The following is a 141,083-nucleotide window of genomic DNA, read 5'->3' on the forward strand; positions in this document are numbered from 1 at the left end:
CTTGGGATTTTCATATATTTGTAAATTTTAAAAAAATCAAATTACTTTATATTATCACAAAAACATTGTTACTAAACATTAAAAGTCCCAGCGGGTATAATTCCATATACAAAAGTCAAGAGGTTTCAACTGCATTTCAATTAGAGTACTGTAAATATATTTCCTCTTATTTAAATGGATTAATTTATCTAAATTCAGAAATTGATAAGGGTTATTTTAATGTATAAACAAAAAAGAGGGATCCATGGACAAACACTTCTTAAAACATTAATTACATTTTGTCTGTTAAGTTTTATTCTCTAAAGCAACTAACTCAACAAATGAAGGTTTGTACATCTCTGGTGAAACAGAAACTGTCATTTTAGAGTATTGTTTCACATTACATAGTCTAAAACTTGGTTAATATAAAAACATCAATAAAATTGTACTACACTACTCTTCTTTACATATTAAGTGTGCTTGCTTACCTTGGCTAGACCCCCTAATCTCCCTTTTTGTGTTTTTTTTTTTGGCTTAAATATGAGGCAAAAAATGAAGGGGGTTCACCACTCTGACCATCTCGCTTTTAGAGAATAGGGTGTCTGCTGCTGGCCAGCAATAAAGGCTTAATTGGAATGGCAAAGTGTGATCTGAGAGTTATTTAAGGGTCTCAGTATCCGTATAACATTCATCCAGAGGAATTTTGCAGTCTGAGGCTATTATTCTCCTTTTGGTTATGGTACTTGATCCCTGGTGCAATGTGATTTCTTCAGGATTTTAAATGCTCTTTGGCCAGGACCAATGTGCACACTTATAATCCCAGTAACTTGGGAGGCTGAGGCAAGAGTATCAGAGGTTCCAAGCCAGACTGGGCAACATAGACAGACCCTGTCTCAAATAAAAATATAAAAAGTGTTGGGGGTGTATCTCAGTAGTAAAGTGCCCCAGGTACATAATCTTTGGTACTACACACACACACACACACACACACACACACACAAAGACACACACACAGTCCAGCAGCGACATGCATGCCAAGTGATTGTCATCAGATTCAGACAACTGACCATGTCAACCAACACTGATCATGTAAAGGCTGAGGATATTCTATGGCCACAGTGTCCCAGCTGATGATGTTATTGTGAAGGACTGCAGAATCAAAATGAAATTATTTATAGAAAAACCTCACAAAAGTGGAGGGTAGGGGACCATGCAGGAGAAGGTCCTTGAGCTTGGTCATTTGATAATAGACTTTTAAGAGGACTCTGCAAAAACCACAACATATCACACACACACACACACACACACACACACACACACACACACACACACACAGATACACACACACACAAAGATACTTTCAAACCCCTAACTTTCCAAACAAGATCATAGGATTTTTATCATTGGCTCTCAAGAGATTAATAAAACACAGAATGGGACCTTCAAATTCCAAAGAAACTCCAGGAGAGCATTTCTTCTACACTGCAGAAAAGTCTATTATGGTTCATTCTCAAGCATTTTTTGAAATTGGTGGGCAAATGATTACAAAGACAATTAAAAACAGTAATGGCTTCCAAATGGAATGTTCCAGTTGAACATCTCTCAAGCAGCTGCACTCTAAGAAGTTCTTTAAAGCCAGGTGAGCTGGGCCATGCCTGTAATTCCAGATTCTCAGGAGCCTGAGGCAGGAGGATGACAAAATTCAGGCCAGACTTGGCCTTTGGCAAGCCTGTTTCAAAATAAAACAAAGAGAACTGGGCAGGTAGCTTAGTGGTAGAGTGGCCCTGGTTCAATGCTCAGTACTCGAGGAGATGAGAGTAAGTTTTTAGAGTTCAAATTGATTTATCAAGTTCTCTGATTACTTGGGAAAATAAAAACTGAGTCATCTGTTAAAAGTTAAAGTATGGGTTAGGGATGAGGCTCAAGCAGTAATGTGCTCGCCTGGCATGCGCGGGGGCACTGGGTTCGATCCTCAGCACCACATAAAAATAAAATAAAGATGTTGTGTCTACCGAATACCAAATATATATATATATATATATTACAAAATTCTCTTTCTCTCTTTAAAAAAAAGTTGAAGTATAATTTTATAGGACGTAACTTTCTGTATTAGCTTTAAATATCTTTTATCACACTGGTTAAATGACTTATCTTTTATAATGATCTAGGACCTCAGGTTTCATTAAGTTCTTTAAACCTTTTGAGATTATTGACTAACTTCTCTATGATCAAAGTCTACATTGTCATTTGACCTTGAGCTAACATTAGGATGTTTCAGAGAACTCCATAATTGCTTAAGGGATTTCTAGAAGAGAGACATTAAGATAATTAGCCTAATTTGATATGATGGGAAGTCCTGTCAAATACGACATAACTTTTTCAAGTTATATATTATTTTGATATTTTATTAATATTTGCTTTAAAATGCAAAAATTCATAAAAAACTCATATGTTTTCAGACATAATTCTGGACACTATATTAAAATGTATGCCAATCAAATCACCTTGTTAATAGTTGTTCATACTAATTTCCCAATAGATTTTTAACCATGACTATTCTAAATGCTTATCATCAAGAGTTATCATTTGGATTTTTTTCTGAACATAACTAAAATCTTAATTGATTAAGAAAAAAAAAAAAAAACCTCTAACAAGTTTACTTGGAAACACGTCTCTCATCTATCTATCTATCTATCTATCTATCTATCTATCTATCTATCTATCTATTCATTTCTTTATTTATTGATGCTAGGTATCAAACCCAGGGCCTCATGCATGCTAGGCAAATTCTCTATTTTTTCAAAATTGTAATTCAAAACAGAATGTGGTGGTGAACAATTGTAATCCCATTTGCTGTACTGTGAACTGATAAATACAATCAATAAGTGTGTCAGTTATAGGATATGCATTAGTTAAAAAATATAGATGATGGATATAAAATTTTGAAAAGTGAGATAAGACAATTATAAAGCAAGAACTATCATAGGCAGGCCTGAGACTCCATTTTGCTGTCTCCTATGAAAAACTGTTACAAGAGCTGTTTCTGAGAAACTGAAATGAAAGGTGTTTTCTTATTTTAAAAAATTGCCTTTCTGTACTTTGTACCCCACAAATTGTACCCTACTCAAGATGCAGTGGTTGTCATGGAGAGCTACATCCTGGGTTTTAATGCTAATGTGGATTTACATGATTTTGAAGTAGTTTCTCACCCTGCTGACCCCCACCCAAATTCAGGATGCAACTGTCTAGCACCTGCTTGAACCCAGGACTGTGATCAACTGAACTGCAAAGCTAAAGTGCTGGCTTGCTTACTGGAAAATTCTGGTCTTGCCTATAGCCCAGAGGTCCCACTTATTAATGTCTTAATTTCTATGATTGGCTAGCTTACATGAGGATAAGCAAGTCACTGAGTTGAGGATTGGGGCTTATATTGTCTTTGGCTGGACAAGGAAGCTGGTGTCCTCTCACAGAGCTTGAGTCTCTGTGGTGGGTGACAGTCCCTAGTAAGGTAAGTAAAGATCTCTTTTGATTTGAAATTTAGACTTAGAGTGCTTTCTGGAGCGACTCCCCATAACACCATCTACATAGCAGGCTAAGGCAGAAGGATCTCAAATTCAAGGTCTGTCTCAGTAATTTAGTGAGAACTTGTCTCAAAAAATAAAAAAAAAATTAAAAAATGGGCTGGGAATATAGCTCAGTGGTGTAGTTCCCCTGTATTCAAACCTTAGTACCTAAGCTGAATAAATGAATAATTTAATTAACTAAGTAATTAATTCATAAAAATGAAAAAAGCTGAGGATGTAGCTCATTGGTAAAGCTCTCCTGGGTACAATGTCCAGTGACAAAAATAAGAAAAAAATATAAATTCAGGACTTAAATATTTTTTAAAAATGAACATCTATACTCATAAAATTTCTGCAAAAGTCTAAGTCTTCTTAGAATAGTAAAGACCAAAGCTTGGAGATGAGATACACAAGGCCTAATGAACAGGCAAAATTGAATTTCACAGGGACTTCTTGGTGGAGGGACACTGAGAGCCACTCCCTCCAAACCCACCTTGTTGCTCAAATGTGGCTCAATGAGTTTCACCATTGTTTCCTAATAATCTATTAATTCCCTCCAATGGGGTCTGGACCAACCAGGAAAAGTCCATCCTGGCACTGAGATAGAATCAAACCGTAACCTTTATGTGAAGCATCCAGAGAAAAAAATCTTCATCTCAAGGAGGAAACATAAATGGTGCTCAAATCAACAGGCAGTAACTGTGTCAAATCCTGATGAAGGGGAAGCAGGGTGCTGCGAAGGGAAGGTCCCTGAGCAGCCCTGCCTGATGGCAGGAACTATCACAAACCAGTCAGCCGCAACCTCAGTTGTGCATAAAATCCACCCTAATCTTCACACCCCCCCATGTTTTCTAAGAGGCCTACTGGCAAGTCGCTATCTATTGTCCTTGAACTGAGGCCACCCTTGGTACTGAATCTGTGGAGCCAGTGAAAATTGATTCCAAGCTGCCTTTGACACTCTGTCTCCCTTTGCCTCCTGGATGGGGCTCTGACTCATCTTTCTTTAGGTGTCCGCATTCCTGCCCTATTATGTCTGACTACACTTGTTCTTTGGAGAGCTACTGTCAGTTGTGACTTAGGTTGACAGTAACATCTACCTGCCTCCTGCACCAAGTCAAGTGTGGTAAGAGAAGGCAGGGCCGTGGCATGAAGTCACCCTTTCTGCTGGCTACACACAAACAAATGGCAGAGAAATTTATAATTCAGTCAGAGACTAGACTTCAAATGTTGTGGATCTTAAAAAGCAATGAGGTCTCTGAAATATCCTTAGCCCTACTTCACTGCACACATAGGAGATTAAATGTGGGTCATTTGTGGTAATTTATTATGTGAAACAGAAAACAAAGATAACCTCAAATGTAAGTATCCAACTGCGATGTGACTAGGGATATTTTCCAACAAGATACTCAAGAAGACCATCATGGTTTAGATGCTATGTCTCCCAACAGCTCACCTATGAGACAATGGTTTTGGAGGAGACATGATTGGTTTATAGCCTTAACCTTGTCAGTAAGTTAATTCCCAACGGGATTAACTAAGTGATAACCAGGGGCAGCAGGTGGGTTGTGGCTGGAGGAAAGTGATCATTGGGTGTGTGAATATGGTGTGTATATTTTGTATTTGGTAATGGGCCATCTCCCTCTCTGTTCTCTGATAATGTGAGCACCTTCCCTCTGCCACAATCTCCTGCCATGATGTTCAGCCTCACCTTGGAGGTGAGGGCCCAAGGAGTAGAATCTGCTGTGGGTGCATTGAAACCTCTGAAACCATGAGCCCCCAGATAAACTTTTCTTCCTCTGTAGGTGTTGGGGTTGGGTCTTTTAGTGACAGCGTGAAAAAGCTGACTAACACAAAGACAGAACAACAAAGCAGAAATGCAATTCTGTAACTGCCACCAATCAAACTATTCCTTCTACATTTTCCCTGTAAGACCTCCCTTCACATGGCTCATCTTCCAAGCACTCCATCTCTTTCTGTCTCAGCTTCCTCAATTCCTGAATTACTTTTACTCAGGCTCTTCAAATTTTCCTTTACCTGTGAAATTCTCACAGCCTAAAGGGCCCTGGAAACTGCCTGGAGCAAAGGTTTCCTGGGAGATGTGTCCTGTGGGGTCCCTGATTCTAAAGGAAGTCTCTTCAGTTGGTGGCCTCCCCGATGTCAGGAACACCTGCTGTCCAACCCTGTCTCTTTCTCTCCAATTCCCAAATTGCCCACAGTTTCCACCCTCAGAGAAATTCAGACTTCTCCAAGTCTGATGGGGCACAGTGACCCATGTGTGTAATCACAGCAACTCAGGAGACTGAGGCAGGAGGATGGCAAATTTGAGGCCAGCCTCAGCAACTTAGTGAGGTCCTAAGCAATTTAATGAGATCCTATCTCCAAATAAAAGCAAAAAGTAAAAAGGTCAGGTGATGTGATTCAGTGGTAGAGAAGCAATGGATTCAATACCCAGCACAGACAAACAGGAGAAGTCTTGCCCTAAGTCTAGAAGCCTGATTTCACCCTCCTTGTGTGCTCTTCCTCTCTGAGTGTGCCAAGATTTGCTGCAAGGTAACTTGACACTTGTGTGACTGTTGCAAACATGGTTTTCATTCTGTGGTCTTCGTGGATGACACCACTGTCTTCAAAAAGCTATTTTTACTATGGAATTTTCAGAAAAAAAAATTCAAATAATTTTGATATGGCCAAAGATCCCTTTGAAATATATTTTCAGGTGTTTTTTTTTTTTTCCTTAGAGATTCAGTGCTTTTCTGTGTCACGGAAGAAACAGGAGGGTCACATATGGACAAAATTGAGTCCATGGTGTGTAGTGCACGGAGGGACGCATCCCTGACTCTCACACTCTCCTTGATTCTGCGCACCTGTATGAGCATCGGATTCAATCAATTAACCTGGAAGAAGAAAATCCAATCAGGATTAAGTGGGTGGAGATTGGAGAACGTGATCAGATACTGCTTTCTGATTGGATGCCAGTCAATCAGATGGAAGAAGGGGCGTGGTCAGAGAGGTCCATAAAAGGCTCTGAGGAACCAGAAGAGAAACACAAGAGTCCTGGAGCCCACGGGGAACCAGACTGGCCTGCTGAGGCTCTGAGAACCCTGCATACCTGGACAGATTCTGTAAGTCCCTCACTGCCCTGAACACCACCCCGTTCCCACCTCACCTGTGCGGATTCAGGAAAAATTTCGTTCCTGTCTTTTCTCATGAACCAATTTAGAACTTTGATTTTGCCTTTCAGTGTAGTTTTTCCTTTATCCTGAACTCTAGAATTTCCACTTTGGTTTATGTCACATTCAATTTTCTTTCTTTCTTTGGTATGGGCTATTGAACCCAGGGCCACTCAACCACTGAGCCACATCCCCAGCCCTGTTTTGTGCTTTATTTAAACACAGGATCTCACTGAGTTGCTTAGTGCCTGCTCTTGCTGAGGCTGACTTTGATCCCATGATCCTCCTGTCTCAGTCTCCAGAGCCCCTGGGATTACAGGCTTGTGCACGCACGCCTCTCATTTTTTCTCTTTATAAATTGTTGTATTTCTTAAAGTTTATATGGCAATATAATTTATTTATTTATCCATTTATTTATATGAAGGTATGGTGATTGAACCAGGACCTTGTGCATGTGAGGCAAGCACTCTATCAACGGAGTTATGTACCCAGCCCATCATTTAATAATGATGCTGCTGAGGATCAAGCCTAGTGCCTCACATGTGCTAGGAAAGTGCTCTTCCACTGAGCAGCAGAAGAAACTAATGTAAAATTGCTTAACCAAGGAAGTGGATTGCAATCTTTTTTTCATTCTAATTGATTGAAATTCTATTTTCTGATAATAAAAATATTTATTTTGTGTGCCCTTAAAATTGTACTGTTTTGCTGGGTGTGGTGGCAAACCCCTGTAGTCTCAACAATTCCTGAGTTTGAGGAGGCCAGAAAATTAGAGTTCAAAGCCACCCACAGCAGCACAAGGTGCTAAACAAATCAGTGAGACCCTGTATTCATCTAAAATACAAAATATGGCTGGGGTAGTGACTTACTGGTTGAGTATCCTGAATTCAATTTCCAATATCGCCTCATCCCCCAAATTATACTTTAGGGCTTATGTTGTTTTGTAATTTTATAATTTGTTTAAACAAATTAATCAAAAAGCTTCAAACTATCTCATGCAACAGTTCACAGACTCTGTTCTGATCTGTTTGTTCTCTTCAACTCTCCCCTAAGGTGGGAGAATCTCACCTGTGTAATAGATATCCATGAGACACCCTTGTAATTTCCAAGTGTTTTATAATATGGGCAAATGCTTTATAATTGCTCATTTAATTTTTTGAAATTAAAAATAACATCACCCATGTGAGGGCAACTCCTTTCTGAGCCACTGTAGTTATTGAAACTGAGGAGCCTACTGCATTAAGCCACATGACACACAAATTTTCATTTTATAAGGACAAAATAATAATCAAAGACTTTCCCCCATTAAGATTGGAGTGAGTTTTTGGACTGTCCAGTACCCCCTTCCCAGTGGCTGGCAATGGATGGGATAGTGGCCTTTTCCCTGGATCATTTTCCAGGATCCTTTGTCTTTCAGACTCCTCAGGATGAGCATCCAGTCCCCACCCACACTGCTGGAGCTGGCAGGGCACAGCCTGCTGAGTAACAAGTCCAGGGCTGTCCTGGATCTGGAGGACCTGCCCATAGAGCTCTTCCCACCACTCTTTGTGGAGGCCTTCAGCAGAGGACACACTGAGATCCTGAAGAAAATGGTGCAGGCCTGGCCCTTTACCTGCCTGCCCCTGGGTGCCCTGATGAAGAAGCCACAGCTTGAGATGATCCAAGTGGCCCTGGATGGGCTGGACATGCTGCTTGCCCAGCAGCATTGCCAAAGGTTAGAAAGACCCAGGTGGCCTGGAAGGGAGTACCCTCTGTGCCAGGGAAAGGATGGGTACAGGCAGGGAGAGTGGGTGCTGAATTGTGCTTCATAGGCTTCCTGTGCTGCAAGCAAGGAGGGGTGGAGAGGTCTTGGCCATGCTGAACCCCATCTGGGAAAGGCTTCCAGATGTGGAGGTGCTTGTGGCAGCTGTGGTGACCCATGAAGGAGGCTGCACCTGTTTCTAACTCAGCTACTACAGGTGGGGACACTAGGCTGGATTGGAGAGAAGTGGATGAAAAAAAGCAAGACAGGAGGAAGAGGTGGAGCAGGGAGCAGCAGCTGAGAGGTGAAGGAAGGGGACTTAGGGCTGAGACTCTGCTATCATCCCCACAGGAGGTGGAAACTGCAGGTGCTGGATTTGCGGATGGTTCCACGGAACTTCTGGAGGATGTGGTCTGGAGCTGTGGTTGATGCCTGCTCACCAGAAGATATTAAGAAGAATCGAACATTGAAACTTGTTCCAGCAATGGCAGCTAAGCTGCCCTTGAAGATATTCATAGACTTGTGCCTAACAGAAAGGCCTCAGGATGAATTCCTGACCCACTTTTTGCTGTGGGTCACACAGAGAAGGGACAAGCTGCACCTGTGTTGCAATAGGCTGAAGATCTATGGGAAACCCACCCGTCACACCAGGAAGGTCCTGAGACTGCTGCAGCTGGACTCTGTCCAGAGGGTGGAAGTGCACTGCACCTGGGCGCCCTCCACCTTGGCTGCTTATGCTCCTTTCATGGGACAGATGAGGAACCTGAGGAAGCTGCTTGTCTCCCAGGTCCTCGTACCTGCCCACACCTCCCAAGATGAGCAGGAGCGGCTGCTTGCCCAGCTCATCTCTCAGTTCCTCAGGATGAAGTGCCTGCAGACATTCTGTGTGGATGCTGTCCTCCTCCTCGAGGGCCACTTGGAGCAGGTGCTGAGGTGAGTAAGGAGGGTGAGCTTCCTGTGCAGACGAGCATCAGTAAATATGAAAGGGCACATATTGTGTGCCAGCCACTGACACTCACATGGTGAACAAGTCACTGGAAGGTAAATAACCCATCATCTGCTCTATTGTATCCTGAAGCTCGATCTCCTAACATGTGTTAGAGCAAAGGGGTAAACCAGGTCCATGGTCTGGGAAGTGCCACCATACTGGGAAGCCCGCTGATGGGGACAGAAGCTAGTGATGTAGGTGTGAGGTTCCTCCCCTGGGAGGCCTGTCCAGCAACAGAGGTACAACACAGAGTAGAGGTGAGGACTTTGAAGGAGGGGAAGCCCCACAACTGTACCTGTTCAACAAGGAAGCTCTGTATCCTCCATCTGGGAGCAGAGGAGCCCACTTCTAATGACCACCTGGGAAGGCAGGTCTGAGCTCCCCTGATGACTCAGGGGTTGTGAGTGAAGAGCAGGGAGTAAAACCTTGCTGAGGGGACAGGGAGTGAGCCCTGCAGGGGTTAACCCCAGTGTGTTTTGCCACATCTTTCTTGGATTTGTCTTTCATACATGACTCTTCCTGACTTCCTGTGGTAGATATGTGGTGGCTTTCTGCTTGTCGTTGAGGATGACATTCATAGAGATGGAGGACCTACCTGGTCACACAAGTAGTGGTGAAAGTTTCAGGATGAGATGGAGTGACCTGAATGAGCAGATTCTACAAAATGTCAACCATGTTCAGATGGTCACAGTGACCTTGGGTTTGGGCCAGTTCATCTTTTCCCTCAGAACTAACTGCCTGGTTCTTCCTTAGGCACCTGAAGATGCCCCTGAAGGCCCTCGCAATAACCAACTGCTCACTGTCACATTCAGACTGGAATTTTCTTTCCCGATGCCCAAACACCAGCCAGCTCAGACACCTAGATCTAAAGGGCATCAAACTGACCAATTTTAGTCTGGAGCCCCTTAAAATTCTTCTGGAGACTGTTGCAGCCACCCTGAAGAGCCTGGACTTGGAAGCCTGTGAGATCATGGACTCCCAGCTCCAAGCTATCCTGTCTGCTCTGAGCCACTGCTCCCAGCTCAGGGCCTTGTGCTTTTTCCAGAATCACATCTCCATGTCGGTCCTCAGGGACCTGCTGTGCCACACTGCCAGGCTGAGCCAGTTGAGCCTAGAGCTATACCCTGCCCCTCTGGAGAGCTATGATGCCCAGGGTGCCATCCACCCCAGGAGATGTTCTCAACTTTGTGCTGAGCTCACAGCAATACTGAAGGACTTTAGGCAGCCAACAGTCCTTATTTTCCGTACTCGCTCATGTCCTCAATGTGGCTGCATGTTTCTCTATAACCAGGGCCTCATTCACTGTTCCTGTTCAACAGTTGACTAGTTGGGTGTATATAAAAAGCTGCCCTCTATCCAATTGGATGTATAACCAAGATGTAGAGGGATTATGAAGGAAACTCAGAGCCCAGCATTTCAGACACTGCCTGAAGTGTGGATGGGGAAAGGAATCAGATGCTGGGGGCTACATTGGAAGGAAGCCCCTGAATATTGGACCTAGAGCCATATGTGTCTGTATAGAGTCATAACTACAGACCTGGATTTTTACAATGATATATAGGCTTCATGCACATATGAAGAAACTATTTTGTTTCATGGATGGTCCATAAATAAATAGCCCAAAATGAACAGAATCTCAAGATTAGTCCTCGGATACCTTCCATGATGGTTTTACCTAGTTTTCTAATTTCAACACTGGAAAAAAAGTCCAGGGGCTAAAGGAGAAATACCACCAAGTACTTGATAATCAATGAAGTTCATTACCAGGAACTCAAAGCATCAAATAAAAATCAGGTCATTATCTGTGGCTACACTGTGTCATAATCCATGTAGAGGAACACAGGAGGCCTGGAACATTCGAAGTAGACAGTGAAATTTCAAAAAGCCGGTTTTAGGCAATCTCAGTGCCACCCAGATCCTCAAGGCTTACCCATCCTTGTGAGTCTCCACATAGACCTACAAAGCTGGCATCTTGGCCTTTGGATGCAATGAGAATAATATAGGGTCTCTGGGCCTTACAAAACCTTGCCTGTCATCCTGCTACCAAGTCTTTCCTGAAATAATGTAATCATGGCCAATGAAACCATCCAAATTAGATTTCATCAAAATAGTAGAATTATATAGGTATATAACACTTGCAAATGTTTCTAAACTAAACTTAATAAATTACCACCTTCTGGTGGGGGAGAAGGCTGCTCATAACTGACAGATTTTCTCCTAACACTTCCCATCTCTCTCTACACAGGGACACAAGGTTTTCAATAAGCAGATGATCAGAGAATGAGTGAGGATGAGGTGGCAGTGGGAAAATGGGTGGCCCTGCCTGTGCTGCCTGGTCCTAGACCAAGATCCCCTAAATGATGATTCCTGCTGAGGACTCAGGCTGGTGGGGTTATGCAGTAACCTTAGCCTTAGCTTCCCAACCAAGGAGGTCCACCAAATCTTCTGAGTTATCCTAAAGTTGCCTGTGTATGTGTTCTAATTTGAGCCTGAAGGCTTCTTCATACACAGTGAACTAGAACCCAGTTGAATGTGTAAGAAAACTGTAGCTCACTCTTGAAAACGTAGCAGAGTGCAGGTCCTACACAGCCAGCCCATCTGTCACCCACACAGTGATCTGTGTGTGTCACCCCTCTTTATGACACTTTCTTTCCTCTGGCTCTACATCTAACTTGCATGTGTGGCAGGGGGCAAGTTCTGAACGGCATTCATTCTGCTCTCCTGATGGATTTTAATATCAAATAAAGGCAAGGGAGATCTGCAATATGAGATGGGTCATCACTGGTTGTTTTAAGGGTTTTTATGACAAAAAAGGGACTTGAAGATATTCTGGTGTGTCCAGACTCATTGAATTGTTATAAAAACTGTGAGCTGGACGTGTCCCCACACAGCCCTGGGGATAAAGCACCCAGATTGCTCTTTGAATTCCTCATCTTTTGACTGTAGATTCATTTGTGGCTCAGTGGTAGAACGCTCACCTAGCATGGGCAGAACATGGGTTCAATCCTCAGCACCACATAAAAATAAAGGCATGATATTGTGTCCATCTACACCTAAAAAATAAATATTAAAAAAGAACCTATAGAGTGAAATTATATTGAATAATTTGAGTGAATACAACACTGAAGGTGGCAGAAGCATGTAGACATTCTTTATTTCTCTCCCTGGACTGCATACATTGCAATTTTGTCTCCTTGTGGCACATGCTTTGAGAAGGGGTTTCTAAATCCCAAAGCTGAGGTTCTGGAAGTGACCTTTAAGGTGTATAATGAGAGAGATGAGAAGAACTAAAAGCTGAGATATCAAATGCTCACTCAAGCTATCTGTCCCTGGTATCACTGGCCCATGGGATGGTCCCTTAGAACCACTCAGACCGTGTTTTAAATGTGGTCAGATGGGTCACTGGGCTTGTATATGTCCCAAGCCTCAAAATTTCTGGATTTTTGTCCTAAATGTCATCAAGAGGGACACTGGGCTGTTCACATTCCTCAAGCACATGGGGGCTCCCCAGACATATGGCCCTTCAGTTCCCCTTTCCAACTCTTAGGACTGGCTGCAGAGGACTGAAAAGATCCAGGTCCCCATCACCCAACCACTACCATAACTCCATGGAAACACAGGGTAAAACTGCCCATGCCAGGTAGGCCCATCTCCTACCTCCTAGACACCGGGCTACATATTTAGTCCTCAAGGTGTTCTGGGGGCTGATTACCAACCCTTACAGTCACCTAGCATGGTTTGTGCTTGTGGTTCTCTAATTGTTACTCATTCCTTTTTGGTCATTCCACAGTGTCCTGTTCCCCTTATGGGAAGGGACATCCTCACAAAGTTGGGAGCTATGCTCTCCTTCTCCCCTCATAGATGCTTCCATGCAGACTCACGTGCTTCTCCTCTGACCCTCACCCTTACTTAGGACCATCTCCTATTCTGTTGGCCAGTGCCTTCCAATGACCCACTGCTGAGGTGGACATTCCCAGTCTTTCTATCACCTCACACTATGAGCACGTTCAAAACTGTCTCAAAACCTACTCCATTTTCTGCCCAATCACAACATCTGCTCTCCCTCCTTGCTGATGCTGTCCCTCTCTTTGCAGAGCAGACTTGATCCCAAAAGCTTTTCTCATTACTCTGGGGATTTAAGCTGCTTTGGACCCTGACCTGAGGGCCAGAACAATGACCACACACCTTCTTCCATTCACCTAGGGCTCTTCTTCTTTATCCACACACCGGTTCCCTTGGGCAAGTAATTCTACCCTTCTCCTTCCCTCCTTCTCACAAGTCTACCCCCTAGAAATGGCAGTGACAAGTCTCCACTTGAGACACAACAGTTAACCTAGATCTTGGCCCAGCACCAAGATTTTAGACCTTCCCATCCTTTCCCTCTCACTCTGAGTCTTGGTTTACAGATGGCTCCCCCTTCCTTCAGGAGGGAATTCATGGAACAGGGTAGGCAATAGTCTCTCTAGCCTCGGTTGTGTCAGAGCCTCCACTCCCAGTATCAGCAGGCTGAAGTTCTTGCTCTCATCAAAGCCTTTACTTTGGTAAAGGGAGCCTCCCTTGTTGTCTACTGTCCCTTGAATTACATTTACTTTGGGCTAAACTCCTTCTTTGGCTCTTCCTTTGTCACAGGCCCTCCCAAAGAAGCCACTCAACATCTCCCCTTTGAGCTTCTATATGGACAGCTCACCTCACTGCTCAGCTCAAAAACCTTTGATTCTCCACTACCCCTTGCTCCTCATCTTTTCTGGCCCCTTCTTGCATACATTAGGAACCTCTTTTGGCAACACAGGGATGTTGTTCTGGCAAAGCCAATTCTGACTCTTCTCTTTCTCCCACTCTGTCTCCTGGTGACCTGGTACTTTTACCACCCTCAAAAAGCCTGCCTCCTCCTCTCAGTTCTTTGCAAAATAGACTGGACCCTATCAGGTGATTCTTACCACTTGTTTGGTGGCCCACGTTTAGGGCACTCAATATCAAGTTTCTAAATCCCATTTAAAATAGTCCTCTCTGCCCTCTCTGTGTCTCTCCAAGGCCAGAACCCCCAATCTTCCTTTGGTCTCTGAGGACCACATAAACACTGCAGAACCATGAGTGCTATCCTTCCTTTTTTCATTTTTGCCCTCCTCCCTCACTCTGCACTCACCTCCCTGTGGTGTCACCACCAGGGATTATCATTTCAATTTCCAGGAGACTTACAGCAACTTGCACAAACCATACTAGCCATACAATTCCAGCTTGATTCCTTAGCTGCTGTGGCTCTGCAGAATCCAAAGGCCTTGGCCTTTTTATAGCCAAGAAAAGTAGATTTTTCTGAACCTACAGAAGGAATGCTACTAACATGTCAATCAATCTGGTAAGTAAAGGTCAAGATAAAAAAAACTCCAACAAGACCTTGAACATAGGAAAACATAGCTCTCCTCTGCTGAAGGAATACCAATCTCTCACCCAAACTGGGCCACCTGGGACAGCATTTCACCACCACTGAACCTCCCCCATTGTCCCAATGATTCAAACCCTGCCCCTTCACAGCATGAAGCAGTTAGAGAAGATTGGCCTACATTTCTGTTCCCTATGGGGCCCAACAAAAAACAAAAAAGAGGGAATATAAGGTTCTTGCTGAGTACCTGGATGGCCATCTTAACTGACAGCTGCCATCTCAGGAAAAAGCTTCACTTTCCCACCCAAGGGTGTTTCTGAGAAAGGCTCACCACCCCCTCATACCAACCTGACCCTTAACCACCAGCGTTGGGACCCACTTAGCTTTGATTCCTGAGCCTACCCCATAAAAGACCCAGAACTCAAGCCTGTTTTGCCCTCTCTTTATAGAGAGATGGCCTTTCCTTGTCAAGTCTGAAAAATAAACTCCCTTATATATCTCTGCCTGGTCTCCATCTTTCACTTCTAACTTAACTTCAATCTCTTCCATTAGGTTGTATTTACTGAATTGAAAAATACTAGAAATATGGTTCATTGGTTAACTCTCCCTGGGTTCACCCCTGGTGCCAAAATAAAAGAAAAAGAAAAAAGTGACTTGTGGCTGGGGATGTGACTCAAGTGGTAGCACACTCACCTGGCATGTGTGGGCCGCTAGGTTCGATCCTCAGCACCGTATGAAAATAAAATAAAGATGTTGTGTCCACCAAAAACCAAAAAAAAAATAAATAAATATTATAAAATTCTCTCTCCTACAGAATACATGTATGATGTTGTGATGAGAGAAGTTTGTTTCTGTTATATCCTTTAAATAAAACATGTTCTCTAAAAAAAATTCTCTCTCTCTCTCTCTCTCTCTCTCTCTCTCTCTCTCTCCTTTTAAAAAAGTGACTCATGTTATCTTCTTATACTGAAGAAAATTTTTGGGTGGGTGTTTAAAAACAAAGTGGTTGTAGTTGACACAGTGGCACACACCTGTAATTCAACCAACTCAGGAGTTGAGGCAGGAGGATTGCAAGGTTAAGGACAATTTGGGCAAGTTAGTGAGACTTTGTCTCATAATAAAAACATAAAGGACTAGGGATGTGCTCAGTGATCAAACAACCTGCATTCAATCTCCAGTTCCTCCAAAAAAGAGGGGACTGGGAATGTGTAACAGGGCTTCACTTGATGCTCTTTTATTATTGTTATGCTCCAGTTTGGGACCCCCAAAAGACCAACAGAGACTGAGATCAATGTAAGCAGCAAAGAGGCATTTATTGCGAGCTAGCTGAGTCCTCTGCACACACAGCAATTTGTGACACTGAGAGGCCCTGAGCCCAGGGTTTGAGCAGTTTTATACACTCTTAGTAAATCATCACATGCCACGAGAAAAATCATAAAACAACTCTAAAACAGGATTAGCACATTCACTGGTGGGAACAAGTTGGGTAGGGGTGATTGGTGAGTACAAGAGGGAGATTCTTTTGAACTGATTGCTTTGATCAATGAGGGGAGTATGTGCTGAACTACATGGTTTCCCAACATATTATCAGTCACCATAAACTACTGAGAGGGTCATCTGGTATCCCCAGTATTTTCCCTGTCTCATGCTGAATGGTGGTTGCTAGGGGGTTGCTATGGATCCTCACCTAGCCTAACTGAGTCAGGGACACCTGGCACCACAGATCTCTCCTGTTATTTGTAGATAACTCAGCAGTATGGGTATGTGCCTAGAAGTGCTCTGTGGGTTTTTCCAAGGACAAGGGTCATGCCCCCTTTCTTGGACAGGCTTTGCTCTGAGGTAGAGGCTGGTTTCTCAAAAATGGAGTCACATCAGTTTCTCACTATAAACCTTGTGGCTTTGAAACTTACATTTCCCCCCCACCCAAAACATTCTCCCTAACCTTCTCCTCCCTGAACTCTCTTTCCCTGATCTTCTCCTTCCTGGTTTCTCCTCTCTAATCTCATTTCCTCTGAAACACCTCTTTAAAAACAACCTATTCCTGCTGATGGGCAGATCACAGCCTTTGGGACAGGAGTCCCCTATGTTCCTCCTTTGCTTGCAAAGTAATAAACATTCTTTTTCCTTTATCTGAAGACTGTGTGCTGGTTATTGTATTGACACTGGCAAGACTGACCTTTTACTACCCTTGTGTAGTGCCCCTGGGTTCAATCTTCAAAACTAAAAATAAATAAATAATCATGCAAGCAAGCTGGATCAGCATACCTATCTCTTAGCCATTGGTAATTATTCCTTTTATAGTCCCCATGCTTGCCTTCCTGGTTTTAAAGGGTTTTAAACACTTTCCTACAACCACACACACTCCAAAGGGTTACCATCAGTTTCAGACAACTCAAGGAAACCAACATTGGTTGTGTCCTTGCTGAGGATATCTATCAGCCGTGAACTCCTGTGTACTTACAGGTGGAGCTAATGGTGGACAATTTCCATGAAAATGACACCACTCTATGTCAAACTCTGACAAAAAAGGGCTGGGGGGGGAGGTGCTAGGAAGAGGGCATCTTGAACTATCCAAGTAGCTGGGATTACAGAGGCATGTCACCAAACCTGGTACTACACAATATTTTTAATAGCCTGGACTCTTCTGATCTATTTCTTTCCCTTGATTTCACTCCACAGTGGCACACTGTCATGTGTACAAGATACACATGACAATTGAGCCTCATCTCACAATTAGATTTTCCATTTCTTATTTCCAAATGCTCTCAAATAATATATGTGGCTTTTAGCATGGCTAACATTTAAACTGAGCATGGTGGTATCTGCTTATAATCCAGTTATTCAAGAGGCTGAAACCAGAGGATCATGAGGTTGAGGCTAGTCTGGAAAACTTAGTGAGATCCTGTCTCAAAATAAAATATGGCTGGGAGCCAAATGTTATGGCACGTGTCTGAAATCTTAGTGGCTTCAGAGGCTGTGGCAGAAGGATAATGAGTTCAAAGCCAGGCTCAGCAAGTTATCATGGCCCTAAGTAGCTTAGTGAGATCCTGCCTCAATAAAAAATAAAAAGAGCTGGGGATGTGGCTCAGTGCTTAAGCAACCCTGAGTTCAATGCCCAGTATGAAGAAAGAAGGACATGAAGAAGGGGGAGGAGAAAGAGTGGCAAAAAGACAATAAGGAGGAGAAGGAAGAGAAGAAGGGACAGAAAAATAAAGCAGCTAAGGGAAAATGGACAACCCAGACTTGAGGCAGAGTCCACTCACAAGCTGACCATTCCCTCTCCTGGGCACAATGAAATCTGACTCTAGAACCCAGCAGTAGAAAATTTCTTGGGGGAGAGTGGATGCACTGGGACAAGCCTGCTCCCTAGTGGCTGATTCATAGATGGCTCTGGCTTCGGATTTCATTTTTATGTTTTTGGTGCTGACTCTGGGGAGCAGACTTGAAAATTCATTCAAAACTAGATCTCTCCCACCCCATAAAGTGATTTTCTGTTTGTTTCTTTATGTTATTGGACACAGTGTGTGGGGGAAGAAGCACTGTTGGTGCCCTTGGGTAGTGTCCTGATGCTTGGAGAGCTTGAACTTGAATGCAAACTGATTTTGGCCTTTGAGTCTTTTAGGGCTCACTTTGAGGTCTCTTTCAGCTATATATGAAGGTGCCGGCCCCAAGTTCTTGGTTTCTGCACCTGAGATATGGAGCATCTTGGAGGTTGCTGGGCAGATGAAACTGGAAAACTGGATCCTATTTGCTTGTGAATCTAGCTTTCCTGCTGGGTTTTGCTTTTCCTGGACTAGAATTCCCATGACTCCTGCTGTAGGCAGAGCCTGGCCTCATGTCATCTCTGGGAACCCAGGGCCTCAACTCCCCATCTGCCTTAATGGCCAGTCTTGCTACCCTTGTCACTACAGAAATATCCCTGACCCAAGAGAAGCTTTACTCCTTTGTGTAGTGCAAATCATCAGCCTCCAGTCAAGTTGCCCAGGGTGCCAAGTCACTCAAGTGCAAGCCAGTCTTTCCTGCCTGGTGCCACTGAGTCCTCTGATAGTGTCCCTATTTCTTGTTAATCCATTCTGGGGAACTTGGTCCTCTCAACAGCCTTCTGAAAATGAAAACAACCTCAGGCCATGTTGAAACATTATGCAAGCCTGCCAACTGCCTCTTGGCAAGCTTTGCCCTGGGGGCACCTCTCCAACCCCACCTCCCTGCTCTCCCTAGTTCAAGGTGATGAGTTGCCATTACCCCAGCTAAAACCAGTCTTGTCAGAGGACTTTAGCAGGTAGAGTCCAGTCTCTATAATCCACTGAGGGTGGAAACTATAAGCTCTTTGAGAAGTTGGGCAGAAGTGTACATGGGTCAAAGGCATGTGTTCCAGTTATGGTTTGGATATGAGGTGTCTTTTAAAAGCTGCTGTATTAAGAAGGGTTACTCACCCTTTAAGGCCCCTTTAAGTCACCAACCACCCCCCCAGCGGAAACTTCAGTGTTTAGTAGCCTATCCCCACCTGGAAGAAGAATTTAGGAGCTTCTAGGTGCTTTCTAAGGCACACCCCTCAGCAAAATGCCTTGGTCCCCAAACTTTAGCATGCCTGAAAAGCCATCAAGGAAATTCTTCAACAAAGATTCGTGGGTCCCACTCTCACAGTCTCAGGGTTGGGACAAAGAATTTGTGTCTCTAGCAGCTCACAGAAGCTTGGTGCTGTCAGCATTGATCACTCCTCTGATGGCACTGCCCTGTCTGCTCCTGGGGCCCCACTTCCTTCCAGGTGGGCAAAACAGGTGCCCCCACATCACAAGCTCTTTTTGTGCATTGTTATTTCTGGAACAAGACCTTAGAATGGCCCTGGATCCCTTGACTAGGGCAGCGTGGAAGAAGTTGGAGAAGCTGGTGGGTTGGGGAAGGGGTTGGAGCAAACCGGGTGGAAAGTGAGGAAGTGCCCTTTTGTGCAGATGGGGAAGATGTACGTCCTTGCAGGAGGTACAGACTTCCTCAGCTGCCCCAGAAAGCCATTCCCTGACTTCATAACGCCCAGGTCTGCAGGGAGAGCTGGTGGCGAACCCAAGGGCCACACCACAGATAGCACACCTGGGAGGAAAGCTACCTGCAAGGACTCGCATCTGTTTCCTTTGTGCTTTGGGTGTTCCCCTCAAGTCCTTGCTCACTTTGCTTGATTAGAAAAAATTTACATAAGATTTACTTACAATTTTAGGGGCCATTAGCAAAAAGCAAACGTTTTGGAGTCAGAAGTCCTGGTTGCCCTCCCCTTGCCTCCAGGAGGTTGGTAGTAACCAAGTAGGAAACTGTTACTGGGGGCCTTCTCCGAGTCTGTTTCTTCATGGTTGATGGGTCAGTTCTGCACAGGGCGATTGATGCGGATCGAGTGATAGAATATGTGCACACGGTAGCCCCAGCACACCATCCTGCTGTTAAGTAGCCTCCAGCCAAAAAAGTTGCTTCAAATAATTTAGGCTTTTTTTTTTCCCCACCGTAGAATTCTCTTCCTTCATGCATTTTTTTTTTCTTAATGCAGACAAACCTGGCCTTCCTCGACCGTCTTCCTGGTACAATATTGGTACATCCATGTGAATTCTTTAAGTAAATAGATAGAAACTTGAGAATTCAAGCGATGAACTCTTTGGTTTACTGTTGCCAACAATTTCCGATGTGGCATATCCCAGTAAAGTAGTCCCTCTCCTGTATCCTCAGGGGACACTTTAAGACCCCAGTGGATGCTTGAAACCACAGATAGTAGCAACCCCGAGTTCTTTCCTGCACATACATACCCATGAGGAAGTATGATTCATACATTAGTCACCGTAAGAAAACGATAACCCAAAATAGAACAATTTATTACAGTATATAAGTATGTAAAAATACACTGTAATAAATGTTTTTTAAAACTTAAAAAAAAACAGCTGCTATATTAATGCAAGCGGAGAAATGATAAAATCAAGAGAGCTGTAATCTGATCAGTGGATTAACCAATCCAACGGATTAATTAGTCATTTTCCAAGAACACTCAAGTATTTTCAAGTATATTCTGATAATTAGCATTTCTCCCTCATATTTAACAATACAAATAAAATCAAAACAGAACCATGATATTGTCAACCACACATAGGAAAACTAACAACTAGGCATTGGTTCAAAGGAAATTCTAGAGGCAAATAGAATTTCTCTCTATAAGATAAATTATAGTTTTCTGTATGGGATGGATAGTGATGAACACAGCCTGATTCCATCTTAAGATTGAGAACCATCTCATCACAAAGCCATGAAAAGTTCATTTCTGTTTTATTATAAATTACTGTGATTTCTAAACTTGTTTACAATTCCTACCTGTGCCTTGAACTCACCCATGCCTGGCTTTCCCTGACCAGATAACAACCTTCTCTGAAATCTCAGTGGTGCCTCATAAATTCTAATATTGGAATTTAAATTTACTTTCTACTTTGAAATATCATTCCATGTAGATCATTAACCTATTATCTGCCTTTGTATTATACTTGTCAAAATCCTGTTAGCTGTAAGTTCTCAAGACATCCCCTTTGCAACTTGTGTGCTATAAAAACCTTGTTCCTGGAGTGCTGAGGGCCTGGTCTTTAGCCTGTGTTGGGAGGGACAGCCACTGATCAGTCTCATCATGTACACAAACACAAGCTTGCTTTAATTTAATTTAAAATTGGAGTTGGTGGTCTTTTCTTTGCATCAGGGTTCAAAAATAGATGCTTAGGGTATATTTGTAGAGGAACTCAATCTTGCTTAATTAGAGATGATATATGGAGTTTACTTTATCAAATTCATAGAATTTTTTTGTTTGAATCTAACTTAAACTACACATCCTCCTGCAGAGGCAGATGTGGTAAAGGACTGTGACATCATACCACCAACAAGTGTTGGATAATGGAATTCACTTGACCCTTTCTCTCTTGAATGCTAGACGATTCACCTTGTGTGACAACAACATCAAAAAATAAAAATAAAATAAAATTTTCCACCTAAGTGGGTAGAGCCCAGTAGCTCATCCTGTCTCCTACCTGAAAAGGCCAGAGATGCCCATCAAAAAGCTAGTGACATCACTAACTTAAGGTCCTACATGAATTGACCTCTGATTAGTTTGTCATGTGTTCCCAAGCCCAACTGTTTTGTACTTCAGAGAAATGTGGCCCTGTACTACACTACAGGATACTTGTGGTCTTTGATAATTGTCTCAAAGTGACATATATCCTTTCAAAGGAAGGTGGGTCCATGAGACATATGCTAGGAACAGATAGACCCAGGATTGCATTTCGTGCTATTTATGGAGACTAAAGGACAGAAGCATGTCTCAGGCAGCAGCAAGATGCTGGACTGCCACTGGGATGATACCTGGACATTCTCAAAAACAGTAATGTGTCTGACATGTCAGTGTCAGTGGATATTCAAAAACAGGTTAGGCCAGGCTGGGTAGGGTCATGCCTGTAATCCCAGCAGCTAGGAAGGCTGAGGCAGGAGGATGGCAAGTTCAAGGCCATCCAGGGAACTCAGAAAGATCTTCAGCAACTTAGGGAGATCCTGTCTTAAAATAAAAAATAAAAAGTGATGGTGGGTAAAACACCCTTGGATTACATCCCCAGTACAAAAGAAATGGCAAAGGAAAAGTAAAGGTCTGGGAATCAGAGACTGGGACAACATGTTTCTGTGATTGTTAATGACTTTGTTGGCCTCTAGGGCTTGGGATGTGTGTCAGGATTAACTGGTGGGTAAAATGGCGGTTATGACTGAGATGGCTCTGGTCACATCAAGTTGTATCCCTATGCTATGGTTTGGTGCAGTTTCATGTATCAGAAAGCTTCATGTATTAAAAAGATAAACCTCATTGTGGTGATTTTAGGAGGCAGAATCTCCTAGGAAGTTATTGGATGTGTGTTCTTAGAAAGAAATGGCTCTCCTGGGATGCTGCATCAGTCCTCCTGAGAGCTGTTTAGAAGCCTGAGACTGAGCCCCGGGTTGTGCTCTGGCTTTCTTCCAAAGGCCAAACCAAGAGGGCTGCCTGATTTTGGCCTTGCATCTTTCAGAACTGTGGGATAAATTAATCTGTTTAAAAATATAAACTGAGCCTGTGTCAGGTATTTTATAACAGTAAAAGAAAATGGATTAATGCACCTATGACCAGAAAGGGCTCAGGATTTCATTCTTTTGTAAGTAAAATTGTACCTCAGCTAGGAATCATTAAATTGGAAAGAAAATTACTTATCAATATTTTAGCAACTGTTATAAAAAGTTTGAACACTTTGAATTGTTTACTAGCAGTGCAATCTGAGAGGATTTGGCCTAGGAGGACTCCAGAGGAGAAGTGATCTCTTTGTCCTGCTGTTCATTAGGAAGTCACTTGTGCCCTAACTAGTAAAAAGTGATATTTCTGATAAAAATCTAATGTTTTTAAAGAAGAAAGGAGAGCCACTTATCAACGAGTGCACCTTACGTCATTGATATATTTAGCAAGATAAATCTGGGTTCCCTGGAAGCTTCATCCAGAGGAATTTTTCAGTCTAAGGCTATTATTCATCTTATAGGTATGGTACTTCCTCCCTGGTGCAATGTAGTCTCTCAAGGGTTTTAAATGCTCTATGTCCAGTACCAAGATGCACACCTAAAATACCAGCAACTTGGGAGGCTGAGGCAGGAGGATCCAAGCTTCCAAGTCAGCCTGGATAACATACTGAGATCCTCTCTCAAATTAAAAAAGAAAAAGTGTTCAGGATGCAGCTCAGTAGTAAAATGCCTCAAGTTCAATCCCCAGTGACCAACACACACACACACACACACACACACACACACACACACACACACACAGTCCAGCAGTCATGTGCATACCAAATGATTGCCATCAGATTTACACAACTCAAGGAAGCCAACACTAACCATGGCTAAGAATATTCCATGACCACAGTGTCCCTGCTGATGCTGCTACTGTGAAAGTCTGCAAATCAAAATAAATTTATTTGTACCAAAAACCTGACAAAAATGGAGGCCAGGGGACCATGCAGGAGGAGATCCTTAAGCTTGATAGTTTGATCAAAGGAACTTTCAGGAGGACTCTGCCAAAACAACCACCTTACCCAAAAGAAATGCTTCCAAAACCCTGACTTTCCAAACAAGATCATAAGATTTTACCTTTGGTTCTCAAGAGATTAATAAAATAAATTATCAGACCCACAAATTCCAAGGAACTCCAGGAGAGCCTTTCTTCTGCACTCCAGCTAAGACTATTATGGTTCATTCTCAAGCACATTTTGAAATTGGTGGGCAAATGATACCAAAGATAATTAAAAATTGTGATGGCTTTCATGTGAATGTTCCAGATGAACAGCTGTCAAAGAGCTGCACTCTAAGAAGTGCATTTCAAGACAGGTGAAGTGGGCCATGCCTGTAATTCCAGCTTCCCAGAAGGCTGAGGGCAAAAACTGGGGATTGAACTCAGGGGGGTACTCGACCACTGAGCCCCATCCCCAGTCCTATTTTTTATTTTCTTTAGAGACAGGGTCTCACTGAGTTGCTTAGTAGTGCCTTGCTTTTGCTGAGGCTGGCTTTGAACCTTCAGCCTCTGGAGATTTAGGTTGTATTTTAAAAGGTCTCTGATAACTTGAAAAAAATGAAAACTTAGTCATCTCTGATAAAAGTTGAAGTACTATTTCCTATGACATAACTTTCTGTGTTAGCTTTCTAAATCTTTCATCACTCTGGTTAAATGACTTATCTTTTATAATGATCTAAGACCCTACTTTCCCTAAGTGCTTTAAACACTTTTGAGATTGTTGACTAACTTCTCTAGGATCAAATTCTACATTGTCACTTGACCTTGAGCTAACATTGGGATATTACAGAGGGCTCCAGAAATTCTCAAGGGATTTCTAGAAGAGAGACATTAACCCAATTTATTTGGCTGTTTATTAATATTTGCTTCAAAATTACACTAAAATCATTAAAAAAACTAACATGTTGTCAGACATAGTTCTGGACACTAAAAAAACAACCAAATCACCTTGTTAATAGCTGGTTACAACATATTACCAATATATTTTAACCATGGCTCTTCTAAGTGTTTATCATATGAATTACCATTTGGATTTTTTTCCTAAACAATAACTATAATCAGATTCACAGAAAAAACAAACAAACAAACAACCTCTAACAAGTATCCTTGAACACAGCTTTCATATTTACAGGTTTATTTATTTTTGGTGCTATGGATCAAACCCAGGGCCTTGTACATGCTAGGCAAATGCTATACCTTTTAAAACTTTTAATTTGAAATGGGGTGTGATGGTGTACCCTTGTTATCCCATCTACTTAGGAGGTTAAGACCAGAAGATCTCAAATTTGAAGCCAGTCTCAGCAATTTACTAAGAACCTGTCTCAAAATAAAAAAAAATAATAATGAAAATAAAATAGGCTGGCAGTGTAGCTCAGTGTTATAGTGCCCCTGGGTTCAATCCTCAGTGCCAAAACTACATAAATGAATAAATTATTTAGCTAATTGGAATGAAATGAAAAGGACTGGGGATGTAGCTCAGTGGTACAGCTCCCCTGGGTTCCATCCCCAGTGCCAAATGAAAAGAAAATAAAGTCAGTACCTACATTGTTTTAAAAAATTAAAAGAAAACTGTGGCAGGAGGATGGCAAGTTTGAGACCAGCCTCAGCAACTTAGTGAGGAACTAAGTAATTCATTGCCTGTCTTTAAATTAAAAAAAAAAAAAAAAAAAAAAAAAAAACAGAAAGGGCTGGGGAGATCTGGCTCAGTGGTAGAGCACCAATGGGTTTAATCCCCAGTACAAAGAGACAAACTGAAGAAGTCTTTTCCTAAACCTTGAAGACTGATTTTTCACCATCCTTACCATGCCTCCTTTCTGAGTGGGCCTAGATATGCTATATGGTAATTGGATACCTATGTGACTGTTGGCAGTTGGATATCTGGTGTCCATTCTGTCTTCTTCACGGGTGATGCTACTTTATGATGAACATTAGGCTTTCCTCTTTAGTTTATGTTGCTTTCAATTTTCTTTCTTTCTCAACTTTTGTTCCAGAGATTGAATTCAGGGAACTCAACCACTCAGCCACATTCCCAGGTCTACTTTGTTTTTTATTTAGAGACAGGGTCACACTTAGTTGCTTAGCACCTACTCTTCTGAGGCTGGCCTTGAACGCACTGTGATGCGCCTATCAGTTTTCCCAGGTGATAGAATTACAGGCATTTGCAAAAGGCCCAAATCTTCTTCTTTTTTGTTTTTGTTTTTAGTTGAGAGGGGAACAATGCATTTATGAATCTATCTATGTATTAGGTGGTACTGGGGAATAAAGCCAGGGCCTTGTGTGTGCAAGGCAAGCACTCTACCAACTGAGTTGTATCCCCTGCTCATTATTTATTTATTTTTGTATGCTTATGAGAATCAAACATGCTAGGTGACAGCTTCACCACTGAGCTCTAGCCAAAGCCGCTTTAACATTTCTTAACCAAGGAGAATGATTGAAATTCTATATTATTCTAATTGATTGGAATTCTATTTTTTGATGTTTAAGATATTTACTTTGTGTGCCTTTAAAATGATACTTTATTGCCGAGTGTGATGGTATGTGCCTTTTATTCAATCTGCTTGTTATGCTGAGGAGGCATGAGGATTGGTGTTCAAAGCCAGCCTCAGCAACAGTGAGGCCCTAAGCAACTAAGGGAGGCCCTGTATCTAACTAAAATACAAAATATGGCTGGAGATGTGGCTCAGTGCTTGAGTGCCCTGAGTTCAATACCCAGTCCCAAGTCCCCAAAATTATACCTTATGGCCTACATGGTTTTGTAATTTCATTGTTTGTTTAAACAAATTAAATAAATACTTAAAACTATCTTATGCAACACTTCACAGACTCTGTTCTGATCTATTTGTTTTCTTCAACTCCCCCCTAAGGTGGCAGAATCTCACAAGGGTAACAGATATCCATGAGACTCTGTTGCAATTTCCAAGTATTTTATAACATGGGCATGTGCTTTTACAATTGCTCGTTTAATTTTATAAAATTAAAAAATAACATCACCCATGTGAGGACATGTCCTTTCCCAGCCATGGTAGTTGCTGAAACTGAGGAGCCTACTGCCTTAGGTCACATGACACTCCAATTCCACTTTTACAAGGACAAAATAATAATCGAAGGCTTTCCCCCATAAGGGTGAGGTGTGCTTTTAGACTCCCCAGTACCCCCTTCCCAGTGGCTGGCAATGGATGGGATAGTGGCCTTTTCCCTGGACCATTTTACAGGATTCTTCTTCTTTCAGCCTCCCCAGGATGAACATCCAGTCCCCATGCATGCTGCTGGAGCTGGCAGGGTACAGCCTGCTGAGTGACAAGTCCAGGGCCATCCTGGATCTGGAGGACCTGTCCATAGAGCTCTTTCCATCACTCTTTTTGGAGGCTTTCAGCAGCGGACACACTGAGGTCCTGAAGAAAATGGTGCAGCCCTGGCCCTTCACCTGCCTGCTCCTGGGTTCCCTGATGAGGAAGCCACAGCTTGACATGATCCAAGAGGCACTAAATGGCTTGGACATGCTGCTTGCCCAGCAGGATCTCCCCAGGTAAGGGGGACCAAGGTGACCTGGAACAAAACACTCTGGGGGTCCAAGAAACTGACCATGATTGATGGATCCAGGGAAAGTGGATGTTGAAGGGTGGACCAAGTGTTTCTTACACTGCCAGCAAGGAGGTGTAGAGAGACCTTGGCAATGTTGAGCCCCATCTGGGAGTGGCTTCTGGATGTGGAGGTGCTTGTGGCAGCTATGGTGACCCATGTTGGAGGCTGTACCAGCCCCTACATCAGCCTGTAGAAGTGGGGTGACATTAGGTTGGATTGGAAGGGAAAGGCGTAGAGAAGAGTGAGACAGAAGGAAGAAGTGGAGCAGGGAGCAGCATCTTAGAGGTTAAGGAAGGGGCCTCAATGCAGAGTCTCTGATTTCATCCCTGCTAGAGGTGGAAACTGCAGGTGCTGGATTTGCGGAATGTTCCCCAGAACTTCTGGAGGACATAGTCTGGAGCGATGGTCGAAGCCTACTCATCAGAAGCCATGAAGAAGAATCGAAAATTAAACATGGTCCAGCAATGGCAGCTAAGCCACCACTGAAGGTAGTCATAGACTTGTGCCTCACAGAAAGGCTCCTCGATGAATTCCAGGCCCACTAGTTCCTGTGGGTTACTCAGAGAAGAGACATGGTACACCTGTGTTGCAAGAGGCTTAAGATCTTTGAGAAACCCATCGGCCACACCAGGAAGGTCCTGAGACTACTGCAGCTGGACTCTGTCCAGAAGGTGGAAGTGCACTGCGCCTGGGCACCCTCCACCTTGGATGCTTGTTCTCCTTTCTTGGGTCAGATGAGGAATCTGAGGAAGTTGCTTGTCTCCCAGGTCCGCGTGCCTGCCTACAACTCTCCAGAAGACAAGGAGTGGCTGCTTGCCCAACTCACTTTGAAGTACCTCAAGATGGACTGCCTGCACCTCCCTGAGGGCAGAGACTCAAGCTTGGAATAGACAACTCCACCTACTGAAAGAGAAGAGAAGAAAATAGAACTCTGAAAGTAATTTATTGTTTGTTTGTTTGTTTTGTTTTTTGTTTTCTTCTCTTCCATTTTATCCTCTTTCTTTCTCCTCTACCCATCCTCCTCTGGTCCTAAAAAACCCCAACATATGTGAAACCATGAACTTTGTATGAAATAGAACTTTAAGAACTGAGTCTCCAGAATAATATCATATAGAGGAATTGCATAAGACCCCCTTTTTTATTTCTCTGCCTCTTTTCTCTTTTTAAAATTTTTCTTTCTCTCTCTCTCTTCCTTTTTCAACCTCCTAATTTTTACTATTTTTACTTCTTATAATTTTCTAAATACATATATGTATTTGTTTTTATGCATTCTACTGTCCTCCCACGTACTTGTCCCCCCAACATTACCTCCTGTCTATTCTCCTACTACTAACACTCTTGATTAGAGTTCTCCTCCAAATTTCCTAAGTTTCATTAACCCCAATGCCCTTACATCTTTCCCTGTTAACATATCATCAAACAACTGATACCCACTTCTCTGTCCACCACCAGAAAGTGTACACCATCTATGAAATTACTGATTATATTTAAAATTATAATTGAATCTAACATTACTAGACACTGAGACTAACTATAATTGTCTTAATAGCAGTAATTTACACATAGGTGATGTATTGTTGATATTGGGAACTGTCAACATTGTCCTTCCTCACAAAGGAGGAATCTTGCAATATACAAGAGGGTAAAAACAATAACACACCAGTTCCACAGAGCAGGAAAGAAATGCCAGCAACATGAAAAGACAAGGGAAGAAAATACCAGAAATAATTGAAGACACACATCATTAGAAGAATTATCAGAAAGAGCAGAAAAAATTGTTAGAGGATCATTTCTAGATTTACATTATTCAGATGTTTTGGAATCTCAAAGACAACAATAACAACAAATACAGACAGTGAAAGATCACTTTGACAATGAGCTACATAAACAAATACAAGAAGCAAATGATCACCTCTACAGGGAGATTGAGGTATGTATATATTAAAAAAAAAGAAATCCTTGAAATGAAATAAATAATGAACCAAATTAAAAACACAAATGATAGCATCAACAGCAGAGTAGACAACTTAGAAAATAGGATATTAGACGAGGAACACAAAGTCTATCATCTTGAAAAGAATGTAGCAGCACAGAGAAAATGATAAGAAACCACAAGCAGAACACCCAAGAAATATGGGATAGCATAAAAAGACTAAACTTAAGAGTTTTTGCTTTTAAAAAAATAAGCCTCGGAGATCCAACATGGCGGCGGGCACAGAGAGATCAAGTCTCTTACCTCTTCAGCTGCATGGGCATAGGGAGTCGTAAACTGTCTAAATGCTGTTTGCTGAGGATCACTAGGCAATGCTGAGCTGACATGGATATGGAGCGAACAGTCTGGGACTCTCAGAATACACACCGAGCCCGGATCTGCTGAATTCAAGCTCCTGTTCGCCTGCTTCTCGCAGACAAACTGCTGTGACTCAGCACTAAACTAACCCGCTGAAACAACTGGTCAGCCCTTCTGATCCTATGGAGGTTAATGCCAACTGAGCCTTCATAGGCATTGGCCACAGGATTGAAACGGGGTTTGGGAGAGACAGTCAGGACCCACCCGTTGCATTGGTCACCCGGCAAAGGGAACGAACTGTCGCCATTTGCATGGTGTACCACCATGGCAGAGAACTGATGTCACCAGAATGCCGTGGAGAAGATAACTTCATTGAAACCAGCAGCAACAGGTGTGTAATTCCCTAGCCTTCCCTCTCCACACAGCTGGGAAAACTTAAGGGCCCCTCCCAGCTCTCCCGTGAGCACGATAGCCAGACCGAGGGAATCAGGAGTGGCGTGGGACCGCTGCACGGAACTCCCTGCTTCCGCTCCCACCAGTGCTGATAATTGAGGTCTCTTGCAGCAGCTCCTGGGGGTGTGACTCCTGGAGGGCTAGCAAAATTCTCTGAGGGTTCTCAGCCCCAAGCTCTACAAACTTAGGGTCTGAGGGAATGGCAAACAGGGAGAGTGTGCCCAGTCATTCATGAAAATAAGTCTTCGGGAACAGCAGACCTGGCGTGTAGCCAGTATTGTGGTGAGTGTCACCGGTGAGCAGGGCCTGGCTTGAGGAAAAGTGGGGGAGTGACTAGACACAAGAGAAGGCCCTAGACACTCAGGATTGGAGACCTGCCCAGTCTGGGAGGAGGAGCGGCTGCACAGTGATTGGTTCCCACGTATTGAGAGGAGAAGCTTGGCCCGGTGGGCACAGCTCCACCTACTAAAAGAGAAGATAATCAAACTCTAAGACTGCATTTATTAATTTTTTAAAATTTTTTTTCATTTTCTTTTTTTTGTTTATGGTTTTAAATTTTTTTAAAATTTTTTATAATTATTTTTTTAATTTTAATTTTTTTATTATTATTTTTCTTTTTTTATTTTCTATTTTTTTCTTTTGTCTTTTCATGTCTTTTCAATTTTCTTATTCCCCCTTCCTTGAATTCTACCTGCTTACTCTCATTCTTTTTAGTGACTTCTTCCCTTCCCTTCTAATACTTTTCCTCATAAGCATCAAATAAATTTATAGGAGTAAACAGTAACTCAGCAGTCAAACAGAACAAGAAGTAACATGAGCAGCATGAAAAAGAAAGGAAGAAAAGGAGTACAAACAATGCAGCACAGCATAAATATTCAGGAGGACCTAGAGTCATCAGAAAAATGGTCAAATAAAGAACTCAAGGAATACCTTAGACAAATGGAATGGAACCTTAAAGAGGATATGAGACAACAAATTCAAACAGTGAAATAACACGTTGAAAATGAATTACTTAAACAGATAAAAGAAAAAGTTAAGCATCTTTATCAGGAGATAGAGATTATAAAAAAATCAAACAATAATTCTATTAATGAAGAAAACTATAAACCAAATTAAAAAGTCAAATGAGAGTATCACTAACAGAGTGGAGCAAGTAGAAGCCAGAACGTCAGATAATGAAGACAAAATATATCATTTTGAAAAGAGTCTAGCCAACTCAGAAAGGGTGGTAAAAAATCATGAGTAAAACATCCAAAAGATATGGGATAACATAAAAAAAAACAAACTTAAGAGTCATTGGGATAGAGGAAGGTATAGCGGTTCAAACCAAGGGAATGAGTAACCTGCTGAATGAACTAATTACAGAAAACTTTCTAGAAATAAAAAAGGAAACGGATATACAAATTGTAGATGCATACAGGACACTGAGCATACAAAATTACAGTAGACCAATGCCAAGACACATTGTTATGAAGCTATCCAATATACAGAACAAAGAGAAAATATTAAAAGCTATAAGAGAAAGGAGGCAGATTATATTCAGGGGTAAACCAATAAGGTTAACAATAAATTTTTCATCACAGATGCTGAAAGTGAGAAGATCCTGGAACAACGTATTTCAAAAACTGAAAGACAATGGATGCCAACCAAGAATTCTGTATCCAGCAAAAATAAGCTTCAGGTAGGACAACAAAATAAAAATCTTTCATGATAAACAAAAGTTAAAAGAATTTGCAGCCAGAAAACCAGCATTGCAAAGCATCTTGAGCAAAACACTACACAAGGAAGAAATGAAAAACAGTAACCAAAACCATCAGTGGGAAGTGCCTAAGTAAAGACAGAGGGAGGGGGGAAAGCTAATCATGGAAAAACAAACTAAATTAAAAAAAAGATAAATAATTAAACATGACTGGAAGTACAGAACATATATCAATAGTAACTCTAAATGTTAATGGCTTAAACTCTCCAATAAAGTAACATAGGCTGGTAACATGGATTAAAAAACAAATCCAACAATATGCTGCCTCCAAGAGACACATCTGATTGGAAAAGACATACATAGGCTGAAGGTGAAAGGTTGGGAAAAATTATTCCGGCACACAGTCCTCATAAGCAAGCAGGGGTGGCCATCCTCATATCAAATAAAATTGACTTCAAGACTAAGTTAATCAAAAGGGATAAGGAAGAACATTATATACTGTTAAAAGGAACCATTCACCAACAAGACAAAACAATTATCAATATTTATGCATCAAATAATGGTGCTACAACATTCATAAAACACATTCTCCTCAAGTTCAATAATCAAGTAGACCACAACGCAATAATTATGGGTGACTTCAACACACCTCTCTCACCATTGGAGAGATCCTCCAAACAAAAGTTGAATAAAGAAACTATAGAACTCAATATCACAATCAATAACCTAGACTTAACTGACAGATATAGAATATATCAACCATCATCAAGTGGATATACTTTTTTCTCAGCAGCACATGGATCCTTCTCAAAAATAGACCATATATTATGCCATAGGGCAACCCTCAGTAAATATAAAGGGGTGAGCATAATACCATGCATTTTATCTGATCATAATGGAATGAAACTGGAAATCAATGATAAAAGAAGGAAGGAAAAATCCTACATCACATGAAAAATGAACAATATGTTACTGAATGATCAATGGGTTACAGAAGACATAAAAGAGGAAATCAAAAAATTCTTAGAGATAAATGAAAATACAGACACAACATATCGGAATCTATGGGACACATGAAAGCAGTTTTAAGAGGGAAATTTATCGCCTGGAGGTCATTCCTCAAAAAAAGAAAAAACCAACATATAAATGAGCTCACACCTCATCTCAAAGCCCTAGAAAAGGAAGAGCAAAACAATAGCAAATGTAGCAGAAGGCAAGAAATAATTAAAATCAGAGCAGAAATCAACGAAATTGAAACAAAAGAAACTATTGAAAAAATTAACAAAACTAAAAGTTTGTTCTTCGAGAAAATAAATAAGATCGACAGACCCTTATCCATGCTAACAAAGAGAAGAAGAGAGGGAGCTCCTCCAAATTCATTCTTTGACGTCAATATCACCCTGATTCTGAAACCAGACAAAGAAACCTCAATGAAAGAAAACTACAGATCAATATCTCTAATGAACCTAGGTGCAAAAATCTTCAATAAAATTCTGGCGAATCAAATACAAAAACACATCAAAAAAATTGTGCACCATGATCAAGTAGGATTCATCCCTGGGATGCAAGGATGGTTCAATATATGGAAATCAATAAACGTTATTCAACACATCAATAGACTTAACCATAGGAACCACAAGATCATCTCGATACATGCAGAAAAAGCATTCGACAAAGTACAGCATCCCTTTATGTTCAAAACATTAGAAAAACTAGGGATAACAGAAACTTACCTCAACATTGTAAAAGCTATCTATGCTAAGTCTCAGGCTAGCATCATTCTAAATGGAGAAAAACTGAATGCTTCCCTCTAAAATCTGGAACAAGACAGGGATGCCCTCTATCACCACTTCAATTCAATATAGTTCTCGAAACACTGGCCAGAGCAATTAGCCAAATGGAAGAAATTAAAGGCATAAAAATAGGAAAAGAAGAACTTAAATTATCACAATTTGCAGAAGACATGATTCTGTACCTAGAAGACCCAAAAGGGTCTACAAAAAAACTACTAGAACTAATAAATGAATTCAGCAAAGAGGCAGGATATAAAATCAACACATATACATCAAAGGTATTTCTGTATATCAGTGACAAAACTCCTGAAACGGAAATGAGGAAAAACACTCCATTCACAATATCCTCAAAAAAAAAAAAAAAAAAAAAAAACTTGGGAATCAACCTAACAAAAGAGGTGAAAGATTTATACAATGAAAACTACAGAACACTAAAGAGAGAAATAGAAAAAGATCTTAGAAGATGGAAAAATATACCCTGTTCATCGATAGGCAGAACTAACATCATCAAAATGGCGATATTACCAAAAGTTCTCTATAGGTTTAATGCAATGCCAATCAAAATCCCAATGGCATTTCTTGTAGAAATAGATAAAGCAATCATGAAATTCATATGGAAAAATAAAAGACCCTGAATAGCAAAGGCAACTTTAAGCAGGAAGCGTGAATCAGGCGGTAGAGCAATACCAGATTTCAAACTATGTTACAGAGCAATAGTAACAAAAACAGCATAGTAATGGTACCAAAACAGGCGGGTGGACCAATGGTACAGAATAGATGACACACAGACTAATCCACAAAGTTACAACTATCTTATATTTGATAAAGGGGCTAAAAGCATGCAATGGAGGAAGGATAGCATCTTCAACAAATGGTGTTGGGAAAACTGGAAATCCATATGCAACAAAATGAAACTGAATCCCCTCTTCTCGCCATGCACAAACGTTAACTCAAAATGGATCAAGGAGCTTGATATCAAATCAGAGACTCTGCATCTGATAGAAGAAACAGTTGGCTCTGATCTACATATTGTGGGATCGGGCTCCAAATTTCTTAATAGGACACCCATAGCACAAGACTTAATAACAAGAATCAACAAATGGGACTTACTCAAACTAAAAAGTTTTTCCTCAGCAAGAGAAACAATAAGAGAGGTAAATAGGGAGCCTACATCATGGAAAGAAATTTTTACTCCTCACACTTCAGTTAGAGCCCTAATATCCAGAGTATACAAATAACTCAACAAATTAGACAATAAGATAGCAAATAAACCAATCAACATATGGGCCAAGGACCTGAACAGACACTTCTCAGAGGAGGACATACAATCAATCAACAAGTACATGAAAAAATGCTCACCATCTCTAGCAGTCAGAGAAATGCAAATCAAAACCACCCTTAGATACCATCTCACTCCAGTAAGATTGGCAGCCATTATGAAGTCAAACAACAATAAGTGCTGGCGAGGATGTGGGGAAAAGGGTACTCTTGTACATTGCTGGTGGGACTGCAAATTGGTGTGGCCAATTTGGAAAGCAGTATGGAGATTCCTGGGAAAGCTGGGAATGGAACCACCATTTGACCCAGCTATTGCCCTTTTCTGACTATTCCCTGAAGACCTTAAAAGATCGTACTACAGGGATACTGCCACATCGATTTTCATAGCAGCACAATTCACAATAGCTAGACTGTGGAACCAACCCAGATGCCCTTCAATAGATGATTGGATAAAAAAATGTGGCATTTATACACCATGGAGTATTACGGGACGCAGCACTAAAAAATGACAAAATCATGGAATTTGTAGGGAAATGTATGGCACTAGAGCAGATTATGCTAAGTGAAGCTAGCCAATCCCTAAAAAACAAATGCCAAATGTCTTCTTTGATATAATGAGAGCAACTAAGAACAGAGCAGGGAGGAAGAGCAGGAGGAAAAGATTAACATTAAACAGAGACATGAGGTGGGAGGGAAAGGGAGAGAAAAGGGAAATTGCATGGAAATGGAAGGAGACCCTCATTGATATGCAAAATTACATATAAGAGGCTGTGAGGGGAATGGGAAAAAAACAAGGGGAGAAATGAATTACAGTAGATGGGGTAGAGAGAGAAGATGGGAGGGGAGGGGAGGGGGGATAGTAGAGGATAGGAAAGGTAGCGGAATACAACAGTTTCTAATATGGCATTATGTAAAAATGTGGATGTGTAACTGATGTGATTCTGCAATCTGTATTTTGGGTAAAAATGGGAGTTCATATCCCACTTGAATCTAATGTATGAAATATGACATGTCAAGAGCTTTGTAATGTTTTGAACAATGAATAAAAAAAAAGAGTTATTGTGATAGAGGAAGGCACAGCAGTCCAAATCAGAGAAATGAACAATCTGTTTAATGAAATAATATCAGAAATCTTTTCAGACATGAAGAATGAAATGGAAATCCCAATCCAAGAAGCCTATCACAAAAGACCCACACCAAGACACATTGTAATGAAAATGTCCAACTTTCAGAAATAAGAAAGAATTTTAAAAGCCACAAGAAAAAGAATCAGATTACATATAAAGGAAAAACTATTAGGATAATGGCAGATTTTTTAACACAGTCCCTGAAAGCTAGAAGATCCTGGAAGAATACATTTCAAACTCTGGAAGATAATGCTTTCCAACTAAAATATTGTATCCAGCAAAACTAAGCTTCAGATTTGAAGAAGAAATAAAAAATTCCATGATAAACAAAGTTAAAATAATTTACACCTAGAAAGTCAACACTACAATACATCCTTGGCAAAATATTTCATAAAAAGGGATTGAAAAACAACAATGAAAACCAGAAGAGGGATGTAGTACACTAAAAGAAAAACTAATCAAAGAGGAAACCAAGTCAAGTAACAAAAAATAAACAAATATGGCTGGAAATGCAAACCATATCTCAATAGTAACCCTAAATGTTAATGGCTGAAACTCACCAATCAAAAGACATAGGCTAGCATAATGGATTTTTAAAAAAAGATCTAAGAATATGCTGCCTACAGGATTTTCATTTGATACTAAAAGACATACACAGACTGAAGGTGAAAAGTTGGGAAAATCATATCACTCACATAGACTGAGGAAGCAAGCAGGGGTCTCCATATTCATATCAGATAAAGTAGACTTCAAGCTAAAGCAAATAAAAAGGGATAAAGATGAACATTACATACTGTTCAAGGCAAACATACACCAACAAGACTTAACAATGATAAATATATATGCCACAAACAATGGTGCAACTATGTTTATCAAACAATTCTTCTCAAGTTCAAGAGTCAAATTGAACTATGAGCACAATAATCTTGGGTGTCTTTAACCCTAACCCTAACCCTAACCCACCTCTCTCACCACTAGACAGATCTTCCAAACAAAAGTTAAACAAAGAAACTGTAGAGTTCAGTAACACAATAACTTAGACTTAACTGACATATATAGAATATATCAACCAGCATCAAGCAGATATGCTTTCTTCTCAGCAACCCATGGATTTTTCTCAAAAATAGGCATATACTATGCCACAGGGAAACTCTTGAAGCAAATACAAAGGAGTAGAGGTACTTTCATGCATTCTATCAGAACATAGTGGAATGAAATTGGAAATCAACAACAAACTAAACATTAAAAATTATGCATCACATGGAGACGGAACAATATGTTGCTGAATGAACAATGGGTTACAGAAGATATCGAGGCAGACATTAAAAAAATCTTAGAGGTAAATGAGAACACAGACACAACATATCAAAATCTCTGGGACACTATGAAATCAGTACTAAGAGAAAAATTTATTGCATGAATTTCATTCTTTAAAAGAAGAAAAAGCCAACAAATAAATGACTTCACACTACACCTCAAAGCCCTAGAAAAACAACCAATCAGCAGCAAAAGCAGTAGAAGGCAACAAATAGTTAAAATGAGAGCTGAAATCAATGAAATCAAAACAAAAGAAACAATTGAAACAAGTGACAAAACTTGTTGGTTCTTTGAAAAAATAAATAAAATTGACAGACTCTTAGCCATGCTAAAGTGAGAAGGAGAGACAGAACTCAAATTACCAGCATATGTGATGAAAAGACAATATCACAACAGACCCTACAGAAATACAGAAGATATTTAGAAATTATTTTGAAAACTTATCCTCTAATAAAATAGAAGACAGTGAAGGCATTGATAAATTCCTTCAGTCATATGATCTTCACAGATTGAGTCAGGAAGATAGACACAACTTAAACAGACCTCTATCCAGTGAGGAAATAGAAGAAGCCATCAAAAGACTACCAACCAAGAAAATCCCAAGACTGGATGGATACACCACTGAGTTCTATAAGACCTTTAAAGAATAACTAATACCAACACTCTTCAATGTATTTCAGGAAATAGAAAAAAGTGAGAGTACTTCCAAACTCATTCTATGAGGCCAATATCACCCTGATTCCAAAATTCGACAAAGACACTTCAAAGAAACTAACCTTCAGACCAATATCTCTAATGAACATAGATGCAAAATTTCTGAATAAAATTCTGGCAAATCCAATACAAAAACATATCCAAAAGATTGTGCACCATGATCAAGGGGGATTGATCCCAGGGATGTAAGGTTGTTTCATCATACAGAAATCAATAAATGTAATTCGTTACTTCAAAAGACTTACAGATAGGAATCATATGATCATCTTGATAGATGCAAAAAAAAAAAAGCATTTGACAAAAGACAGCACCTCTTTATGTTCAAAACACTAGAAAAACTAGGGATAACCGAAACATATCTCAACACTATAAAGGCTACCTACGCTAAGCTTCAGGCCAATATTATTCTAAAGGGAGAACAACTGAAAGCATTCCCTCTAAAATCTGGAACAAGTCATAGATGCCCTCTATGACCACTTCTATTCAACATAGTTCTTGAAACACTGGCCCAGATCAATTAGACTGATGAAAGAAATTACTGGAATAAATATATGAAAAGAAAAAGTTAAAATAGCACTATGTGCTGATGATATGATTCCATACCTAGAAGACCCCAAAAACTCCACCAGAAAACTTCAAGAAATAGTAAATGAATTCAACAAAGTAGTAGGATATAAAATCAACAACCATAAATCAAAAGCATTTCTATACATCATTGACAAATCATCTTAGTAGGAAATGAGGAAAACTACCCCATTCAGAATATTCTCAAAAAAAAAAAATACTTGAGAATCAACTTAACAAAAGAAGTGAAAGAACTATGCAATGAAAACTACAGAAACCGAAAGCTGGGAATGGAATCACCATTTGACCCAGCTATCGCCCTCCTCGGACTATTCCCTGAGGACCTTAAAAGAGCATACTGTAGGGATATTGCCACATCAATGATCATAGCAGCAAAATTCACAATAGCTAGACTGTGGAACCAACCTAGATGCCCTTCAATAGATGAATGGATAAAAAAAAAATGTGGCATCTATACACAATGGAGTATTATGCAGCACTATAAAATGACAAAATCATGGAATTTGCAGGGAAATGGATGGCATTAGAGCAGATTATGCTAAGTGAAGCTAGCCAATCCTTAAAAAACAAATGCCAAATGTCTTCTTTGATTTAAGGAGAGCAACTAAGAACTGAACAGGGGGAAAGAACATGAGGAAAAGATTAACATTAAACAGACGAGTGATGGGAGGGAAAGGGAGAGAGAAGGGAAATTGCATGGAAACAGAAGGAAACCCTCATCGTTATACAAAATCACATATACGAGGTTGTGAGAGGAAAGGGGGGGGGAAGGGAGAGAACGGAACAACAACAGATGAGGTAGAGAGGGAAGATGGGAGGGGAGGGGAGGGGAGATAGTAGGGGTTAGGAAAGAGAGCAGAATACAACAGTCACTAATATGGCATTATGTAAACATTGTGAATGTGTAACTGATGTGATTCTGCAATTTGTATTTGGGGTAAAAATGGAAATGCATAACTCACTTGAATCAAATATATGAAAGATGAAAAAAATAAAAATAAAAGAAAAAAGAAAAAAGAAAATAAAAAGAAGACCTTAGAAGATGGAAAGATCTACCATGCTTATGCATAGGCAGAATTAAAATTATCAAAATGACCATATTACCAAAAGCACAATACAGGTTTAACACAATTCCCATCCAAATACCAATGGCATCCCTCAGAGAAATAGAAAAAAGCAATCATAAAATTCATCTGGAAAAATAAGAAACCCAGAATAGCTAAAGCAGTTCTAAGCAGGAAGAATGAAGCAGGTGGTATCTCTATGCCAGACCTTAAACTATAGTACAGAGCAATAGTAACAAAAACAGCATGGTATTGGCACCAAAACAGGCTGGTAGACCAATGGTACACAATAGAGAACACAGAGACTAACCCACAAAATTTTAATCATATTAGACCAAGGTGCCAAAAACTTGCACTGAAGACAAGAGAGCATCTTCAACAAATGGTGCTGGGAAAATGGAAATCCATATGCAACAAAATGAATTTGAACACCTGTCTCTCACCATGCACAAAATTTAACTCAAATGGATCAAGGACCTAGGAATTAAACCAGAGACTCTGTATCTAATAGAAGAAAAAGAGGGCCCTAATCTTCATCATGTGGGAATAGGTCCAAAATTCCTTAATAAGACTCCTATAGCACAAGAATTAAAAAGAAGAATCAATAAATGGGATGGCTTCAAACTAAAATTTTTATTCTCAGCAAAAGAAACAATCTGTGAGGTGAACAGAGAGCCTACATCCTGGGAACAAATTTTTACCTCTCACACATCAGATAGAGCACAAATCTCTAGGGTATATAAACATCTCAAGAAGCTAAACACCAAAAAAGCAAATAATCAATAAATGGGCCAAGGATCTGAACGGACACTTCTCAGAAGAGGATATAAAATCAATCAACAAATATATGAAAACATGCTCATCACCTCTAGCAAGCAGAGAAATGCAAATCAAAACTACTCTTAGATATCATCTCACTCTAGTCAGAATGGCAGCTATTATGAAGACAAACAACAAGTGCTGGTGAGGATATAGGGAACAAGGTACACTCATACATTGCTGGTCGGACTGCAAATTGGTGGAGCCAGTTGGGAAAGCAATATTGAGATTCCTTGGAAATCTGGGAATGGAACCACCATTTGACCCAGCTATTCCTCCTCTCAAACTTTACCCAAAGGACTTAAAAACAGCATACAACAGGGACACAGCCACATCAATGTTTTTAGCAGCACAATTCACAATAGCTAAATTGTGGAGCTAACCTAGATGTCCTTCCATGGATGAATGGATAAAAAAAATGTGGCATTTATACACAATGGAATATTACTCAGCATGAAAAAAGAAATGGCATTTGCATTTAAATGGATGGCATTGGAGAAGATTGAAGAAGAAATGCTACGTGAAGTCAGCCAATCCCCCCAAACAAATGCTGAATGTTTTCTCTGATATAAGAGGGTTGACTCATAGTTGGGTAGGGAGAGAGAGCATGGGAGGATGAGATTAATTCTAGATAGTTGTGAATAATTTTAAGATGAGTCAATCTTTTTCAAATATCATTTTATTAAAATGTCTTCTTGTCTGACATAAAAAATGCATGGAAAACTAAGCCATTGTTTGCAGACATCAGAAACTTTGGGGGAAAACTCACTTATTTGGAGCAGAATGCTCACGCATTGCCAAAAAGCAGCCAGATGGCATGTTTTTCATAATAAAAATGTGTGCTACAGAGATTAAAAAGACAGCCTTGTGTTTAGAAGTATGTTGCTAACTCTTAAAACTCTAAAAACATAAATGCCTTTTTGATTTTCTTTAATGAAAAAGAGACTTTAAGAAAATCAGCACTCACCCTTTGTAAAAACTGAATTTATTCATATTTATTTGGAAAATGTTTATTTTATTTGACTTCAACTTGCATTTTTTAAATACTAAGAAAAATTAAAGTAGATCCGTCAACTCTGTTTAGATGTCTCTATTTAGCCCTTTGTACTAAATTAAAATTTTTCATACTGTTTTTCTTTTCTCTTCAAGGAAATTTATCACATCAGTGGCAACAAGGCAAAAATGGCAAGACTGTGTCCAGCTCTGGAAAACAGAAGGCATTTAGTAGATCTGTCCCAATTTACTTCACATGGCATCTGTGAAGTGTTAAAATTATACCTTCAACAGGTTAAGTTTTTATTCTCAACCTATTGTCAAATAAAAAGAGAAAAATTATTTTATATTTCATATAAATATTGCCCCCCAATTATTATAAGATTTTATAATGATGTACTTTGATGTGGATATATTTCCATGCAGTATTCTGGCCACTCCATGAGCTCTGTCAGTTGTGAGCACTTTAGTTCTTTGAACTTTTCTTGATTTTTATTGCCCATTTCCCCACCCACCCTCTTTCTTTGTAATTTGTACTTGAAGCTCTTGTTTGGTGATGTGTGTGTGTGTGTGTGTGTGTGTGTGCATGCGCACATACACAACACACATATAATATTTTTAAATTTGTTTTTTGTAGTCCTGGGAATTAAAAATTCAGGGCCTTGTACTTGCTTGGCAAGCATACATATTCTCTATAGTTCCCTTACCTTTTCTGTATTGTTCTCTTTTCCTTCAAAACCTTTCTAAGACATTTCCTTGTCTTTTTCTTCAGGACTAATGTAAATTACTCCATTTGTGAGATCATGTTTTAATTTTCAAGAATTCTGATTTTCTATTCTTTGGTAACACTTTTTAAAAGATTATATTATGCTCTTTTATTGTGGATATTCATAGATTTTTTCTCGTTAAGGGTTCTTTTCTGTATTTAGCCTCTAACCTCTGTGGAAATACAATGTCACCATCATATATAACATTAAGTTTACTATAGCAACATAAAATTTAAAAATTAGGTGAAGTGAATTTTAATATATCATTTACTCTTGAGAAAAAAATAGTAAAATAATTAGTTTAGGAAATAAGTACTACTCAAAAATGTAAACTCTTTTAAATGTTAAAAACCTTTTTACTTTTTTGTCATTTTCAAGTTTAAGGTATTTTAAAACAGAATTTTTCAAATTATTTTATTGGATTCAAGATAACTACTGAATAGTTTTATTATATTAAGATTGTTGTCAGCCTGGAGATGTGGCTCAGTGGTAGAGTTCTTGTCTAGTATGTATGATATCCTGGGTTTGATTCCCCAGTACCATAAAAAGAAAAAAAAAAGATTTTTCTCAATACTGAATTTTTCAATGTTGGCTTTCATTAACAGAAACTAGTATTTATTATTCTCTGTCAATAGACTTTTGCACAGAAACTAGAGAGAGCTATCAAGTTTTAGAAATTAATATAACATTCTTTTCTTCTTGAAAGTTCTCATAAATATGTCCAACAATTTCTATTTTGAAAATGTAAGTCATCTCATATAACAGGAAACTGAACTTGAGGCTAATTTTACAAAACTGTATTTAATGAAATAAATTTCTTAATGCTCTCTGTTTTTCCTAGTCTATGCATCATTATCACAGTCAGTTGTCTTTAATAAACTATTGGCATTCATTACATTTGAAAACATATTGATATATCAGTGAAAAAATAAAATCACAGTTTAAACATCTGTGCTTAATTTATGAACATATATGGTAGAAATGATGATAACTCTACATTTATGAAGTACTTCTGAAATATATATTGAATAAAGTATTAAGAAGGCAGTAGTAGGCCGAGTGCAGTTGTGCATGCCTGTAATCCCAGCAGCTCAGGAGGCTGAGGCAGGAGGATTGCAAGTTTAAAGCCAGCTTCAGCAAAAGAGAGGTACTAAAAAAGTCTGGGAGACCCTTTCTCTAAATAAAATACAAAACATAGGGCTGGCTCAGTGGTTGAGTGACTCATGAGTTCAACCTTCAGTACAAAAAAAAAAAAAAAAGAAGAAGAAAGTCATAGTACATGGTGAGGATGTTAATTATCCACAGCCTATTAAGTATGCATTGTTCCTGAATATAGATCACAATTTAAAGATACTTTTCCATTTTCACTTTTGTAGAAATTTAAGATTATATAAGTTTTCTTTTTCTAACTTTGGATTTCTATTCTTGAAGAATACTTAATGAACTCAAAAGAAAATTCTGTTGGTAATCATATTTTTTATCTATTCAAATTGAAAGTTATCTTTATAAATTGAGAAAGAAAAAGAAAAATCAATGCTTTTATAATCTTTCCTAATTGGACATCAATATTATATGAATTTTTTTAAAAAAAACTTGAATTTGTATACATAGGCATTTGCATTATGATCTTGCATTGCATAATGAAGTTGTATATTTGTTAAATATATCTGAACCAACTATAAACCATAAAGTGTTTCAAGAATAACAGCAATTGACCAGGCTTGTGTCTCACAGCTGAAAGGATAATACTGGCCATTCTAATTGGTCAGTTCTGGAAGTCCTTTCCAAGGGGATCTGGAACATAGAAAGGATTTTTTATGAGACATAATCTAACACATTTTAAAAATATAGGTAATACCTCAAGTTTTTTGCCTTTTAGTACAGAAACAATCACTTGTAACAAAATAAAGCATAATATCCTAAAGAAGTCCTTTTTCCTATTCCATCCTTAAGATTTATAACTTTCAAATACAAAGGATCCTTTTATCCATTAGAAATATTGTAAATCCTCACCATTCCAGGCAATATACAAATATTCTTTGATGCTTATTTTCATAATTTTAGAATAAGTTATAAGACTCAAATTGTAATTATGTAGTTAGTATGTGTGATTTTTGTTTGTGTGGTGCTGGGAATAGACTCCATGGCCTCATACATGCTAGGCAAGCACTCTACTTTTGAGTTACATCCCCATGTGTCATATTGATATAAGTGTAAAACTAAATAAAATAATAAACACTAGGAATTGTCACTAGAAAAAATGACAATTTTCATTTCACCCCTGTGAATACCCACATTTCTATTTTGAAAATGTAAGTCATCTCATATAACAGGAAACTGAACTTGAGGCTAATTTTACAAAACTGTATTTAATGAAATAAATTTCTTAATGCTCTCTGTTTTTCCTAGTCTATGCATCATTATCACAGTCAGTTGTCTTTAATAAACTATTGGCATTCATAACATTTGAAAACATATTGATGTATGAGTGAAAAAATAAAATCACAGTTTGAACATCTGTGCTTAATTTATGAACATATATGGTAGAAATGATGATAACTCTACATTTATGAAGTACTTCTGAAATATATATTGAATAAAGTATTAAGAAGGCAGTAGTAGGCCGAGTGCAGTTGTGCATGCCTGTAATCCCAGCAGCTCAGGAGGCTGAGGCAGGAGGATTGTAAGTTTAAAGCCAGCTTCAGCAAAAGAGAGGTACTAAAAAAGTCTGGGAGACCCTGTCTCTAAATAAAATACAAAACATAGGGCTGGCTCAGTGGTTGAGTGACCCATGAGTTCAACCTTCAGTACAAAAAAAAAAAAAAAGAAGAAGAAGAAAGTCATAGTACATGGTGAGATAATACATGGTGAGGATGTTAATTATCCACAGCCTATTCAGTATGCATTGTTCCTGAATATAGATCACAATTTAAAGATACTTTTCCATTTTCACTTTTGTAGAAATTTAAGATTATATAAGTTTTCTTTTTCTAACTTTGGATTTCTATTCTTGAAGAATACTTAATGAACTCAAAAGAAAATTCTGTTGGTAATCATATTTTTTATCTATTCAAATTGAAAGTTACCTTTATAAATTGAAAAAGAAAAAGAAAAATCAATGCTTTTATAATCTTTCCTAATTGGACATCAATATTATATGAATTTTTTTTTAAAAAAACTTGAATTTGTATACATAGGCATTTGCATTATGATCTTGCATTGCATAATGAAGTTGTATATTTGTTAAATATATCTGAACCAACTATAAACCATAAAGTGTTTCAAGAATAACAGCAATTGACCAGGCTTGTGTCTCACAGCTGAAAGGATAATACTGGCCATTCTAATTGGTCAGTTCTGGAAGTCCTTTCCAAGGGGATCTGGAACATAGAAAGGATTTTTTATGAGACATAATCTAACACATTTTAAAAATATAGGTAATACCTCAAGTTTTTTTCCTTTTAGTACAGAAACAATCACTTGTAACAAAATAAAGCATAATATCCTAAAGAAGTCCTTTTTCCTATTCCATCCTTAAGATTTATAACTTTCGAATACAAAAGATCCTTTTATCCATTAGAAATATTGTAAATCCTCACCATTCCAGGCAATATACAAATATTCTTTGATGCTTAATTTCATAATTTTAGAATAAGTTATAAGACTCAGATTGTAATTATGTAGTTAGTATGTGTGATTTTTGTTTGTGTGGTGCTGGGAATAGACTCCATGGCCTCATACATGCTAGGCAAGCACTCTACTTTTGAGTTACATCCCCATGTGTCATATTGATATAAGTGTAAAACTAAATAAAATAATAAACACTAGGAATTGTCACTGGAAAAAATGACAATTTTCATTTTACTAAACAACAATTTTATATAGTATATACTTATGTTCTAATATTTGGTAATTTATATACATTACCTCATTTACTGCTCACCTCAACCCTATGATACAGGAGTTAGAATTACTCCTTACTTATACAGAATTAAGAGACATTAATAAAGCTTTAAAAAATGTGTTCAAGGCCTCACTAGCAGAACACAGGATTATTATTGTATCTAATTTATTCTTAGTTCCAAAATACACCTTTAAATGTGAAGTAAATTTCAAAAAAAAAAATGAAAATACAGAAATCTGTAATATTTCTTTTTCTATTTTTTTTAAGTTGTACATAGACAACATCTATTTGTTTTTTTATGTGGTGCTGAGAATTGAACCCAGGGCCTCACACATGCTAAGTGAGCACTTTCTAGCTAATCCACAACCCCATCCCATAATATTTATTTCTTAAGTGGGGTTGTGAGAATGTATTAATTACCATATTTTTCATTGGAACTCAGCTGTGTTACAAATATTCTTCTGTACATATGAAATATTTCATAATTAAAATAGAAAAATAATTCCATGAGATGAAGATGAAATATTTTTGATAGGTATTATCAAAGAAGCTAGGTATTATATTTATTTTTTGATAAAGGTATATATACATGAACATAAACCTTTATTTATTTTTATTTTTATGTAGTGCTCAGGAATGAACCTAGTGCCTCACATGTGCTAGACAAGCACTCTACCACTGAGCTATGATCCTAGCCTGGTATTATATTCCTTCAAAAAATCTATCAAATAGAAATGTAAAATATAGAAAAATTATTTAAATATCTTCAAGTATTAAAATTACTTCAGAGCAAAATGCCAAATCTCTAAAGTTGGATAGTTGGGTAATCTGTAAGTGGTTAAACTACATTCCCCACATTCATGATTAGTTATTAGCAGATATAATTAGTTAAGATGAGGTTATACTGGGGTAAGGTGGGCCCTAATCCAATATGACTGGCATCCTTATACAGGAGAAATTTGGACATCAACATGCACACAAAAGGAATGTCCAGTGAAGACTGAAAGTTTGCTGTCACAGCACTAATGACTTCAGAGAGAGAATTGCCCTGCTCCTGCCTTGATTTCAGATTACAGACTGCAGAAATTGAGACAATATCTTGTTGTTTAACAGCTTCTGTGAGGTCACTCAGTTTGTGGTGCTTTGTTATGGCAGCCCTGGCCATAACAAAGTCCTACTGATATTATGAAACAAAAGAAGGTTATAAAATTCCTAAAATTATAAGATTATAAAACTATGCTGCTCACAATTAAATGTGGACACTAGTACATGGAACATACTCACACTAGTATAGAAAAGTCTCCTTTCCTGAAAAATTCATCCCTAAATTCATTAGGCAGGCAGAACAAAGGAGGTATGTACTATAAGAGAGAGGAGGAGAAAAGAATGAAAGAATAGTGTTATGGTTTAAATTAGGTGTTCTGCAAAAGCTCATGTGACAAAATGTAAGATTTAGAGGTGAAATGGTTGGGTTATGAGAGCCTTAACCCAATCAGTGAATTAATATTCTGACAGGGACTAACTGGTAACTGTAGGCAGGGAGGATGTACCTGGAGGAGGTAGGTCAGTGGGAATGTGACTTTGGATACATATTTTGTCCTTGAGGAGTAGAGCTCTTTCTCTGCTTCCTGCTGTGATGTCTTGAAATTTTTTCCTCCACCACACCCTTTTGCCCTGATATTCAGCCTCACTTCAAGCCCTAAGGAATGGAGCTGAGCCCCAGAAAATAGAGACAGCTGTCTACGGACTAAAACCTCTTAAACAGTGAGCCTGCAAATAAATTTTTTCTCCTCTATGCTGTTCTTGTCAGGTCTTTTTGGCCACAGCAGTGAGAAAGCTGACTAAGACAAATTACAAGTACTTCAAAGCAAGATGTCAGCGCTCAAGAGGTATAAGGAAGGAGGTCGCAACAGGTGTGAAGGTGGTTGAGAGTAATCTGAATTCAAGTGATGTAAGGAAGGCACTTGCCTGTAGAGTTTGCATAGTATGGAGTGTAAGTCAATATGGGAAGGGCAATTATGTCTCAGGACATCTGTTCAGGTGATGTCAGAGCCAGAGAAGGCACAGATAGTTTGAACATATAAGGATGGAAAAATATATGTTGGTAACAAATAAAAGAAATCTTTAGTGCTTAATTAATATTAAACAAAGTAGACCTTGGAGCAGAGAAGTATCAGTGATAAAGAAGGTGATTTCATAAATGTTTATACACTTAATAACAGTGTTTTAAAACACCTCAAGCAAAAACATATACAACAGCACTGAGAAAAAAATACAGCAGGAGACTGCAATAGTCTTTTTCAATAATTCATAGAACAAGGAGATGGAAATCCCTTAAGGAATTTGAACATCAACCAACTTAAACCAACTGATATTTCTAGAACACTCCACCTAAGGATCGCAGAATATATATTCTTTGCAAGTGAAAACAGATGAATTACCTAGAGAGAAAACTCTGAATCATAACTACTAATAAGTTTATAAGGATCAGAGTCACACAGAGTATATTTGTTCACTACAATGGATACAATTTTAAAAACAATAATAGAAATAGCTCTGGAAAATTCATGAATATTTGAAAACTAAATAATGAATTTCTAAATAACCTATGAGGGAAAGATGAAATCAAAGGAGAAAACAAAGTATTTCAACCAAACTTGGAATAGAACCACCATTGGACCCAGTTATCCCACTCCTCTGTATATACACAAAGGACCTGAAAAACAGCATACTACACTGATATAGCCACCCTAATGTTTACAGCAGCTCAGTTCACAATAGTGAAGCTATGGAACTAATCCAGGTGCCCTTCAAGAAAAGGTGGTATATATACACATGGAATATTACTCATCATAAAGAAGAATGAAATTATTGCATTTGCCAGGTAAATGAATTGAGCTGGAGTCTTATCATGCTAAGTGAAATAAATGAAATCCAAAAAAAACCAAAGGCCGAATGTTCTCTCTGATAAGCTAACACACAATAAGGGGTGGGGAATAGAAAGTCATTGGATTAGACAAAGGGGAATGAAGGCAAGTCAAGGAGGGAAAAATAGGAAAGAAAGAAGACTTTCCTTTTCTATGTTCATATATGAATGCAAAACCAGTGTAACTCCACATAATACACACCTAAAAGAATGGGGAGTTATACTCTATGTATGTATAATATGTCAAAATACATTCTACTGATATATAAAACTAAAAAAAAACAAATAAAAATTTTTAAGAAAAGGAAGTATTTCAACTAAATGAAAATAAGTATACAACTAATCAGAATTAGTGGAATATGATAAACTGATACGTAAGGGGAAATTTATAGCACTAAACACCTGTATTAGAAAGGACAAGAGGCAACCAGTGTACACATCTGTATCCCAAGCTACTTAGGATGCTATGGTAGGAAAATCAAAAGTTCAAAGGCTGCCTGGGCAGGGGATGTAGTTCACTGGTAGAGTGCTTGCCAGACATGTATGTGGCCCTGAGTTCAGAAATTAGTATTGCAAAGCAAAAACACTAACAAGAAATAAACAAACAAACAAAATCCCTTGGAATTTTAGAGAATGAGTATATTTAGGTGCTGGAAATAAAACGCAGAGAAAGAGTAAACAGAATTAATAGTGTAGTTAAGAGCACATCCTGGAGGACATGACTGCCTGGATCTTAGTAAAAGCTAAAGTAGATTACTTCCTGTTTGACTTTGTCCAAGTTACTTCACCTTCTTAACTTTGTTTACAAAATGAAGATAATTAATGATAGCTTATATCTGTCTTATTATCTTGTCTGTGTAACATATGTTAATATATTAGTCCTTTGCCCATAGCACAACAGTTAATAACTAGAATCAACAAATGGTACTTACTCAAACTAAAAAGTTTTTTCTCAGCAAGAGAAACAATAAGAGAGGTAAATAGGGAGCCTACATCCTGGGAACAAATTTTTACTCCACACACTTCAGATAGAGCCCTAATATCTAGAGTATACAAAGAACTCAAAAAACTAAACAATAAGATAACAAATAATCCAATCAACAAATGGGCCAAGGACCTGAACAGACACTTCTCAGAGGAGGACATACAATCAATCAACAAGTACATGAAAAAATGCTCACCATCTCTAGCAGTCAGAGAAATGCAAATCAAAACCACCCTAAGATACCATCTCACTCCAGTAAGATTGGCAGCCATTATGAAGTCAAACAACAACAAGTGCTGGCGAGGATGTGGGGAAAGGGGTACTCTTGCACTTTGCTGGTGGAAATGCAATTTGGTGCAGACAATTTGGAAAGCAGTATGGAGATTCCTGGGAAAGCTGGGAATGGAAACACCATTTGACCCAGCTATTGCCCTTCTCGGACTATTCCCTGAAGACCTTAAAAGAGCGTATTATAGGGATACTGCCACATTGATGTTCATAGCAGCACAATTCACAATAGCTAGACTGTGGAACCAACCCAGATGTCTTCAATAGATGAACAGATAAAAAAAACTGTGGCATTTATACACAATGGAGTATTACTCAGCACTAAAAATGACAAAATCATGGAATTTGCAGGGAAATGGATGGCATTAGAGCAGATTATGCTAAGTTAAGCTAGCCAATCCCTAAAGAACAAATGCCAATTTCTTCTTTGATATAATGAGAGCAACTAAGAACAGAACAGGGAGGAAGAGCAGGAGGAAAGATTAACATTGAACAGAGACATGAGGTGGGAGGGAAAGAAAGAGAAAAGGGAAATTGCATGGAAATGGAAGGAGACCCTCACTGTTATACAAAATTACATATAAGAGGTTGTGAGGGGAAAGGGAAAAACAAAACAAGGGAGAGAATTAAATTACAGCAGATGGGATAGAGAGAGAAGATGGGAGGGGAAGGGAGGAGGATAGTAGAGGATAGGAAAGGTAGCAGAATACAACAGTTACTAATATGGCATTATGTAAAAAAGTGGATGTGTAACCCATGTGATTCTGCAATCTGTATACAGGGTAAAAATGGGAGTTCATAACCCACTTGAATCTAAAGGATGAAATTGATATGTCAAGAGCTATGTAATGTTTTGAACAACCAATTTAAAAAAGGAAAAAAAAATTATATCACTCCTTGAAACAATCCAACCTCCAATGATCCCAACTCACTCTATGCAGATGAGAAAACCAAGCTTTAGAGAAGTTAAACAACTTCCTCATGGTCACACATTGAGTAAGTGGACAAGTGGATAACAACAGTAATATGTGGTAGTGGTAGAGATGATGATGATGGTAATAGTAGCAATTTTATATAGTTGTTTGGATTAAATGAGTCATTTTACATACATACATTTAGAATAATGCCTAGAACATGGTTAAGTGATCAATGAATATCATTTGTTGTTATTACCATTAGTTCTACCATGTAAACAAGGAAAACCTAATACTGTTGGTACCATAAGGTTTTTCATGAAAAAAGGAAAGCAGTAGCCAGCTCAAAGTAGAGAACTTAAGGGAGGTCATGGGGTCTGGAAACTAGGAGAGATCTTGTTGAGTGGCTTTGCCAGAGTGGTGAGGGCGAAAGCCAGTTGAAGGTGGTAATGACTAAGTGGGTCAAAATGGAGAGAGAAAAAAGAGGTTACTCCTGAAGGAGACATGGGCTGGTAAGAGAGACAGGACCAGGTTTGAGTTAATAACTATATGAAGGGATTTTGTTTTAGAATGGGCTGACAGATATCTCTGTAGCTTAAGTAGGAAAGATAAAGTGGAATACCAAGAGAAGATAATTAATTACTGGAACAAGGTCTCATAACAGGTCTGAAGTGATGAGATGACAGGTAAAAGTAGAATAACCCCCGGCATGCCAGATAGTCTTACTTTTAACAGATAAAAGGGAACAAAGAGAAAATAAATACAAAACCCCCAGAAACAGTACATTGCAACGAAAGAGTTGGGTGTTCTGTGAGTATATTTAAGCTAATGAAAACCAATTTTCATGCAATATTTGCTGTGATAATTTGAAGTCCCTTATGTTCTTGAAAGAGAGGTGTTACAATTTATGCCAATTATGCATAATTAGTCTGAGCAATAAGATGAAGGCATAATTTAGAATTTGAGAAGTTAAGATAGACTTGAAATTTGTACCATAGAAAAATATGTAATTCTGACCCTGATAATCTGCTGATAATTAGGAGAGATGAGGTGAGAAAATGTTTTTAAAATAACAGTCAAAAGGCCAATTCAAATATTTTAACTACAATTGGAACATTTTTGAAAATTGTTATATATATATATATATATATATATATATATATATATATATATATATATATATCAAGTAGTTCAAAAGGCATGATACAAATATTTTTGTTTTTTGTATTTATTCTTTGCTAATCACACTCAAAAAATATGAGCTAAATTTTGAAAATCAAAGACTATTCCATATGTTCAAATCATACAATATCAAATCTTTTGCTTTAAGTAACTTACTACGTAAAGTAATGAAGGGAAGGTAAAATTTCAACGATGGACTTTGCCATGTTAAAGAAGAAAGGTTTCAAGCTTCATTGGGATACCTAGAGCACAGAGAAATGAATCCTAAGGAAACCCAACTTACCTAATATCTAAGAACTCAGGACACACCAGTTATAGACATTAAATGCCCATGACAACTTACCTCTCAAGATGAACATAATGTGGAGAAAGAACGTTTTTAACCAAAAACATTGTCTTTGCACTACACTCCGGACCCATCAATTTGGAAAAATATAACTTAGCATAAAGAAAATATCCAACAGGCCATAGCCATTCCTGAAAAAAAGATAATTTAAAAGTAAAGGAAAAATAAAGAACTGTGAATATCTAGAACTATTTGAAAAATAACTGAAAACTCAGAGAAAAATAAAATTCTTACAGGTTCTTGGTGATAATTGAAACCTCTAGCAAGATTGTAGTTGTCACTGTCTAACGCATTGTCATATATTCCACAGTAAACAATATCACTGCAAAATGATTGAAACTTAAGTTAAATAAAAGAAGCTCAGATATCATAGAAAGCATTAAAAACATTTTAATAGGAAAGTTAAGAGAAATAATCATGTTATCTTCCAATTCATAGAATAAGCTCAGCATTAAAACACAATTTAACCTTAAATAAGAATATAATGAGTCCAGAGGACTTTAGCAATGTGTTCAGGAATAATTAACAAATACTGACTAATATAAAAAATATTAAATATTCAGGTATCTTGCCTTCCAGGAATTAGCTTGACACTAACCATTGGTTTAAAGTCAAGTATCTCAAAATGTCTCTAATATATGAATAATAATTGAAATGGTCATATAATAAATTGAATTACTAAATATTATAGATAAGGTATTACAGGTTATAGATTATAAAGGTTGTTTTTGAAACTTCTCCATGAAGTTATTTTAAAATTATATGTGGCATATCATCAGACTACAAATAGCAATTCAACATACATTCTGATTGTATGTAGAATTTATAACATATTTATGCAGGAAACAATATTACAAAAATTATTGTAACAGATAATACAAGGGCTATGTATACTTGATTTAATTTAAATACAAAGTTTTTTTTAAGTAAGATAGATGTGGCCACAAAAATAAACTTTGTGTTTTAGTTTTGATCAGTGCTTCTCAACGACTCTGAAAATATGAATATCTCAGAATGTAGTTAAAACATACAAAATTTTGCATTTCATGATGGAAATGAGTACATAGTAAAGTAGGAAAATTCTACAAAGGTGAGATTCTGTCATCAATTCATACAGAAATCAAGTTGATAACAAGTATCAAGTTTTAAAGAAAAATCATAAAGGAAAAACAGAAGGGTTATTTGAAACTCAAGAAAAAAACAAAGTTGGAAAGGACAAGAAATACATGATGGCATAAACCCACAAGTGTAAAATAAAAATAAAATCATTTATGGATATAAGTAAAAAGAGTAGTATAATTACAAAGAAAGGATGGATAAGACTAACATTGAGAACAGAATTAAATCCTCACCTGTCATCAATATATGTGAATAATACCTAATACTTAAAATATCATAAAACAGCAGCATATACTTTCTTTTAGAAATGTAGAAACAGCTATTAGTAGGAACAATATAGAAAATAATGACCACCTTTGAGGAGTAGAATTGAGGTGAAGGAAAGAAGCAAGGGAATGAATTTTTTTTTCTTTTTGTGGTGCTGGGGATTGACCCCATGTAATATTTTCCATAAATTCACTTAGGTATATTCCCATATGATCCAAATTGTACAAAAAGGCACAGATACATCAGATGATAATGATGCTTACTTCTAGATAAAGGGGTTTAAATTAATTTTCTGTTTTTCTTTATATATATCTGTAACTTCCAATGATTATAATAATCATTTACCACCTTTATGTTCAGAAAATTGCACATCAGAAAATATTCATGACATTAGTTTTATAAACTAAAACTCTAATTGATTATTGAATACATATTAAGACAGAGGCATTCTGAGTACTGATGCTTAATGAAAGTACAGATGACACTTTTAAAAACTCAATCTGAATGAAATTTTGGAGATGTTATCAATAAGAAAAATTAATAGCTGGTGTTAATATATTTGGATTAAATATAATACTAACAACATTCTTAATACTTAGATTCCAACTTACTCTGGATCTAAAGTTTTCATGCCAAGTAGACCAAGTAATTTTTTTTCCTGCGATCTCCAATGCTCTCCATGCTTTTTCTGTATTAAACAGCTCAGGGGCCTTATTAATGTCAAAAACAAATATACAACTTTTTCACATCACAGAAGAATTACTTTCCACCTACATATACAAATCATCATCTTGAAAAAAATGAATATATTTAAAAATACAGTGTGGGCAGAATTTAAGAGTAGATGCCTAACCAGATTTAATTCCATGAGGCTAACTTGGAAGCACTGTTCTAGGCCTTAGAAGTTAGGAAAATGTGTGGATATTCTTCAAAAACAGGAAGTTTTCATAGTTATCAGGAATACAGAACACACTTCAACTCATGTAATTTATTCTTTATAATATTCACAAGAGTTTCCTTTAAGGTATATCTGAACCCACTTTCTGCTTCTAGGATCATAATAAAATGTAGAACAGTATAAAGTTACTTGTAATACAAAGAAGAAGGAGAAGAGGATCTGCATTAATTTTGGTGGTTGACCTACAGTTAAGGTTAATGATTAATAAAATCAAATGCACATTGAACCAAAGCTGTCCTGCGTGCCTGTGTGTTTTTCATTCTACTGTAATTTATTATACCATGTTTAGTTATGTTTTTGACAAAATGGAAACAGCTATGCAGGCATGGACAAACACAAACCTCTATTTTATTGCCCTCATAGTTTAGGCAGAATTTAAAAAGGAGAGACTCTAGAATCCTTGGCTATACATAATTTACTAATTATCAATAAAAGAGCGTGTGAATTTAACCTATTCCTGGTAATTCACTACTCCAGAACTTCCTATCTAGCATGCTAAGGCACTGGTTGTGGCACAGATGATTGGAAATCTTTAGCTTTCAGGACAACTGGGTGGGTCAGGGGCTCATTGAAGCAGCTGGATTTGGCATAAACAGCAAAATCCAAGCACAGTGTCTTGCACAAATATCATTTTCTAAGTGTATTCAGGATGTGAAAAATACATCAGGAAAACACTTCATTGATCATCTTCCATTGTTTTCTATTTTTTGATACTGATTGGTAAATGTTAAAGGTGATAAGCAGACCTTTTTAATTATAAAAAGACTATATAAAACTAGCTAGTAAGCAATATCCTTTTCTGCAGTTCAATGAAAACAGTAAAAAATAAAAAAAAAAATTAAGTAAATTCTATTACAATTTGGACAGATACAAACAGTTCACTTACCACGACCAATGCTATGGTAAAATTAGGCCTGAGCTGGTAGTCACACCAAGCACTTGATGCTCCATAACTGTCTTTGTATATGCCATGTTTATGAACTAGATTTGGATTCTTCTCATTAGAATCAGAAGGATCTTCTGAAACATGAAACAGTTTTTCAAAGTTGTCTTGTATTTTTCTGTTCCATTCTTCATATGAGACTGTTACAACTTTCCCTGGAAAATGATGAAAAGACATGGCAGTTTCAGACATTTAAAGCAATTCAAACTTCTAATAAGAGCCAAAAAGTCATATTTAGTACACTTATTACTTTTTATCAACTAGGGAAAAATAAATTGGCCACTTTTTGAAAATGTAGCTAGCCTAAATTGAGATGAGATATAAAACATTTACTGTATTTGAAATACTCAGTACTTCCCAAAATATAAAATAGTTCAGGAATAATTTTATATTGAATACATATTGAATCATATTTCACACACATTATCTTAAATGAAACAAAATTAACTTCATCCATTTCTTTTTACTTTTAACAAATGAATTAGAAAATTTTAAGTTATTTATGTGGCTCAAATAATATTTCAATTGGACTGAATTTTCTCAAAAAAATGTAAAGATTTCAAAATTGTTCATGAAAATAGAACCTGTTCACGGTCACACTAAGATAAAAAAAAAAAAGCACAATAAGGCAATAACTATGTTGTTTTTTTTACCTCAGTTTAAACTGCTATCAAAAATATGGTTAGTAATTAGATTTGGTACAATTTCCATAGAGTAGATTAATGATTTTTCTTTCTTCTTGAAATTTATGGTTTTCTAATATCAGCTAACTGCATCAAATGATGAGTACATAGTTGAAAATACAGACAGTATTAGAAGTTTCTTTGTAAATAAAAGGAACAGCTTACCATGTCTTTTTACTCTAACTTCATGATAAGAAAAAATATTTTTTTCGGATAATTCCAGCAACCAACGAATGGCAGATTTACACAAGCCCACAATTTCCACAGCAGACCCATTTCTAAAATTAAAAATAAATTTTATTCTCCAAGTAGGATTCATTTAGGCTCTATTTTAAGAAGGTATTCAATAAACAATTCTGATAAATAGTATAACCATTTCATTATAAAAGCAACTATCTACTAAGAAATCCTAACTTTATAAGGAATATATAATTTTGCTGGGGACTGAAACCAGGCCTCACCCAAGTTAGGGAAGTGTTCTACCAGGGAGCTACACTCCTCAGTCTAGTAGCAACTCTTTAAAAATTATTTTTTAGATAATTCTGACTGAAGATAAAATTTGAAGAAAAGAGTTTCTCAGCTTAATATAGTATAAGAAGCTATTTGTTGATAGCTTCTGAAAGAAAAAAAGAAAAATGACAAATTCTGGGACAAAAGTTTAAAGAATTATGAAGAAAAAAGATTCCCTTTTATGAAGTGAAAAGACTTCATAAAAGACAGAACAACTGATGGTTGTTCATATTTACAAAAGATATGCACAATGAAATATTAACCATTGGGATAATAGATCATAAAAATTGATTTTGAAGTACTTGCAGAGACTGAAACCATGATAATTTCTAAAAAAAAAAAGAACAGATAGCTTTACTATATAACATATATCAAAAGGAACATATCTGCATGACAAGAAGAAAGAAAGGATGAGTCAGAAAATAGAAGAGAGGCAGATTTTTATTGATTTACTATGAAAAATACATCATTAATAGAGTAAAAGATTCTACAAGTACGTGTTTTAAATTAAAAGGGCATAATTAGGGGCTAGGGTTGTGACTCAAGTGGTAGAGTGCTCACCTAGCATGCCTGAGACACTGGGTTCGATCCTCTACATGACATAAAAATTAAAAAAAGGTATTGTGCCCACCTACATGTAATATATATATATATACATATATATATGTATATATATATATATATTTTAAAAAATATTTTTTTAAAAAAAGGGCATAATTACAAAAGCACTTTAAAATAAACACTACCTTGGAGTGGCTGGGATTCCTCTGTTTCTAGTTCTGTCACTTTCTTCCATTTTATCCATCCATGTGCCACAATTTAAGCGATTTTCTCCATAAATAAATCCTGTTTTGTCATTAACCCCTGCAGTTATATTAAAACTTAAAAAACCCAAAACATGTATAAAACTGATGTTCTATAATCGGTACATATTATGTATAGCAAATGAAAATTAATATTTTATTTAAAATATTTATATAATTTACAGGAATATAATAAACCAGGACAACTATTCTGAAGATCAACTTGGTAATATCTTAAAAATTAGAGACATAAAATTGAACAGTACTTATATTTCTTTCTAAATATACTCTACGGAAATCCTTACTTCTGTGTACATGGAGATGCTTATAAGAATATTCATCATTACATTGCTTTTATCACCAAAAAAAGAAACCACTCAGTAGAGGAATGATTAAATGCTGTTTATATAAGGGGAAACACCCTATATCATATAAAATTTAAAAAGTAGATTATTGTGAACAAAAATTCCCAAGACAAAATGATTGAGTAAACAAGTCATAAAAGGAGATGTATAATAAAAACTTTTTCTGTAAAAGCTTAAAACATAGATAATACTAATGTATACAGCTATGCATGTCTATCTGGTCTATATGAAACTCATGAAATTATACACATATTTGTGTATAATTTTAAAATACATCAAATATTTATACATTGTATATGTTATAGTACACTGAATATATACAACACAACATAGATCACATGTAATTTGCATATACTCAAATACACACAAAAGTCTAAAGCATTAAAAATATACATGGAAATAGTGAACCCTGATTATAAGATAGTCATTAATTCTAGAGAGGAAAGGAAGAAAAGGAGAGATGAAGCTTTGGATATACCTGATATGGTTTATTTCTTTTCAAACAAAAACAGAAAGATCTGAAGAAAATGTAACCAAATGTTAATACCTGCTTAATTTGAGTACTAAGTTTGAGGTAGAATTTATACCACTATCTGTAAGTTGAAATGAAAAACGAAATTAATTCAAAGATATTTCAAAATATGTTATTTAAATATAAAATCTATTTCTATTGATTCACTGAATGAAATAATAAATTAATGATTTTAAATTAATATATTAAATGTAATTTTGAACATACAATATTTGCCAATGAGTGCAGTGAGTTACCTAGAAACTCAAAAGTTCATTACATTATGTTAAAAATGGTGCCATTATATTAATATTAACATATTAATATATTTTATATGTAATATTATATTTTAAAATCATAAATTATAAAACCATAATCATATTTTAAAATCAAAAGACATATATTTCGTTCTAATATTTTTATACAGTAATATTTTTATAAATGGCATATATCCAAATATTTTTTTTTACTAGATTTTACATTTGTGTGTCATAAGTATAATTTTGTAATTTTTTTTATTCTGGTCAATGTAAATATTTTGTGTTAATTGTAAAGGCTGTTTCTTCCTTTTATATAATTATAAATGATGGTATGCTCAATATCGTCATATGACATTTTTGTGTGTTTTAGATTATTTCATAGGCTAGATACCTAGGAGCAGATTAAATTAATAAAAACATAAATATTTTATATCTCTTTTTTATTTATATTTGACAGTGGAATGCATTACAATTCTTATTACATATATACAGCACAATTTTTCATATCTCTGGTCGTATACACAGTATATTCACTCCAATTCATATCTTCATACATGTACTTTGTATAATAATGATCATCACATTCCACCATCATTAATAGCCTATGCCCCCTCCCTTCCCTTCCAACCCCTCTGCCCTATCTAGAGTGGGATAGGGAGCGGGAATATGGGAGGAACATTTTATATCACAATAAATACATTTGTAAATTTTCTTTTCTTTTCTTTTCTTTTTTTTTTTTTTTTTTTTTTGAGAAAGGGTCTCGCTAAGTTGCTTAGGGCCTCACTAATTTGCTAAGGCTGGCTTTCAACTGGCAATCCTCCTGCTTTAGTCTCTCAAGCCATGGGATTACAGACATGCAACACCATTCCTGACTGTAAATTATTTTAAAAAAGGAATGCCATAACAAATTGCTGTGAATATACTTAGTATACAACCAGAGATATGAAAAATTGTGCTCTATATGTATAATAAGGATTGTAATGCATTCCACTGTCACATATAAATAAAAAAAATAAAAAATAAAATAAAAAAGAAATGCCATCATTAGTATATAAATACTTCTCAAAACTAAACATTTTTGATTTTGTTTGAATGGATCCCTCCCACAAATTTAAAAATTGTAATCCTGGCCTCCAGTGTATCTGAATGTGACTTTATTTAGAAACTGAACTTCACAAAGGTAATCAAGTTACAATGATCATTAGGGTGGACCCTAATCCAATCTGACTGGTATTTTTAAAAGAGGAGATTTGGGCACAGACATACCCAAAGGGAAGATGATGTGAACTATAGGAAGAATGCCATGTGAACATGAAGATCCCATACTAAATAAAGAGAGAGGCTTGGAACAGATTTTCCCTCACAGCCTTTTGGAAAGTTGCCTTTTTTCTCCACCCTTGAATAAATCCAGTATTTGATGAAAGTGGGTGGCAACTGTTTTGCACCTTCTCTTTTCTAGGGTGTACTCTAAATGTGACTGTGATTTCCAAGGAAACTTGTTTGCTATTTGCTGGGGTTTTTGGGAGCGAGAGGAGAGTGGAATTAATTTCTAACTTCTCCCACTGATAAATAAACCACATGGATTGAGTTTGTAATCAAAAAACATTTTTTTCCTGTCAGTCATTGTCTTATATACTTAGCACAGATTTGCAACTTAAAAATGTATGGCCTTCTTGGAACCCAGCTGAAGACTTGGCACATAGTGGTGTGGTGCCAGAAGACAAATGCCTACAGAACAAGTGGCATCCTTTCAGGTTTGAGAATGTTGGCTTGCTTCATTGAGAAGCCAGGGATGTGGAGAGAATACTTACCAACAAGGGGAACAGCCAGGGGAAGTCCTTTATTTCTGTTTGGCATATAAAGACCCTCTATCCCATTGAGATTCTATAATGAAAAATCATGGAAAGAGTCTGGAAGAGAATCTCTGTAAGTTTTAAGAGGATTTTTTTTCTTCCAGCTTATTTTGGTTGTAATTTCTAGTTTTTAGAAATTTTAGATGGAAAATTTAATTTTAGAAATTTATATCACAAAAAAACCCTCAAAAAACAACAACAAAAAGAGGAATAGAATTCTGATACACATACAACATGGTTGAACCGTAAAAAAAAAAAAAAAAAAAAAAAAAAAAAAAAAAAAAAGCTCAATGAAATAAGCCAGAAACAAAGGGCCAATATATTATTATTTCAATTATATGAGGTACACAGATGCTATGATTTAAATGTGCTGGAAGCTTTAGGAGTTGTGGCCTGATGAAGGTGGTTAAGTCACTGGAGACATTACCATTGGAAAAGATCAATGATGCCTTTCAGAGTGGCTTAAGTTAAAAAGAATAAGAATGATCCTGACCCCTAATTCTCTGCCTTTCTTTCTTGTCATGGGATCTCCCCGACACATAATCTCTCCCAGTATGAAGGTTATCTGGCATGATGTGATATAACCAAGAGGGTCCTCACCAGAGGCCAAACTCAACAGGGATGCTTCAGCTTATACTTTCAGCCTCCAAACCTTTGAGCTAAACAAATTTTTTTCTTTATAAAGTGGCCTGCCTCAAGTATTTTGTTATAGCAACAAACACTGGACAAATACATTCAAATAGTTAAATACATAGACACAGAAAGTAGAATAGCAATTTTTAGGAGCTGGGGAATGAGTACTTATTGTTTACTGGGTTGTTTCTGTTTGGGATGACAAAAAAGTTCTGGAGATGGATAGTAATGATGGCTACACAACATGTGAATGTAGTTAAAGCCACTGAACTGCACACTTACAAATGGCTAAACTGGGACATTTTATAATAAAAATATTATTTTATTTTATATTTTAGAGAGAGAGAGAGAGAGAATTTTAATATTTATTTTTTTAGTTTTCGGCGGACACAACATCTTTTGTTTTTGTATGTGATGCTGATGATCGAACCTGGGCCACATGTATGCCAGGCGAGCACACTACTGCTTGAGCCACATCCCCAGCCCTAATAAAAATTTTAAAACAATATTTTTAAAATGCTTAACAGTCAAAAAACCAGCAATCCAAATAGAAAATAAGCAAATGACACAATTAGGGATGATGAATGGCAAATAAGTACATGAAAAGATGTTTAACATTAGAGAAATGCAAATATTGTATAGCAGTCTACACAACCATTAGCACTTCTTTGAAAATGAAACAAAACAAAACTCCATAACAACAAATGGTGATTCAGTGTAGATGAAAATCAACCAGAATGGTACAACCATTCTGGAACATTGTTTGGCAATTTCTTATAAAATAAAACAGGCATTCATTAAATGACTGATTCATATCCTTGGGCATTCCCTGAGAAATGAAACATATGTGTCATGTAAAAATCTACATATGAAATATTCATATTAGTTGTATTAGTAAAAAAATGGAAGTACCTAAATGTCCTTCAGTGGATGAAAGGTTAAATAAATTCTGACATCACTAAGAGGGAATAGAATTCAGCAACAAAAATAAATAAACTACCAATGCATGCAACCGCTTGGATGGATCTCGAGGGTATTATGATTAATGAATAAAACCACTCAAAAGGTTATATGAAGTATATTCAATTTACATAACATTCTCATCATAATAAAATCATATATAGAGAGAACTGATTAGCAGTTGTTAGAGTTCGAGTATGGCAGTAGAGTGGGTAGGTGTTAACTATAAAGGCAGACACAAAGACCTTTGTGGTGATGGATTAGTTCTGTATCTTGTTTGTGGTAATGGTTACATGAAGTTATACATGGAGTCACATTTCACAGAGCTACATGCACACATATATGCAAGTGTGAGCATATATGCACAAACACACAGACACACAGATGAGAAAATGTAAAAACTAGAAACCAAATCAGGTTTAGTTAACAGTTAATAGACTAGTTAACAGTATCACACTAATGTCAATTTCCTAAAGATACTTCAGTTATATAAGACATCCCCACTGGGAGAAGCTGAGGGAAACTGTGTGAATGGCTCATGGTTCTCCATGCATCACTTTTTTGCAAACTTTTATGAATCTCAAATTCTCTCTAAACTATAAAGTTAAAAAATGGATACGCATGGCATTTGCTATTAGATGGATAGAACTGGAGAACAGCATCTAAGTGAAATTAGACAGATCCAGAAAGTCAAGGGTATACTGTTTTCTTTCATATGCAGAAGCCAGAAACAAGGAAAAAAGAAAGGGGTACAGATCCCATGAAAATTGAAGGGAGATCAGTGAAGCAGAGGGGAAGGGAGACAGGATGGGAAAAGAGAGGAACAGTAGAATGCAATTGACCAAATTATGATTTTCACCTTTATGTGCATCTATAAATCACCAATCAAAACTGTATAAATAAATAAATAACCAGTAGAGTAGAGGAAAGATAATATGGCTGGGTGAACATGGGTGGAGGGAACAGGGGAAGAAAAGAAGAAGTACTAGGGACTGAAGTTTAGCAAATGCTTGTGTGATTATCTCAAAATGAACCCAAAATTTAATGCACTAACAAAATATTAAAATGACATATAAATAAAATAATACATGTTTTATAAAAATAAATATACAATAAATGCATTAGAATGATTCTCTAAGAGAAATAGGGGAAAAACAAAAAAATCAACCTTGCATTGGCTAGTAATGATTGTGTGCCATAAAATAAGGAAGAAGTTAAAAGTTTATCAAATTTAACTTGATAAACATATACCCTTTTTGTAAAAACTGTTTTATAGGAGCCTAAGCCAAAGAGAAAGACTAGGGAAAAAAATCATTGTTTGTCACTTAGTAGCTCTGTGGTTTTGGGTAGGCTACTCTTCAGTTTTCTCATTTAGTAAAAATGAAAAAAAAAATAACTTGTTCCAAATGTTCTTGGGAGAATTAAATTGGAACAACATAGGTTAAGTAGTTAGTACAATGCCTACCAGATAATGACTCAATTCATTGCAATTAATATTGATATTATTGGGGCTGGGGATGTGGCTCAAGCGGAGGCGTGCTCTCCTGGCATGTACGGGGCACTGGGTTTGATACTCAGCACCACATAAAAATAAAATTAAAGATGTTATGTCCACCAAAAACTAAAAAATAAATATTAAAAAATTCTCTCTCTTTAAAAAAAATATTGATGTTATCATTATAAATTGTAACCATCAATATTACAATTAATATTGGCGACTAGAATGATATGAAATTTCATATTTCCTCTAGAAACTAAAAACTAGGTGAGATCAGAAACAGTGTTATATTTCTCATTGTTACATCCTAAGGTTTTGCACCCATTACTGCAAAGTGAGAGAATGATTACAAGGTTTAATTTCTCTGCATCAATGAATATTCACTATGGAGTTAAATTTCCATACCTTCGTCCTTCATGTTTCGATCTATTTGTGGTCCAGCATTCCTTTCTTGGAACTGTATGCCCTGCATGTGTCTTTGAATGGCTTCCTGAATTACTTCAAACAATGGTTGATCCTTTTTGAGACAGAATGGATGTGACCTCTATTAGAAACTACATACTGATCTTCTCCTAAATCCCACAACTTAAGTAATGTGAAAATACATACTTTTCTTTTGAGGGAGAAATAAGGATTGGAGTAGGCCCAGGGAAAAGCAGCAGCTCCCACTACACAAAATAATACAATCTGTCATATGAATATTTAACATTAGTAGTTTTAACTATTCAGGCCTGTGACAAAATAATTTGTAATTTTGCAGGTAGGTGAAATGATGAGCTTGAATAATTTCTATCAGAACAATAAACAACAATGGGTTTAGCTTGTCATTTAGCACCTAAATATTCTTACTCCTCTGCACATATAGGAAATAGTAATTAAATTATGTGCAAAAGTGGTACTCTGAAACATGGGAATCTATGATGACTTCAGAAAATATCCCAGTGAATGTAAAGAGTCCACAGATAATTTTCTTTGTCCATATTAATAATAAAGTAATACTTAGGATGACATATAGGGAGATATATAATTGTATTTTTTAAAAATAAGGTGAAGCATATAAACTACAAATGAAATTTAGAGTCCTTGTATATTTGATTATACTTTATACTTTATTTTTTTAAAAACCTGTAAATAAATCTGAATCTATCATATAAAAATTCTTGATATAGTTATAAAATGTATGAAGCACATAAAAATACTGTGCAACTTTTACCAAATTGTGAGAAAATAAATAGATCTAAAATAAATACCTACTTGATAACATTAACCCATGTAGGACAATGGAACATAGATAAAGAATTATTTTTTGACAAACGTTTTTTGAGTACTTCATGATAAATATAAACATCATGGGGACACAAACATGCTAGCCCTGAAGCAGTTTTCATCACCCCTGAAGTCTTATACTGAACATGATAACAAAAGCAGATCAGAAGTGACAAAAACGTAGTATTATTGCACATTCCCTATTGGGGAAAAACACTCAAAAATGTTTATCAGTTCAACATTGTTCATAAGATAGACTCTGAACTACCTGGATTGGTTGACAAAGCCCTCTACATCTGGTTCACCCTTTCCATATTCTCTCACTACCCTCAGGTGTTTTACACAGAAATTGAAACTAGGCTGAGCAGTATGTCCTAAACTGTGCTTCAACTCAATATGCTTCACCGTTCCTTTCATCTTTTAAGTCTTCCCATACCCCCCCACAAACTCTCCTAAAATCCTACTCACATTTTAAGAGTCCATTTAGGTGAAATTTTAGCTACTTTATAAGTCCTCCCCCTGAGTCCCACCTACTACTCCTCTCTCCCTTGTATGACACTGCATAGTACTACTTGTCCATCTTTGCAATGACCATGTTTATGTGGACACATCATCTCTTCTACCATGTTACAAGCTCTTTAGGCAAGAAGCAGTTTTATTTTTACTGTGTATTAGGAAATAAGTCATATTTCAAGAAAAATGTTTTAATAAATTCTCTTTACCAGTGTGCCAGCAGGCAAAGGAGCAGAATCATCTGTTGGATACATTCTGGAAACTGGGCACATGAGAATGTCTACACCATTTGGAACCATTTTACAGTAATCTTGAATACACTGGAGCAACAACCACACAGCATCCCGGGCAATTGTATCTGGCATAAATTCCTTCACCGAGGAGATTAGGAATGAGACCATGCCTCAGCATACCAGCAAATGCTAAAATAATATTCCTAAACAACAGAATTGAATGGATCATTTGAAATAAAAACATACTGTTAAAAACTGAAGACAAACATGTTCACTTTTGGTGACCGTGTCATGAAATATTTTCTCACTTGTCCTTATTTCTTTTTGTATATATTTTTAGAAAGCAGTCATAATATGATAAACAAGCAATGAATTGAAAGTAAGAGATTTTGGTTGCAGCCCTGGCTTTTTCTCTAACAATTTGTGACTTTCCCTCTTTGGAACAGTTTTTTCATCTGTGCAGTTGGGTTTTGGGGTAGGTGATTTTTAAAGCTCCTTACAGCTCTAGATTCTACTTTTGAAATCCATAATATTTCAAAATCCAAATAATTATTAGGTATAAATTTTTATTTTATAACATACCAAATCAAAGCAAATATATAAGAAACCAATGGCTAGAAGCTGACATTTAAAAAACCACTCAATTTTAAAAATTGGTATTTAAAATTTAAAAATAGTATTCTACTATCATATACCAAATGAGATGTAAGATTTGGTGTATCTCATTTGTCAGATGGAGTTGTGTTCTGGAAAGATCATAAAATTAAGAAATAAGATGGCTGAGCTCTAAATCCTAGCTTTGCCACCTGTATGATCTTGGAAAAAGTTATTTAAAAACATCTAGACTCTAATGCTTTTTAACTAAAACATTCAGAAATTTTATTAATTCTATGTTTCAGTTTAATGTTTGTCCAGCAATAGTACAATAGGAAAGTTTTGTTTTCTAAAATACAAAAGGGTCCGTATGCACATGACATTCCCAATTAATAAAAGGTGAGAGTACTAGCAATCTTGACCATCCAGAAAAATATCATACACATGAAAACTGAATAAAAGATTTTTGATCCTTGAATACCTCTACAAAGGGAGGAAGGAAAACCACCCCTGTGTTATAGCTAGTCAAAATAGTTGTTCCATTTCGTATTTTCTATCCAGACTTCCAGTTGGTGACTGCTACCTAGATGATGTGAATACAGTTTCTTCTATGAACCTTGTCCTCTTCATCTCCAGGTTAAGACTCAGGGGATCTGCAACAGGCACAAAGAATAGGCATTTCTAACAAGTTCTCAGATGATGGTGTTAGTACTGGTTTGTGGAACATTATGAATCACATAGCTGCAGAACTTTCTTTTCAACCTCCAATAGATTTATTTATATTATTGTGTGACATAAGAAAAGATCATTTTGAATCTGGAAACTGGAGCTTACAAGCTTGCAACAAACAGAAGGAAACTTGCTATCTTTTTTTTGTTGTTTTCTGTAAGACTCAACAAGCCAGCAGTAACTTCATTATAAAAGACATAAAAATATCAAAAATTTTATCTTATAAAAATAAACTTACAAATTCTGAAAATAACCTAACCTATAATATGAATGAATAGAACTTGGTAAATTCAAAGAGTTTTCCCTCCTTTAAATTTTTCCTATATTTTTCAATGAACATTTATAAAAATACCATTGAAAAATTTATGGAAAACATACCTCTCAAATGTTGAGATTAGATGGATCAGTAGAAAGGTTTGAAGAACATATAGAAAACACTAAGACATAAACTTACATTGCAACTTTTTAGATGATTTCTTACCTGGCTTCTAAATATCGTCCAGTAACTAGCAGTAAACCTTTAAGTGCAATAAAAGTATCCCTTCCCCAGCAGCGGAAAAGACCAGAAGAAAAATGAGGTAAGCCTAACAGAAAAGATAAATATATGTAAATATAAATATAATAAACTGTATTATCACACAATAATTGTTACTCTAAACATGGGGTAGAAGAGTAAGTTACAATGTGTCTGCAAACACTAAAATTATCTGCAAAATGTATGCCTGGTATGTCAACTTTTATGGAATGAAATTTATATATATAACCACTGAGCCAAATTTCCAAGCTTTTTTATTAATTTTGAGACAGGGTCTCACTACATTCATTAGGGTCAGCATGCATTAATTCCTGAGGCTAGCTTTAAACTCATGATCCTCCTGCCTCCAACTCCTGAGTCAATAGGATTATAGGCATGTCCCAACACACCCAGAGTAACTCTTCTTCTTTTTAAAAAATATTTAGTTTTTAATTGTAGTTGGACACATACCTTTATTTTATTGATTTATGTGTGTTGCTGAGGATCAAACCCAGGGTCCCGCACATGCCAGGCAAGTGCTCTACTGCTGAGCCACAACCCCAGCCCCAATTCTATATTCTTATCAGGTTATTTTTGCTTGTTTGTTGGAGATAGGCTCTTTCTATATTGTGCAGGCATTCTCCAGTTTCAGCTTCCGATGCTGGGAATACCACATCTGATTTACCAGACTTTTAAAAGACCCAAAGGAGAGTAGAAAACGGTGCTAGATTTTTTTTTTTTTTTTGAGATTCTGAGGATAATACCCAGGGACTCCTGTATGCTATGCCACCACTTTCACACTGAGTTACATCCTCTGCCCCAAGAACAAGTGCTAGACAATTGATTTCAAGATTGCTAGACAACTGATTTCAAGATATCTTTAAAAAGACAAAAACCTTTATTTTAATAAATTAAAAGCAAGAAATCAAATATTTAACATATAAAGTAATATAATATGATACTAAGTACATGCTTTAAAGATTCTACCCTGCCTTTAAGGATAATAAATAAATCTAAATATGAAATGATTACCTGAATGATAACCAACTAAATACGTATATTACTCTATTATTCTGGAGTCAAACATATTACCAAATTTCCTATTAATTTAAAATAAATTAATACTGTTATACTTTGTATACAATAAATATATATAATGTTTGTCAACTGAAAATAAATATATTTTGGCTGGGTGTGGTGGCACAAGCCTGTAATCCCAACAATCTGGAACGCTGAAGCATGAAGTTCGAGTATTTGAGACCAGTCTCAACAATTTAGCAAAGCTCTAAGCAACTTAATGAGATCCTGGATAAAAATAAAAAATAAAAAAGGGCTATGATGAAGCTCAGTTATAAAGCACCCCTAGTTTCAACCTTCAGTACCTGCCCCCTCAAAAAGGAAAAGTAAAAATAAATGAATTTTTAAAAAGTGTTATACTTTCATAAAAATTTTTTGCACATGAAAACGAGATTTTGTATGCTAAACAATGAACATTTGTGGTATTTACAACTTTTATGTATAAGATAAAAATAGGATATGTAATAGGAAAAATTGTAAAATTTTACTTTTAGACTGATTTGAGTTTATTTTTTTTTCCCTGTGATTTAGGGAATTGAAGAAAGGTCCTTGTACATGTTAGGCAAGTGCTCTACCACTGATTTACATTCCCAGTCCAGTTGTATTTTTTATAAAACATTTGAAGAAATATGATTGTTATCTGTTATTTGTACTAAAAAAATAATAGTCAAAAAATGGTGAAGCAGCCAGGTACAGTGGCACAAGCCTATCATCCCAGAAATTCGGGAGATAGAAGCAGAAGGATCACAAGTTCAAAGACAGCCTCCGCAACTTAGTGAGGCCCTAAGCAATTTAGTGAGACCCAGTCTCAAAGTAAAAATTAAAAAAGGGTGGAGATGTGGCTCAGTGGTTAAGCACCCTAGGTTCAATCCCCAGTGCCAAGGGGACCCCCCCCAAAAAAAAAGAGAGAGAAAGAAGAAGAGGAAGAATAAAAAAAGAAATATTTGAACAAAAGGCAACATTAGACATTTTTTTTTTGCTATCTCCAAAATGATAGTACAGAGTTTCCCTAAACACACTGTGGTTTTTTTTTAAATATGTTTTTTAGTTGTCAATGGACTTTGTTTATTTATATGCAGAACTGAGAATTGAACCCAGTTCCTCACTCTTACTAGGCACAATCCCACCACACACTGTGTATTTTTAAATAATGGTTGATATGCATGATTGATGGCTACTAACTTTGATGATGACGACAATGACAGCAGCTAATATATATGTAGCAGTCTGTGTCAGGCAGCATTCCTATAGTTTAACCCATTCAACATTTTGTATGAAACATAGACAGAGAGATTCAAAGGTAACTTTAAATTTGTATATCCTAAAATATATACAGTCTGTCTTTCTTAAAAAGGAAAGGCTATAAAATCTGTATCACTGATATGTGGAAATATTTTATTAACTTTTTTAATTTGTTCTTTTTAGATATACATGAGAGTAGTGTATATTTGGACATATTATATATACATGGAAAATACTTCTCATTTTCGTAGTTGTACATGATGTGGAGTTACACTGGTCATGTGTTCATCATGTACACAGGAAAGTTACTGCCCAATTCATTCTATGGGCTTACTATTCCCATCCCTGCTTCTGTTCACTCTCCTTTGACAAATCCAAGGAACAAACTTCTATTCTTCCCTTCCCACACACCCATATTAACCTTTTCATCTCTGAGAGTATATAACTTATAGATCATATATCTTTGGAATAATTTCTGCTTTGTCAATTATTATAAAAGTTTATAATTATAACATGTTTTGTAATACCATCACCAAAGAAATGAATTCCCAGCCATTTTAAAATGAACCTCCAAAAAACCTACATGCAAATCTGAGTTTATTCTATTTTTGCCAGTAAGCACTAGGCAAAACATTCCATGCAAGAAGAAAATACCCAAATTTCTATTTACTTACTATACTATACTTGGTATGTAATGTATCAGGTACCATTAACATATATTGGTATGCAATTTTTAAATAAATGCATGTATTAGGGGTATTTAACAGCAACAGCATACAATCAAAAGACTGAAATTACTATTTGATGTAATAGGCTTCTATGAAATAGTCTAAAACCTAAAATTGTTCATATCAGCATGTTTCTTCCCCACAATGGCTCAGTTCAGTTTCATGAGGATTTGCATGGATTCATTGGGAAATGACAGGTACTAGAAGATCAAACAGTCAAGTGAAAATATGAAACAATTATAGAACTAAACCAGAGTTTTAATTTCATTCTTTAATAAAATTGTTTTATTTTTTTATTTTTGTGGTCATAGGGATTGATCCTAGGGCCTCACACATACTTGGCAAGTATTCTACCCCTGAGCTATATCTCCACTCCCAAAAAAGAGTTTTATGATTTTTTATGATCATTCTAAATGAAAAGGTAATTTTTATTGTAGTTGTTGGGTACCATGAAGCCTTTTCATTTGATCTGAGCAGATACAAAATTAAAGACATTTAAATTTAAATTTGGGGGCCATGAATATATAATACTTTCTTCAATTTTACATACTTCAGGTTAGTTTTGAGAATTCTCAACTTCAGTGACCTCAAGTACTAAATATTTTCCAGAAATATGATGGAAATTTATTTAAAAGTAAAGCCTGTTCTTTATCCTATTTTGCTTACTCATATTTGTTATTTGATTGAATTTTTTAATCTACTTTCAGGAACAGATGCCAATAAGCATGGCTGGAAGTATTTTATGTCCAATTGACAGCATCTGGATGCATAATAATAGTAATTTCTTAAAACTTTTATTACTTGTGCCTGGGGCTCTGGCTCAGGGTTAGTGCACTTGCCTGGCATGTGTGAGGTACTGGGTTAGATTCTCAACACCACGTATAAATAAATGAAATAAAGGTCTATCAACAACTAAAAAAATATTTAAAAAAATTTTATTAGATGTTTATGGACCTTAGTTTTATTTATTTATTTATATGCAGTGCTGATAATTGAATCCAGAGCCTCACAGATGCTAGGCAAGCATTCCACCACTGAACCACAATCCCATTCCCCATATAATAATTATTTAAAATCAGTTTTGTGTTTTGTAACTTATAGGACACCTTTAAATGATCTTTAGATAAGTTTATTTTAAAAACAGGGAAGAGATATAGGAAAATGGGTTGTAAAATAATGATTTAAAACATATATTTTAAATATTATTTAAAATAATACCATGAGTTGGAAGAAAAGGATTAACTAGACACAATAAAAACATACATAAATGCCACATAAATGCCTCATATACTGTTATAACTAAATAATAACATGGCTAGTATTTTAGGAGTGTCTATGAAATTTTACTAAGCAATAACATACAGTCTTCGATAACTTCATTAATTTTTTTTAAAAAGTCTTTTTCTTGTAAGTTTTCCTTTTGAATACTATTGATTTATACATTTTAACCTTCTACAAAATTCCTTACCTGCAGCTAAAGAAGCACAACACTGCTGCTTTTCCTTTGTGATCTCATTCAACCTATATGGTACATCCAGAAGGGAAGGTGAAAGAAGTGGCAGAGAAGGGAATTTTCTTACTCCACACATTTCAACTGAACCCAATGAAAGATGTTTCACAAAAGTTGAATTATTCTGAACAAAGCTGTAATGAAAGTGATAGGGTTTAAAATATGATCTGTAAAAATACAATACTTTTTAGCAGTTTTATTCTGTTTTTCCCCTTCAAATGATTCCTCCACACAAATGTATAAAGATAGTAATATAGTAGGAAAAAATGTTCAATTTAATTAGATTTCAGAACTACTTTTATGGCATCTATTATTTTAGCCGGCTTTAGTCCAGGCCTTGTTGTAACACAAATGGCAGAATTGAAGTGCTTTTTTTTCTGAAAAATCTGAAAACATGCCCAAATCAACTTGCTGGCTCTCATAATTCACTTCCATTTGTAGTTGCATTTTAGAAAATTTCATTGTAAAAGGGAGATTTCATTCATAATAATACCAGAATATTTTTTCTTTTAACAGATGAAAATTAGAGAAAGAACTCTATGTACATATTCTAAACATTATATCAATTAAATTTAACAAATCAATGGATAAATAAATAGAAACAAATAACATAAAACAAGTTAATTTTCCCCAAACATATTTTATATAGAACAAATTTTACATGGATTTGTTTTTGTATGATTCAGACTAAAGGATGTTAATAAATTTAATCTCCACTTAAAAACTTTTCCAGCTCTGAGTCTCCAAAATTCATGCTTTGGTATTTTAAGAGCATGTGTAAAGTGACTCTGTGTATAGTTTCTATGCAAACACACCTATTTACGTAAGCTTTGTTGGCTATACCTTGACATCTGCTTCCATGCTTCATCCAGAAGATTGGTGTATGCACCAATTAATATAGCATCAAAGTAACATGGGATAAGGTATCGTGGGATCTGCTTCAAGTAGAAGAACATAGCCTGCAACCATTTACCAACCTGTTATAAAAACAATTTTAAAAGTTAATTTGGTGTGTTCACAGGCTACACATTTTTTAAGAGATAAATCATAACATGAAACTCTGCTTTCCAATAATTCATGAATCAAATTTCCATGTATTAAAACTAGAAACACAAAGAAGGGAGAAAAATAGTTAAATATTATATATATATAATATATATATATATATATATATATATATATATATATATATATATATATATATATAAAAGTTCTTACTGTGCCTTTGCTTATTTTGGACTAGAACACAGCTTACTTATTTAATACTTACTTCAGCAATATTTCCTGATTGTGAAATAAGCTGGCCACTGACATAATCTATCATCCAATCTCCAGATCTCAATTTTCACACAAAGGATGCCCCAGGTCATTCTTTGGTCTTATTTCTGCCAATATGGATATTAGCCCTGAAAATTCAAATATACCATGATGCATTACTGATAGAGTCAAAATGTCCCATAGATGAGTTACGGCTAGTCCCTGTTGATTTGACGTGAACAGAGAAGCAGACAAAATGGTCCTCAGCAAAATAGTCCACAATGGTACTCAGCATAGTAGGAGGAAAGTGTGGCTGTATGAACTGGAACCAGGATGCAAAGGCGTGTTGAGGGAGACTACTGCCACAATTCATACAAAGCTTTCCAAAAATTATAACTTGTGGCAGTGGCCTACTTTTTTTAATGTTATAATATTCAAAGTCAACTGGCATTTTTATTTTTGCCTTAAGGCATAAAGGAGAAAAAATTGATAATCCTGTATCTTTCCATGTTAAAAAGTGGTAGATTGATTATTATTCAGGCAAGATTTACGAAAATCACAGAACTGGTCTCAGAGAAAGCAAGAATACCTATGGTGATAAGAAGTATAAAGCTTGCTTTAGAGGGACTCTGAGGAGGCACTTCAAAGTAAGAAATTATCAAAATGAGATATTAGGATAATTCTCAATTAGGCAAAATTATTAATAATTAGGCAAAATTATTAATTACTAGGCAAAATTCTCAAATAGATGCATTAGAATGTCTGTGTACATAGCAGAGTCTGTTATTCAATGAAAGAACAATTGCATTTCTTTTATCATTCAACAAGATAATCATAGCTTAGCTACTGTGAATTATGCTGCTATAATGTGCCTGCATGACTGTAGTATGTGATCTTAAATTGCTAAGCAGTGGGAGAGCTGGGTCAAATGGTGGTTTCATTCCTAGTTTTCTAAGGAATCTCCCTCCATACTGTATTCCAGAGTGATTGCACCAATTTGTAGTCCCACCAACAATGTATAAGTGTACCTTTTTCCCCATATCCTTCCCAACATTTATTATTGTTACTTGGATTCTTGATAATTGCCATTCTCACTGGAGTGAAATGAAATCTCAGTGCGCATCAAAAGATGAATGGATAAAAAAAATGTGGTATATATACACAATGGAGTATTACTCAGTTTTTATGACATTTGCCGGTAAATGATGGACCTGGAGACTATCATGCTAAGGGAAATAAGCCAATCCTCAGAAACAAAAGTTTTCACTGATATGTGGAAGCTAACCCACAATAAGGCGGGGTGGTGAAAAAACAGAAGTTCAGATTAGACAAAGGGGAATGGAGGGAAGAGAGGGAGGGGGAATAGAAAAGAAAAGGTAGTGAAATTAATCTTACATAATTTTCCTATGTACATGTATGAATACCCCCACTGTGAATCCCACCAAGGTGTACATCCATAAGAATGATGTCTTAATTAGAATAAAATACATTCCCTGACCAAAAGGATGGAATTAAGTGTGGAGGAAGGAACAACAGCTAGAGTGAAAATGGAGTATGGTAACTGCTTAAAACAACTAACAGGTATATTTACATACTACTAATAGAACAAAATAATTTGTTTTGCCAATAAATACAACAGGTCTCAAAAAATTTACTAGAACTTATGTGCTTGCTTTAGTAGGAGGTATAAAAGCTGAAGACAAGATCCACAAAAAAGATTAAAAGCTACATTCTTCTTTCTCAAGTTATAATCTTAGTAGAATTTTAGAGTAAACACTTCCTAAGTGCTTAGTATGAACTCACTATTGTCTAAGTGTATTAAATGCATTAACTCCCTTCATTCTATCAACAATCCCTTGTGGTATATACTATTATTAGCGACAATTTGCAATGAAAAAACTGAACGAAAGAGAGTTTAACTACTCCAAGGTTATGCAGCTACTCAGTGGAACCTAGGTCTAGTTTTAGAGCCTGTTTCTTAAATACAATAAAAAACATTCAAAAAAATTATAATTACCAAAATAAGGTAATATATTCCAGAAAGTATAGTAAATAAAGGAAATGGGTTTCTATCTGTAGAACAAAGAAATTCCTGCAGAAAGCAGTAATTTGTAAAGGTTCAGCTGGGCATGATGGTACACACCTGTAATCCCAGCAACTTGGAAGGCTGCATTTGGAGGATTGCAAGTTCAAGGTCACCCTGGGCAACTTATGCAACTCTGTCTCAAGATTAAACAATAAAAAAAGGCAGGGGATGCAGCTCAGTGGAAGAGCACCCCTGGGTTTAATTCCTGGTACTGCAATGAAAATAAAACATTAAAAAATAAAAATAAAAAAATAAAGAACGAAAGGCTTTATGGAAGGTGTAAAAATGAAACTGGTCCTTAAAGAAGGGTTAAGTGACAAAGAAATAAAGGTCAAAAAAAGAGGCATGAAAAATGGCAAACTATATGAACCAGAAATATGGACTTGATAAACCAAATTTCTTATACAAAAATCTGGGGAAAAAAAATATTACCAACCAGATAGATTAATAATAAACTCATAGTTAAATATTTTGTTTCTGTAATCTATCTTATAAATACTCTAACTACATAATATACTAATATAAGTTTGTTCCCCACCCCTCTCCTTAGAGACTGGGAATCAAACCCAGGGCCTTCAGCATGCTAGGCAAGAACTCCACCACTGAGCCATGTCCCTAGCCCTGTAAGTTCCTTTTATAGGAGGAAACAAATATGCAACAAGAACAAAAATCCAATTAGTCCATTTATATGAAGAAGAAAGAAGAATGTGTTATATTTATAACTCAGTTTCTTTTGGAGCCTAAACAAACATATTCTGCTTTTTGAACATCATAAACCAAGTCGAAAAATATTAATTAAGGTTAAAGTATATTTAAGAATTCTAAATGATTTGAATGAATGACACAGAGCCAGTAATTCTAGGTAGCATTTACTGAGTGAATACTTTGTCTTACACCCTGGTTATAGTGTTTTACTTGAATGATTTTATTTACTCCTCATGAAGCCTTCTGAATTAGTCAATATTATTCACATCTTACTGAGGCAGCAACTGGGGTACAGAGAGATTATGTTACTTGCCAAAGGTCAATGAGTATGGAACAGAGTCACAGCTTGAACCCAGGCAGTTGTACTCTCAGCCCATACTTCTATTTCTTTAAGGAAGACATTGTATGTCTATAAAAGAAAAATAAAAAGTTTGTCTATTCTTATACTTGCTTACCTTGAAGACCTGCATATTTAAGGGAAGACCAGTTTCGTATGTCATAGCAACCTCCACCATCTTTCTGTTCTTCTGATTCACATCGGTAAAGTATCTGATTTAGCTCAGTCAAAGTTAATTTAGAGGCAATACTAAGAATTGAAAAACAAAAATAAAAGGTTATATATACTGACTTTTACTTGCTTTTAATAAAAGCAAAAGAATAAAACCTGCATTATAAAGTATCTTGGTAATGTACATTTTAGGAACTCAGTATTAAAATAAACATCATATATATGTTATAAATAGTAACCAAGAAGCACAAAATGCTAGAAATTAAATTACAACTAATATTACTCCAAAACCAAGTACATGATTAAAGTACCAAATTTTATTGATTAAAGCATGATGGAGGACTTAAAATCAGCATACTACAGTGACGCAACCATATCAATGTTTATAGCAGCTCAATTCACAATAGCTAAACTATGAAACAAACCTAGATGCCCTTCAACAGAGGAAAGATGAAGAAAATGTGATACATACACACAATGGAATATTACTCAGCCTTAAAGAAAACTTATGAGATAGGCAGGTCAATGGATGGAACTAGAGAATATCATGATAAGTGAAATAAGCCAATCCCAAAAACCAAAAGCTGAATGTTTTTTCTGATAAGTGAATGCTGATCCATAGTGGGATGGGGGATAGGGAAAAATGAGGGGAAACTGGTTTGTGTACAGGGAAGTCAAAGGAGTCAGGGGAAAGGTGTGGTTGTGGGGAAGGGAAGAACAGTAAAAAGAGACAGACATTATTATCCTACATATATATGTGTGATTACACTACTGGAGTGACTCTGAACCATGTACAGCCAGAGGAATGAAATGCTGTGCTCCATTTGTGTAGTATACGTCAAAATGTATATTCTTTTGTAAAATTAATAAATTAAAAAAAGTCATGATGGAGCCAGCTGTGGTGGCGCACACCTGCAATCCCAGTGGCTGAGGAAGCCAATACAAGAGGATCTCAAATTCAAGGCCAGACTCAGAAATTTAGCAAGGCCCTTAGCAACTTAGTGAGACCCTGTCTCAAAATAAAAACATAAACAGGCCTGGGGATGTGATTCAGTGGTAAAGCATCCCTGGATTCAATCTCTAGTACTGGGGGTGGGGTGGGGAGAATACAAAGATCTTTGTTTTTTTACATACTTTATATTATAAGTCTATTTTTTAGTCCTTTCAGTTAGACTTAGTTTTTTCCCTGATTAGTGTGACATAAAAAAAATTTTATGCTGTTTATCTTAAAAACTTGGAATACCTATCAAAGGATCAATAAAGGGATAATCAAAAGTCAATGTTAACCACCTAAGAAACAACAGTCTCTGCCTTTGTATTTCTCTCCTGGCACCATCTTTCATATCAGGTTGTACTGCCCCTCAGTTCCATCATTTAAGAAACCAGCATCTTCTCAGAAAAAAAAAAGATGCTTCTTGATAATGGTCAGAGAAAAGTCTAAGTGTCGTGGCCTTAATTTCCCTTCATTTAATTAGCACTGAAACTGTAAAACTGACTGCAGATGAATATAACTGAGTTGTATTTTCCTGTATTTCTGGTTGCTCAGGTGTCTTCATTTTACATAATTGCAATTTTATGTGAACATATGTCCTCTTGAACATACATTCTTCTTTGTCTTTTTGTTCTGTCTTGGCTTAGAGTTGTGCTTTGTCTCTATCTCAGCCTCTCTCCTCACAGCTATATTTCATGAATCAAGACTGACCATTTGCAGACTTAATACCAACTTCACTTTAGGGCATTATTTTCCAACATGTAGCCAGTGGACTCCTTCCACAAAAATAACCTTGAAAGCTGTTTAGAAGGCATATTTCTTGCCCTTGCCCTAAAATAATCAGAGTAAGTTCAAGGGGGAATGTGCTTTTATAAGCATTCTACAGAAACATACATCTATTGCAAATTGTTTTTTTAGTAGCTACTTTGCTAACAATGGTTTGAATTTCTTAATTCTTTAATTCTTAATTTCTTAATCCTTTCTTAATTTCTTCAATAATAAATGTGCTCATAAAAACAACAAAAAAATTAACACCAAAGAAAAATGGGCTAATATATAAAATGACATTTCACCAGATAAATACAAATGGACAAAAAACTTAATATGTTGAGATGTCATTTAAAAATATTTTATACTTATATTTACCAATTTAATTAGTAATAACTAACATTTATGATCATTTACTGTGTGTTAAACACGATGTGTTTTATATGAATAATCTCACAACTCTCCATTAACAGGCACACAGTCTTATTTCTTGTAGCTAATAAGAATCCAAAAAAAATAATTCTTACCTAGTCTGGGTCTATACTCAGCTTTAACGTACTGCATTACAATAATATATATTCAGTGTTGGTAAGGATGGACACTCTAACACTGACCTGAATATTCTCATTACTACAATGTTCCTGGAGAAGACGTGGCAGTATAGACTGAAAGACACAATCTTATAATACAATCTAACCCCAAAACTTAATTTCTGGAAATTTATCCTAGTAAGAATGAGAGCAAACACATCAAGCCTTCTATGTGCTAGTCATTCTATTATAAGTGTTTGGTATTTACCCTATTTAATCCTTACAAAACCTAAGAGGTAGATACTATTTATTATAAGCCCTTTTTTCCCAGATGAGGATTGAGCTGAAGAAAGTTATTAATAACTTGTCTAAAATCATTGATGGTGATGAAACTATAATTGAACATACATCTAAGCTTCAAAACCCATATTATTCAGTATTAGTGGAACACATAGAAAGTGAATAATTAAAGATTTATTCCAAGAAGAATGTACAAAGACATAAATAATAGGGAATAATTAGAAGCATTCTAGATGTCCAAAATGGAAAATGATTAAATAAATCCTGGTATAGCCATGTAATAGAATAATATGTTGAAATTTTAAAAAATGATGTAGTGAGGAGTGTGATGTATAGAACCTAATCTCAGTTCAATAAAATTGTGTGCGTGTCTCTGTTTATGTAGACATGTATTTATCTATATCTGAAGAAAGACTGCACAAGAATGAGAAAGCACCCCTGTGAATACCCACATGAATGATAATATAATAGGATAACAACAGCTGATGCTGACACTGCTGGTTCCTGCACCACACTTTAAGTAGTATAGACAGAGAGGACCCTTAACGTGTTTAAATCAAGACAGCAACAACTCACCAGTTATTAAAATGTTAAATCTCTATAAAATAAGACATACTTACGAAGCAAAGGGGATTTTTAATATAGGATCTGCGTTGTCAACAATAAGGCTCCCAGATATAAAGTGAGGACTGAACTGTGTCAGATGATTTTGAAGAATTCCAACAGCAACTTGTGCATGTGGATCAAGACTAACTCTGTCTCTACCCCCTCTACTGTAATTCATTTCTCCCCCCTTATATTTTTTCTCCTTTCCCCTCACTTCCTCTTGTTTGTAATTTTGTATACCCCTGAGGGTCTCCTTCCGTTTACATGCAATTTCCCTTCTCTCTCCCTTTCCCTCCCACCTCTCATCCCTGTTTAATGTTAATCTTCTTCTCATGCTCTTTGTCCCTACTCTGTTCTTAGTTACTCTCCTTATATCAAAGAAGACATTTGGCATTTGTTTTTGAGGGATTGGCTAGCTTCACTTAGCATAATGTGCTCTAATGCCATCCATTTCCCTCCAAATTCTATGATTTTGTCATTTCTTAATGCAGAGTAATACTCCATGGTGTATAAATGCCACATTTTTTTATCCATTCATCTATTGAAGGGCATCTAGGTTGGTTCCACAGTCTTGCTATTGTGAATTGTGCTGCTATGAACATGGATGTAGCAGTGTCCCTATAGTGTGCTCTTTTTAGGTCTTTAGGGAATAGACCGTGTAGGGGAAGAGCTGGATCAAATGGTGGTTCCATTCCCAGCTTTCCAAGAAATCTCCATACTGCTTTCCAAATTGGCCGCACCAATTTGCAGTCCCACCAGCAATGTACAAGAGTACCCTTTTCCCCACATCCTCGCCAGCACTTGTTGTTGTTTGACTTCATAATGGCTGCCAATCTTACTGGAGTGAGATGGTATCTTAGGGTGGTTTTGATGGTATCTTAGGATGGTATCTTAGGGGAGGGGATGGGGGAGGGGGGATATTAGAGGATAGGAAAGGCAGCAGAATACAACAGACACCAGAATGGCAATATGTAAATCAATGGTTGTGCAACTGATGTGATTCTGCAATCTGTATATGGGGTAAAAATGGGAGTTCATATCCCACTTGAATCAAATTGTGAAATATAATATATCAAGAACTATGTAATGTTTTGAACAACCTAAAATAAAAATTAATTAAAAAAAAAGACTAACTCTGTATGATGTTAATAAAAAATGGTTGATTTTTAGGAGTGATTTATTCAAAGTTTACAGTTAAACTTGTTTTAAATATAGGTAAAGTCAATAATTTGAACTCTAATTAACATACCTGAATATTATAACACTTCCTGGAGACAAGTTTTCAAATTCTATTTCTTGAATATATTCATTGGGCCCTTTTGTGGCAACTCCAGCTTGTTTAACAATTTTACTTTCATTAAGCTTGAAAAAAATATAAAAATCCATTCAACAAATAATTCTCATGACCTTAAAATATTCAACATAATAGAAAGAGGTGAATCCCAAATACCTGAATATGTTCTCTAATTTCTACTGTTATATTTGGTAACCCATTGATTGAATTCTCATCCTTCTTATAAGGTTTTGTATTTCTCTCAATAGTTCTAGCTTCAAGAACTACTTCTTCAATTTTGCCTACAAATATATTAAAAAGTTAACAAAAAATTGTTCCTAATGTACATTCAAAATTTAAATAAGAATATTACCAACCATAGCAAATTTTATTAAAAACTGAATGACAAAATATGAAATACACTTAAAATCACAATTTGTAGACTTAACAGATGGAAATGTTTTAAGAATCATCACTGATCAAAACAAAACCTGAGATAATACTGTACAATGATGGAGTTCTGTAAAAGTAACTGTGAAGGGATGGGGCTGGGAGCATGGGCCAGTAGTAGAGCATGTGCTAAGCATGCAGGAGGTCTGGGTTCAATCCCCAGCATCAAAAATAGAAAATAGGGCTGAGGTTGTGGCTCACAGGTAGAGTGCTCACCTAGCACATGTGAGGCACTGGGTTCAATCCTCAGCACCACATAAAAACAAATAAATAAAATAAAATCATTGTATCCATTGACAACTAAAAAAAAAATAGAAAATAAACACAAAAATCTATGAATATTAGTAAAGATTCAATAAGATTACTGAATATAAATTTAACAGTTAAGGAAAGTAAGGAATATTTAACACTAAAACTATTCAGGTTGATAATATTTAAAGATTGGAATTATACATATTTAGCAACCAGCAATGAACACCTATAGAATGTGATTATTTTTATGAGACTCTCCAAAGTCGTACTGTTGCTGCTTAAACAGAATCATGCTATGCTATCATATACTATCTATAATAACAAGAAAATAAAATATAATTATCTAGAAAAAAGTCTAGAAATAATAACATATCTCAGGGATATGGTTTATAATTAAGTATCAAAAGAGAGACAGAATATGATTGTTATATGTTTAGAAAGAAAAATCACTGAGTATGTATAGGTTTTTCAAAGAGGTGGAACTTTAGTCCTTGAAGGATATAAATCATATACAGATAGAAATAAGACTTCTTGGGAAACAGTGAAAACATCTATTTGGCTGAAACAGTAGAGTAATGCAGGGCTAGAATAGTAGATGAGGATGGATTGCAAGGAATCATAAGTATCATGTTAGACTATTTTCCATTTTTGTTTATATATGTGTATGTGTGCAAATGCAATGCATACTTATACACACATATGTAAATGTGTGTCACACATATAAAAAGAAATATTTATCTATGTCAGAGTATAAGACAAATACATGTTCATTGTATACATATTAAGGGAAAACAGAATGTATTAAGATGTAAACAAACCATTTAAAAATTCAGAAAAAGGTTAATAATTGAGTGTATTTCTGTCCAGATTTTGTTCCATGCAATAAAAATGTAAGTTATCCAAAATTTGTAATTCCTCTTATTAACTACATTCACACTTGCATTTGTTATATAGAACATATAATGATGATGTATATGGCATTATAGTATAATTTAATATAATGATACAATTACAATAACAATTTTTAGATTACATTACCAGGGATACACATTTGAGGTACTTCCTTGCTGTAAAATAATTTTGGGATTCCTGAAAGCAGTTCTAGATACAGCCACAACAGACTGATGAATACTGGGTGAATGTCTGGTTACGGCCACTACATCTTCATCAACCTGATCCACATACACCTGAGAAGTGAAAAAAAGCACTTAATTACCACTCAAATTGGGAATGAGTGCTCAAACTGATAAGTCTTTCCCTGTAAACTTTCAGAAAGATATTTAGAAAACTTGGTCTCTTGCCTGAATAAAGCCCTTGGCTCCAAGCTCTTGATGAAGTTTATTGATAGCACACCTGGTTGCAATAATTTCACTTTGGAAATTGACATCACCGGTATTTGATGGGGATGCTCCAGGATTCCACTTAGTATAAAACCGTTCTTCAGAAACCACTGATATCTGGAGAAGGGTAAAACTTGGCCATGTATACATTTTAATTACAATGAGAGTTTTTTGATAAAAATGCTAATCATATGAATTTTAAAAAACAACACAGAAACAAACCTGATGAGGTACTAGTTCATCATAGCCTCGTGTACTTCCACTAGCACAACATGCCATAGAAACAATTGTGGTACTTGGGAGAGCATCATAGGCTGATCTATGCTAGGAAACAACTAAACAGCAAAATATACTTTCTTTCAAAGGAAAAGCACTGTATCATAATAAAATAAATAAGTAAAATTCTGTATCATAATGAAATAAAAAATAATTACACAAATACTTTCTATAAGATACATTAATTTGTTCTACAACAAAAGAACATCTTTAAAACCATAAGCTATAATTGCTTTTAAATCTAAGATACTATTTTGAAGTATGTGGATATTCATGCCACAAAATAGCAGATAAGTAAACATCAAAATATCTAGCAAAATAAGCAGATACAAGAAATGGAATGATGCTTACCACAATAGGACACTCATTACCATGGGTAATATTCATAAACAGAGCATGTGCAATAGCCGGCATTAAGGGTCTCAAGCAGGGCTGAACAAAAGATCCGACAAGTTCTCCTCCGTATTGGTAAACTAACCCGCGCTCTTCGTGACTATTATATGCACTCATTGCCTCTGCAGAGCATTACAGAACATTTTAACAATCTCTATTACTTATGTCCAAGAAAAGGTTAAATTTCACAATTGATTTTTAAAATAAAGAACAAATCAGTATAATCAAAAACAAAACTTCTTTAAGCAATTTCCTAAGTAATTAATGATAATTACTAAATGTCTACTAGTTTAAGTGACCAAAGTAGTTTTTTATAACTTAGGGGGAGAGATGGCTCAGATAGAAAAAAGTAAACCTCAGGTGTTTATTGAGATGTTAGCTATACAAAAATCTATAGGAAAAAATCTAAAGATTATATCATATACCCAGGTAGAAAATGAAGAACAGATTTGTATATTTTTAACAACAAAAAATGGTTTTGATTGGGAGCCATTAGATCATCCTGACAACCTTGTGATTTGAAATGAGATCTTTTACCCCAAAGTAGAAATATTTACTGATAAAAATAGATTGAGTTAGATTGGAAACTCTCACATAGACTATCCAAAAGAATATTAATTGTATTGAAAATTATTAAGAATTACATTAAAAAACTACTAAATGCCTTTTAGTACACTTAAACAAAAGCTGAAGTTTTAAATGGGAAAGACACTTCAACAAGCCTACCTCTTATTAAGGAACTAATGCCCAGTCTAGTAACAAAGATATTGTCCAGTTCTTTGTTTCCCGTGAACAGTTCAGCTACTACATATAAATTGGGTTGTAATTTCCTAGCGGCATCCAACATGTTCTGAAAAAAGCACAGTCACACATGTAAAAGAGAGAAAAGTGAAACAGGTAGGAAGGGAGGAGACAAGACTAGGCATGGGTTTAACACAAAAAGATACATATGGTAAGACAAAATGAAAATTCAGAAAGAATTTCAAATGAAGTTTGATGTTCAAATGTGACAAAACAACAAACAGAACCAACAAACATAGGGAATATGAGAATATGTAGAGTAAAGCAGTTAAAAAGAAGTTTAGATTTTGCAGAGATAGGGACACAAGGGAGAAAAGAAGAAGAAAAATGTTAGTGCTTTTAAAAAATGTAACCTGTATCACTGCAATTCTGCCAGTATTTCTCCCTGCTTCTTGTATATATATATTAGTATATATATATACTAATATATATATATATTAGTTTGTAGTTGGACAAAATACCTTTATTTTATTTACTTTTATGTGGTGCTGAGGATCAAACCCAGGGCCTTGCACGTGCTAGGTGAGTGCTCTAAAGCTGAGTCACAACCCCAGCCCTTGTTTGTTTTTAATATCTAGTCAGACTGTTAATTTCCAGGTGGTTTCCTAAGTAATTAATGATAAATTCCTTCCTGGTGAATTATTTAGCTATTGTAAAATTTAGGTCTGAGTGACCAAATTGAAGCCTGCAGATAACAAACTCTTAAGCCACTGAGTCCCATTTTCAATTCTGTAAATATTCCAATGAAATTGACATAGGTACATTAAAACAGGTAAAAAAAAATCATGATCTAGAGCTTACATATATTCATCAAATTTATATTATTATATAATTAATCATATTATATAATATGTATTCTATGTTGTATACTCTAAGTTTTTATATGCATTCCATATATGGGATTATAGGACAAAATAGATTAAACTCGTTACAATTTCTCCCTCTGAGACTTATGATCTACATTGATGTTACACAGAATCAGAAAATAGTAGCTTGTAATAAAAAAATTAGATTGGTTCCAAAAATGTTTTAACATATCCTTACATAAAAGATAACAAAATACCTGGAATCCTAACAAGTACAATCCTAGAGGATTTTATAACTTAAAATTAAGTGAATTAAGTTAGCTTTAACATTTAGTTGTGCCATAATGTTATAAGTATATATTTGTGTGTGTGTACATACATGTATATATTTTTTTGCTATTGTTAAAACGCAATATGAAGACAAAGAGCTGCCATTGGGGGAGGTAAATAATGTTCTATCAGCCAATGTTCTTATTTCATGTTTACTTAATTAATGTTTACTAAATCCCTCAAAAATCAAATCAATTTTTTATCACAGGACTTGAGACATATATATTATAGAAAATTATTGAAATAGGTATTTTTCAGATAAGCACGTGTTTCCAAAAAAATTGTTGCTAGGAAGCTATCAAGGATCTTATTAGCAAGATTAAAATTATAAGCATTTATTTACAAAGTTGTATTAGGTAGAAGATAATATTATAAATATTGGCATTATTCAAAAGTTGCTTTGAAAAGCCCAAAAGAGGAATAGACAATAGTTATATTTACACTTTTGTTTTCATAAAAAATTGATAAAAATGGAATTATTGACAAATATGATTGCTCTTCCTGAATTCTTTCTGAATTAAAATTTAAAAATTAACTTGCTAAACATTTTATAACCCAGTATTCCTTAACAATTGCATTTAAAGATTGTTAGAATTATTCAAATTATACAAAAATATAATTCAATGCCAAATCAATGCTCCTGTTCAACTAGCTATCTGTATAGTCTACTTGAGGAAAGCTGGGAAGAAATCTTGAATATCTTTGCTTAATGTGGACGAATTGTTTTTCTATACCTCAGCTACATGAAGAGGTGTTGATTGGCAGTTATCAGGATGCACTCCCTGGAAATAAGTTGCAGTTATTTCAGTATATTTTTTCATATGTGCCCAGAGATAAGGGCAGTCCTCTGGTTTATTTCCATAGCATAATTTAACACTGTCTCCCCAACAAATCAGTTCTCTTCTTAAATAAACATCTGAACCTGTTAAAAAAGAAGTTTGTTTTCAATGGCTTAAGAAATAGAATAAAAACGTTTACTTCAAGGAAGTATACCATTTTAAAACTGCATTATTTCTACCATAAATGATTTATTGGCTAAAATCATATCTAAAATGATATAGGACAAAGTTTTCTATCTTATATATATGTGGCAAAAATTACACCTTATAGTCTCTTCTAAAAGTTTGAGCTCAATTTCAAAATTCCAAGTTATTTCCTGAGGAAAAATACTGATAGTATTAACATAGACTCTTATAACTATAGTTCTACCAAAACATTTTAAGGCTCCGTCTCCAACTTGCTACTCAATTTTGGCAAGAGGTTATATTAAATTCATGGCATATAGAAGAATTTCTTTTTTCATTTAGAATGGTTAGAAAAGAAAGGGCATAAATACTTAAGCCCAAGGTCATATTCTTAAATAACAGCATATAAGATTTCTGAATCAATTCTAAGATCACAATAATAAACTACTAATTCTAAACTGTTGAAAAAAGTACATATCAAGGTGTTTCCTATAAAACGCTTCCTGGCAATAACATGATTGTTGAAAACAAGATGCTAGAGTAAGTGAGGGGAACCTGAAAAAAAAATTAGTTTCTGGTATAACTGCCTTTCAAATGCCTTAATACCTCTCTGGCCAGTGGTTGAAAATCTCTCTTATGTAGATGTAATTATAACAGCATTAGTTTCAAAGTTCTACCTCCTTTTCTTCTCTCTCAAACTGGTGAAACAGTTTAAAAACCTCTAGCCTAGTGGGGAAAGAAATCAAAAAAACAGATCATATTGAACAATCTATGAAATTTTTTCCCTGTCCATTGAGAAGTCAAAAGTGATGTACCTGGTTCAGCAAAGTTCCGAAAAGGATCATCTCCCATCACCCATCCATTATGTGCCATGAAAAAACAAGCTTTATTTGGAAGGTGAATCATAGATTCTTCTGCAGATAAGGCCATTTCTTCAAATGGGAAAGTAAAATACCTATAGAGATAAAATTAAATATTAAATCCACACAGAGAAACTGCTTGGAGAGAATCTGAATTAGCAACATTAAAAATTAAACTTTCCTTATGAGTATAATAAATAAAATTAGTGTGACACCATTTACAGGGAAAAAAACTTCGATATAGGTGAAAAATCAATAAACATTATTTACCTCCCCAAATGGCAGTAAATCTAATAGGATCTGATGAATGGAGTTAACATTGTAGCATATATAATGCTAACATTTTAAGGAATTTTTAAAACCTCTCTTAAAATCACAAGAAAACAATTGAGATATTGATGCTACTTCTCAAAGGCTTTTACTATCTTCAAGTTGCCCAATTTATGTTACATTTTACCTCTAAAGTAAAGAACTATGTGGTTGGGGTATAGCTCAATGGTAGATGGCTTGTAGAGCCCCTGGGCCCAATCCCCAGCAAAGTTAAAAAAAAAAGTTAAAAAAAAAAAGAGGAGGAGGAGAAAATAAGGATCTAGATGCTTGCTCAATTTGATTAACACTGTATTTATCACTAACTGCTATGGTTTGAGTGTGTCTCCCAAAAGTTCATGTGCTGGAATCTTAATTTCTTAATGTGAGAGTGTTAGAAGATGGGCATTATTTTTAGTACTTGGGTCATATGAGTGGAGTCCTCATGAATGAATTAATGCCTTTCTTGTGGGGGACTCACACAAGGGACTGGATTAGTTATCAAGAGAGTGGGTTGTTAGAAAGTAAGACTGCCCCTCCTGCTTTGTCTCTTTCATATGTGTTCACTTGCCCTTCCTCTTCCTATCATGAGTTGAAGCAGCTGGAGGTGCTTACCAGAAGCTGAGTAAATGCTAGTATAACACTCTTAGACTTCTCAAGTCTCCAAAACCTTGAACAAAACTAAATCTTGCTTTTTTTTTTTTAATATTTATTTTTTAGTTGTAGTTGGACACAATGACACAACTATTTTATTTATTTATTTTTATGTGGTGTTAAGGATTGAATCCAGGGACTCACACGTGCTAGACTCTACCACTGAGCCACAACCCCAGCCCCTAAACCTTGTTTCTTATGAATTACCCAACATCAAGTATTTTGTTACCACAACAGAAAACAGACTAAGACACTAAGTATGCAGACCTCCAGAAACATTAATGTAAATAACAACAACTATAAATTTGTTCATATGGATGATCATTTTTCTAACTAAAGATTTGCCTAACACAATTAAGCCTAATTCCAAATCAAAACTCTCATAGTTTAAGAAATGTACTGAAGTTGTGCTTTAAAGGAAACATTTAGGTTAATTCACAGTTAAAAAACAAATTTTAGTTTTTAATCGTTCATGAAAAGAAAAGAAAATGGAATACCGGGTAACTAAAGGATATCTTCTAGTGACAGGTCCTAATTTAGAACCATGGCCAACCAGTCGTTCATAAAACACATTTCCCAAAAGGCAATTAACTGCCTGGAAAACATTAAATTATATTGCATCATCATCAACAATAAGAAAATAGTTTAAAGACTCAAAGAAAAGCAATAAATATAGGTAAAACCTGTTCCAGATGATAATTCATGAGTTGATGCTTCTCTGAATTCAATTCATCAATTCTATTACAGAACCAATTACAGCATTCTTCAATCGCAGCTGGCCCATCGCTAGAGCAGATAAAGCAATACAAACCTATTTAACGTTTTTCACAAAACTTACAAATAAAATTTTTCTAACAAGGGGCATAGAAATCTTAATCATCAGAATCTTATTATGACTGAAAAACTTTTCCAACAGTAAAGACTGTTACATACATGCACAGGAATATGACCTGGCACAAATAAAAAACATGAATATGTCATGTGCTGAAGTAGAATTATGGTGCCTATTTCATTTCATATGAAGGATTTCAATAAGCTCTTTGAAAATTATACTAGCCATAATGGTTTATAAGTAGTAGCAGTATTTATTTCACAAAGAAAACAAATAACATACTCATGTGGTATAAAAGTCACTAGTGCAATGTTCATATCCACAGTGCACCCAAGCCTTCTGTATTCAGGACCCTGAATAATCTTCAGATGCTGCTTCGGATCAGACTTGGTTACTCTACTATTTTCTGAAAGAAGAAAAGATGAGTGCTTAAATGCAAATATTCACAGGGAGATTATAACTGTCACTGATTTTAAATTTTTTTAAATATTTATTTTTTAGTTGTAGTTGTACAAAATACCTTTATTTTATCTATTTTTATGTGGTGCTGAGGATCAAACCCAGGGCCTTGCATGTGCTAGGTGAATGCTCTACCACTGAGCCGCAACCCCAGCCCCTGATTTCAAATTTTAAATATACAATTATTTCATACAAAATAAAACAAATATTAATTTCATAACCATCTTCCTACTCCTCCATCCTCCTGCTTATCATCTCCATACCACATATCATACACATATGCACAGTGGGTGGGGGTAACACACAGAGACAAAAATGTCATTATAAAACAAAAAACAAACAAACAAAGGGATTGTTATCAGTTCAACTCAAGCCCCACTTTTTTTGCTCTCAGTCAATGTCCACTACTACTATTGCTTCTTCTTTTTTAACACTGCTGGGAATCAAATTCAAGGCTTTATGAGTGCCAGGAAATACTCAACTCCTTCAGCCCTACTTATTAAACTTCATGACATCTGGACTTTGGTAGTAGCATTTTCTTCTCAAGTGCTACCAAATAGTCTAACCTCAGGAGTTGTGTTTCCTCGAAGATTGCTTCCAATTCTAAAGTAAATCTTATTAAAAACTTGACTTTCTTTGCTTTCTCTGAAAGAAGTACTTGTGATGGAAGGCGGGAATGAATGGTGGGCACATCTGAGCCAAGTCTAAACGGAGGTAGGCCCTTTGGAGAACACTTGGTGCAATTTCACTATCTAAGACCACTCCTTTGCTTTTGTGGATGCCTGATTCAGAGAGAATTCTGTTATACTGAGGAATTTATTGGGTGAAACAGCCCCAGGTTCAAACACAACTTCCAGGTGATGGAGAGAGATACCAGTGCCCCAACTAGTCTTGAGGTGCCAGCTGCCTCCAGGAGGAAGAATTACTGGGCAAGTGGTAAGTCACCAATTAGGCTAACTTCCCCCACAGCCTCCTGCTTCTAGTTTTCTTTTGAAGAACCCTTCCTCACAATAAATTCCTTTGGCCTGTTTCTTTATAAATAAAGCATTTGTGGGCTTTTTCCTTTGTTATATACTAGGCTTAATTTTCCATTAATTAATTAATTTGTCCTTGTTTTATTCTAAACAGACCTTGAAATGGCTTACAAAAACATAAGCAATAAAATAAAACAGATTCTTAAAACCCAATTTCTAAGGTTCATCTGGAAGAGTAAAACTTCTAAAAATGCTTGAGAAAGAAAAAAACAAATCTATACCAGTAGTATCAATAAATAGTTTTTAGTATTGATAGAATTGAAGGCAGATAAATGGAAAACACAGATAAAAGCCTAAAGTATATTTAGGATATGGCTATACACTAAGAAGTATTATGGTTGTATTTCAAATCAGTGTAAAATTATGGATTATCAATTTAACAACATTTTAAAAATAAAGCTAAATACCTTTTTCATGTGATACACATAAATTGTAGCTTCATAAAATATTTTATTGGAAAATATGAATAATATTATTAGAAAAAAACAGTATGTTTATGAAAAGCCTTTTCTAAACATGATGTGAAAAGCCATAAAAGGAAAGACTGACTACATTGAAAATAAACAGCACCGTAAGCAATAGTTAAAGATCAACAGCATACTAAGAGAATATATTTAACACCGATATAATAAGGAACCATCAATAATAATGAATCAAATTGAAAAGGACCAACAGTCCAATAAAAAATGGGAAGAAATACTAACACACAATTAGTGCAACAAATGTAAGTGGCTAATTAACATGTGAAAAGATACTTCATTAACATAAAAAGAAATATCAACTAAGACAAGATATTTAACCACACATTCCAAGATTGAAAAAAGATTTCAAAGATTATTGGTATCACATGTTGGTGAGAGTTTTTCAAAAAATGTGAGTAGGTATAATTTTAAAAAGTCAATTTGATGATATCTATTGTATTTGAAATTTGCATATCCTTTGACCTACTTGTTTTACATATAACAATTTATCCTGTAGATCTACTTAGATAGCAAATAAACATACATATACAGGGTATATGTTAGATAGTACTGCTTATAAGAATATAAGATCCACTAGGGCAAGGTTCTTGCTATGTTTGCCACTGAATTCTCATGCCTGAGTGTCCAACACACAGTAGGTGGATCAATAACAATGCATTGAATGAAAGAATTACAAAAAAATTGGGGAAAAAAAAACTAGTTAAAGTGCTCTTTTTATTTTTAAACTTTCGTTTGTGTGTTTGTTTGTTTATATTTATCTATCTATTTTTTATAGATAGTTAGATTGAGTATGGAACCCAGTGTCTCAAACATGCAAGACAAGCACTCTACCACTGAGTCACAATTTCAACCAGTTAAAGTATGTTAAAACAGTGTATTGCTACTTGGGAGTTAAGAGAAATAACTATAATAAATTCATATTGTCAACTAATGAACAAATTAAATAGTCCATGCTTTAGTTTAATGTATATAACATATATACAAATATAAAAAGAGTATATATATATATATATATATATATATATATATATATATATATAGTTTACAGAGAGAATTATATATAAACTATATATATATAGTTTACAGAGAGAATTATGTAAAACCACATGTAAAATCTAAATTTCTTTCAAAAATAATCTGAAAGGAAACACAGAAACTGTTACTTGGTAGTTCCCTCAAAGTATGTTTTGTAGGAGGGGAAGTTGCACATTGTATTTTATTATATTTTGAACTATTTGGGGCTTTTCTCTTTATAATGAGCACACATATTACATATAAATGATACTACTTATAAATATTACAGGAGAGAGAAATTTTTGGTGAATGAAATATGAAGCAAAATCAGGACTAAAAGTTCCTGTATTATGGTGATACATACTTGTAAAAGTTGATGCCTGAATCTAACTGGGTTCTTAAATGTAAAGGCAAATTCATTTCTACTTCAAAGGCAGTATATTTGGGTCCTAATCTAGTTTTGGTCTCTGAACAAGGAAGAAAATTTCCTATTTTAAAAGAACCCCTCCAAGGTCCCCAAACATCCTCCCTGCTGGGCTGTCCCATACTACTTGCAGATACTTTCATCATAATCCTTTCTAATTTGTCTCCTAAAAACGTCAAGTTCTCTTTGAGTATGTTTTTTCCTCTTATTTTGTTAAAGGAACACTGATTAACTAGATTAGTTACATCCTCAACTTACTATTTACTTCTTTGCCTTTTATTATTAGCTAATATCTAGCTTCAGTCTCACTAGTTGTAAGGAGGGTGTTTGTGGTGAACACCATGGGTTGGAAGTCCCTCTTGCATAGTTAAGATTTTTACCTTAGACAGAAGAAGATTCACATTTCTCAATTTCAAAGCCTTGTTCAAGCCTTTCTCAGCTGAAGTAACCTGATCTACCTAATTCCCATTCATGCTTTTAACAAATATATGTTGAGTTTGACTATATTCTGAGCATTCTGCCAACAATAAAATGAAAATTGGTTTTATTATTAGAGCATGCCCTTTAGAGATGTTTCAGCTTTCAGAATCAGTTTTCAAATACCAAAAATAACAAAAAATATTGTATCAAAACAACAGATTTAATGAATATTAACCAAGAAAAAAAGGAGTTATCCTTTTAAAAGTAATATTAAATTTCTTAAAATTGATAGGAACAATCTACTGCATCTATTTACCTTGTGTTAGAAGTCTTCTAAATTGCTCAACTGCTTTGTGAACATCTACTTGGAAAAATTCCCAGAGTTGGATCTTTGGAAAAATATCCTCCCAAATTATTTTTCGAATACACTGAAAAATTTTAACAGTTAAAACATATTTTTAAATATTTCACCAAATATTGTTTAACATATTAAAATACTGACTATAAATAATTTTCAGCTATATATTTAATTTGTACTTAAGAAATTTTGTTATTTTGATATAGTGTGGTATTACTGTATAAATACCTACATTCATGTGTTGATCATTTTCAATCAAAGCAGGCATTCCTTTTTCTTTGTATTTCCCTTCTGCAACATCACAGGAAAAATGCCAGAGTGCTCTGTCTAAGACCCAGGCAGGTTTTAAGTGTGGAGAATTCACAAGATTATATGCAGATTCTGGATGTTTCTGGATCCATTTACTATTAGCAGCTTAAAAAAATAAAAACAAATAAATTTGAACAAAAGAAAACTCATATCTTATAATTAAATTGAAAATGGTATCTATGTTAAGTTTAAAGATGAAATATCAACATCTACCACCCACTTCCTTCTATATTTAGATATCGATATTTTATACTGATTCTGTTTTATGAAAAAAAAATAACTTTGGTTTTGGTATCTTCTTATACACTTGTTTTTTAACTTAAATATTGCTTAGGAAAATACGAAGGAAGAAAAATTAGTTCTTTCACAAGTAACATCTTTGCACAGCTAATCCTGAAGGGTAAAATATGTTGTTTTTATGAGATTGAGAAATTGCTAATTTAATTTTTTAAATAGACAAAAGTTAGACCCAATTTGTTTTATGTTTACAATGGACTAATGACCCCTGAATTCATACTGAGGAATACAAGTGGTTAGAAAAATGGAAAGTAATACCTACTGCACACCCAGAATTGTTCTACACAGTTAAATATACTTTGTTATTCTTCATTTCCTCTCACACAATACAGAACATACTGTTATGTTCCTCTCATAGAGGAGGAACTAAGGCTCAAGGGTTGAGTAATTTGGCAGAGGAATTAATGTAAGTCTCTCTTCAGAATCTGCAATTGTGACCACTTTGCTGTGCTGATGAGATGACCATGTTTGTGTCTTATTTACTCAGTGAGCACACTTACAGAATTTTAGAATCAGTATCATTTTTAGTTTCTGTCATTTATTTAGTAAGCAATTTAGTTATTATTTATTTATACCCACAATAAATAAACACTTAGGTGAAGTCAGGATATATAAGGAACAGAGATTATATAATAAACGTGAAATTAAAGCCCACCTTGGTGTGCACATCTGTAATCTTAGCTATGTAAGAGGCTGAGACAGGAGGATCAAGAGGTTATAAGCCAGCATGGGCAACTTAGTGAGACCCTGTCTCAAAATAAAATAAAAAGGGCTGGGAATATAGCTCAGTGGCAGAATAACTTACTTAGAATGCACAAGGCCCAAGTACTGCCAAAAAAAAAAAAAAAATAGTTAAACTGAGAGTTCTCCAAATTGGTACCAAGATACTGCCCCCTAGATTTATCATCACATTCACTGAAATTCAAGTTAAAAAGAGAAAATGTAGTCATATTTGTATCCCATTAGGATTTTCACTTACTGGTGATGTAACCTAAATGTAGAGTCTCATGAGCAAGACCCTGGGTTTGATTCTGAGGACTGTGCATGTGTGCGTGGGTGTGCGCCCGCGCGCGCGTGCGCGCACACACACACACACACACACACACACACACACACATCTGTATGTTAAGGATAAATGACAAGGATATCCTGATTTTTTTTCTTTTGATATGTTGCCCTAACTGTTCTTGAATTAGTAGGCTCAAACAGATTTCTGCCTCAGATTCCGAAGAGCCTGGCCATCTTCATGTCTGACTCTACCCAACAATTGTTTTGAAGGGTAAAATCTTAAAACTCTATTTATTTTCTCAATATTTTGATACAAAATCAAGTGGTAAGTGAAAGAATTCTAAACATTAGGTAGTGTAAGTATTTTTCTAATTTTACATGAAAGATAAATCCACTCTACAGACTTCTGGAGTGCAGTAGTATAGAACTCAGCAAGTACTATCCCCAGCAAAACAATTGGTGAGAATTATAAAATACAATCATCTAAAGTCTCTGAAAATTATCCTGTGAACATTTAGCATATGAGAGCATTTATCTAATGTAAGAACAGTAATTGTCTCACAATATGATCAATAGTAACACATATACTAGACCATGCACTTAGAAGGCATAGCTTCCCTTTACCATCTTCTCTGGGTGAGATATGACACAGGAATTGGAGCAGCCATGTTTGATTAAAAGCTGTAAGCAAAGCAATGGAGACAGCAGAGCTACAAGAGAAACAACCTCCTTTCCCTCCACCATTGAGCTAGTACTCTAGTCCTGAAATGCCTACCTAATCTTATGTAAAATCTACATACAATCTCAATGTTAAGTCACTTTTTCTGTCTCTCTGTTACAGCTACCTAGGCCATATTCTAACTTTTACCATTTGTAACTAATACAATGCCATCACATGATTTGATGAATTTGACATAAATAATATTATAGATGCCTAAGTAATTACCAATACTGTCAATTTTATAAGTAATGAATACTTACTTGTTTAGATTACAATGGCTTCACTGTAGACTTTGAAACCTGGTTTCCAGGAACACAAAGAAACACCGAATGTTAGAATATATCTATTTTTTCAACCTAATTTTGCTGCTATTGTTGGAGATTATCATCTATATTGATGAAATAGATCAATAAATTTTTTAAGTATCTTCATAATTCCTATGTTTACTTGGAAAATACCTCATGAAATTTCTTGAATTTTTGAACCACCCAGAATTCCTATTCTATACATATGCAAATTAGTGGTCTCCACACTCTTCAACATTGTGGGCCACACAATATTTTGTAAGGTATAATGGGTTAAACTGAATACATGCCCAGAGGCATCATCAGTCCAGACTCAGTTGCTAAGACAGGTAAGAGGAATAACTATCTCCTTGAAGATCATCAGTTGAGAAAATTTGGTACATTTTATAGAACTCTATATAGCTAAGGTATCTTGGGAACAAAATTAGTCTTTTTTAGTGCTAGAGATGATCTAAAGCTCTTTTAATATGTGAAGTATATAACTTCTGAGAGTTTACGGATAATTTTCTCCCCAGTAGTAGAAATCATGTAGTTCTTTTCATACATGCTATAGTACCAGATATTTTGCTCTACAGAATATGTTTGTTAGTCTGGAAAGTATTAATACTCTATGTTGAGATATGATTATTAGGTCCTTTCTATCATGACTCTTTTTATAAACATCACATACAAATTATATATTGACTATATCCTCAACAAGCACTGTTTTCTTGGAACAAAAAACAGTGATACTATATACAGTGATATTTGAAGTTGAAAGACATTATCATCATGTATGTCTATAAAATTTACATTACATAAGGAATGAGGATGTGGCTTGATAGACAGTGAAATGCTTGCCTAACAGTTTTGAAGCCCTGAGTTCAGTTCCCATCACTGAAACAAACTGTTATATAAAATATCGAGGAATGAAATAATCAGAATTTAATATTCTCATCAAAATTAATAAAGTTCATACCAGTATAATTGTAGACAACATCTGTAATACAAAGAATATTCCATTCTTTTTTCAATTTTTCCATGACCTGTCCAACATCATTCCATGTATACTTTTTATTAGGTCTTGAGAAATCAGGATTTAATTCTAACTGATCCGCAAGGGAGTAGCACGACCTAGATAGTCCGAGTGTCTGAAGTGGGGTGAAATGAATCATGTTGTAACCGGAAAAGCAAGACAACAAGGACCACTGTAAGAAAAAACAAACAAAACCAACCTAAAACTAAGAAAAATATCAATGTAAACTTTCTTAAGTAAAATAAAAAGGCTACCATGCTATTGGAAAAGCAGTCAACAACTTAAGTTCAAATTCTAGCTGTACCAAAAGAGACTTTAAGCAAGTCCACTTATATCTTTCAGAATATCAGTGTCCTCATCTACAAGACCAGGGTAATAAAATAGTGTACTAGAAAAAAATCACAAAACAATGCTTAGTTATTATTAGGGATTCAATTTCTATTTGTTGAATAGATATATTTATACACAAAAATATCAGTATATATTCATCTCCTAATTTTAATGTTTCACAGTACTTATAGTACATAGTTATGCCAGTGAAATTTTCATTCCTTTCTTCATCCTACATTTAACTTGAAAATAGAAAATTAATGTTACTCCTATTTTATGTAAGAGTAAAATAAGTTTTATCTTATTGTAAGTATTGTTGGCAGCTCATGCCTTCCATGTGGAAAGTCAATATTTATTAATTAAAATTACATAATCATATATTTTCTCTACATTTTAATAGTTTGCTACTGGTTTTATATGTCAAAGCAAAAAATCTCAGGAATAACAATGATCACATTTTATCATAGATGTCCTTAAGTTGAACCACATAACTTGACATTTTTATGGATTAAAAATGGTCAACTTTAAAAATTTTCATATGGTTCTATTTTCATATGGTTCATATAATTACTAAATATATTAAGAGGTAAAATTAGAAGTAGGAGCAAAACCTCTGAAATCTGTATTTCAGAGGATAATTACATTTATTTTAAAAAAGAAAAGAAAAAGAAACCAAGCTGACATCACCTGACACTGTTGCAACCCTCAGTCTGTCTTCCCATTCATCCAAAGGTCCTAAACACTTGGCTAAGAATGTCTGGAGAGTAACACAGTCCAAGGGTAACACATGATCATCACTGCCAACACATAAAACAGGGTCCACAACCATGTAATCTCCACCACTTTTCTCATTTCTCAGGGAAAAAAGCAAAATTAAAACTTTCCATTTAATGAGAGGGAAAAAGTGAGATTTCTCTAGTATCTGAATAACTGGAAGAAACTATCCTATTTAAAATTATATTATTTCTAACACATACAATAATTTACAAAGTTGCAACAAAACTTAATAGAAAGCAATTTTTTACCCATTCTGCATTATTACACAGTTAATACTACATTGTACAATAACTATATAATTATACCACATACAATATACATAATATCTAATAATGTTGTTTTAATGAAAAAAAAAATGTACTAGAATTTATCAGAAATAGCCAGCACACTTAAATAAATATCATCCTATAATCAGGTTGTAGGAAAAGACTAGATAATCTCATAGAAATTGAAGAGCCATATTCTATTTGTGTGTCAAAAAGCAATGTAAAAATTATACTGCTATGGTTGATAACTTTTTATAAATTACATAACTTCAAGTTTTACAATGAATTAACTTTTTTCCCCATATACAGAACACCTAACTTCACTTACCCTTGAAGGAAGTAATACTGAAATGATCCTGATTGTTGCAGATTAAGTTTACAATATTTATCAGAATCATCTTCTCTTTCTGTCGGATTTTCCCAATCCAAGGAACAGAATTTTTCTCTATTAAATGTTTCTCCAGGAAATGGGTAGTTTGTATACACAGTAACTGCTTTACCCTGCAAAGATGGGCCTAATCGGAACTGTAGTTCAAACCCTAAATAAAAACCATATTTTAAAAAATTATGTTAAAAATACTGTTTTATTTAAAGAATTATAAAAACTAAGATTCTGATTTAGCTGCATTTTGTTTTACCAAGTATAGTAAACATTGTGGAACCATCTGCTTCACAATGTCCTGTTTCTTTCCCTGTAAACTGATTCCTATTCACATAGTTACTTTAAGATGTGAAAATTCTTACATCCTTATTTATATTGATCTCCTCAATCCCTCACAGCACCCTACCCTCACCCCTAAATTGACTTGTGCAGAGGTGGGCATCTGAGTGAAGATGTTCTCCAGTATTTTTCAAACTGCAGCAGAGAAAGTGAGTTTCTCTATGGTGTCAAGAGTATGAGATTGTATATAAAGCTTGGGAGGTGTACTGGGACAACTATCCTACTCTACAAAGAAAACAAGTCTTCAGTGAAAGAAGTCAAACTCAAAAGAGGCAGAGTTTGAACTTTTCACAATTCTGAAGGCATGTGAGCCCCATATTGATATCTGCTGAAATACAGTGGTATGCTAACAAAGATGTACCAACTGGCTGGGGTGGTGGGAAACACTAACTTGTAGTACTTGTTGACTTCTTGATAAGAACAATTCCACCATGGGTAATCTAAAGCTATTGAAGCCACATCATTGAATGTGGAATCAGAAGGGAAGTACACATTGGTTCTTCTGAGTACATGAACCTCCACATGAACTGCTATCCCTACTCATCATGATTTAGTTATTAAAATCTTTGTTGGAATCCTGACACCCAAGATATTCCCATTCTTTCCCAAGTCTTACTATTTCTATTAAACTACACCTGAGACTTGTATTGCAAGTACTTATCATTAGAGGCAACAACAACAAAACCCCATTATAATTAAAACTTTACTGTTGAAGAGTTTTGGTTGGTTTAAGGAAGACTTTGAACTTTTGTTACAATTGTTAGAATGTGAAAGTTTTGACTACACTCCAGTCTGTTAGGAATATAAAGCTTCTAAATATGATGTATCTCAATTAATGATAGGCAAAAAAAACTGAAGGCAACAGGAAATTTAGTTAAGTATAATTTTTAATACTTAAGGAATATTTTTGAGAAGATAGAAAATACTAATAGTTATAATGACTGATTTATTAAATAGCCAATAAAATAATAAAACATTAAAGACTGAGCACCTATAGGGAACAAAATATTAAATTATTCCACCTTTGCAGTGCTGGAGTTCTAGAGAGGAAAGAGCATATTAAACAATGAACTTCACAAATAAATAAGTAAAGGAGGGGACATATATTGAGAAAAAAAGGAGAAATAAGCATTTTAAAAACAATGGAGGAGAGGAAAGATGTTTATGTGGTGGCAGGAATTTTAAATAGGATGGTAATTGAGAAGCTAAAGGGTTTGAGAGAAGCAAGGTAATTGGTCACATCTCTATTATGGCCATCTGGGGAAAGCACTGACTATGCGAAGAAAACAGGACAATAAAACTAGTATTTAAGTATGTGCTGGTTTCAGAAATGACAAGCAGCTTAGTATAGCTGGGTTGGAATAAGGTGAGGGAAAGGAAAAAGAAAGGAAACAGGTCATTAGATCATACAGACCTTCTAGGCCACTGTAAGTATTTTGGCTTCTCTTATCAGAATGAGAACACAAAGAAAAAGTTCTTGAAGGAAATTATTAGTGTTGCTCCCATGAATATGTGAATAAAGGAGGAAAATAGCCTTAATGCTGAATATGGAAAAAGATTTAATGGTCTGAATAGAAGATTAAATGAGCCACAATATTCCCTTCAGCAAAAGCCTAGTCCAGAGCAAGACCCTAACTCTTTCCAATTCTATGAAATGTAAGAAAAGGTTGAATTTAGCACAGGTGGGCTCATGAGGTTTAAGGAAAGAAGATATCCTAATATAAAAATCAAAGCAGATTCCAAGGTGGCAGCTGCAGTATGAAGATCTAAGATTATTGATGAAGATGAAGGTGGCTACATTAAACAGATTTTACATGTAGATGAAACAGTCATAGTGCCATCTAGGAGTTTTTCATAGCTACAGAGAAGTCAATGCATGGCTTCAGAGGCAGGCTGACACTTGCTGGGGCTTATGCAACTGGTGAATTTATGTCGAAGTCAGTATTCACCATTCTGAGAATCCTAGGAACCCTAGGAATTACACTATATCCACTTTGACTGTATTCTATAAGTAGAACAGCAAAGCCTGGATGATAGCACATCTGTTTACAACATGATTTACCAAATATTTTTAAACCCATTGTTGAGACCTACTGCTCAGAAAAAAAAAGTATCTTTTCAAAATATTACTGCTCATTGACAATGCACCTGGTCATATCAGAGTTCTGATGCAGAAGTACAATGAGATTAATGTTTGCATGCCTGTTTAAAAAAGCATTCATTCTGTAGCCCATGGATTAAGGGATAATTCTGACTGTTAAGTACAAATATATATATATATATATATATATATATATATATATATATATATATATATATATATATTCAGTGGTACTAGGAATTGAACCCAGGTAAGTTCTTTTAGTGATATCCCCAGCCCTTGCTTTTAAATTTCTGTTTTGTTTTGAGGCAGGATCTCACTAAGTTGCTCAAACTGGCCTCGAACTTGTGATCTACCTCTTGCTTCAGCCAGCTGAGTTTCTGGAGTTAAAGATGTGTACCATTGTGCCCTGGTAAGTCTTTATTATTTAAGAAATACATTTTGTAAGACTAAAGTTGGCATCAATAGTGATGGATCTGGGTAAAGTAAACTGAAAACTTCTCAAAAGGATTTGCCATTCTAGGTGCTTCTAAGAACATTCACGATTCATGGAAAGAGGTCAAAATATCAAGTTTAAAAGGCATTTGAAAAAAGTGTAGTTCAATCCTCATGGATGACTCTGAGGGCTTAAGACATCAGTGATGCAAGTGATTGCAGATGTGATGAAAACAGCAAGATAACTAGAATTATAAGTGGAGCCTGAAGATATGACAGAATTGCTGTAATTTATTTAAAACTTTAATGGATGAATAGTTGTTTTGTATGATGAGTAAAGACAGTAGTTTCTTGAAATGGAAACTACTGATAGATGCTGTGTACACTGTTGAAATGACACAAAGGATTAAGAATAGTCACAAATTTGGTTGATAAAGCAATGGCAGGGTTTGAGAAGACTCACTTCAGTTTTGAAAGAAGGTCTATTGTAGGTAAAATGCTAGGAGTGTCCCATGCTATAGAAAATTTTTGTGAAAGTGGATTGAGATGGCAAAATTCAATGTGACCTTATTTTAAGAAATAGCTATAGCCACTCCAACTTCCAGCAACCACTGTGCTGATCAGTCAGTAGGAATCAACATTGAGAATTGTCATTAAGGCTCAGATGATCATAAGCATATTTTAGTGATAAAATATTTCTTTCCTTTCCCTCCCTTCCTTTTTTCCCAATGCTAGAGATCAAATCCAGGGTCCTACACTAGTGAGGCAAGGACTGTATCACTGAGCTATACCTGTATCTCTAATAAATTATTTCTTAATGAAGGTATGTACATTGTTTTTTTAAGACAGAATGCTATTTTACACTCAGTAGACTACAGTATAAGGTACACATAACTTTTATACACACTGGGAAACAAAAATACCATGTGACGTGCTTTATTGTCTTGGTCTGGAATGGAGCTTGCAATATCTCTGAGGTATGCCTCTATTGTTAGCTTAGAATTCTATACCTGGTAAAAAAAAATACCTTTCAAAAACAAAGATTATGAGAATCAGGTTTTTCACTGTCAGAGAGGGTTGTTACAAATAAACAAGGGAGGGGGGAAGTTATAGTGAATATTATATTGGATATGATTCAGAAGTAACAGTATAAATTGCTGTTTACAGTCAGCTTGGGCCAAGTGTGATGGGAGGATTAGCAACTTGGGAGGCTAAGACAGGAGGATTGCAAGTTTGAGGCTAGGCTCGGCAACCTAGTAGGGCCCTAAGCAATCTAGTAAAAACCTGTCTTAAAATTTTAAAATTGATGGGTTGGGGATATAGCTCAGTTGGTAAAGTGCTTGCCTTGCATGCACAAAGCTCTGGGTTCAATCCCTATCACCACACACACACAAACACACACACACAAAAAAAAAAAGTTAATAGTAATAATAGGGTTGGTGATGTAGCTCAGATGCAGAGGGCTTATCTACCATTCTGGAAGCCCTGGGTTCCAAACCCATCCCTGAAGAAAGGAAGGAAGGAAGGAAGGAAACAAGGAAGGAAGCAAGGAAGGAAGGAAGGAATGAAAGAAGGAAAATTAGTATTGTTCAAGGCAAATCCTGACACTAAGAACATGTTGGTATGTTCCTCTCAAGTCTAAAATTATTCTTTTGTAGCAGTAAATTGCCTACATTGATGTTCAACAGCTGGTAAATTTTTCTACAATACTAAATAATGGGAAAGATATTTTCTGTAAAGATTTCAGTAAAACATGATAGAATACCAGACTCTTCAAATTTACTCTAATCCAATCAAATTCTAAGACTGTCATGAGAAATATAGCCTGCTTTCACACTGTAGTATGAATAATGTGAGTAAATAGAAGTTCTAACCATTTCTGAAAAAAGTTAGTGATAAGAACTGTTAACTATATTCCTGAATTGAAATAAAATATGGATATCAATTTATTGACAGTAAATGGTGTTAGTAAATCAAAAACAAATTATCCAAACAGTGTTATTAAGTAACTAAACATCCAGAGACTCACTTTTCACATTGTACCATAAAACCAAGAATTTTTTTCTTCAAGGAACTACGGAACTACATACACAATTTTTCCTACAAATTAATATAGCATTGATATATTAAGAATTTATATATATTATATATGTGTGTGTATACAAATGTGTGTGTGTGTGTGTGTGTGTGTGTGTGTGTGTGTGTGTATATATATATATATATATATATATATATATATATATATATTAGTTGTAAGTGGACACAATGCCTTTATTTTTATGTGATGCTGAGGATGGAACCCAGTGCCTCACCCATGCTAGGCCACAACCCCAGCCCTCAAAATTTTTATTGTTTTCCTAATAATTTAATGTAGGTATATATCTTTTTGAGGAAATAGTGATGCAAACATAGGTCATGTATTAGGATATTTATCATAATCTCATTTACTATGATTAAATAAACTGACAAAAACCTAAATATATAATAATTGGAAATAATGAAATAATTTATGACATATCTATAAGATGGAATATCACAAAGCCATTTTAAATCATGCTATCAAAAGGTATTTAAACAACATTTAATACTTTGTTAAATTTTATGTATCTGAAATCCTTTCTGGAAAAAATTATGGCTGAAACAAGGTAGTAAGGAAGGTTATATACACTCAATAACATTATAAGCAGTAGGGGGGAAAGCAGTTACAAAATTGTTTAAACAATTTTGATCTTAATATTTTTAAACAAAAACACAGGGAAAAAAGTCTTTTTTCTACATTCTTATAATTGGTGAAAGTCATTACAACTACAACATAAAAGAATAGATTAAGAAATAGTTGCATGAAGAATTAAAACATGAAATAAAATACTTAGTGTCTATGAGAATCATCTATATACCTTTACAAGAATGATTACATTTATCATCAGGGAAAATGGTGACATTTTAAGCATGTGCAAATATCAGAGACTAGCCAATTGAACATATTTAAACAAACTGCCACCCATTACATTTATACAAATATTGTTTTTCTAATTACACAAAGACTCAGAGAACTTGCAGTACAAAGGTTAAAACTCATCTAACATCTTTAAAACAGTATTTGAATAAATAGTTTAACTTCAGAAAAAAAGACAAGCATTCCCAAAATGAGTATTTATATAATGTACATGTAAATTCAATAAACTATGTAAATTGTGAAACACCAGAGAAAAATTAAAGGAATAAGATATAAATGAAATAAACACTTTTTAATAATTAATTTTATTTATTAATAAGTGGAAGTCTTTCAACTCTCAGTAAAAATTAATATTGATACTGTCAGTGAAAACAATGTGATTAAATAAATTTTATTATTTTTAAAGGTCTTTACTATTTTGTGATAAAGTGATTCAAAGTTCAAAGTTCTATATTTTGATAAGTGGTTTTAATGGCCTCAAAGGTGGAAAAAATATTGTACAATGGTATCCAAATACAAATAAAAGACAATCTTAGTGCTGTGTTCATTAAACCATTTATTAATCTTTTTTCTCAATTGTAGATGGACACAATACCATTATTTTATTTATTTATGTGGCACTGAGAAGCCAAAACCCTCTCCCCATGATATTAATCTTTAATCACATTCACCAACTGTATAAAGACTTTTGCTGAAATGCTAGTGAATTTATATTTTCTCTGACATCAGCAATTGTTTTTATAAGCTAATCACACAAAATTCTGAAGCGTGGCTATAATAAACTAATGATGTGAAAACCAATTGAAATGTAAATATATTTCCTCTTATTAAAATGGATTAATTTATCTAAATTCAGAAATTGATAAGGGTTATTTTAAGGTATAAACAAAAAGAGGGATCCATGGATTAAAAAATATTAAAAGGTTCTAAATATAAAAATATGTTTAGTAAAAACATGTTTCAATGTAAGAAAGTCTTTATGTGGTAAAATATAATTATAATATATCTAAGTAAACAATAAGGTCTATGTAAGTAATATAAACATCTTAAATAAAGGATAAATATTAAAATGTTTTTCATAACTAAGTTGTTGATATATGTAACACAAATAGTTAAAAGTATTCAAGGTTATTCCCTAAGAGAAAATATTAATGTGCTGATATAAACCAATGTTTGATTCACATATTAAAATGACAAACACTTCTTAAAATATTAAATACATTGTGTCTGTTAAGTTTTATTCTCTAAAGCAACTAATTGGACAAATGAAGGTTTGTACATCTCTGGTGAAACAGCAACTGTTATTTTAGAGTATTCTTCCACATTACAGAGTCTAAAACTTGGTTAATATAAAAATATAAATAAAATTGTAGTACACTACACTTCTTTTCATATTCAATTTGCTTGCTTACATTGGCTACACCCGCAAATCTCCCTTTTGTGGTTTTTTGGCTTAAATATGAGGCATAACTAAAGGAGTTATCTTCACTTTTATTTTATTTTACTTTTTTAATATTTATTTTTTAGTTTTCGGCAGACACAACATCTTTTTATGTGGTGCTGAGGATTGAACCCAGGCCACACCCATGCCAGGTGAGCATGCTATCGCTTGAGCCACATCCCCATCCCCTATCTTCACTTTTAGAGAGGTGAGTGTCTGCTGCTGGCCAGCAATAAAGGCTTAATTAGAATGGCAATGTGTGGTCTGAGAGTAATTTGAGGTCTTGGTATTGGGATAACGTTTATCCAGAGGAATTTTGTGGTCTGAGGCTATTATTCTCTTTTAATTAGGGCACTTGCTCCCCAGTGCAATGTAAACTCTTGAGGATTTTAAATGCTCTATGGCCAGGTACTGAGGTGCACACTTAGAATTCTAGTAACTTGGGAGGCTGAGGCAAGAGGATCAGAGATTTCAAGCCAGCCTGGGAAACATAGTCAGACCCTGTCTCAAATAAAAATATAAAAAGTGTTGGGGGTGTAGCTCAATAGTAAACTGCCCCAGGCACATTATCCCCAGTACTACACACACCATATGCAAACACACACACACACACACACACACACACACACACACACATACACACACACACACACACACAGTCCAGCAGCCTCCTGCAGGCCAAGTGATTGCCATCAGATTCAGAAAACTCAAGGGAGCCAATACTGACCATCTAATGGCTTAGAATATTTCGTGGTCACAGTGTCCCAGCTGATGATGCTACTGTAAACGAATGCAGAATCAAAATGAAATTTATGTACCAAAACTTCACAAAAGTGGAGGGCAGGGGACCATGCAGGAGAAGGTCCTTGAGCTTGAGAGTTTGATAATAGACTTTCAGGAGGACTCTGCCAAAACTACAACTTTACACCAAAAAAATTGCTTCTAAACTCCGAACTTTCCAAAGAAGATCATAGGATTTTTATCATTGGCTCTCAAGAGATTAATAAAACACAGAATGTGACCTGTAAATTCCAAGAAACTCCACTAGAGATTTTCTTCTGTACTGTAGTGGAGTCTATTATGGTTCATTCTCAAGCACATTTTGAAACCGGTGGGCAAATGATTCCAAAGACAATTAAAAAGAGTAATGGCTTCCACGTGGAATGTTCCAGTTGAACATTTCTCAAACAGATGCTCTTTTAAGCCAGGTGAGGTGGACCATGCCTGTAATTCTAGATTCTCAGGAGCCTGAGGAAGGAGGTTGGCAAGATTCAGGCCAGAGTTAGCCAATTGGGAAGCCTGTTTCAAAATAAAACAAAGAGAACTGGGCAGGTAACTTAGTGGTAGAGTGCCCCTGGTTCAATGCTCAGTACAGAAGCAGGGGAGAGTAAGTTTTTAGGATTCAAGTTGGTTTTATCAAGTTCTCTGATTACATGGGAAAAGTAAAACTGAATCATCTCTGTTAAAAGTTGACGTATTATTTCATAGGACATAACTTTTTGTATTCACTTTAAATATCTTTCATCACTCTGGTTAAATGACTTATCTTTTGTAATGATCTGGGACCCCATGTTTCATTAAGTGCTTTAAACCTTTTGAGATTATTGACTAACTTTTCTATTATGAAAGTCTACATATTCATTTGACCTTGAGCTAACATTGGGATGTTCTAGAGAACTTTATATTTGCTCAAGGGATTTCAAGAAAAGAGACATTAAGGCAATTAGCCTAATTTGATATGATGGGAAGTCCTGTCAAATATGACATAACTTTTTCAAGTTATATTTATTTGGATACTTTATTAATATTTGCTTTAAAATGGCAAAAATTCATGAAAAATCTCATATGTTTCAAGACATTATTCTGGACACTATATAAAAATGTATGCCAATCAAATCACCTTGTTAATAACTGGTTATTGTAAATTGCCGACAGATTTTAAGCCATGAAGATTCAAAATGTTTATCATCAATAGTTATCATTTGTGCTGGGGATGTGGCTCAAGCCCTTGCGTGCTCACCTGGCATGCACACAGCCCTGGGTTCGATCCTCAGCATCATGTACAAATAAAGATGTTGTGTCCGCCGAAAAATAAAAAATAAATATTAAAAATTCTCTCTCTCTCTCTCTCTCTCTCTCTCTCTCTCTCTCTCTCTCCCCCCCTCTCTCTTTAAAAAAAAAAGAGTTATCATTTGGATGTATTCCCTGAAGATAACTAAAGTCAGATTAATTGATTAAGAAGAAAAAAACCACTAACAAGTTTACTTTAACAAAGGTCTCTCATCTATCTATCTGTCTGTCTGTCTATCTATCTATCTATCCATGTATTTTTTTATTCATTTCTTTATTTATTGTTTCTAGGGGTCAAACTCAGGGCCTCATGCATGCTAGGCAAATGCTCTATCTTTTCAAAATTCTAATTCAAAACAGGGTGTAGTGGTGAACACTTTTAATCCCATCTGCTATGGTGTGAAGTGATAAATACAATCAATAAGTGTGTCACCTATAGGTTATGTAATAGTAAAAAAATACAGATGATGGATATAAAATTTTGAAAAGTGAGATAAGATAATTATGAAGCAAGAACTCTTATAGGCAGGCCTGAGACTCCATTTTGCTGCCTCCTATTAAAATCTGTTATAAGAGCTGTTTCTGAGAAACTGAAATGGCAGCTGTATTCTTATTTTTTTAAAAAATTGCATTTCTGTACTTTGTACCCCACAAATTGTACCCTACTCAGGATGCACTGGTGGACATGAAGAGCTATATCCTGGGTTTGAATGCTATTGTGGGTCTACATGACTTTGAAGTAGATTGTTATCCTGATGACTCCCACCCAAATTCAGGATGTGACTGTCTAGCACCTGATTGAACCCAGGACTGTGATCAAATGAACTGGAAAGCTAATGTGCTGGCTTACTGATGGGAAAATTCTGATCCTGCCTAGAGCCCACAGGCCCCACTTATTAATGTTTGAATTTCTATGATTGGCTAGCTCACATGAAGATAAGCAAGTAACTGAGTTGTGGATTTTGTGCTTATATTGTCTTTGGATGGATCAGAAAGCTGCTGTCCTCTCACAGATCTTGAGACTCTGTGGTGGGTGACAGTCCCTAGTCAGGTAAGTAGAGCTCTCTTTTGATTTGAAATCCAGACTTAGAGTGCTTTCTGGAGGGACTCCCCATAACACCATCTATTTAGCAGGCTAAGGCAGAAGGATCTCAAATTCAAGCCCTGTCTCAGTAAATTAGTGAGAAACTGTCTCAAAATTAAAAAAAAAAAAAAAAAAAAAAACTTAAAAAAATGTCCTGGGAATTTAGTTCAGTGGTGTAGTTCTCCTAGGTTCAAACCTTGGTACCCAAACTGAATATATGCATAATTTAGTTAACGGAATAATTAATTAATAAAAATCAAAAAAGGTGAGGATGTAGCTCAGTGATAAAGCTCTCCTGCGTGTAATCCCCAGTGCCAAAAAATAAAAATTCATAAATTCAGGGCCTAAATATTTTTTTAAATGATCACCTGTACTCATAAAATTTCTGCAAAAGTCTAACACTTCATAGAATACTAAAGGCCAAAGCTTGGAGATGAGATACCCAAGGCCTAATGAATAGGCAAAATTGAATTTAACAGTGATTTCCTGGTGGAGGGACACTGAAAGCCACTCTCTCCAAACCCATGTTGTTGTTCAAATGTGGCTTAATGAGTTTCAACATTGATTCCTAGTCATCTATTAATTCCCTCCAATGGGGGACTGGACCAACAAGGAAAAGTTCATCCTGGCACTGAGATAGAATCAAACCCTAACCACTATGTGATGCATCCAGAGGAAAACAATCTTCATCCCAAGGGGGAAACATAAATGGTGCTCAAATCAACAGGATGTAACTGTGTCAAATCCTGATGAAGTGGAAGCAGGGTGCTGCAAAGGGAAGGTCCCTGGGCAGCCCTGCATGATGGCAGGAACTATCACAAACCAGTCAGCCCCAACCTCAGCTGTGCATAAAATAATCCCAAACCCTCAGCCCCCATATTTTCTAAGAGGACACCTGGCCAGTCACCACCCATTGTCCTTGAACTGAGGCCACCCTTGGTACTGAATCTGTGGAACCAGTGATAATTGATTCAAAGCTGCCTTTGACACCCTGTCTCCCTTTGCCTCCTGGATGGGGCACTGACTCATCTTTCTTGAAGTGTCCTGCATTCCTGCCCTATTATGACTGACTACACTTTTCTTTGGAGAGACACTGTCTGTTGTGATATAGGTTGACTGTAATTTTGACCTGCCTTGTGCACCAAGTCAGGGGTAATAAGAGAAGCCAGGGCTGTGGCATGAAGTCACCCTTTCAGCTGGTGACACACAGATAAATTCCAGAGAAACTTAAAATTAAATCAGAGTGTAGATTTCAAATATTTTAGAGCATAAAAACCAGAGATGGTGTTGGATGTAGCCTTAATCCTATATATCTGCTCACATACATGAAATTAAATGTGTTTCACTTGTGGTAAGTTATTATCTGAAACAGAAACCAAATATAACCTTAGCCCATTGTAATTATCCAACTTACATATGACTATGTGATGTGAGCTGGGACATTTTCCAACAAGATACCCCCAGAAGACCATCACGGTTTAGATGCTGTGTCTCTTAACAGCTCACATGTGATAATGTTTTGGAGGATAAATGATGGTTTATAGCCATAACCTAGCCAGTGAATTAATCTCTGGTGGGATTAACTGGGAGATAATGGGGTCAGGTGGGTTGTGGCTGGAGGAAGCTGATCTTTGGGATGTGAATATGGGTGTAGAGTTTGTATCTGCAAGTGGTCATCTCTCTCTCTCTCTCTGCTTTCTGATAATGTGAGACTCTTCCCTCTGCCACAAGCTTCTGATATGATGTTCAGTCTCAACTTGGAGGTGCTGTCTCTGGATTGAGGCCACTGAAACCAAGCCAGCCAAATAAATATTTCCTCCTCTGTAATTGTTGTCCTTGGGTCTTTTAGTTACAGCACCATAAAGCTGACTAAAACAAAGAGACCAAAAAAACAGAAATGCAATTGTATAACCGCCACCCATGAAACCATTCCTTCTACATGTTCCCTGGAAGTGCTCACCTCACATGGCTCATCCAAGTATTCCATCTCTTTCTGTCTCTCCTTCCTCAATTTTAGAATTTCATTTTACTCAGACTCTTGAAGTTTTCCTTTGCTTATATTCTTTTCCCAGGCTAAAGTCCTTGGAAAGTGCCTGGGGCCAAGGTTTTCTGGGAGAAGTGCCCTGGATAAGTCCCTGATTCTGAAGGAAGGCTCTCTAATTGGTGGCCTCCCTGAAGTCAAGGACACCTGCTGTCCAACACTGTGTCTTTCACTCCAATATTCCATGTTGCCCACCTTCCACCCTCAGTGGCTTTCAGACTTTCCCAAGTCTGATGTGGCATGGTGGCCCGTTCCTGTAATCACAGCAACTCGGAAGACTTGAGAAATGGGGATGGCAAGTTTGAGGCCAGCCTCAGCAACTTAGGGAGGACCTAAGCAATTTTATGAGACTCTGACTCCAAATAAAAGCAAAAAATAAAAAAAGGGCTGGGCATGTGGCTCAGTGGTAGAGATCCAATGTGTTTCATCCCTAGTACAAATAGAAGAAATCTTGCCCTAAGTCTAGAAGACTGATTTTACCTTCCTTTGTGCTCTACCTCCCTTAGTGTGCTCAGATTTACTGCAAGTTAACTTGACACTTGTGTGACTGTTGGAAACATGGTTTCCATTCTGTAATCTTTGTGGATGACACTATTGTCTTCAAAAAGCTGTTTTCTCTCTGGAATTTTCAAACTATTTTTGAAAATTATTTTTTTCAAATAATTTTGATATGGCAAAGATCCCTGTAGAAAGGCATTTCCCAGTAATGTTTTTCTTATGGTAGGAATTAAGTACTTTTATGTCTCACAGTAGAAACAGGAGGGTCACATATGGACAAAATTGAGTCCATGATGGGGAGTGCATGGACAAAAGCATCACTAACTCTCAAATCTCCCTGATTCTGCTCTTGCATGACCATCAGATTCAATGAACTAATGCAAGGAAGAAAATCCCAGCATTATTAAGTGGGTGGAGATTTTGGAAGGTGATCACATACTGCTTTCTGATTGGATGCTGATCAATCAGATGGAGGTGGGGACGTGGCCAGAGAGGTCCTAAAAGTTTCTGCAGAGCCAGAAGAGAAGCACAAGTGTCTTGCAGCCTAAGGAGACACATCCTGACCTACTGAAGCTCAGAGCACCTGCACACCTGGCCAGATCCCGTAAGTACCTCACTGGCCTAAGGACCAGCGCCTTCCCGCCTCACCTGTGTGGATTCAGGAACAATTTTGTTCCTGTATTTTCTCATGAACCAACTTAGGCCTTCGATTTTGCCTCTTGGTGTGGTTTTGCCTTTATGCAAATATTAGGATTTTCATTTTGGTTTATGTAACTTTCAAATTTCCTTTTTCTTTTCTTTTTTTTTTTTTTTTTTTGGTACCACGTATTGAACTCAGGAGCACTCCACCACTGAGCCACATCCCCAGCCCTGTTTTGTATTTTATTTAAAGACAGAGTCTCACTGAGTTGCTTAGCACCTGCTGTTGCTGAGGCTGGCTTTCATCCCTTGATCCTCCTGTGTCAGTCTCCAGAGCCCCTGGAATTATAAGTGTAGGCTCACATCCCAACTTTTATTCATTTGTTTAATTTCTGTTTTTTTAAGGTTTATATGGACAATATAATTTATTTATTTATCTATTTATTTATTTGGTTGTATGTTGATTGAACCCAGAGGCAAGCACTGTAACAACAGAGGTATATCCCTAGGTCACCATTTATTAATTTTTATGTGCTGCTGAGGATCAAGCCCAGTTCAAGCCCCAGCCACTTTTTTCACCAAGGAGATTGGATTTCTATTTTATTCTAATTGATTGCAATTCTATTTTCTGGTGATGAAAATATTTATATTGCCTATATTTTATTGTGCCTATAAATTATACTCTATTGCTGGGTGTGGTGGCACACACCAATAATCCCGCCAACACAAAAGGTTGAGGAGGCTGGAGGACTAGAATTCAAAGCCAGTCTCAGAACACAAAATGCTACACAAGTCAGTATGACCCTGTATCCATCTCAAATACAAAATAGGCTTAGGGAAGTGGATCACTGGTTGAGTGTCCGAAATTCAGTTGCCAATATCAGCCCCTAAAAGACTATAATGTATGGCCTATGTGGTTTTGTAATTTATAATTTGTTTAAACAAATTAAACCAAAAGCTTCAAATGAAACAGTTCATAGACTCTGCTCTGATCTGTTTGTTCTCTTCAACATCCCCCTGAGATGCCAGCATCTCACATGTGTAACAGATATCCATGAGACTCTGTTGTAATTTCCAGGTGTTTTATAATATGGCCACAAGCTTTATAAATGCTCATTTAAAAAAAAAATTAAAATGAATGTCACCCATATAAGGGCAACTCCATTTCCAGCCATATAGTTGTTGAATCTAGGAGCCTACTTTTTAGGTCACATGACACTCCAATTCCCCTTTTAAAAGGACTACATAATAATCCAAAGCTTTCAACCATAAGAGTGAGGTGTGTTTATAGACTTCCCAGTACCCCCTTCCCAGAGGCTGGCAATGGATGGGATAGTGACCTTTTCCCTGGACCATTTTTTAGAATCTTTCTTCTTTCAGACTCCCCAAAATGAGCATCCAGTCCCCACCCACGCTGCTGGAGCTGGCAGGGCGCAGCTTGCTGAGTGACAAGTCCAGGGCTGTCCTGGATCTGGAGGACCTGCCCATAGAGCTCTTCCCACCACTCTTTGTGGAGGCCTTCAGCAGGGGACACACTGAATTCCTGAAGAAAATGGTGCAGGCCTGGCCCTTCACCCGCCTGCCCCTGGGGGCCCTGATGAGGAAGTCACAGCTTGAGATGATCCGAGTGGCTCTGGAAGGGCTGGACATGCTGCTTGCCCAGCAGGATCACCCCAGGTGAGGGGGACCTAGGTGGCCTGGAAGGGAGCACCCTCGGGGCCAGGGAAGTGATGGGTATAGGCAGGAAGAGTGGGTGCTGAATTGTGCACCACAGGCTTCTAGTGCTGTGAGCAAGGAGGGGTGGAGAGGCCTTGGCCATGCTGAGCCTTATTTGGAAAAGGCTTGCAGATGTGGAGGTGCTTGTGGCAGCTGTAGTGACCCATGAAGGAGGCTGTACCTGCCACTGCCTCAGTCTGCACAAGTGGGGGCACCAGGCTACATTGGATGGAAGTGGATTTAGAAAAGTGAGACAGAAGGAAGAGGTGGAGCAGGGGGCAGATCCTGAGAGGTGAAGGAAGGGGCCTCAGGGCTGAGACTCTGCTGTCGTCCCTGTAGGAGGTGGAAACTGCAGGTGCTGGATTTGCGGAATGTTTCCCAGAACTTCTGGAGGATGTGGTCTGGAGCCATGGTTGATGCCTGCTCACCAGAAGACATTAAGAAGAATAGAACACTGAAACTTGGTCCAGCAATGGTAGCTAAGCAACCCTTCAAGGTTTTCATAGACTTGAGCCTCAGAAAAAGACCCCTAAATGAATTCCTGACCCACTTGTTCCTGTGGGTCAAACAGAGAAGAGACAGGCTGCACCTGTGTTGCAATAGGCTGAAGATCTTTGGGAAACCCACCAGCCACACCAGGAATGTCCTGAGACTGCTGCAGCTGGACTCTGTCCAGAAGGTGGAAATGCACTTCACCTGGGCAGCCTCCACCTTGGCTGCTCTTGCTCCTTTCTTGGGCCAGATGAGGAACCTGAGGAAGCTGCTTGTCTCCCAGGTCTATGTGCCTGCCTACACCTCCCAAGAGGAGCAGGAGCAGCTGATTGCCCAGCTCACCTCGCAGTTTCTCAGGATGGACTGCCTGCGGAAGTTCTGTGCCAATGCTGTCTTCCTCCTCAAGGGCCACCTAGAACAGGTGCTGAGGTGAGTAAGGGGGGGGGGGTGAGCACCCTCTGCAGAACAGTTACAGGAAATTTGCACCTATCAGCCACTGACACTCTCATGGTTAATAAGACACTGGAAGGTAAATAACCCATCCTTTTGTTCCTATTCAATTCTGAAGCTAGATCGCATAATGTGCACTGGAGCAGACTCCGAAAATGAGTCCATAGTAGGGGAAGTGCCACCATGCTGGGAATCCAGTTGGGAAAGACAGGAGCTAGGGATGGGATTGATGTTTCCTCCATGGGAGGCCTGTCCAAATAAGGTGGTGGAAAGTGGGTAGAGAAGAGGGCTTGGAAGGAGGGAAGCCCCCACACGGACACCAGTCAACAGGAAAGCTCTGTGATCCCCAGCTTGGAGCAGAGGACCTGCCTCTATACCCACCTGGGGAAGGCTGTTCTGAACTCCAGGTAGTGATCCTGGGTATAAGGGTGAGGAGCCGGGGTGGAAATCTTGCTGAGGATATAGGGTGTGAGCCTCTCAGATGGTTAACCCCAGGGGATTTTGTTACATCCTGCCCAAATTTGTCCTTCATACATGACTCCCCATGACCTTCTGTGGCCAGACCTGTGACTTGCTGCCTGGCAGTGAGGAGGGGACACAGAGATGTGGACTCATCTTTTCACAGGAGATGTGGTGAAAGGCTCACCCTGACATGGGGTGATGTGAATGACCAGATTCTCCAAAAAGCAGCATTCTGATTGTCAGTTCACCAGGGTGACTTTGGGTTTGGGCCAATTTGTCTTCTCCCTCCTTGACATTGCTCCTCAGTACTAACTGTCTGGTTTTTCCTTAGGCACCTGAAGACCCCCCTGGAGACCCTCTCAATAACCAACTGCCCACTGTCAGATTCTGACTGGAATATCTTTCCCGATATCCAAACACCAGGCAGCTCAGACACCTGGAACTGAGGGGCATCAAACTGACTGATTTCAGTCTGGAGCCTCTCCAAATCTTGCTGGACAGCACTGCAACCACCCTGAGCATTCTGGACCTGGCAGCTTGCGGGATCACTGACTCCCAGCTCCAGACTCTCCTGCCTGCCCTGAGCCGCTGCTCCCAGCTTGTGATCTTGAGCTTCCATGGGAACTGCCTCTCTTTGTCAACCCTGAGGGACCTGCTGCTTCACACTGCCAGGCTGAGCCAGTTGAGTGTAGAGCTGTACCCTGCCCCTGTAGAGAGCTATGATGCCTGGGGTACCATCCACCCAGGAAGATGTTTCCAACTCTGTGCTGAGCTGACAGCAAGAGTGAGGGACTTTAGGCAGCCACACATCCTTGTGTTCTGTACTGTCCCCTGTCGTCATTGTGGCTCCAAGTTCATGTATAACCAGGGCCTCATTCACTGCTCCTGTCCAACAGCTGCCTAATTGGGTGTGTTTCAAAAGCGTACTTCTAGGCAATTGGAGTTATAACCAGGATGTAAGGTCACCTTATAGGGAACACAGAGTCCTCCATTTCAGACATTGCCTGGAGTGTGGATGGGGAAAGGAAAGTACAGCAGGGGGCTCCATTGGAGGGAAGCCTGCCAAGGACAGGACCTTTAGGACATGTGTTTTTATAGAGACATACATAGGGACCTGAATTTCCAGAATGGGATTTAGGCTTGATGGGCACAGAAAGAAGCTATTGTGTTTCATGGCTGGTCCATAAATAATCAGGAATGAACAGAATATCAAGGTTAGTCTTCTGACATCTTCTGCAGTGGATTTACCTGGCTTCCTAAAGAAACATTGGTATTCTCCAGGTGCTGTGGAGAAAGAAGGCATAGAGTACTTGGTGAACAATGAGGTTCAGCCCCAAGAAGTCAAGGTATCAAACTGAAATCTTGTCATGATATGTGGTTACTCTTTGGGTTAACACATGCAGATTCACACAGATGGATTGGAACATGAGCCATTGCAAGAAAACCTCTTCTCAGTGGACTTGAGTGCCACCCAGACATTAAATGCTGGCCCTTCCTCATGGGTCTCCATGTAGACCCAGAAAACTCAGGTCCCAGTCTCTGGATGTGCTGGGCAAGGGCATCTGTGCACAAGACAGTCCCAATTGTCTCACTCCCAGTGCCTGCAGGAGGTGTCCATGCTGTACATTGATCAGAGCCTCTGGGCCTCACCAAACCTTGCCTGTAATCCACCTAGGTAGTCTGTCCTCATTTAAACTAGTGGTGCCCCTTGAAGGTATCCAAAATACCTTTCAGCAAAATAGTAGAATCATATATGTAGATAACACTTGAAAATATTTAAAAATGAAACTGAATCAATTACAAGCTCTGGTGGGGTGGGAGTTGCACAAGAACTGACAGATCTTGCCCTAACACTTCCTTCCACTGAGGACTGCGCTGATGGTGTTATGGAGCAATCTTAGCCTTAGTTTCTCATCCAAGGATGAGAAGGAGGTCTATTCAGTCTTCATTTGAGGTGTTCTAAAGCTGTTGTGGACATGTTTTAATTATGGTTAGAATAATCCCCCACACATAGTGAACTGCAACCCACTTTGATGTGTAAACAGAGTGCAGCTCACTCTTGGAACTGGTAGCAGAGTCTGGGCCAAGCACAGCTGGCCTCTCTGTCACCCACAGAGTGATCTTTGTGCCTTGATCCCTCTTTATGGCACTTTCTTTTCTTGGGCTCTAAGTCTAGCTTGCACTGGTGGGGCAGGCGGAAAGTTCTGAATGGCATTCAATTTGTTGGATTCTAGGATCAAATAAAGTCAAGAAAAATTTGCATAATGAGACCTGTCATCATGTGTTCTTTTAAGAGTTATCATGACTAAAAAGGGTCTTGAAGATATTCTGGTGCCTCCAGACCCCTTAAACACTGGAAGGGTTGTGAGGGCACTTTGTTTTCCCAGATGCCTAGGGATAAGGCACTCAACTCCCTTTGAGTTCCTCATCTTTTGACTCTAGGTTAATTTGTGCTTTGAGAGAGCACACAACTATAGGAAGTCATAACAAACATGACCGGGTTTGTAAGGGTGGCCAGGTCAGGAAGTGGGGACTGGGTTTCACTCCTTGGCTACTGAATGATGCAGAGTCCTTTGTGCACCTGTATCCAAAGACTCTACAGCCCCTTCTGGAACACTGGCCAATTTTATCTCCACAATTTAGAAACCCAGAGACCTTGCTATTCTAGAGAAATGAGTGAACTTCATCAAAGTTACCTTAGGGAGCTGGAGACATTTCTCAGTGGTGGAGCACTTGCTAGCATGTGGAAGGGCCTCGGTTCCATCCAAGGCATCAAAGAAATAAATAAACAAATAAATAAATCCAAAAATGATGTGAGTACATTGGGAAGGTTTAATTGGAATAGAGCTGTCTATCTGTTAGAAATATTCAAAAAGAAAAATCCAGAACCCACATGAAAACAATGGAATGCATTCTTTAATTGGTCTGGACAGGTGGGTCAAATTGATGTTCTGAAAGATTCTCTGCCAAAAACAACTGCAAAAGCTGGCTTGGTGTTGCTCACCTGTAATTCCAGCAATTCAGGAGGTGAGGCAGGAGGATGGTGAGTTCAAAGCCAGCCTCAACAATTTAGTGAGGTTGTAAACAAGTTTGTGAGACCCTGTTTCAAAATCCTACCTGGGGATGGGACTCATTGTTGTGGCACCCTTGAGTTCACTGCCTGGTCCCCCAAACAATAACAAACAAGTATGAAAAGCCGGTTGCAGTGACACATGCCTGGGATCTCAGCTACTCGAGAAGTTTATGATTTTATTCCTTCTCTCAATTTTACAAACTGGGGAATGACTTATCCTTATTTTTTCCAGTCCCTTGAGATGCAATATCGGGCCATTTATTTAAGATCTATTTTCTTAATAAAGGTATTTCTTGCTGAGGACTTCCCAGTTAGAATTGCTTTTGATGTACCCCCAGGTTTGAACATGTTGTGTGGTCCTGTTCACTGGTCTGCAGACATTTTACACTTTCTTTTTTTAATTTTTATTTATTTTTCTTATTTCTTACATACATGACAATGTTTTGATTTCTTCAATGACCCATTGGTTGTTGGGAAACACGCTGAAGAACTCACATGCTTTGTAACTGTCCAGGTGTTCCCCCTGCTATGGATTCCAATCTTATTAAATTTATGGAGATTTATTTTGAGAATAAATGGAGAATGTGTCATGTGCTATTGAGAAGGATGTTTGCTCTGCAGTGGTTGGGTGGGATGGTCGGTAAATGTCTACTGTGTGCAGAGATGATCTGTCCAGTGCTGAAAAGGGGAGTTGGAGCCCCCATTGTTCTTACTGTGTTGTAGTCAACTTCTTCTTTTACATTCCAGTAATATCTGTTTTGCATATGTGGGTTTTCGGGGGTCGGGTACCTGTATGTGTACAATTGCTGTCTCATGTTGCTGAATTGACCACTTTATCATGGTGCCATCACCTTGGGTTTTTTGTTATTGTGTTTTAATCTGTAGTCTATTTTATCTGTCAGGAGACTAGCCATTCCTGCTCTAGGTTCATTTTCTTCATGTGGAATATCTTCCATCCCTTCACTGTCACTCTGTGTGTGTCCTGAGGTGAAGTGACTTTCTTATAGACAGCAGGTAACTGAGTGCATTAAAAAAAAGAAAATACATTCTGTCACTTTACATCTTATAATTGGGGAGTTTAATCCCTTTAAATTCAAGGTTTTTGATTGAAAGATACAGAATTATTTCTGACTGGTCTTATTCATTTTTAGTTACTTTTTCTGATTTCTCTTTAGATCATTTTCTCTGTTTTCCTCCCTTACACTCTAGTCTGTTTCTGTGGGTTGGTGTTTTCTTCTGGGATAAGTTTGGATTTCCTTCTTTGTCATTTGTGAACATGCTGTCATTTTTGTTTTTTCCTTTGGGCTTCCTCTGGGATTTAGAAAATTTTTATAGTCACCAAAGAGCATTTTAACCTGAACAGAAGCCCCTCTGCTCTGATACCACTACTCTGGATTCCATCTTTTTCCTTGTAACATTTGCTTTGGTTGCCTTAGTTTCCTTTTCCTGGTTTTGGGCATTTCTTAACCTCTTACTGTGGCCATGCTTAACACTCACCATTTTGTTTTTAACTTTTCTATTAGTTATTTGAATGTTTAAATGTCCCTGATATGTAAGTCAGGCACACTTCTGTATGCATGTAATCCCTCAGGAACCTGAGGCAGGAGGTCCTAATCAGAATGTCTGTGGGGGCTCCAAGCTGTGGTCCAGGCTAGCTGTAAGGATGGCCTTAACCCAAAAATGGCCTAAGCCTACATAATTCCAGTTGAAAGTGAACCTGCAGGTCCACCAGGCACAGCCTCCTGAGCCCTCTAGTATGAATCAGGCACAGCCTTATAAAGACAACTCTGTGCACAACCCATTCGACACTCAGAGTGCAGTCATGGTCATTTGCCTTCACCCTGATGGGAGTCAGAGGTGAGAAGTCAGGGCAGAAATTGACAAACCAGAGCTCGTGACCTGAGAATCTAAGAGGTCACTATGAAACACGGTAATAGCTGATAGGGACTGAAAAGGTGAGCAGAGCCCCAACATTTAATAGAAATTATGGAGCAAGTGAACAGACATTCAGCCAGCTGCACTCATGGCACATGCTGGAGAGCCTGATGAGGTCCTGCACTAATATCCCAACTCTTGTCATTATCTGCCTGATCCTCTGCATCGTCCTCACTGCTCTCAAACTCTACAGCCACATCTTTACCCTAGTGAGAATGGTGACTTCCTCTTAGTCTCCTTAACCAGCTGTCACATACAGCCCAGGAGAAGCCTCCATCGGTTTCTGGCCTGATCACTATGGTCTGAGTGAATGAGCATCTGCTGGACTTCAACCATAAGACTTGAGACTCTAAACCTGGCGCTTGAGCTGAGCATGCAGAGTGAATGTCGTTCAAGAGTCTGGCATAATTAAGTGTTTGCTGTGCTCAGAGTTAACTTAGAATTTTTAGTTTTGAATTGATTGTGTGTATTGCAGTGCCCAACATTAAGGATTATCATTTTCTTGATTAAGAACCTATACAGTGAAATTGTATTGAGTGATTTGAGTGAATAAGGCATTGAAAAAAGCATTAGTGTGAGAATATGATTTATTTCTCCCCTCTACTGCAGATGTCACACCTTTGCCCATCCCAACACTAGCCAGCTTCCCTTGGTCCCTGCCCACTTCCACAGCATTGTCCTAACTCTGCCAATAATATTGTGGGCTTTACAACATGCTTACTGTACATTCTTTCTGCTTAAATGTACCTGGGTTAGTTTTTGATACTAAGAACCATGGTCGCCAGTCACAGTGGCACATGCCTGGAATCCCAGTGGATGAGGAGGCTGAGATAGGAAGATCATGGGTTCACAACAGCCTCAGCAATGGCAAGGCACTAAGCTCATCAGGGAGTTCCTGTCCTTAAAATATACTCACAATTGTGCTGGGGATGTGGCTCAGTGGTCAAGAGCCCCTGAGTTCAATCCCCGGTGCCCACCACAAAACCAATGATTGTTGATGTGTGAAAATATGTAGGGTTCAAGAGACATAGAGAGTAACAAATAAGTGAAAATTATACTCCGTAGTCCAAGGCCAAGTACAGCGTTCATTCAGTACCCACAGTGAATTGATTCCAGAACCACCCCTTTGTATACCAAACACTGCACATGTTCAATGTCCAGGTAGAAATGATGCACTGTTTGAATATAACCTATGCATATCCTCTGGTGTGCTTAAACCCATCTCAAGGTTTTTTATAACATTTAATACAATGGGAACATTATATAGCAGTTTACACTGTGCTGTTTAGAGAATAATGACAAGAAAAAAAAAGATTCTACACATTCAGTACAGATGAACGTATTTTCAATCATGTTTAATCCAAGGTTGATTGAGTCCAAAGATCCAGACCGTACAGCCTCAGAGTCCAGATGAGAGACACAATAGCACAGAAGTGTGAGCAGAGGCAGAAGCAAACAGAGACATAAGTTACAGAAGATGATCAAAATACCAGGAAGAGCAGCCTTGAGAATTAGAAGCACTGCAGCTCTGACATCTGCTTGGTGTTGGCACAAAGAGACCTACACCCCTAAGGCCACCAAGGGCATTTCTGAGAGACAAATAAGACTAGCAAAATGCACCTGGTATATTATATTCAGTGCCTAGGTTTCAATAATAAAGGGAATTGTGTCTCTATTAATTTTTCAATGAAACATTCCAATTTTTCATCTTACCACAAAACAATAAGCTTCAGAAATCAGGAACTGAACTAATAGGAAAGGCATAATTAGCCAACATGTTGTATAAATAAACTATTCATTTCCTATAACTTGAATTTACTGAATTTAAAAAAATGCTAGACTGTGGCTCAGTGGTTTAATGTCCTTGGGTTCTACTCCTGGTACCAAAGGGAGAAAAAAAAGAAGAGAAAAAGAAAAAGAGACTTGGGTACCTTGTTCTTTTGCTGAATAAAATTTTGGTGGGGAGTTTTAAAAAATGTCAATTGTTGTGTACACAGTTGCACATGCTCTAATTCCACCAACTCAGGAGCTGAGGCAAGAGAATTGCAAGTTCACTGACATCCTGAGCGAGTTAGTGATAACCCCTCTCATTTTAAAAAATAAAATATACTAGGGATGTGGTTCAGAGTTAAAGTACCCCTGGGTTCTATACCCAGCTTCTCCATATAAGGGGGAGTTTGGGATGTGGTTCAGTGTGTAACATGGGTTTGCTTGACTTGATGCTTTCACTAAATCCCTTGTGGCTTTGAATCTTACATATTTTTTTTCTTTCCTCCAAGTCTTCTCCTTAACTTCCTCCTCCCTGATCTTCTTCTCCCTTATGTTCTCCTTCCTGGTTTCTTCTCTCTAATCTAATTTTCTCATAATCTCCTCTTTAAAAACAACCTGTTCAGCACTAATCTCTAGGGTATATAAAGAACTCAAAAAGCTAAGCATCAAAAAAACATGCAATCCAATCAACAAATGGGCCAAGGACCTGAACAAACATTTCTCAGAAGAGGATATAGAAATAATCCAAAACATATGAAAAGATGTTCATCATCTCTAGCAATCAGAGAAATGCAAATCAATACTACTCTAAGATATCATCTCACTCTAGTCAAAATGGCTCCTATTATGAAGAGAAACAACAATAAGTGTTGGCGAGGATGTGGGGGAAAAGGCACACTCATATATTGCTAGTGGGACTTCAAATTGGTGCAGCCCATAGGGAAAGCAGTATGAAGATTCCTTGGAAATCTGGGAATGGAATTACTATTTGTGAGTGTTATTACTCTTCTCAGACTATACCCTTAGGACTTATAAACAGCATCCTTCAGGGACACAGCCACATCAATGTTTATGGCAGCACAATTCACAATAGTTTAACTGTGGAGCCAACCTAGATGTCCTTCAGTGGATGAATGGATTAAAAAAAATTGTGGCATATATACACAATGGAAATTTACTCAGCATTAAAGAGAATAAAATCATGGCATTTACAGGTAAATGAATGGCATTGGAGAAGATAATGCTAAGTGATGTTAGAAAATCCCCCCCAAATAAATACCATATATTTTCTCAGCTTTAAGGAGACTTACTCATAGTTGGGTAGGGTGGAGGACCATGGGGGGAATAGATGGATTCTAGATAGGGCAGAGGAGTAGGAGGGAAAAGAAGGGCACAGTGAATTAGCAAGGATTATGGAATGTGATGGACATCGTTATACAAATACATGGATGAAGACAAGAATTGGAGTCAACATACTCTATATACAACCACAGATATAAAACATTGTGTTGTATACATGTAATAAGAATTGTAATGCATTCCGCTCTCATCTATTTTTTTTTAAATCAATTAAAAAAATAACAACCTGTTCCTCTGATAGTCATAATGACAGCCTTTAGGACAGAAGACAATCTTTTTTTTTTTTTTTTTTTTTGCTACCAAAATAGTAAACATTCCCTTTCCTTTTTCTCAAAACTGTGTCCTCATTATTACATTAGCATCAGGGATGAGAACAGAGCAATTGGCAACAAGTGCTTTAGTGGTATAGGGCAACTGAGCTCAAAACAGAACCTTTAGAGGGTCTACACTCAGACAGTCTTCCCTAGTGACCTACAGCCAAGTAGTAGCACATGCCTGCAAACCCAGCAATGCCAGAGGCTGAAGCAGGAGAAGTACATGTGGAAGGCCAGTTTCAGCAAGTTAGCAAGATCCTGTCTCAAAATATTAAAAAAAAAAGGAGGTGGAGATGTAGCTCAGTGGTAGAGCACCACTGGGTTCTGTCCCCAGTACCAAAAAAGAAGCAAAAAATGGTGGCACATTGTTTTTGATGCAAAGAGAATATCACATTTCTTTCTCTTCAAATGACCAGAGGTCTGGACTTAGTGTCTCTACATGCAGTTTCCCTTTATCACAATTGTTTTGATTTCTGCTTTGGTTTAGATCATATGAAAATTCTTTCCTTCTGTTTTTTTTTTTTTTTTTCCTTTTTCTGTTGTATTTTTTGTTTTGTTTTGGTTTTGGTTTTGGTTCTGGGGATTAAATCCAGGCACACTACACCACAGAGCTACATCTACTTTTAATTTATATATTTTCAGTTTAAGAGAGGGTCTCAATAAGTGGCTTAGGGTCTCATTAATTTGCTGAAGCAATTTAATCCTTGCTTAAGCAATTTGGTTTTCCTGCCTCAGCCCCAAGTTATTGGAATTACAGACATGTGCCACCACACTGTGCTAAATTTCTTTATTTCCCCTTTACAAATATGTGTGGGTGTTTTACTGGGTATCGAAGCCTAGGGATGCTCTGTTACAGCTACATCCCAGGCTTTTTCTTTTAGTATGACAGTGTCTTGTTAAATTGCCAAGGGCATTGCTTGAACTCATAATCCACCTGAATCAGCCTCCCAGGGAGCCAGGATTACAGGTGCAGGTCACCAAACCTGGAATGACACAATATTTTTCATAGGCTGGACTCTATTCTGATCTATTTCTTTTCCAGGACTCCACTCCAAAGTGGCACACTGTCACGTGTACAACAAAAACATGACAATGGAGCCTCATCTCAGAGTTAGCATTTTCTATCTATACTTGAAAATGTTATCAAATACTATATGTGGCTTTTAGCATTGCTTACATTTAAACAGAGGATGTTGGTACCTCTCTGTAATCCATCTATTCAAGAGGCTACAGCAGGATGATCATGAGTTTGAGACTAGTATGGAGAATAAAGTGAGATCCTGTCTCAGCATTAGACAGGCCTGGATTCAGATGTGGCGGGCCATGATTGTAATCCCAGTGGTTTAGGAGGCTGAGGCAGAAGGATCACAAGTTCAAAGCCAGCCTCAGCAAGTTAACAAGGCCATAAGCAGCTTAGTGAGATCTTGCTTCAATAAAAATTGAAAAGAGCTGGGATTGTGGCTCAGTGGCTAAGTACCCTTAGTTCAAACAGCAGTAACAAAAATAGAAGAAGATGAAGAATGGAGAGGAGAAAGAGGGGTAGAAGGAGAATAAGGAGGAGGAGAAGGAGAGAAAGAAAATAAAAACAGCTAATGGCGAATGGACAACCCTGACTAATGACAGAGTCCACCCACAAGCTGCCCATTCCCTCTACTGGGCACAATGACATCTGGCTCTAGAACCCAGCATTAGATAGTTAGTAGAAAGTTACTTGCTAGGAAAAGGGACACAATGGGAGAAGCCTGCAAGCTACTGGCTCATTTGACACTAATTTCTAGGTGGCTCTTGCTTCAGATTACACTTTTCTGTGTTTGGCGCTGACTGTGGAGAGAACAGGCATGAAAATTAATTCAAAATCAATCTCCCCCACCCCCAAAAGTGATTTTCTGTTTGTTTGTTTTTGTTATTGGACAGTGTAGAGGCTGGTGGTGCACCTGGGTAGAGGCAACTTGGAGGCCCCTGGGGAGATGAAACTAGAAACTAGACCCTGGTTGTTGGTGAATCTAGCTTTCCTGCTGGGTGTTGTTTCCTCCTGGACTAGAGCTCCTGTGATCTCTGGTGCACGCAGAGTCTGGATGCTTGTGACCTCTGGAAACTCTGGGCCTCAACTCACCAAATCCCCTCAAGGCCAGTCTTAGTACCCTTGAGATTGCAGGTTTCTTCCCTGCCCAGGAGAAGATTTCCTCCTCTGTGTGGTGCAAAAGAGCAACCTTGAGTCAATTTGCCCAGGGTCACCTCCATGGTCTACCAAGCTTCCTGTGGTCACTCAAGTAAAAGCCAGTCTTTTTCACCTTGGTGGCAATGATTCCTCTGATGGTGTCTCTGTTTCTTGTTAATTCCATCTAGGGAGCATGGCCCTCTCAACAGACTTATGGAAATGGAAACAGAACTCAGGCCAAGTTCCAAGCCTGCCAATTGCCACTTAGCAAGCCCTGCCTGGGGCCACCTCTCCAGTCCCAGCTCCCTGCTCTCCTCTAGTTCCAGGTGATGAGTGGTCTCCTATGAGCCTTCTGTGGGAACCTCCCAGCCAAACATTCTGGTCATCCCCCCACACCTTCTTTCACTCCAGTGCTTGGGTCATAAGATTATCTCGAGAGTCCTGACAAGGTATCAGACTGAAAGACTGTAGGACAGAAAGGACAGGACTCTTGGGATTTGGAAAAAGCCTTGGACAAACAAAATCTTTGGAGAAGAACCAGGAAGACCCCTGAGGAGGAAAGTTGAATTGTGTTCTGGTTGGGATGGCACCTACCTGGGTTATGGCAACCCTGCTAAAACCAATCATTGTCAGAGGAACTTAGCAGCCAGAGGGGGCTTCTGAATCTGCATTTTGTCAATGGTTTTGTAGATTTGAAAGCATGCTAATTATCAGAATACACACACACACACACACACACACACACACACACACACGCGTGCACGCACACACACACACACACACACACACACAGAAATATATCCATTTGAAGGATTAATTGGATTATAGCTCTCATTATCTGATCATTTTACCTCTTGCATTAACACAGAGGCTTTGGAGGACAACTTATATCCAAACCATATCAGAGAAAGTTGCCTTTGACACATATCTTCTGCTCCCCTTCTTCCCAAAGAACTCACAGTTCCCATCTCAGGGGATTATGCAGACTGGACTCTCCTATTTAACATACAATGGGACCCCAACCTGGGTGTTGAGGTCCTGAGGAGACCAATGGAGTTCCTCTTTCAGAAGTTCCTCAGGGAGGAATAAGGCCTTGTCATTTGTCTATGTTCCATTAATTCTTTTCATCTTTGATGAGCAGGACCACCTCAGGAATAGGCCAGGAAGGTTTTGTAAAGTCTATATTTGTTAAATTCATAATTTTGATCTGATACACCTAGGTTAATATGTTTTTCTGATTACATTCTGCTTTGTTCTAAGGCCAATTTACAAGGGTTAATTCTCAGTCTAATAGGTTTTTAACAAATACCTACAAGGCTTTTGTTTGTCTGTTTTCTGTAGGGGCACCAGTGTACTGTCCATCTACATATATTGCCATGTCCACATATATTTAGTACTAAAAGTTGACATATGAGCTCATAAATTAAAATTTAAAAAAATGGATCCAAATACCTTTGCTTCATATGATTTAAAAGGTTCAATTGAAATTGGGTGAATAAATAAAAGTCCAAATGTCTTTATAGTTACTAATGCACAGTTTTGTTTCTAGGTGGTCAAACAGTAAATAAACTGTTAATATCTCTTAAGTGTATAATATCCATTGTCTCTAGGATTTTTCTTCAATGGGAAAAATTACAAATGCTCTTCAATGCACTTATCTTATACCTTTTTTTTAAAAAAATGTAAATTAGATTTGACCTATATGAAATTAATCATGGATGTGTTTGTTAGAGACATCTGATTGGTTTACAAAATTTAAATGTTAACTATTAAATGTAATATCAAATAATCAAACTTTTTACGTTCCATAAGGTAAAATATTTAAGCATTGTTGGTGTTTTCATATTTTGGTAAATTTAAAAAAATTCAATTTACTTTACATTATCCCCAAAACAAGGTTACTAAAAGTTAAAAGTCCCAGCGGGTATAATTCTATATACAAATAGTCAAGAGGTTTCAACTGCATTTCATTTAGAGTACTAAAAATATATTTCCTCTTATTAAAATGGATTAATTTATCTAAATTCAGAAATTGATAAGGGTTATTTTAAGGTATAAACAAAAAGAGGGATCCATGGATCAAAAATTATTAAAAGTTTCTAAATATAAAAATATATTTAGTAAAAAACATGTTTCTAGGTAAGAAAGTCTTTGTGTGGTAAAACATAATTATATCCTGGTTTCCGGTTGAGCTGGTGAGGCGGCTGCAGGCCCCTCCCTGCGGAGCCGCTGGTCTGGCTGGCGGGGATGTGACTGCGGGTTCTGCTGGCCTTCAGCAGCGGAGTATGGTTTCCGCAAAGAGAGGGCGGCGCTGGAGCAGTTGCAGGGTCACAGGAACATCATGACTTTATATGGAGTCTTTACAATCCACTTCTCTCCAAATGTGCCATCACGCTGTCTGTTGCTTGAACTCCTGGATGTCAGTGTTTCGGAATTACTTTTATATTCCAGTCACCAGGGTTGTTCCATGTGGATGATACAGCATTGTGCCAGAGATGTTCTGGAGGCCCTTGCTTTTCTTCATCATGAGGGTTATGTCCATGCAGACCTCAAGCCACGTAACATATTGTGGAGTGGAGAGAATGAATGTTTTAAACTCATCGACTTTGGACTTAGCTTCAAAGAAGGCAATCAGGATGTAAAGTATATTCAGACAGATGGGTATCTGACTCCTGAAGCAGAACTGCAAAATTGCTTGGCCCAGGCTGGCCTGCAGAGTGATACAGAATGTACCTCAGCTGTTGATCTGTGGGGCCTACGAATTATTTTACTGGAAATGTTCTCAGGAATGAAACTGAAACATACAGTTAGATCTCAGGAATGGAAGGCAAATAGTTCTGCTATTATTGATCACATATTTGCCAGTAAAGCAGTGGTGAATGCCGCAATTCCAGTCTATCACCTAAGAGACCTTATCAAAAGCATGCTTCATGATGATCCAAGCAGAAGGATTCCTGCTGAAATGGCATTGTGCAGTCCATTCTTCAGCATTTCTTTTGCCCCTCATATTGAAGATTTGGTGATGCTTTCTACTCCAGTCCTAAGATTGCTCAATGTGCTGGATGATGATTATCTTGAGAATGAAGAAGAATATGAAGATGTTGTAGAAGATGTAAAAGAGGAATGTCAAAAATATGGACCAGTAGTGTCTCTGCTTGTTCCAAAGGAAAATCCTTGCAGAGGGCAAGTCTTTGTTGAGTATGCAAATGCTGGTGATTCCAAAGCTGCTCAGAAATTACTAACTGGAAGGATGTTTGATGGGAAATTCGTTGTGGCTACATTCTACCCGCTGAGTGCCTACAAGAGGGGATATCTTTATCAAACCTTGCTTTAATCAGTAACCTAAGGACTATTTCCTGTTTCTCCTCTTCCATTTCTTGGATTATTGTATTCCACATCTGAATGCAGGAGTACTCCTTTACCATTTTAAGGGAATACTTCATATATTTATTTATCCTACTAATGTGCAGTCATTGCCCAAGCAATGTTGCATAAAAACATTTGGCACTGAGTAGAACAAGACCTCTCAGCTATACATTGAGGGGTTTTAGAGCATCCATGTGGGCAACCTTTTCTTGTGTAGTAGGGCAGGTGCTGCTCTTAAGTATGTAACCTAAACAGATATTAGTTATTTCATGTGACTATGAAGCAAAGGTGAATAATATGTTGTAGTGAGTATTATTAAATTTGTTAGGGTTGGTGACATCACTTACAGATTATTCCTTTATGTTATCAAGTGGTTCTTATTGTTGATATCCATATCTGGCACTGGATGCTATCGATAATGTTAAGTAATTGTCAAGCCACAGTTACCTACTGTGTTCTTAACACTGAGTTGTGAATTTTTTTAAAGGAGTACTGTAGTACTTAATATTCCTTTAAAGAAACTGCAGTGAGCCTATCTACATTTTTTAAATATTATTAAGGCTTTTAAAATAGAAAGCTGATGCTTGATCTTGCACAATTTTTATGTCTAGTATGTTTGCTTGAGTGAATGTGCAGGTGTGAAAGACTAGAGAAAGCTTGAGTCAGTGTACTTTATAGTGTGAGTCTTGTGAGATAATACAGTCTATACCCATCTCTTCCCTATCTGTTTCACACTTGTAAGATTTAAGATGTATGTGTTTTAAAAATTGGTCTGTCTGATAAAATGTAAATGACAAAACAGTCATTCCTGAGAGGCTGAAAACAAACTGGAGTCTCTAGACCAGAGTTGTATTGAAACTGTTCATTCTATTGGAACAAAGTAAGTTTAGGTACACGTTAATTATCCCATCCTTCAATCTTCTTTAAATATTTGATTGACTCATCTTTTTATACTAAATCTCCTGTGATAACTGTTAGATTTCTCAAAATGTGATTCTACCAAGTAGGATGGAAAATTGAAGTGGATCACCAAAAAAAAAGGGGTGGGGGGACAAAAAGGCAAAGAGGGCAGATAATCAAGGATCCTTTTTTTTACTTCCTTTTATCTCTCACTTACTTTCCCAGCATGCCCTTGTCTTTCCTTTCCTCTATGCTCTACCTCTGTGCTTAATTGAAGACAAGCTAGAGGAACATCATCGCAAGTGGTCTGGTTTTTGACTTTAGGAAGAAAAGAAAGGTGAAGATTTAAGACAAATGGAATTAGAAGGAAGAAAAACTCAAATCTTAGAAGGATTTGTAGCAATCAAATTATTCATGAGTAAAAGATGCCAAAATGCATGAGTTTATGGATACAGGTTGATTACATGGTTTTAAGAATTATAATTATGAATTCTTCTCATTTTATGATTGTCCTTAAAGGTATAAAAATTAGGAAACCTTTGTAAAGCACTGATTGTACAAAAAAAAAAGGACAAGTTATGTACAGATTATGGATTTTTTTCTATTTTCTTACCTAAATGAAATTTTTATTTATTAATTTTTTTCCCTCAGGAAAAAGTCTTTTATATCTTTCCGTGTTGGAAGCCTCCTCATGTAGGCTTTTCTTGTTGTGCCATGCAAATTATTGAGAGCCCAATTAGAATCTGCATTATAGAGCATGAATTATTTTGCCTCTTCACACAATCACTATTTGACATTTTAGTTGTTACCAAATTATTCAGGGCTCTCCCTTAATATTTATTATGAAGCCAAATTTGGTATAAGGAGGCTGACTTATGAATTACCAAAGGGTCTTATACTATCATCCCTGATACGTGGCCTTAGGAAGAATAACTATTCTTTTTTATTTTGGCTCTTTTGAGGATTGATTGATTGGTTGGTTGGTTTTCAAGTCAGAATTGAAGAGCAGAACCAATATTGTGATGACCTAAGCTTTCCAAAGGCATAATTCTTTATATGGCTAGCTGCTTCTTAGAAACAGTAGGTCCTTATGCATATTCCATTAAAGACATTCTAGAGATGAATTCTTTCTGTGGGCAAGTATTCTTGGCTAACACATGTACCTCTTTCCCCCACCCCTAAAAAAAATAGAGAGAAAGAAAAATCCTTGCAAATAAACTGCAGATAGGCTTTTAAGCTTAGTCATGCAGTATGCTGCTAACATTGATGCTGTACTTCACAGCATTCTTTGATCATCTTATTGCAGATGTATTCATACATATCTTAGTGTTTAACACTGTAGAATTTTATTTCAGAAGATGCTAACTAGATTTTTAAGGGAGCTGAAGAAATAATTGATGAGTCTAAGTAACCATGCATTGAATTAAATATTTTATATGAAAGCCACGAAATTAAAAAAAGAGACCTACAATAACTTACATTATCGTTTATAACTCTTAGCCCATTCTACCAAAGATGACCTTTGCAGATTCTACCTCCCTCTGATATTATCAGAAGTTTAATCTAAATATCTTCTTAAAATGGAAACAGAATATTATTAAAGATGCAATTTTCTTGATTCTTTAAGGATGGAATACACAGGAATTCTTCAAAGTTATTGAAAACCTAGAAATTTTCTTTCTGAGAAGCAGGGTAAAGAGGTGAGGTTTCATGTCACTTAACCCCTACCCTTGGGGACAAATTTTATCTCAGGTAGTTTTCCTTTCCCTAAAATAATACCTGTGCTTCTTTCCCACTCACCTACCCAATTTCTTCTTTATGTAACATGGTATAGCCATGGTACATTTCACCCTAGAAAAGGCATATGAATTGTTTATAGGAAATTTTGGGTTCTTTAGAAGCATATTTGGAAGAAGTGACTAACTAGTCACTATTCAAACTATAATGCTGTATTTAGAGAAGAACAAGAAGAGTAAGACACCTCAGTGAGATAGCACTAGCTAAAAGTATTGGCTGCATTTTAAAGGAATTGAAAAAATTTGTCCTTTTGCAATAAGAGATCTGCATTTATCACTACTGAATGTCTTCCTTGTTGTATGGCCATCAACATAGCAGCTTTCTTAGAGAAATTCCTTTTCTGCTGTACCTTGAGCCAAAACTATGGCTGCTTTTAGAACAAAAACCTTAAATATACTTTTATTCATCCTTCTTTTTGTTTAAAAAACATAATTATAATACATCTAAGTAAACAATAGGGTCTAAGTAAGTAATGTAAACATCTATAAATAAAGAAGAAATATTAAAAAAAATTTTATAACTAAGTTGTTTATATATGTAATACTAATAGTTAAAAATATTCAAGGTTATTCCCTAAGAGCAAATATTAATGTACTGATATAAACCAAAGTTTGATTTACCTATTAAAATGACAAACACTTCTTAAAATATTAATTACATTGTGTCTGTTAAGTTTTATTCTGTAGAACTACTAACTGGACAAATGAAGGTTTGTACACCTCTGGTGAAACAGCAACTGTTATTTTAGAGTATTGTTCCACATTACAGAGTCTAAAACTTGGTTGATATAAAAACATCAATAAAATTGTAGTACACTACTCTTCTTTACATATTAAGTGTGCTTGCTTACCTTGGCTTCACCCCCAAATCTCGCTTTTGTGGTTTTTTGGCTTAAATATGAGGCATAACTGAAGCTGGCAAGTTACTCTGACCATCTCGCTTTTAGAGAGTAGAGTGTCTGCTGCTGGTCAGCAATAAAGGCTTAATTGGAATGGCAATGTGTGGTCTGAGAGTTATTTCAGGGTCTCGGTATCGGTATAATATTCATCCAGAGGAATTTTGCAGTCTGAGGTTATTATTCTCCTTTTAGTAATGGCACTTGCTCCCAGGTGCAATGTAATCTTTTGAGGTTTTTAAATGCTCTATGGCTAGGTACTGAGTTGCACACGTACAGTCCCAGTAACTTTGGAGGCTGAGGCAGGAGGATCAGAGATTCCAAGCCAGCCTGGTCAACATAGTCAGACCCTGTCTCAAATAAAAATATAAAAAGTGTTGGGGGTGTAGCTCAGTAGTAAACTGTCTCAGGTACATAATCCCTGGTACTACACACACACACACACACACACACACACACACACAGACACACACACACAGTCCAGCAGCCTCATGCATGCCAAATGATTGCCATCAGATTCAGAAACCTCAAGGGAGCCAAGACTGACCATGTAATGGCTTAGTATATTCCGTGATCACAATAAGCCAGCTGATGATGATACTGTGAAAGATTGTCGAATCAAAATGAAATTCATGTACCAAATCCTCACAAAAGTGGAGGGCAGGGGACCATGCAGGAGAAGGTCCTTGAGCTTGATAGTTTGATAATAGACTTTCAGTAGGACTCTGCCAAAACCACAACATTACACCAAAAAATGGCTTCTAAACTCTTAACTTTCCAAAGAAGATCATAGGATTTTTATCATTGGCTCTCAAGAGATTAATAAAACGCAGAATGGTACCTGCCACTTCCAAGAAACTCCAGAGAGCCTTTCTTCTGCACTCAGTGGAGTCTATTATGGTTCATTCTCAAGCACATTTTGAAACTGGTGGGCAATGATTCCAAAGACAATTAAAAACAGTAATGGCTTCCACGTGGAATGTTCCAGTTGAACATCTCTCAAGTAGCTGTTTTTTTTTTAAGCAAGGTGAGGTGGGCCATGCCTGTAATTCCAGATTCTGAGGAGCCTGAGGAAGCAGAATGGCAAGACTCAGGCCAGAATTGGCCATTTGGCAAGCCTGTTTCAAAATAAACCAAAGAGAACTGGGGAGTTGGCACCTGGTACAATGCTCAGTACTGGAGGAGGGGAGAGTAAGTTTTTAGGGTCAAGTTGGTTTTATCAAATTCTCTGATTACATGGGAAAAGTAAAATTAAATCATCTCTGTTAAAACTTGAAGTATTATTTCATAGGACATAACTTTCTGCATTCACTTTAAATATCTTTCATCACTCTGGTTAAATGACTTTTCTTTTATAATGATTTGGGACCCCAGGTTTCATTAAGTGCTTTAAACCTTTTGAGATTATTGACTAACTTCTCTATGATCAAAGTCTACATTGTCATTTGACCTTGAGATAACATTGGGATGTTCTAGAGAACTCCATATTTGCTCAAGGGATTTCTAGAAGAGAGACATTAAGGCAATTAGCCTAATTTGATATGATGGGAAGTCCTGTCAAATATGACATAACTTTTTCAAGTTATATTTATTTAGATATTTTATTAATATTTGCTTTAAAATGGCAAAAATTCATAAAGAATCTCATATGTTTTTAGACATAATTCTGGATACTATATTAAAATGTATGCCAATCAAATCACCTGTTAATAACTGGTTATTGTAAATTCCCAACAGATTTTTAACCATGAGGATTCTAAATGTTTAGCATCAATAGTTATCATTTGGGTGGGGTTGTGGCTCAAGTGGTAGTGTGATCACCTGGCATGCACGAGGCCCTGGGTTCGATCCTCAGCATCACATACATATAAAGATGTTGTGTCTGCCAAAAAATAAAAACAAATAAAAATTTAAAAACTCTCTCTCTCTCTCTCTCTCTCTCTCTCTCTCTCTCTCTCTCTCTCTCTCAAAAAGAGTTATAATTTGGATTATTGCCCGGAACATAACTAAAATCAGATTAATTGATTAAGAAGACAAAAACCACTAACAAGTTTACTTGAACACAGGTCTTTCATCTATCAATCTGTCTATCTATGTATTTATTTATTCATTTCTTTATTTATTGTTGCTAGGGTTCAAACTCAGGGCCTCATGAATGCTAGCCAAATGCTCTATCTTTTCAAAATTGGAATTCAAAACAGGGTGTGGTGGTGAACACTTTTAATCCCATCTGCTGTGGTGTGAAGTGATAAATACAATCAATAAGTTTGTCAGTTATGGGTTCCAGAGTAGTAAAAAATACAGATGATGGATATAAAATCTTGAAAAGTGAGATAAAACAATTATAAAGCAAGAACTCTCATAGGCTGGCCTGAGACTCCATTTTGCTGCCTCCTATGAAAGACTGTTATAAGAGCTGTTTCTGAGAAACTGAAATGACAGCTGTTTTCTTATTTAAAAAAATTGCATTTCTGTACTTTGTACCCCACAAATTGTACCCTACTCAGGATGCACTGGTGGACATGGAGAGCTATATCCTGGGTTAGATGCTATTGTGGGTCTACATGACTGAAGTAGATTCTCATCCTGATGACCCCCACCCAAATTCAGGATGTGACTCTCTAGCACCTGCTTGAACACAGGACCATGCTCAAATGAACTGCAAAGCTAATGTGCTGGCTTGGTGACTGGAAAATTTTGATACTGCCTAAAGCCCAGAGGCCCCACTTATTAATATTTTATTTTCTATGATTGGCTAGCTTTACATGAGGATAAACAAGTCACTGAGTTATGGATTTTGTGCTTATAATGTCTTTAGATCGATCAGGAAGCTGCTGTCCTCTCACAGAGCTTGAGACTCTGTGGTGGGTGACAGTCCCTAGTCAGGTAAGTAAAGCTCTCTTTGATTTGCAATTAAGACTTAGAGTGCTTTCTGGAGGGACTCCCCATAACACCATCTATTTAGCAGGCTAAGGCCAAAGGATCTCAAATTCAAGGTCTGTCTCAGTAATTTAGTGAGAACCTGTCTCAAAAAAAAAAATTAAAAATGTGCTCAGAATGTAGCTCAGTGGTGTAGTTCCCCTGGGTTCAAACCTTGGTACCCAAACTGAATTAATAAAAAATTTTAACTAAATAATTAAATAATAAAAATGAAAAAAAAAAAAACCTGAGGATGTAGCTCAGTGGTAAAGCTTTCCTGGATTCAATCCCCAGTGTCAAAAAATAAAAATACATAAATTCAGGGCCTAAATATTTTTTTTTTAAAATGATCACCTGTACTCATAAAATTTCTGCAAAAGTCTAACTCTTCATAGAGTAGTAAAGGCCAAAGCTTGGAGATGAGATACCCAAGGCCTAATGAATAGGCAAAATTGAATTTAACAGTGATTTCCTGGTGGAGGGACTCTGAGAGCCACTCCCTCCAAACCCAACTTGTTGTTGAAATGTGGCTTAATGAGTTTCAATATTGATTCCTAGTCAGCTATTAATTTCCTCCAATGGGGGACTGGACCAACCAGGAAAAGTCTATCCTGGCACTGAGATAGAATCAAACCCTAACCATTATATGATACATCCAGAAAAAAATCTTCATCCAAAGAGGGAAACATAAATGGTGCTCAAATCAACAGGCTGTAACTGTGTCAAATCCTGATGAAGGGCAAGCAGGGTGCTGCGAAGAAAAGGTCACTGGGCAGCCCTGCCTGATGGCAGGAACTATCACAAACCAGTCAGCCCCAACCTCAGCTGTGCATAAAATTCACCCAAACCCTCAACCCTCCCATGTTTTCTAAGAGGAAACCTGGCCAGACACCACCTATTGTCCTTGAACTGAGGCCACCCTTGGTACTGATTCTGTGGAGCCAGTGATAATTGATTCAAAGCTGCCTTTGACACCCTGTCTCCCTTTGCCTCCTGGATGGGGCTCTGACTCATCTTTCTTTGGGGGTGCTGCATTCCTGCCCTATTATGTTTGAGCACACTTGTCCTTTGGAGAGCCACCATCTGTTGTGACTTAGGTTGATTGTCATTTTGGCCTGCCTTGTGCACCAAGTCAGGGGTAATAAGAGAAGTCAGGGCTGTGGCATGAAGTCACCCTTTCAGCTGGTGACACACAGACAAATTCCAGAGAAACTTAAAATTAAATCAGAGAGTAGATTTCATATATTGTAGAGCATAAAAACCAGAGACAGTGTTGGATGTAGCCTTAATTCTATATAGTTGCACACACACATGAAATTAAATGTGTTTCATTTGTGGCAAGTTATTACATGAACAGAAACCAAATATAACCTTAGCCAATTGTAATTATCCAACTAACATATGATTATGTGATGTGAGCAGGGATATTTTCCAACAAGATACCCCCAAAGACCATCACAGTATAGATACTGTGTCTCCCACCAGCTCACTTGTGACAATGTTTTTGGAGGAGAAATGATTGGTTTTTAGCTTTAACCTAGCCAGTGAATTAATCCCTGGTGGGATTAACTGGGAGATAATGAGGGCAGGTGGGCTGTGGCTGGAGAAAGCTGATCTTTGGGGTGTGAATATGGGTGTAGAGTTTTTATCTGCAAGTTGCTCTCTCTCTCTCTCTCTCTCTCTCTCTCTCTCTCTCTCTCTCTCTGCTTTCTAGTAATGTGAGCCTCTTCCCTCTGCCACAGGCTTCTGCCATGATGTTCAGTCTCAAATTGGAGTTTCTGTCTCTGGATTGAGGCCGCTGAAACCAAGCCACCCAAATAAACATTTCCTCCTCTGTAGTTGTTGTCCTTGGGTCTTTTAGTCACAGCACCATAAAGCTGACTAAAACAAAGACAGACCGAAAAAACAGAAATGCAATTGTCTAACCGCCACCCATCAAACCATTCCTTCTACAGGTTCTCTGGAAGTGCTCACCTCACATGGCTCATCCAACTATTCCATCTCTTTCTGTCTCTCCTTCCTCAATTTTAGAATTTCATTTTATTCAGACTCTTGAAATTTCCTTATGCTTCTGTTCTTCTCCCAGGCTAAATGCCTTGGAAAGTGCCTGTGCTCAAGGTTTTGTGGGAGATATGCCCTGAGGAAGTCCCTGATTCTGAAGGAAGGCTCTCTAATTGGTGGCCTCCCTGAAGTCAAGGACACCTGCTGTTCAACCCTGTGTCTTTCTCTCCAACATCCCAAGTTGCCCACCACTTCCACCATCATTGGCTTTCAGACTTTCCCAAGTTTGATGGGGCATGGTGGCCCATGCCTGTAATCACAGCAACTCAGGAGACTTGAGGAAGGGGGATGGCAAGTTTGAGGCCAGCCTCAGCAACTTAGGGAGGGCCTAAGCAATTTAGTGAGACTCTGCCTCCAAATAAAAGCCAAAAATAAAAAGGGATGGGGATGTGGCTCAGTGGAAGAGAGCCAATGTATTTCATCCCCAGTACAAAGAGACAAAAGAAAATTGCCCTAAGTCTAGAAGACTGATTCTACCCTCCTGTGTGCTCTACCTGCTTAGTGTGCTCAGATTTTCTGCAAGTTAATTTGACACTAGTGTGACTGTTTGTAACATGGTTTCCATTCTGTAATCTTTGTGGATGACACTATTGTCTTCAAAAAGCTGTTTTCTCTCTGGAATTTTCAAAATATTTTTGAAAATTATTTTTTTTCAAATAATTTTGATATGGCAAAGATCCCTGTAGAAAAGTATTTCCCAGTAATGTTTTTCTTACATTAGGGATTAAATACTTTTATGTCTCACAGTAGAAATAGGAGGATCACATATGGACAAAATTGAGTCCACTGTGGGAAGTGCATGGACAAAGGCATCACTGACTCTCACATCTCCCGATTCTGTGCTCTTGCATGACCATCAGATTCAATGAACTAATGCAAGGAAGAAAATCCCAGCACTATTAAGTGGGTGGAGACTGGGGAAGGTGATCACATACTGCTTTCTGATTGGATGTTGATCAATCAGATGGAGGTGGGGGCGTGGCCAGAGAGCTTCATAAAAGCTTCTGCAGAGCCAGAAGAGAAGCACAAGAGTCTTGCAGCCTAAGGAGACACATCCTGACCTGCTGAAGCTCAGAGCACCTGCACACCTGGCCAGATCCCGTAAGTACCACACTGGCCTAAGGACCAGCGCTTTCCTTCCTCACCTGTGTGGACTCAGAAACAATTTTGTTCCGGTCTTTTCTCACGAAACAACTTAGTCCTTCGATTTTGCCTCTCAGTGTGGTTTTGCCTTTATGCTGAATATTAGAATTTCCATTTTGGTTTATGTCACTTTCAAATTCCTTTTCTTTTCTTTTCTTTCTTTCTTTTTTTTTTTTTTTTTTTTTTTTTGGTACCAGGTATTGAACTCAGGAGCACTCTACCACTGAGCTACATCCCCAGCCCTGTTTTGTATATTATTTAGAGACAAGAGACAGGGTCTCACTGGTTTCCTTAGCACTTCTCTTGCTTAGGCTGGCTTTGATCCCTTGATCCTCCTGTGTCAGTCTCCAGAGCCCCTGGAATTATAGGAGTAGAATCACACCCCCAACTTTTATTGATTTGTTTAATTTTTGTTTTTTAAGGTGTATATGGACAATATAATTTATTTATTTATTTATTTATTTATTTATTTATTTGGTGGTATGGGGATTGAACCCAGGGCCTTGTACTTGTGAGGCAAGCACTCTAATAACAGAAATATATCCCCAGGTCACTATTTATTAATTTTTATGTGCTGCTGAGGATCAAGCCCAGTTGGAGCCCCAGGCACTTTCTTCACCAAGGAGATTGGATTCCTATTTCATTCTAATTGATTGCAATTCTATTTTCTGATTATGAAAATATTTATATTGTGTGCCTATAAATAATACTTTTGTGCTGGGTGTGGTGGCACACACCAATAATCCTGCCAACTCAAGAGGTTGAGGAGGCAGGAGGACTAGAGTCCAAAGCCAGCCTCAGAACACAAAATGCAACACAAATCAGTAAGACCCTGCCTCCATCTCAAATACAAAATAGGGCTAGGGAAGTGGCTCAGTGGTTGAGTGTCCTAAATTCAGTCGCCAATATTGGCCCTTAAAAGAGTATACTGTATGGCCCAGGTGGTTTTGTACTTTTATAATTTGTTTAAACAAATTAAACCAGAAGCTTCAAATGATCTCATGAAACAGTTCACAGACTCTGTTCTGATCTGTTTGTTCTCTTCAACATCCCCCCAAGATGGCAGAATCTCACATGTGTAACAGATATCCATGAG

General features: G+C 36.8%; 2 protein-coding genes and 2 pseudogenes across 2 annotated transcripts; 3 read left to right on the top strand and 1 right to left on the bottom strand.

The window, feature by feature from the left end:
• Positions 1–8,133: 8,133 nt before the first annotated feature.
• Positions 8,134–10,762, top strand: LOC143404301 (PRAME family member 12-like). The gene is made up of 3 exons (XM_076862520.1): positions 8,134–8,420; positions 8,799–9,380; positions 10,189–10,762. Exons 1-3 carry the CDS (start codon positions 8,134–8,136, stop codon positions 10,760–10,762), a joined length of 1,443 nt encoding a protein of 480 aa, XP_076718635.1.
• A 34,869-nt stretch (positions 10,763–45,631) lies between these two features.
• LOC143404302 (glycogen debranching enzyme-like) lies at positions 45,632–99,845 on the bottom strand (annotated as a pseudogene).
• Positions 99,846–114,567: 14,722 nt separating this feature from the next.
• Positions 114,568–117,201, top strand: LOC143404303 (PRAME family member 20-like). The gene is made up of 3 exons (XM_076862521.1): positions 114,568–114,854; positions 115,233–115,814; positions 116,721–117,201. The coding sequence occupies exons 1-3, from the start codon at positions 114,568–114,570 to the stop codon at positions 117,199–117,201; spliced, it is 1,350 nt and encodes a 449-aa protein (XP_076718636.1).
• Positions 117,202–129,220: 12,019 nt separating this feature from the next.
• LOC143403919 (serine/threonine-protein kinase Kist pseudogene) lies at positions 129,221–130,408 on the top strand (annotated as a pseudogene).
• Positions 130,409–141,083: the final 10,675 nt, after the last annotated feature.

This window comes from Callospermophilus lateralis, chromosome 7, assembly GCF_048772815.1.
Source record: "Callospermophilus lateralis isolate mCalLat2 chromosome 7, mCalLat2.hap1, whole genome shotgun sequence".
NCBI classification, from domain to species: Eukaryota; Metazoa; Chordata; class Mammalia; order Rodentia; family Sciuridae; genus Callospermophilus; species Callospermophilus lateralis.

What these genes read in the sequence shown, in the direction of transcription:
- LOC143404301 (XM_076862520.1), top strand. Translation starts at nt 8,134, where the DNA reads ATGAGCATCCAGTCCCCACCCACACTGCTGGAGCTGGCAGGGCACAGC. An exon ending in GCCCAGCAGCATTGCCAAAG is followed by an intron (nt 8,421 to 8,798) that starts GTTAGAAAGACC and finishes TCATCCCCACAG; the next exon opens with GAGGTGGAAACTGCAGGTGC. An exon ending in CACTTGGAGCAGGTGCTGAG is followed by an intron (nt 9,381 to 10,188) that starts GTGAGTAAGGAG and finishes GTTCTTCCTTAG; the next exon opens with GCACCTGAAGATGCCCCTGA.
- LOC143404303 (XM_076862521.1), top strand. Translation starts at nt 114,568, where the DNA reads ATGAGCATCCAGTCCCCACCCACGCTGCTGGAGCTGGCAGGGCGCAGC. An exon ending in GCCCAGCAGGATCACCCCAG is followed by an intron (nt 114,855 to 115,232) that starts GTGAGGGGGACC and finishes TCGTCCCTGTAG; the next exon opens with GAGGTGGAAACTGCAGGTGC. An exon ending in CACCTAGAACAGGTGCTGAG is followed by an intron (nt 115,815 to 116,720) that starts GTGAGTAAGGGG and finishes TCCAAACACCAG; the next exon opens with GCAGCTCAGACACCTGGAAC.